This window comes from Odocoileus virginianus, chromosome 27 (assembly GCF_023699985.2).
Source record: "Odocoileus virginianus isolate 20LAN1187 ecotype Illinois chromosome 27, Ovbor_1.2, whole genome shotgun sequence".
NCBI classification, from domain to species: domain Eukaryota; kingdom Metazoa; phylum Chordata; class Mammalia; order Artiodactyla; family Cervidae; genus Odocoileus; species Odocoileus virginianus.
The window spans coordinates 25,851,490-25,983,244 of NC_069700.1; the positions used below are offsets into that span (position 1 = coordinate 25,851,490).

The following is a 131,755-nucleotide window of genomic DNA, read 5'->3' on the forward strand; positions in this document are numbered from 1 at the left end:
TATGTAGCGAGTGTCCATGTCAGACAGCAAAGTTCTAGGAGAACCAGCACAGTTCTGAACCTTCATTCTTCCTTGGATTTGTCCACCTCTTTCTCAAAGTACCAACTTGGGAACTAAGGTTACAGCAAGAGCCCTGTTCTCCCCATCCTCACCCCTAACTCCCTCTGCCCTTGTTACCATTCCCCCTTCTACCCAAGTCCTCTAGAGGCTTCCAGGACCAAATATTATTTCTAATAACAGAGTTCTCTCACTCCAGTTATAATCACAGATCTCTCTGGGGAGAAAGTCTTAGAGCAAAACAAATGGCCTATCCAAAGGTTTCAGAAATTACTTTTTAAAAAACTCTTTGGAGTGGACGATGCAGGGAAATGAAATAAGTATCACGTTGGTTTAAGTAAGTTATCACATATGCCCCATGAGCTTCAGGGCATGTTTTGAGAAGGTTTTTTTCCCCCAGCTCCCAAATAACGGACAAATTGTTGATATAATGAGTGATCGAAGGAAGGGCTGGTTGGCAGCCTTTAGAGCAGGAAGGCCTCTGCAGGGAGGAGAATATTAATCAACGTTTCCCGAGACCAGGGGGCAACCAGGAGAAAAACAAGCTTCTCCTTCATGTATAAGGCAGCCCCTGGATACGGTTCCTGCAGTGCTTCCCAAATTTTAATGTGCATGCAGGCCACCACGGGGGGAGTCCTGTTAAAATGCAGGTTCACACTTAGCAGCAGGGGGAGGGGCTGCTGGTGGTACTGTAGATGCGGGTGCAGAGACCACACTGCACAGTGAGCCTCTAGGCCCTCGAAGCTCCTGAGGTCCGCTCAGAACATCTGGTAGTTGGCCGCCAGAACCCTGACTCCCAGCCCACTCCTGTCTGCCAAGGGCTTGTTTCTCTTGAAATGATCGGCTTGAAGCCTGTCTCCGAGGAATTCAATCCTGCTTTGTAAACTCACCTTCAGCAACCAGAAATCAAAAGACCTTTTCAAAGTTGTCAGAAGCCATCATACAGGACCAAACATATTAGGACCAGAGCCCTGAGAGACCAGTGGGAGGCAGCAGTCTGAGTGAATGCGACTGCTCCACAAATTCAGGCCAGGCCACGAGGGACGCTGCTCTGAGGCCTGAGGGTCAGGGGAGCACCTGGGAGCACAAATCTAACCTCCATACTGCATTCTGGTTTCATTGATAATAACATTGATGTTTTCATTTATTTCTTCTTGCTCCCTACTATCGTTCACTTAACTCAGCCTTAAGTGGAGATGAAATTGGTACAATCTGCTCTTTCAGACCATTTATCTCCATCTACAAAGTGCAGGTAATGAGCACACACACTTTCCAGTTTTGTGAGGATAAGTTAGGGCACAGAGGGGTTCAGCGCTGTCCACAGCATGACAGGTGCTTACTAACCGCCAGCTGTTATTATAGGTATTTTATGATGTTTGTTCCATGAATAAGTAACGATCGATCTCCGATAACAATCTCCTTCTTAACCTCCAGACCCAATTCCCGCTTGACATCTCCACCAGAAGCAAACCTTTCACCTTTTCTTCAAAAAATTGAGAAAATTTTTGGAGAAAATTCATTCACCATGTTGTCAGAGACAACTTGTCCCTCTCAGAGACAACTAACCCACCACCATTTTTTGCCTCCATATCCAAGTATTACACTTTTCAGTTCTGGCTTCTCAAAGCCTCTTGAATCCACCCTCTTCTGTCTCCACTGCTCATACCTTGTCACCTGTTCTTGGACTCCTTCCATCAATATCTTCACATCGATCTTTCTGCCTTGGCCTCTGTCCTTTCCAGCCCCATTACATGAACTGTCTCCAAGTCAGTCTTTCCCAAGCACCAATGGAGGTTTCAAAACAATCCCCATAAGCAGTTCCAAAGAGCTTTTTTAAAGCAGTGGCAGCATTGTTGGAAAAGGGGCATGACTTCTTAGGCAAATACTTGGGGAAAGACCTCACACACATCCTGATGTTTATGAAATTGTTCCACAATCAGTGTGGTACTTTACAGCCACATCACAGGTAGTTAGAGACACTGATCTTCACTTCCTCATCCACACTCAGGGAGCTTCCTACGGTAGCTCAGTCTATTGAGGGAGATTTCAGTCTCAGGGTGGATGAACCTATTTCTCAAAGAGCACTGGTTTTGTTTAGGTTTTTTCCTCTACGTGTTTGCTGTGGTTTTGTCATTAAGCAAAATTTTTGCTATTATGTCCTCATTATCTGCTAGGGATGTTGTTGTTTAGTCACTAAGTCTTGTCCTACTCTTTTGGGACCCCCATGGATTTTAGCCCACCAGGTTCCCTTGTCCGTGGGATTCTCCAGGCAAGAATACTGGAGTGGGTTGCCATTTTCTTCTCCAGGGGATCTTCCCAACCCAGGGATCAAACCCACATCTCCTGTGTCTTCTGTATTGCAGGTGGATTCCTTACCACCGAGTACTAGGGAAGTCCCAAGAGGAATGTTAGGACCTAGTATTATTTTGGAATCCATCTAGTTCCAAGTTCAGCAGTAAAGAATCCGCCTGTAATACAGGAGACATAGGTTCAATCCCTGGGTCCTGAAGATCCCCTGAAGGAGGGCATGGCAACCCACTCTAGTATTTTTGCCTGGAGAATCCCAGGGATGGAGGAGCCTGGTGGGCTGCTGTCTACGGAGTTGCATACATGTGGAGAAGGAAATGGCAACCCACTCCAGTATTTTTGCCTGGAGAATCCCAGGGATGGAGGAGCCTGGTGGGCTGCTGTCTACGGGGTCGCATACATGTGGAGAAGGAAATGGCAACCCACTCCAGTATTCTTGCCTGGAGAATCCCAGGGATGGAGGAGGCTGGTGGGCTGCTGTCTATGGGGTCACATACATGTGGAGAAGGAAATGGCAACCCACTCCAGTATTTTTGCCTGGAGAATCCCAGGGATGGGGGAGCCTGGTGGGCTGCTGTTTACAGGGTCGCATACATGTGGAGAAGGAATGGCAACCCACTCCAGTATTTTTGCCTGGAGAATCCCAGGGACGGGGGAGCCTGGTGGGCTGCCCGTCTATGGGGTTGCACAGAGTCAGATACTTAGCAGCAGGAGCAGCAGCAGCAGTTAAAAGCAACTCCTCCATTTAACCACGAGATGGCATGTGGGCCCTGGCATGCTGAGCCAACCAGCTCAAATTTCAGACCACACTCCATGGGCCCTGACAGAGTCAGTTGGAATTTGGAAGAGGTATGCCACCACTTCCCTAACCAACCATAACCACATGTCACTTCAGGACTGATTCCTATTAAAGGCAAGAACAAAATATCAGGTTGGCCCAAAAGTTCTTTTGGGTTTTTCCATAAAATATTATGGGAAAAAATGAATGAATCTTTTGGTTAACCCAATACTTGATTAACCATCAAGGCAATAGTGGAAAATAAAATCAAACAGGTGACTACAAAAATAAGTCCACACAAGAGTCTATAAGTCGTGATTCCCCTAGACTCATCCTCTAGTTCCAGCCCAACTTCTTCTGAAAATGATGGCTTCTGCCAGGTTAAATGCCCTCAAAGCCCTCTAGTTTACTGCCTGTTCATATCTGCAGGCTCATCACTGCTAAGATCCCCATCTTCCCTCCAAGCTCAATTCTCCAAAGTGCCATCAAAGGAAGTTCATCCATGTAGGTTCCGCCTAACCCACCAAGCAGAGAAACGGCTCACTCCTGCCAGACCAAAACCAAATTAAACATGCTGCCACTCTCCTCCCCCACAATCTTATGAATCAATTCTGAACTTTGAGGGCAGACACTAGACACCTCTACAGAGGTTAAAAACTTCTAGTCTAGATTTCTCAAGCAAGCCTTAAACCTGGACAGGTTTTCTTCACCTCTCCTTCCTCAGGTAAAAAGTTTTAAATCACAGAACTACAGTTGGCAAACCTGACCATTTTTGTTTGAAGTTCTCTTTTGGACTAATTGAATAACCATCACCCATATATTTTTTTTAATTTTTTGTTTTCAGTTTTTTAAATAAATCTGTTTAGTTTTGGCTGGGTCTTCATTGGTGTGCATGGACTTCTCTAGTTACAGACAGCAGGGGCTATTTCTCATTGAGCGTGTGGGCTTCTCATTGCAGTGGCTTCTCTTGTTGTGGAGCACGAGCTATAGGACATGGAGGCTTAGTTGCTCCGTGGCATGTGGGATCTTCCCGGACCAGAGATCGAACCTATGTCCCCTGCATTGGCAGGCAGACTCCCAACCACTGGACCACTGGGCAAGTCCACACCCACATATTTTGAAGAGTTCTACTCTCAGTCAAATATTAAGTTTCTCTGCAACGGCTACTCTGGAAGCAGAGAGTAAATTATATGTTTGTTAGTCTCTCAGTCGTGTCCTACTCTTTGTGACCAGATAGACTGTAGCCTATCAGGCTCCTCTGTCCATGGAATTCTCCAGGCAAGAACACTGAAGTGGGTTGCCATGCCCTTCTCCAGGGGGCATGATTAAAGATTAAAATTATATGTTTAGTCTTCTAGTAATCCATCATACACCTCCTAGAGGCAAGCCACATGCATGGCTTTTAAAATCTGGTCCAGCTTGTTTTTTAACCACTTCGTTACTGCATGACAATCTTTGAGTACATTCAACCAAATATTCTCAGGGGAAGTGGGGCTGGGCAGAGACAGAACATCAAGTGATGTCTGGTGAAAAAGGATGACAACTGCTTTCCCATGAATTTGATTTCAAAGAGTATCAGCAGAAGATATACTCCCAAGATATAGAAAGAACCTCTATAATTATTCATGAATCAAAAAGGTAGATTCACCTTCTGCCAATGCAGGGTACATTGGTTTGGCCCCTGGTTCAGGAAGATTCCACATGCTGTGGGGCAACTAAACTCATGCACCACAACTGAGCCGATATGTCCTAGAGCCCATGCTCTGCAACGAGAGAAGCCACCACAATGGGAAGCCGACGCACCACAACTAGAGTAGCCCTGACTTGTCCCAAGTAGAGAAAGCCTGTAAGCGGCAACAAAGACCCAGCACAGCCAAAATAAATAAATATATTTTTTAAAAGGTGTTCCAATAAAATTTTATTTACAAAAACAGGTATGGGCCATAGTCTGCTTTAAAAACAGGCCTCAAAGGATTAAACTGATCTGAAAGTAAATTCACTATCTGCTAGAATAAAGGCCAAAATAAAGAAAGCAAAAGCCAGCAATATAACATTCAAAATGTAGGCCATCCTTTGTAGGTACAAGACCTACAAAGAATTGGAAAATGACCTTCTAAGAGAAAAATCATTGAGTAGAAGTTGACTCAGAAATGACAAATGATGGAATTAGCAGATTAGGACATTTTGAAAGCTGCTTATAGTAAACAATTACATACAGAATGGATGGACAAGGTCCTACTGTAGGACAAGGTCCTACTGTATAGCACAGGGAACTATACTCAATGTCCTGAGATAAACCATAATGGAAAGGAATATAAAAAAGAATGTATAACTGAGTCACTTTGCTGGGCAGAAAAAATTAACACAACATTGTAAATCAATTATCCTTCAATAAAAAATAAAAATAATAAATTAATGATGCATCTCCCAACACACACAAAAAAGCTATTATAAATTCTCAATGGAGTATAAGCTACAGAAATATTGAATCACCATGCTGCACAGCTGAAACAAATATAGTAAATCAACTATACTTCAGTGAGAATTATATTAAAAAATTTTAAACTAAAAGCTATTATAAACATGCTCTTGATGCTCAAGAATGTAAAGGAAAACACAAATACTGTGAGAGAAAGGATGTAAAAAAGAACAAAATGAAACCACTAAAGACATGAAATATCTGAAATGAAAATTAACTGAAAAGGAATATTAATTTTTAAAAAGTAGCTACTGCAGAAAAAAGATCAGTGAACTTGAAAAACAGCAATAGGATTTATACAGGAGGAAGAACAGAGAAGAAATAAGTTTTTAAAAAGAACAGAACCTCAGTGACCTATGGAGTATCAAGATGTCCGAGAGACATGCCTGCCACAAACAACATGACGAAAACTACTCTAACTGTAAGGATAGAGGTTAAAGGTAAAAGGACAGGAAAAGACACACAATGACACAGTATCAGACAAAACAGGCTCCAGGACAACATTGCCCGATATAAAGGACATTTCACAATGGCAATTCAAGAGACAATTCAAAAAGACATAATAATCCTAAACGTGAATGCAGAAAGAAGCAATAATGGACGGACCTAAAAGGAGGCATATATGCAAACCCACAATTATAGCTGGTGATTTCAATATATCTCTCTCAGCAACTTATAGAAGTGGAGACAAAAAAAAAAAAAATTAAGGATTTAGGAAACTTGAGCTCCACCGATGAATGTGACCTAACTGGCATTTAAAGAACATTACAGCCTGCAGAATACACATTATTTTCAAGTGAACAGGGAACATTCACCCAGACCATGTGGTGGGCTATAAAACAAGCTTTAATAAATCTAAAAGGATTGAAATCATTCAGAGTATGTTCTCAAACCACAATGGAATTAAATTATAAATCAATAACAAAAGAATTAGAACAGTGCTTAGCAGCAGAAATATAATGCAAGCCACACATGTAATTTTAAATTTTCTACTAGCCACATTTTAAAAAGTAAAAACAGGTGGACTTAATTCTAATAATGTTTTATTTAACCCACTCTATCAAAAATATTCGCATTTCAACATGTAAGCAATATTTAAAAGTTGAGATAGTTTATATATTTTTTCCATACTAAGTGTTCAAAATCCAGTAAGTTACTTAGAGCACAACTCGATTTAAACCAGGCACATCTCGAGTGCTCAATAGTCACATTTGGCTAGTGGCTACCATACCAGACAGCACAACTCTACAGGGTAGGTTAACAAATACATTAGAGCTGGTATTATAATTTTTAAAAAAGACTTTTTTTTAATGCAGACCATTTTTAAAGTCTTTAGTGAATTTGTTACAGTATTGTTTCTGCTTTATGTTTTGGTTTTTTGGCCATCAAGCATGTAGAATCTTAGCTCCCTGACCAGGAATCAAACCTGTATCCCCTACACTGGAAGGGCAAGTCTTAACCACTGGACCACCAGGGAAGACCCAAGGCTGGTAATTTTAATACCAATCTATGATAAGTTATCGTCCATGGGATTCTCCAGGTAAGAATACTGAAGTGGATTGCCATGCCCTCCTCCAGAGATCTTCCCGACCCAGGGCTTGAATCTGTATCTCTTACACCTCTCCTGGATTGGTAGGCAGGTTCTTTACCACTAGCACCACCTGGGAAGCCCCATAAGAAGTTATTGTGCTCCTCCCCCATTCCCCCACACCCAAAGGAAAAAAATCTTGCCTTGAAACAGACTTTTGAAACATTTAGGCCTATCTTTAAAAATATTAACACATCAATCATTGAGGTTTGCCAATTTGTCTTTAAACTTTTACTCTCTCACTCACCCCACTACCCCAGTGGGCAAAACACCTCCCAATTTCAGCCATCAATCTCAGATTGATCCACCACTCTTTCCTTGAATACCTGTTGGCTACTTTGGGGTTCTCCTGTTCTTAGGTCTGTCAGATGTCCCACTGCCTCCCTTTTATTTTCCCTGCACAGACACAAAAGCAAACAGGTCATTTGCCTCCTGGCGGTTTATCTCCACTCACTCATATTCTGGAGTCCATGGGGATAGCTTGTCATCTCATTATGTTGAAAGTGTTGTCCAGAGGCTTGGGGCTGCTACATTTTTATGTGGAGAGTAAAAAAATTCAAAAATATAAAAAATAATCTATCATTCCAAAACGTGATATTCTAAGCATATGCATCTATTACTGATAAAACCAAAAATTTTAAGGACAGAGTATTGTCTGAACTCCTCTCTTGGCTTCATTTCTGGGTGCAAATGTAGAGTTCAGTTCAGTCGTGTCCAACTCTTTGCGACCCCATGGACTGCAGTGTGTCAGGCTTCCCTGTCCATCACCAACTCCCGGAGCTTGCTCAAACTAACGTCCATCAGGTCAGCGATGCCATCCAACCATCTCATCCTCTATCGTCCCCTCCTCCTCCTGCCTTCAATCCTTCCCAGGATCAGGGTCTTTACCAAATGAGTCAGTTCTTCACATCGGGTGGCCAAAGTATTGGAGCTTCAGCTTCAGCATCAGTCCTTGTAATGAATTTTCAGGACTGATTTCCTTTAGGACTGGTTTGATCTCCTTGGACTCTCAAGTCTTCTCCAACACCACAGTTCAAAAGCATCAATTCTTCGGCACTCAGCTCTCTTTGTGGTCCAACTCTCACATCCATATGTGACTATGGGAAAAACCATAGCTTCAACTAGATGGACCTTTGTTGGCAAAGTAATGTCTCTGCTTTTTAATATGCTGTCTAGGTTTGCAAATGTGGAGTAAAGAGGACACAAAAAAGGATACAGGAGTGAAGGAGGAAGAAGAAGGAATCAAGGTAATACTTCGAACAAATGGCCTAAGGCCAAGGGGGCCGGGCAGAGATGAAAACCTTGGATTCAAATCTAAAGATTACCCATCAGGGACAAGAAGAAGTTGAATAAAGTAGCTCTGAATAGTGAAATAGGACACAGACACTGGAGATTCCTCAGAGACATAAAGGTGTTGTTAATGGAATTAAAAGTGGTTCAGACAACAGCTTCACTTTTTACTCAGCTGCTAAAATAAATACAGGCTTGAGGAGAAAAGCCTGGAAAACAATGGGCTATTGAGCCAGCTCAAATCCACCCTTTTGCACCGCCATGCGATACTGGAGTTGCAGCCTATAAACATTCCTCCTTCACCGGTGACACATTATTAGCACTGCAGGAGGCACTGGTGGGGCACTATAGGTGCAAGCAACTTCACTCCCGGTTCTGCTGCTATTCCTTCTTGTTCCTAACACATCATTGTCAGCATGTGGCTTTCTTGCCAGCAGGAGGCTTCTTGGCCAGTGGCACACACTCTCCTGAATTCAGCCAGTCACTCAAGAGGCAGCCTCCCTCCAACTGTCACAGGCATCCCAGCAAGTGACTTCCTAGCAAGTTTCCCCAGCACTCTGCCTGCCACCTTAAAATGTGGAGCTTCAAGCAAATTTCTCCACCCAGTGAGCCACACCACATTGTCTTCAATGAGATCTGAATTTCAGCTTTGGGGGAGGAGGGAAAGGGCTCTTTCAAAAGTTCGTTCCTTCCTCGGGGGCTCTCTCAGTCTACAAGTAGTGGCTGCTCCCTACATCTGCTATTCAGGTATTATTTAGAGATGTCAGCCCCTCTTAGTGGTTAATCCCGTTAAGCTTGCTGCAGGCTGTGTTGTCAACGTTTTGCAACCCCATGGACTGGAGCCCGCTAGGTTTCTACATCCATGGGATGTTCTGGGCAAAAATACTTAAGTGGACAGCCATTTCCTCCTCCAGGGGATCTTCTTGACCCAGGGATTGAACCCACATCTCCTGCATTGGCAGGTGGATTCTTCACCACTGAGCCACCTGTAGTTAATAATTCTTCATATTCAATGTTAACTGTTCAAATTACTGGTATTTCAAATTACTGGTATTTCCTTCTTCTGAATGATCCTGAACCTTAAATGATAACACAATCATCAGTAAAATTTACAAGAGGATGTAAATTCTTCTTTTTTTGAGGATATATTTTTTAAATTGCTAAGAAAATTAAAACCAGGAGAGTCCATTTAGGAAATTAAAGGGGTCAGTGAGAAAGCACAAAATAGGATCACAGAACACCAAAGTCAGTAATTAACATACAAGCAATTGGATTTAAAATGCAGAGACTCTCCAAATGAGTTGAAATATAAAATCCAATAAGACACAACTAGAAATTATATGAAAGCTAAATATAACAGGATAGGTAACAATTTATCAAGCAAATATAAACAAAGAGGACAAATATTCTAATATCAAAGAAAGTAAAATTTGAGGCAAAAAGCTTAAGTAGGACACAAATAACAACATCAGTAAGTCTTCCTTATGAACTGTACCTAACAGCACAGGTATTCATGTACTAACAGTATCGAGACACACAAAGCAAAAGCTAGACAAGGTGAAACTGAGAAAAGTAACTATAACAGGAGACTCTAAGACAATATTATTAGTCTATGGTCATTTATTAAAAAAATAAAATGAAAACTGAATTAAAAGTGGTTGAACAGATACACATTCACCTCTGTCACACACAAATTGAATAAACTTTCATTCAAGACACCCACAGAACACTCTTTAAAAATGCTAGGCCCCCAAACCTCAATAAATTCTTAAAAAAAGAAACCAAAAAAGCCATATTTACTGTCAAGGTAAATATTTTACAAGTAGCAAAAAAATTTTTTTAAAGGCAAATCACACAGAAATTTTAAAATACTCTTAGCTATTAAACCAAAACACAAAGATAAACTACTTAGAAAACAAGACACATTATTATAGCTGGGATGTGAACATACCTGAAATTGGAGATAAGGAAAAGACTTGAACATATTCAATTGTATATAAACAAAAAAGTATCAGATTTAAAAAGTTAGAGGAAAAAAATCTAGAGCAAACAAAGGAAATAATAAACATAAAATGAGAAAGTAGTACATTTTAAAACAAAGTCATAATTGATAAACAAATCCAGTTTTCTTTTTTAAGAGAAAAAAGATAACTTTAGAAAGTCTAATCAAGGAAAAGAAAATGGCAGAACTAAGAAAAGATAAATTTCTTGCAAGTATCAAGTTTAATAGAAAAGAGACCTTTATTCTCTATTAAAAGTATTGAATGTGTTAAATTTCAACAAAATGAAAAGTTTCCTGGAAAAGTATAAATTATTTAGATTTAGTAGATAATAAACGCAAAAGAAGAAATACATTTTAAAACAAAAAACTTTTTAAATTTTAAAAACATACAAATAGCCACAAAAGAAACTGGAGTTATCAAGAATTTATTTCCTAAAAAGTCTGAACTCAAAAGTTTTATAAGCACAGTTCTTCAATTTTTCATGAAACAAATCACTCTCATGCTATAATGTAACTGCTTAACATACAGTAAAATATATACAGGTATCCTATTCACTTTATAGAGCTAGCAAAATGCCTAACTCAAAACCGAGACGCTAGCCCAAAAGCCCAAACTCTCATGTAAAATGGCAATTTTCCTAAATAAAATATTAGATAATCAAATTCTATAGTAGCAATAGGGCAGTCACATTTTAGAAGAAATGAATTCTGAAGGACATCCCACATTTCAAAACTAGTCTTCCCAGGGAAACTAACATAAAGATAGAGGATGCATGGTTGGAGAGTATAAGTCTACAATCACTGTAGTGTACTTTTTTCTTCGAGACTGCTTTTTCTTATCTCACCATTATTTCTAATATTTCAAAGAGGGCTCTCACTATTCATAGTGGTGGTTTCTTTTGGGTCTTCATCACTTTAATTTCTGTCCCAAAGTTACTGAAACTTGAGCATGCTTTTGATCACTAGTTTTAACAACACCACAGAATGAACGCATGTTTAAGAGAATACAATGAAAGTGAATGTTAAAACAGCCACCCAACATTGCCCTCAGAGGATGTTGGTAAAGAATCCCAGGCATTACAGGACACTGACAAAAGACAATGGCACATCTGCTTATTATTAACAGCTAAAGCTGCACTACTAAGGGTTAAAATCATGAGCAGTTGACAAAGTCAAACTGCCAGCTTTGAAATGATGCAATTCTTGGTCATTTTTTAGGGTACAAGTATGTGCATTACTTCAAATTTTGAGAACAAAGTAACTATTAATATTATTTGATCAGTTATTTTTAAACCACGTAACTCAAGCTCACATAAGTAAACTAATATTTTTTTTAAAAAATCTTCTTTACTTAACTGACCTAATTCCAGGAGTTCAAAGATGGTTAGAAAATCTATCAAAGCATCATCAACAAATCAAATGGAAAAAAAAACACACTAAACTGTATGATCATCTTAAGACACACCCAAAATGTGTATTTGACAAAATTTCAGAGCTATTTCTAATTCTTTAAAATCTAAAAAGAGGGTATTTCCTTTCTAAAGAAAATAATATCTGACTCAAAACAGCCAACCTAAAGGTAAAACACTATGGACGTACCCATTAAAACCAAAAATATAATAAGAATGTCTACCACCATCATCATCATGATTATTGAACATTTCAGCCACCAAAACATGCAATAAAAATTCAAACTATTAGAAGAAACAACATTATCATTATCCATACAGGATGTCAAAATATTTCTTTAAAAAAACCATGTGAAGTTACTGAAAAAAGTACTAGAATATGAGGTGACTAAAAAAGTCAAAAAAGTGACTAGATAGGAGGAAAATACAAATATATTTATAAAGACTATAGAATAATTACTGCTCAAATTCTTCCAACCTGTCTCCATCAGGACTGGCTCCACCCTAGTTTGAGTCATTATTGTTGTTTGCCTTGATTACTGCACCAGGCTCCCATGTTTAACCAGCTTCCTTATCTCCAGCCTGGTGAGACATACCGTATATCCACAGGATAAATCTGATTGTGTCATTACTTTGCATAGAATCTTCTCATAGCTTCTCATCACAGAATAAGACCCAAGTTCCTTACCATTGCCTCCTATATGGCCCTATCCAGCCAGGTATCCCATACAAATGCCATTATTAACACTCAAGTCACACTGTCTTCCTTTCTGCTCCTCAAATACACCAAAGGTGCTTTGTGTTAGCGCTTTACTCTGCTGGTATTGCTGTTCCCTGGGATCTCACAAAGATAGCTCCTTTTAAGATGCCAAATACAGCTAATTTGATCTTCCAACCTAGAGTAGTCAGTCAGTCACTATGTCCCGTCACCCTATTTTAACTCTCCATTGAATCTAAAGTTCATGATTTGATACCTGCCCCTGTTTGGTACTTAGTGCCATTAATGTCACCTCTGTGAGAGCAAGAACTTTTCTTAATAACATGTCACCTCTAAAACTTAAATAAGTCCCGGTGTGTAAGAACAGTCATTCTTCTTCCCTGAATTTTTACTGTCAGTCATTTTCAACAGACTGTAAACTCCATAAAGCCAGAAGGCTGTCTATTTTAGTCGCTATCTCCAGGACTCAGACACTGGCTAGACAGTTAACAATATCTGATGAATGAATGAATGAATGAATCCCTCATCTGCTCCCTTTAATCCCTAGCAGTCTAAGATTAAGCAAACTTTTTTGGTGAGTCCAAGATATCAATGGCTTATTTTGAACTTGTAGCCAAATAATGATTTCATATGAATTATTATAGTTAGATCTTTCCACCTCTACACACTCCCCAAATTCTACACTTGTGTGATTGACTTGTTAAGATAAACATTGAGCTTTAATAAAATTTGGTAGTATGGTTGGAATTAATCTTTAAAATGCCTTTGTCAAAAAACTGTTTACAAGAAAATAACAAGTCAAGAAAAATTAAATCTTTTAGGTCCTAATCCAGTCCTATCTGTGTAAGTAGCTGGGCAGAGAGGAGACCTGCCGATTGTTATACTGGGGAAAAAAAACAAAACTGAGGTATTAAAAAGTTAACCTTTCTTGTCAGTGTATAGAGAAATGATCATCCTATGCAAAAATGGTCAAAACTAACAAAGCCACAAAAGGACTGCCTCTTAAGGATTTAAATTAAGATACTGGATTGCCATTTTTATTATCCAAGAGTTACTCATTATCTGCTGGTTTGTGGGCACTCTTAAGTATCTATTTCAAACAAAAGGCTACATTCTCAATTTTTTATATTTTGTTTTTATTCAAGAGTTTACTCATAGGCAGCACTTTAAAATCAGGCTTTTAAAATTAAAGGCCAAAACTAAAAAAATTTGCAAATAAGACACTGCTAAAAGAATGATCCTCTTAATAATTTAAACCCTAAAATGTCCTGTGGAATTAAAGTCTTTACACATAAATGCGTAAGATTGGTATCATTTAAAATAAACAATCGAAAAACCACAGATGGTGGGCAAATTTGTCAATGAAGATAAACAGCAGTTTCAGCCTTCCAGGGTCTGAACACCAGCAATTAATTCAGCTTGTGAGGGAATATGCTTCAGAATTTGGCCTTTAAAGTCTCTTTCTCCAACAGCAAATCAGCGTATCTATGCTGAAGTTCCTTTTCTCTTTCCTGCTGTCGCTGAACATCTTCTTTTAGACACTTGAAGAAATAAAAACATTAATTATTTCATAGGTAAGCACACTGAAAATTAAAAATATCTTATGGTACTTTATAATCTTATAAACAGCTGAGTTAGGTCAACAGTTTCAAGAGTTAAGTATTCCCCAAAGAGAAATAAAAATAGCAACTACTTTTGCTATAAAACCAGTGCTGTGGCCACTCTTTGATTTGGTCATACATTTGCTAGCATTTGTACAATCTCTGCTATCTCAAATAAATAAGCCATCACTGTCCTATGAACACCCACCATGCACTTAAATAAGCCCTGGCTGCCGTTTATCTGGGCATGGACTTTCATGCACATTTGGCAAATAAAGTTAAACCAAATCTGGCCAAAGGATTTGATGCTCTGGGATGACTAGCTATATTCTCAGCATTCTAAATTACAAAACAAAAAGACATCGGTTTAATTATCTCAGAAAGCTGTATGAATGGGATGCAATTAAGTTTCAGAGGGGGAAATCATAGGGTTGCTTATTCTATTTCATAGTGTATCTACATGGAAAACAAAAAATTAGTAAAGGAAAAGTCTCTGTGTATCCACAATGGCCTGGCCTATCCATCTACACACAGGCCATCCTAGATAAGAGAGTCAAAAATTTTAGGCTTTCATTGAAAAAAAGCCAGACAATGTCAAATGCAAACGATAGCCTGCACAGGCAGGGAAAAAAGGGAAACCCTGATTATTCTTCAGAGCTCTCTTTCTAAGCAGGACTGCAAGGCAATAATGGTACCTCTAGCCTCCGGGGAATAGCAGAATCTTCATGTTTCTTGAGTTCTTCAAAAGTGCGCAACTCCAAGTAAGCCTGCTCAATCTGGTCCCACAAGTCATTCAGCTGTTTCATGAGCCCCATCGCACGAGACTGGTAACCCCCAAGCAAGATTTTCATCTTCTTTTCCATCTTTGCAGCTCTCTTGGCTTCTGTCGTCATGTGACCCCTGTTTATCTGGGGGCCGGGGAAGATCACATCAATGAGAAAAGCAGGCTCAATAATAGGACAAAAGGCACGACTGCTCATCTACTGCCTCAAAGCAAAAGTACAGCAGATGCGATCCCCATCTTATCACCTATGACATTTTTCACACAACCAGAGCAAAGCCACCTGGCCTTCCCAGGAGCTTGGAGGGCTACAGTTCATAGAGTTGCAAAGAGTCGGACATGACTGAAGCAACTTAGCATGCACACAGACTAAAGAATCCTAAAATCTATATGGAACCATATATGCCAGGCCCAGAATGCCAAAGCAATCCTGAGGAGAAAGAACAAAACAGGAGGCATAACCCTCTCAGACTTCGGACAATATTACAAAGCTACAATAACCAAAACAGCATTGGTATTGGCACAAAAACACACAAATGGATCAACGAAACAGAATAGAGAGCCCAGAAACAAACTCATACACCTACAATTAATCTTCGACAAGGGCGGCAAGAATATACAGTAAGGCAAAGACAGTCGCTTTAACAAGCAGTCTTGGGAAAGTTGGACAGCCACAAGTAAACGAGTGAACTCAGAAAACACCCTCATGCCTTATACAAAAATAAGCTCGGAATAGCTTAAAAGACTTAAAGATAAGACATGTTACCATAAAACTCCTAGAAGAGAACACAGGTAAAACATTCTGACATAAATCATACTAATGTTTTCTTAGGTCAGTCCCCCAAGGCAATAGAAACAAAAGCAAAAATAAGCAAATGGGACCAAATCAAACTTTTAAGCCTTTACAGAGCAAAAAAAAAAACCAATAAGCAAAATGAAAAGACAAACTAAGGACTGTGAGAAAATATTTGCAAATGATGTGACTGTCAAGGACTTAATTTCCAAATATGCAAGCAGCTCACATAACTTAATAGCAAAAATAAAAATAAAAAATAAAAACATGAGCAGAAGATCCAAATAGACATTTCTCCAAAACAGACTTACAGGTGGCTAAGAGGCACATAGAAACACTCATCATCACTAATTATTAAAGAAATGCAAGTCAAACCTACAATGAGGTACCAGCTGGTCAAAATGGCCATCACTAAAATGTCTACAAATAACATGCTGAAGAGGATGTAGAGAAAGAGAACCCTCCTCCTACACTGTTCGTGGGAATGTAAATTGATGCAGCGCTATGGAAAACAGTATGAAGGTTCTTCAAAAAACTAAAAATAGAGGTGCCATATGATCAAGCAATCCCACTCCTGGGCATTATCTGTGACAAAATTCTAATTCAAAAAGATACATGCACCCTTATGTTCACAGCAGCACAATTCACAATAACCAAGAGATGGAAAGAACCTAAATGTCCACGGACACATCAATAGATAAAGGAGATACTGTATATCTACATCTATATCTCTATCTATATATACACACACATGCACAATGCAATACCACTCAGCCACTAAAGGGCGAAATAATGCCATCTGCGGCAACATGGATGGACCTAGCGATTATCACAGTAAGCAAAGCAAGTCTGAAAGAAAAAGACAGATACCATATGATACCACTTATATGTGGAATCTCAAATATGACACAAATGAACTTACCTATGAAACAGAAACAGACGCACAGACATAAAGAAGAGACGTGTGGTTGCCAAGGGGGGGGGGGGGGGGCAGGAGGAGGATGCACTGGGAGTTTGGGGTTAGCAGATACAAAATATTATGTATAGAATGGACAAATAACCAGATCATACTCTATAGCACAGGGAGCTATATTCAATATCCTGTAATAAACCACAATGGAAAAGGAAAAAAAAAGCACATTATTCTTATACTTCAACTACCATAATACAAAATTAGGCTTAAGAAGGGTTTCTCTTATACTTGAACAGTTTTACAGCTTAGTCCCAAATAAGTTATTCATAATAACTTCACCCATGATCCAAACTCAAAGCAGGCTTGAATTTCACAGTATGGGGAAAACTAATTTCTACCTCCAAAAGTAACTCCTGCTATCATTAATCCTGGGGCTGGCAGTTTCGGGGGCTAGCAGCGATATATCTTCACCATCTGTATCTCAAAAAAGGACTTCTACATATTATACATCAAGCACATTTTAAATAACTGAATAATATTCAATTAATATACCGCAGCTGTGATCAAAACAATCCCCTAAAAAGTACAAAATTACTAGATTATTATAAAGTTATAATCTTAAACTTGGCATAAAACCCATAAAGGAGAGAATATCACATTTGGCAACAACAACAAAAATGTTTTTAACTTTTGAGGAGCAAAAAGACTCCATAAAATTAAGAGAAATAACAATTTTCCTACTAAATATGTACACTGAGCACAAGTGGGTTGCCTCTCAGATGATTCTAAAATTAGGTGAAAAGAATTTAAAGTGTATATATTCAAAAAGAACTGGAGAGGGACACTTAACAGAAGGTTTCAACAAAATTCTAGAGCTGCTACAGAGAAAGCCTCAGTTTAGAGGGTACAAGGAAAAGTTGAGAAGCAGCAGGCTGTGATGCAGAATTCCGTTAGTATAACACCTTCTCTGGGTGTACATTCTACATCCCACAATGTCATCACTTCACCATGATCTGCAAATACTTGTTTCCATCAACACTTGTAATTGTGAGGTCAAAGCCTCAGGAATACTTATTAAATCTGTGTCAATTTCTTTGTGTCCATTTCTCCCTGCAACTTCTTTCCTCTCTCCTACCACCATCCAAACTGATTCCATCAAGTGACTTCTAAAAGCAATCAAAGCTAAGTAGTTTCAGGATAACATATACCCAAATGATACTCTGTAATTCACAATAATATAACTGAGTACCCTGTAACAAGGGAGACAGTGTGACAATTTTTTTTCTAAAATACTAAATGGGGGAGGGAGCGGAGTAAGTAGAAATGGTACCATGGGAAAATACTGTCAAATATACAATATTGATAAGAAAATTGTTCATAAGATGTTTTCTTAAATATTTAGAAACAATATAATCACCAAAACAAATATATAGCTTTCCATTAAACATTCACTTCAAAGCATTACGTCTGATATAAAAATAAACATGTCAATCTCAATGCTTTCTTTTTTTTAAGAATATGTAAGAATATCAAGAAATGCCATGTTCCCCAAAATATAAAGTACACTTCTACTGGAAAAGTAGTACTTCATATCTATCCATCTCCAGGTTACTTTATTGAAGCCAAAGTCAAATAAGCTCAGGGCAGAGGGGGTGGCAGGGAAGGGACATGTTGTATGTGTCCCTTAAGAACATGAGATGGATCTAAAATTAATTAACATAAAGCTCACTTAAAGCCATTCCTATCTTCAACATTTTATAAAAGTCACAATAACCTTTTATTCCTCTGCAATGCACTTAAAGACTAAATCCATTAATAAATAATGTCCTTTATAAAAGAGCCATTTTCCTCCAACAGATAACAAATTAAAATGAGTTCCACAGCAAAGATACATCTACTAAGAGTCAGGAAATACTGGAACAAGTCAGCAGTGCCGTGGAGTGAACTCAGTTGAGTCACTCAGCTGTTTTGAGTTGATGTAGGTTATTTAACCTCTGTATTTCCATTTCTCCATCAATAAAATGGCAGTTATCACTAAAAGTTACTATACACAGTACAGAAATGCCCTTAGCCACCCAGTAATATCTCTCACAAAGCAAGCAGTGCACAAATGTTAGCTCTGATTACAATTATTATAGGTTCTAAGAGGTTAACCATTTTGTTCTCCTCTCTAATGGACCAAGGGACTATGGATGACAATTTAAAACCCTCTTTTAAATTTCAACTTTAATTTTAAAAATGACAGAGATCTCTTCCTGGGAATACAGCAAGGAAAAGACAGCTGTTTCTTAAGTGAGCAGTCTGCCTCTTCAGGACCAGCACACCAAGTAACACGTACTGGAGTACATCTTTTTAGCCCAATGCTCCTCAACCCCAGCTAACTTAAAAGGGGCTTCCTGGCAGATCAGATGGTTAAGAATCTGCCCGCAATGCAAGAGACCCCAGTTAACTCCTGGGCCGGAAAGATCCCCTGGGGAAGGGGTAGGCCGCCCACTCTAGTATTCTTGGGCTTCCCGGGTGGCTCAGCTGGTGAAGAATCGGCCTGCAAAGCGGGTGACCTGGGTTAGATCCCTGGGTTGGGAAGATCCCTTGAAGAAGGGAAAGACTACCCACTCCAGTGTTCAGGCCTGGAGAATTCCATGGACTGTATAATCTACGCGATTGCAGAGTCGGACATGACTGAGTGACATATGTATGTAGGTAAATTTAAGAAGTTAACTGTAGAGTTTTTAAAATCTATCAGTGCAGAGACTCTTATTTACATGGTCTCAGACTACAGTATTTTTAAAGCCCCCAGATGGCAGGAGGCAATCAGGACGGAGAATTCTGTTTCAGCCACTGTCATTATTGAAGCTAGGTGTCAGCTGTTTTCTCTTAACCAGGCCTACCAGAATGTCCTCATTTCCAAAAATAAGTGAACTAAATCCATAAGTTAGCTGCATCAAGTTCCTGATACTACAATTCAGTGTGTTCCAACAACAGCAACATTAGACACTCTATTCACATGTGGATTCAAATACACATTCCAAAAACCTTAACAGCAAAGAATTTCAATATATGCAGTGCTTTTTTAAAAAATTAGTCACATAAATTATCATTTTTCATTGGCTAAGATAATTCAATTAGCTATACACTGCACGCCATGGAAATTCAATTTCCAATTTGGTGTAACAACATAACACTTAGCCTCAGAAAGTGTTTAATTAGTCATCAAGGCACATTTAGTATGACTGGTACCTTATATCTGGGAATTACCTCACCTCACACAGTTGAGTCATTTATTATTCCCAAAACACCAAAGATTTTAAAACTGCAAAGCTTCCATTTAATGTGAACAATTTTATTTAATTTAGCTCAAGCTTTATTAAAAAGTCTTCTGGCTCAAATACTGTGCTAAGATTTCAAGCAAATATGGAAATAAATTATACAAAAAATTAAAGTACAGGAAAAAAAAGTTAGTCAATTAACTATATGAAAGTAAGTGAAACTGTCAGTCGTGTCAGTTTGCGGCCCTATGGACTGTACCCTTCAGGCTCCTTTGTCCATGGAATTCTCCAGGTAAAAATGCTGGAGTGGGTAGCCATTTCTTTCTCCAGGGATCTTCCCGACCTGGAGATGGAACCCGGGTCTCCTGCAATGCAGGCAGATTCTTTACTGTCTGAGCCACCATGAAAGCCCCAAATAACTATATGTTAGTACAAAAATATCAAGAAGAAACATATAAAGAACATGTAAATATACCTTAAATGTAAAGAAAGGAATATAGCTTTTAATATTCAATTCTAGCTTATCTTACATCTGCCATCTGATCATTAAAATGTAAAAGACGATATCCACATATTTCGTAAAATGCTCGACCTATGACTGCTCAATACATTTTCGGAGGGAAAAAAAACTAACCTATCAAGTCTGGCCTTTTTCTAGCCAGTAAATCTCAAGCAAGAACCACACATGCATACATGGAACACATCTACCCTGAATCAGCCTCAGCTCCCTCACCCTACATTCATACACAGAAACAACATTAAAGTCCAACAGAGTATAAGAACTTCTTTAAAAAATATACAGAATCAAGAAGAACCAGGTTCTGACTTAACCTGATTAATATTTTAAGCCCTTTTTAAAAATACAAGTAAGCACTAGCAACTGCCCTGAAGGACAACTTATTTTCAACAAAAAAGTACTGGTTTAGGGAGCTTATACTACTTCTTACAGCCGATTTACCAAAAATTCTTCCAAAAACTGATTTCAAACCACTGCATTTATAGTTGATTTACCAAAAGTTGTCAAAAAATTTTTTTCAAATCCTTAACTGCACTTAGAGATATACTTTAATGTCTTAAAACAGCTAACAAACTTAGTAATGGAATTAGGATTAAATACTTTGTTCACTTGTCACCAGACAAGCCTCCCAAATATGGTTATAATGGAAGTTTGTGTTTAAATATGTATCAGCACAAAATTTCTAATGATTTTAAATAAAGTTCACTATAACTATTAGGATTTTAAAGTAGGACAACACGTGATATAATTAAAGCTGACTACATCCAAAATCAAAGTGTAAAATTCAATTCAAGAAGAGATGAATGAGAATATATCTACATATAAATGTATAGGGGGACCAAGCTGACAAATTTCATGCATCATAATTCTGTTTTATGATATGTCTGGAATTTGTTTCAAATTGCGGGGAAGGGGAAATGACATGAAATAAGAGTGGCTATGAGCTGATGGCTGTCACAGCTGGGTGATAACACACTAGGACTCATTACACCAGTCTACTTTAGGATATATTTAAAAATTCCCACAATAAAAATTTTTCTAAAATTCAAACTCAGTGTCTACTCCAAAGGATAACTATTTTGTTAAGACTATATACCACAAACCATGAAACATCAATATAATGGAAACATTAAAATTTAAAAGTATGCCAACTGTTTCAACATGCCAAAATGTACAAATGAAATGTTAAAATCCAATTATGTAAAATTCATTTATACGAAACAAAATCTGAGCCTTTAAGTATTATTCAAATCTCTCTCCTAAAGTTGACCCATGTCTCGTATTTCAGACATTCATCAAAATTTACAGAGCAAAAACTTAGCCACCCTCTTATTCAAGGTAAAGTTACTTCTTAGTACCTTATACTATCAAATCTAATTAAGCTAACACTAAGAGTGATAATGAGCCACTTTACCTGGTGGCTCAGCAGTAAAGAATCCACCTGCCATGCAGGAGACCAGGGTTCAATCCCTGGGTCAGGAAGAACACCTGGCGGAGGAAATGGCAACCCACTCCAGTATTCTTGCCTGAGAAATCCATAGATGGAGGAACCTTGTGGGCTACAATCCACGAGGTTACAAAAGTCTGACACAAATTAGTGACTAAACAAGAGTGATATGAACCTTGGAGACTTGGGGGAGGATTCCTAGCCACTAAAACTTACCAACTGTAAGGCAAACAGTATCTCATTTCATCTTACATTATTTCAAGCTCACACTTCCATGAGATAAAAACGATCACCCAAATTTTACAAGTAAGAAAAATCTGAGACTCAGAGAGGTTAAGTAACTTGCCCTAGGCTACACAGTCACTAGGAGATGAAGTTTCGCCATTGTGTCTACTTGAAGTCCAACACTAGGTTACACTGCAGCTCAACCACATGTCTTCTCTGCCTCAGCCCGTGAAATGCAAACTTGCCTGAAGAAATTCGTGCTGTGGTGCTAGACGGCTTAACGCCACCAGACAGTTCACGGAAAAATTATTCTAGACACACATAAACAAGATCTCAATTAATGAACTTCCCCATCATTCCTTCCCTGATTTAGACATTAACCTGTATGTAGCCACTTGTAAGAATTTTATTTGACACTGGAGAAAAGCTTTCAATGTTCCCAGCTTGCATTTTTTAGTTCTGAATTCTTTTATTCTTAACAAGCTACCAAACTATAGGAAAAACATCTCTCAGAAAAATTTTATGGGGAAAAAAAGTTTATTTTAACAACTTTTTGAGAAGCTGGGCAGAATATAACTAGAATTATTAGAGATTTCCCCAAAACTAACCTTTTGCCACAGGTTTTAAAAGAGTACAAGTGATCAGCATTTTTGTATTGTTTTTTTTTGAATGGTACTTATAATATTATACTATTAAATGAACATAGTAGTACATAGTGATCCCAATTTAAAGACCTTTATCCACACACAGATATGTGTGGCTGTACATATATTATATCTTTTTCTATCATATTTAATCTGATATATACACACCCCAAGATGTTTAATGTGATTACACTTGAATGGTAGGCTTTTCTCTTTTTTTAATTTAAAATTTTCTACAAAGTACTGGTATTATTTTTAGAAAAAACGCCTACAAATGTTATTTTTTAAATGCATAGAAGAGAAACTGTCTAAAAAAGACTGGCCAGAGACCAATGGAAAACTGATGGTCCCCAGGAGATGAATCAGTGGAACCATAAGTGTTTCCTCGGGTCATTACAAAAGGGAGCTGTATGGGACTTATAAAAGTGTAATTGTTACTCTCAAACTCACTAAGTTTGTTAAGGTTACTAGGCTTAAGTAACTCCAAAATAAACACATTATCCTTGGGTCTCCAATACTGTCCTCAGTTAAAGTCTGTTACAGTGAGGTTCAGAAACATTAAGAGCATCCCTCACTGAAATTCTTGCTTGGGGACCCAGATAATAACCTTATACCACTGGAAAAACAGGTTTCAGAATACCTAAAATAAATATAAAGTTAATGGCAGCTCCACTTCCTAGTCAACATGATCCTATAGTAGTAAAGGTGTGATTCAACCATCGAAATGTTTGCAAACAAGAGCTCATGAATGATCCTCCTTTAATCTCTACACTGCTTATTAGCATTGTTTTAGCAGTGAGCCGTCTCAATATTGATGAGATGCAAGTCCAATTAAGTGACTATTGTCAGCATCTATCAGTTAGCAACCATCAGACTGCATCCCTAAAAAGCAAGCTAAAGCAATAAGGCAAAACCTTACTAAACGCATTTGCAAGAAGAGAAATGTACCAATAAAGCAATGCCAAGAGCATTTTACATTTGCATAAGTTAGGAAATGAAACCCAACAACTACAAGAAACAAATTCAACTCAACACTGAGGAATAACAAAAGCAACACCGTTGTTATCACAAGAGATCTCTGGTCTAGCTTCCAGAGTTGCCACTAGAAACAACCAAGAAATCTGTTAATGCCTTTAAGGGTAATGGCAGAGAGCAGAACTTGAGAACTGAGAATGTTCCAAGTACTGAGGACTTCTTGCCTGTCAGTGCACCCCACCCCACGCCACCCCACATACACAGGAGCCTAAGTGTAAGCCTGCCGAGACACAACAACATATCATCCCCCCACCCTCACTGCACACCAACTTCACCCTTACCCTAGGTCTTAAGGGGAGTTTTATCCTGTGTAAAAATACATGACGATCACCAAGAAAACAGGATCCACTGTGCAGCCAATTTTGCTGAAATATAACCATCCGGAAAAGTCAGGGGTCCCCATATAAGTTCTACAAACACACTGAGAAGGATTTTAAATGTGTTATCTGTGTTCTTTAAGTTCCTTTATTTCCAAGAAGTCAATGTTACATAGTATTTCTTGACTAAATTGACTGTGCCAGTAAAATACAGGGAGAAGTATTACTTCTGGACCTAGTTTCCACCTCTAAGGAAAGCCTTTCCATTTTTACAGCTAACATGACAAAATCTACTTTTCAGCCAAACTTCCTCAACACAGCAGTTTAGATACAATTTCAAATACTATTAAATTTAATGGCAGGCCTAAATTCAGACTTCTCATTTCACTTTTGCACCTACTGGAAATTATTTCACTCAAAATAATTATGTCTTCAGACGATTTCCTATTTCCACTTAAAGTGGAAACAAATTAGAACACTTCAAATTCTATCTGCACTTCCCAAATACAGTAATGACTCATTTATCTGGCATCATCGGAAAATAAGGTTCTCCACGTTAAGTGTTTTCCAGATAAATGGAGTCCAGAGGAGCAGAAAGCTCACCCGCCTGGTTCCCTGCTGTATGCCCAGGGCCCAGAGTAGGGGCTGGCACTCAGCAGATGCTCAGCAACACACACTGAACGTGTGATTCAATAAAGGCCTAAAGTTCTTTTACTTCCAACCGTTTGATGAAAATTCTTCTACACTGGCCACCTGGCCATCCTTCTTTTTCTGTTTTATACAAACACGACACTGAACAGAAATTAAGCTTTTCTTATTAATTAGAGTATCCCCATAAACAGCAAACATGCTACACTCCTACCATACACCTATAATGCCCTCAGAAGCTATTCAAATAACATGGCCTTTTGCCACCATATTTAAATGGCCTCAACATGCTGTGTTTGCATAACTTTTCCTTTTCTGTTATTAGCTGTCATTTCTGCTTGCAGATGCTGCCATATTTTACACACAGATGTCTGGTAACGTTCCAAAATTAATACTATCTCCTAAGCAGAATAAAATATGTGGACTTGGTTAGTCTTTACCACTTGCTTCTGACCTGTGACTAGCTTCTGATTCTATTTATTTAACGGACTCCTTGTACCAGCCAAAACATTCTACATAAAATCTGAGATGGTTCTACTAGTTTTAAATGAGAATCTTAAGGATTTTAATTTAAGTTCTAAATTTCAAATACTAATCATGAGTAATGGCTTGAAGACTAGCTCCAATATAAACCTCAGAGGATATTTTTTTAATCCATTTAGGAGACACTAAGAACGACAAAGCTGGAGTTCACCTTGCTTGATATGGGGTGATAGGGTCCTAATTTAGAGTCACTGTTCAAGAGTTCATGGCAGCAGAACTCAAGCACACTGGCGGTCATGTACTGTGCTCAGCACAGCAAGGCACATCTCCCTGAACCTAAGAGTGGAAGGATAATTTAAGTTCAGCCTTAAGTTTATATAATACAACTAGAGTTCCTTCCCCACAACAAACTTTGAATAATGTTTATAATTTAGCAATCAACTGAAATGATGAAAGAATTACCACAATTGAAATAAAATATTTATGTATTTCAAATCAGGAGAACTGTGTCTTCAAAAACTAAAATAAGCTAAGACAAACCTAGTTCTGAATTAGGGATGGATACAAATAAAATGGGGGATTTGTTTATTTGTGTTTTTGAGTCTCTTTTCTTCTTTTTAAAGATTTAATGAACTTTCATTTGAAATAAGCAGAGTTTACTAAATTAAAGGATTTGATTATGTGTTCTTTAAAAGTAACTAGCTGAGTAAACATTAAAGCAAGTTATCCAGGAGTCAAGAAAAGAAAAATTACTTCAGACTGTTTTATGAATATTCTTCCAAAATCACCAATCCTTCAGCAAAAATAGTTCAACGGAAGATTTCGGTTCCTGGTACTGAACTGAACAAAGAGAACCACATGTTTCTAATGGCTGCTCATAAACGACCCAAATAAATCTCCAGAAGAACAGCAGTGGTTCTCTCTGTATTTTTCCCTTCAAAACTCACAAGACCAATTCAACACAGAAATAAAAATTACTGTACTTTATGGCACCACTCACTTTGTGACACATTTATTTGCTGTCATGAAAGTTAGTGCCTCAACAAAGTAAATGAGATTTGGGGGAAAACTTTTTTTTATATTTTAAACAGCACAAAATGTCCTTACCATTTGAGCAATAAAGAGTTTGCCCACCTCAAATGAGATTTTCAAACCAAGTGAGAGACCTAAGCATTTATATATAAAGGTTACAAGGAAGCTTTCCAAATAGCTTTCCAATCAATTATGATGCTGACCTTAGAACAGAATTACACTGCTAACTACCACTTATCAGAAATGAAGCCTACACAACAGAAAATATAACTTAAATTTAACCACTGATGTTCTTTTTACTTTCCCCGACTTTGTGAATTAAAACATGGAGCAACAGCACACCCTGCTGGAAGTCAGTAACACAGCTAGAATAACCAGTAGCAATGGACTGCTAAAATTTCACCTAAGATGAAAATCACTTCAGAAGAAACTCTGATCTCCCACCAAATGATAAAAGAAGTTCACGAGCATTACCATTACATGCCTAGATATGTGACCTTAAAGATAAAATTAAAAATTCACTAAAGGATACTGCTCTTTCCAGCTCATTTCCCTAGCTCCACACAGCCCCAACCACTCCAAATAACTTCACTATTTTTTATTTTATCCCTAAATAAAATATATTCAAATCCACTTTCTGCAAAGAGAAACTGGTAATCACATAAGAGGAACTTGAAGCCACTTTCTGCACGTGACTGCCTGAAGCAGCCCTTTCTACTTCCCATCCCAAGATATCTTGGCCTCAGAAACATCCCTGAAGACCACCATTAAGAATTCACAAGGCAGCCTAGCAGTCCATGAACCACAATTTACATATCACTGGCAAAATTCCTACACAGATTCTGGAATTCAAAACATGCAGACTATATTAAGAAACCACATGCTATGAAATTCCCATTGAGTACCTTTCAACATTTTCATAGACGTGAAAAATCATGGAAGCCACTGTCTAGGTAATCCAGCTCAGCGCTCTCCCTGTAGCAAACTCACAGGAACCGGAGTGTGCAGAAAGGTACTGAGGTTTCTTAAGTGTGCCCTCTTGCTTACAGAAAGAAAGCTCCTTGGTACACTGATCTCCCTCCTTGGAGAAAATTGTCATTTCAGCACCTATCTACACTGTTCTGAGTGACCAGTGTTAACTTTTTGGCTCCTTGCTCCCACATGTAGAAGGTTCTAATTGACCAGTGGTCAACTTAGAGCTCTCTTTATCACAAAGCCCAGCAATCCTGAAAAACCAGTGCAGATCAAACACTTCAGTGCAGTGCAGTTTTTTCTCAAGAAATTCAAAAACCATTACATCTATTTTTCTGAAGTTGTCTCCAAAGATATGAGTTTGATTCATCATTTCAATTAAAGTACACATTCAAGGTTGAATATTAAAAGGATACCAACCTCAAGCCTCTTTTCCAGCGACTCGATTCTGTCCTTTTTGCTAGCAAGGTTGGCCCGGGTGTAGCGGCTCTGCCCAGGAAGATACAAAACTTGACTGTAGCACTCTTCCCACACCTGGTTATAAGCTTCACTTGAGAGCTCTCCGTGGCTCATACCTTGTTTGACCACTTCCATCTCCTGTACCAGAACATCCTGAGCCTGTTCACAATAATAATTTCAGTAAGCTTGAGTACTAGAGACAACTGCCATCAGTAGAAAGTTTTAGAAGACCAGTCTTTCCCTCCCTGGGCAAAAGCAATCAGCTTTGGCTAACTGACTGTTTTTTGGAAGGGGGTTATAAATATCTAAGTGAAACAAATTAAGAAGCCTAGAAGTCAATGCAGATTGATCTGAAGAGTCAAGCATCTATGTATTACCCCCAATAATATAAACATTCTTTGCCTTCACTCATTAAAACAGCAACTACCATTTCTCAGGTGTCTACTATGTGTCAGGAACTGGACTGAAAAGTTTTACCTATTTTATCTCCAAACAGCATACCACTCTTACCAAGCAGTCAACATTAACCTCACTAAAGTTCATGAAGCTCATTAACCTCATTACAGTTCACGAAGCAAAGGCTCAGAGAGGTTAAACAATTTGTTCAAAAACACAATACCAGTAAGCAGAAGAGACAGGCTCACACCCAAACCAAAGGTGACCACTGCATGGGGGTGCTCCTTCCACTCACCATCAACCCCAACACTTCCAACTTCCCAGTACAGTGAAGGGGAATTAGGCGGGGTTTTTTTCTTCTTTTGACACATGCCTTTTTTCTCATCTGAAAGAATGTCCCTGACATTACCAGAGAATAGGACTGGAAGCACAGATCAAATAATGACAGATCACAGACCAGTTGCTGGTCACTAGAAAAGATATGGTTTAAGATGATAGAATGAGGATGGAATTGGACAAGTGAAGTCCAATCACAGCTTTAGCAGTTAAATAGCTATCTGAACTTGCTGAACTTATGTAAGCCCGTTTCTCATCTGGAGAGGGGAGATAATACCTAACATGTTTGTTATGAGGATTAAGTGATACAGCAAGACACAAAGAGCCAGCCCAGCACCAGACACACAGACTCCTTCAGCATACCACATGAACTCTTTCCAGCCCTTTGCTTCATGGCTCATGAAAAACCAACAATTACTTTTTGTGCTTTATAGAAAGCTCTCAATCATTCCAGGAACATCAGAAAATAAACACAGACCAAAACATAAGAAAAATCAAGATAAATAACAAGCATATGAAAAAAATTTAAACCAAAAAAAGGCAGGGGGAAATCATGTCTACAGAATATAAAGAACGGATCCTTTTAAATGATACCTCTTAGGGGAAATAATGGAAACAAACCAATTTTAACACACTTAATGACAACTGGGCACTTTATTATCAGTGAAATGGTATTTCACTCTGAAACTGCACATGGTAAAAATTGACAAATTTAACTCTTATAATAATCAGGAGAAAGTACAGCTAAGTTCCAATGAAACTGTGCCTAAAGAATCTGCTAAGTAAATAGCTGCTTCAAATTTTTCAGAACACAGGGGACTATAAACAGATAAATAAAATACAGAAGAATGAACTACTTTGTAATGGTTTCAAATAAAATTCTAAAGCGCTACTTACAATTATTATTTTCAAAACATGCATTAGAATCTGTCCCTTACAGAACTTCTATTAGTAACAATGTGATCTTTGTTTCAGGTTTCCATATATACAATAAATTTAGGAAGACTGATTTCCTCAAATCTATCTTCTCCTCATATTTTCACTCTAACAAGAGGAAACTGTTGAAGCAATGAGTTCATTATCTAATTCTCAACAGAGGGCAGCTTCCATGGCACTTACTAAAAGACAGCAACTCAAAGTTACTCAGAAGCAAACTGAAACAGAAATCCAAACCCTTCTTCCTCTATTTTCTAAAAATTCTGTAATAGATATGTATCAGTTATACAGTACAAAAAAGGGAAAGTAAGAACGAGAGAAGACAGGTACAAGAGAGACAAGAGACAAAAGAATCTGGTTTCCCCCTAAGTCAGCCCATTCTAACGGACAGTACTTCACTGCCCCTCAGGATGAAAGACTAAAGAAAGAAGACTTCAGTAAAAGACCACCCTTCTTCAACCATGACACCAACTCTCTCTTCCTGTATCACTGTACAGATTTCTAGTCACAATCACAGCTGTTTGCTCTGTCAAAGCAGAAAGAATAAAATGCATATGGAGGGAGAGGTAGGACAGACGTTATACAAGAAAACATTTCTTTATCTCCTTATCCACAAGGGTGGGGGAAACCATGTCAGGGAAATAAATGCAGTAGATGGTATTTCCTTTCTGTGACTAGATGAAAGGTTTAATCTGTAAATATTTTAATACATTCTTATTTTTTCATAGTATTCTAAGTAAGTGAGGTTTAAGTATTAAAGGCAATCCCACTCTATTCAGAGACAGCAGAATTAAACCCAGAAAATGGCAACTGTAGCAACAATCAATGAGGCACACACCCATGAGACAAAAACACCTTGCCATCAAAGCCAGTGTCTATCTGATAAAGGTCTATCATTGAACATTGTGGAGAGGGGAGGATGTCCTCTGCATAACATTTAACATGAAAATTTCTCTCTTAACCATATATTTCTGTTGTTTATAAACATCAATATGGGAAAATATGTTCATGTTTGTCCATGATACACAGTATCTAACACATACTTAAATCTTGAGACAAAAATACTCAATGATACCTTTTTCAGCTCTTCCTTGGAGAATTTTTCATAAGGGTTATGTTCCAGATAGGCAATGTGCTCTGCATTATTGGTACCAAATCCTACAGTTTTTCCTTTTTTATTTCCAGATGGCTCATAAGGGTGATGTAGAAGGTCATAATGAAGCATCGTGATCATTTCCTTTTTGATCAGTTCTTCACTTTTCTGTAAATCTGTTAGAGGTGGTTCTACATTTAAGGGTCTTAGAATTGTTTCATTTACCTAAAATTTTAAAACAAGTACAATTATTAAACATAGTACTGCAACATACTAATGTTACTACTTCTAGCAATGAATTAAATACAAGCACACTTTGTTTTACTGTGCTTCACTTAACTGAAATTTGCAGACAAGGTGTTTTTCTTTTCATAAACTGAAAGTTCATGGCAACACTGAATTGAGCAAATCTATTGGCACCATTTTTTCAACAATATTTGCTCATTTTGCCTATGTCACACTGGCAATTCTTGCAATATTTCAAACATTTTTTTCATTACTACTCTATCTGCTATGGTGCTATGATCATTAATGCTACTACTGCAAAAAGATTATGACTCAGGGTCAGAAGCTTAGATGATAATTAGCACTTTTTTAGCTATAAAGTAGCTTTTAATTAAGGTATGTACTTTTTTTAGACATACCACTACTGCACACTTAAAAAACTACAGTTTAGTATAAACGTTAACTTCTATATGCACAAGGAAACAGAAAAATTCACACTTTACTGAGTGAAAAGCATTTCACTGCAGTGGCCTGGAACCAACCTGCAATATCGCCGAGGTATACCTAAAGCAGTTTAACATTTTCAAAAGAAATTATTCTCTTTTTTCTTTCAAAATTCTTATTTGTACCAGTGAAGCATTTCAAAGATTGGATCTGGGAACTGCTTTACTATATTCCAGAAAGTAGATGAAATGTTGTTTTATAGACTTTATGAATAATATAAAAAACATCAATCACATAAAAAGAAACTTAAAACTTCCTAAGGCAGAAATTCTAATACTTACTTCTGATGGTCTTGGCAGATCCTTCTGGACAGCTTTGTGCATTCGTTTCATTTCCTTTACACGCTCTGCATCTCGTATGGCCTAAAAAAATTATTTTTATAACCGTTTTTACAGCTATACAAGTATCTGACACATTTCAGTAAAGGTGAAAACACTTTCGTCTATGAGAACGTGTATGTGCAAGAGCTAAAGCTGTAGTAATCTGTATAAGTCTGTAGAAAGGCAATGTAACACCACTGAAATTAGCCAGTCTATTCATTCTCTTGTTACAGCACAAACTAAGAACTTCCAACAGCTACTAGGAGCATTCTCCAGATTTGCATGGGTCCCTCAATCAGATAATCATTCTTTTCTTGTCTAAAAGACCAAATCCTAAACTTAGAGGGGATGCTTCCAATTATCCCTCCTGCAATACAACCTTTCCCTTCCACCTCAGATGCTACTGATTTTTTTATTTAAAAAGCCAGCCAGCAAGGGTGCTGTTTTATGACTTAAATTATGAATAATGTGGGTTAACACAAGAGAACGTCAAACCATTTTTTAGAATAAATGCAGCTCAAAATAGCTAAGAGAATGAAATTCATAAAGTATTATCATATATCCCTCACCAAAAAGCACATTCATGTGGTTTCTCTCTAAAGCATGACTTCCATCACTCCAATCCCTAGAAATGATTCAATTTCTAAAAACATCCCAAAATGGGCTGCTTCAAGAAGTTCTGAAGTGGATCACATGATCTCAGTTTTAGTTCAAGTTTTACCACTTTCAAGACACGAGACCTGGGAAAGTTACCTTAATTCGCCTGAGTTTCCTCATTTCTAAAATGAACCTGATACCTATCCTACTTATATCACCCGGTTGTTATGTTCATATGAAAAGTAATTAACTAGAAAGTATATTAGTTTTATTCTGATGCACTCTAAATTTCCAAATCCACATTTTTAAAATTTCTTTTTCATTGGAGGATAATTGCTTTACAATATGGTGTTCGCGTCTGCCATACAACTCGAATCAGTCATAAATATACATGTTCCCTCCCTCTTGAACCGCCCCCCACCCCCCAGCCCATCCCACCCCTCTAGGTTGTCACAGAGCACCGTGTTGAGCTCCCTGTGTTACCCACAACTGCCCATTAATTTACACTGATGAAGAAACAAATCAATCAACCAACAAATCAATCAATAAGATGTACTTGTTTTAAGACTGGTCAATAACATCTTTTCTTGGCAAGAGTGAAAGCAATGTCTAAAAGACTACTTACACATATTTTAAAGGACCATAATGAATTTGACAGAGGATATTTAAACTGTGACCTATATGATTATACACTTTAAGAACACCCATCAAGACTGATCTAAGTAATTTCCTTTAGTGCAATTTTTTTCAATACTGAAAAAAACACTAAGTAGGATCTTGAGACATGTTAACAGTCGTCACCCACCTGCTTCCGTGCATCCACGTCAGCAGCATCTTCAATGTAAGTATCATCTATTTCACGCTCTTCCAGTTCCTTCTCGGCATTTTCTGGTAGAACAATTTCAAAGTCATTCTTAGGAGCAGGAAGACCCAATAATCCTAAACGGAGGTGTTCACGAGATTCTCTTTCCTGTAGAAAAAAATTAGTCCTTCTCAATTTTTACATACTAAAATACTCAACTAATATTGTATAAGAGTTTCTAAAATACAATTAGCCTAATTTTAATTCTAGAAAAATGATCCCTAACTTAAGGGTTGAGACAAGATTTTGTTTAATTTCTATCTCTACTTCTTCCCTACATTAAGACCAATCATAAAAACTTTAGGGGAAAAAAAAACAACTTTGATTTGTGGTCAATGAATTTACTCTGGGATAGTCTAATAGCAGGTTTGAGAATTATACCTCTGCAGGGCAGAAAAACAAGAAGTCCTTTAGGATTTCCTTTTAAGGATTTCTGAAATTTAATAGGAAATGAAAGAAAAAGTTCAAAAGTAAATTTGTCCTTGGATAAATGAAACCTAATCTGAACAAATGGCTGAATTTGTGTGTATGATTCTTTTTCATGCAAATAATAAGTCATATGCAAGCCAAAGAATACAGCTCATACTTCCTCAAAGTGCCTAGTACCCAAAGTCTTCCCCAGTCCATCCTCAGCTCACCTGTCTGTCTCATTCCCCACTGGTCCAACACATATGTGCAAGATAGGAAGACCAAGTGAGCTGCTATGTCCAGAACATGCTCCACACTTACTCATGTCGTGATCTCCACATGAGACAGCCCCCCACCTACTTCTGAGCATACCTCCTTCAAGGAAGGCTTTCTTAGTACCCACCCAACAAAAGTGATTTCTTTCTTTCTTCGGCCACCCTAAGCACATTGATTTTACTCAAAGGGCTTTATTTTGTTCTTATATTACAATTATTTTGGGATTTGGTTTAGTACTGCCAATATCTCCAGAGCATAAACTATTCTTTAAGACAAGGGACATCTTTACTCAACATTCAATCCCATGAAGTGTCCAGATCTGTGTTTTACACACATTAGATTCTTTACTTAATTCCTATATAGCCATTCAGAGTCAGCATTACATGATATCAATCTGGACATTTAAAAAAATTCTCAACTAACCAAATCTATACATCAAGTTAGAATTAATTTGTAAACTAGAAGCAAACCACCATTGGAACTCATTTTTAAAAATCTCACAATGACCTTCCATGGCATAAATAAGAAGGCTCAATAGTAATGTAATAAAAGCAGTAACATGATCAAAAATAAAACTGTAACTTTTATAATTAGCTTTCTACATCACCTTGAAAAACATACAGAAGAAAAACTTCACTAAGGTCCACAATGAACATCAAATTAACTTGGCTCTGATACCTTGACCGTCCTTCTAAAAGTACAGAGGCAAACAGAGGAATCAAAGTTCAAAATCTAATTTATGAGGTCTTCAAAATTCATACCTTATTTTACAAAAACAGGAAAAAAAATCAGTGTACATTCAGGAAGCTAAACTATTAATTAGTAAATGATAAAAATTAAAAATCACTAAAGACACAAGGAACATTAATATCAGCATAATAAATACTGAAAAATAAGAATAAGAAAAAGTAGACTAATAAGACCAAAAGGTTTCCCTTTTCAAGTCCTACAAATCATGTTCCTTTTCTAGTGTCTGCAGGTGTAGAGAATCTGACGGCATATGAAATACGCACTGACAAGGCGGAAAATTTTATTTTGGGACCTTTGAGATTTTAACTTTTTTTTAAAGACTACCAAAAGAGCACTGACACATACCATCTGCTTCACATAAGAGGGATCACTGTAGTCTGCCATTCCATCCTCAGGATTAATGTTTAACTTGTCTCGAAGAGGAGTTCTACCCGGGGTGGCATTAATAACTGGTTTGGGAGTTGTCCCACTCCGGGGAGTCAGCCCTTCAGATCCATGAGAAGGAGTCCTAGAAAGACAGAAATTCTAGTTAATGAAAGTGCCAATTTTACTTGAATTGTGCTTCCAAATATTTTTCACATAAATTATTTTATAAGAAAAGAAAGATTCCTAAAATTCTGTCTCCCTATCTGGTTTTAAGTTAGACCTCTAGGTTAAAATAAAGGTTTGGTTCAGCTAACTCAGTATTTACACACAGTGTATTTATTTTAATGACTTCAAATAAAGTCATGATAGCTAGTAATTTTTTACCTTATTAACTAGGTCCATAAAACATTTTTCAACCTTTTCTTAACACATCAGGGTGGCTAAGAACACACAGTAGTCAGAGAGGTTGCCCACCACACTTAAGACCCCAAACGACACTTAAGACCCCAAACGACTCTGAATTCAGTATCTTCAACTTATTATTTGTCTTCTCCCTGCCTACAGCTGTTGGCCATCACATTCTCATCACAGGTATGCATACTTCGTTTGTTTGAAAACCAAACACCAGACTTAGGATCACATCTAAATATGAATTGTTCTGAGTTAGGTCTGAGAAACTCTCAGAAATAAAAGCCATCAACTTCATACCATAGTTTAAATGTCCAAAGCCTTGGAGTTCTCTGGTATTCCAGTGGTTCAGAATCTGCCTGCCAAAGCAGGGGACACAGGTGCAATCCCTGGTCCACCCCTGGTCCAGGAGAATCCCACATGCCTTGGGGCAACTGAGCCCATGCACCACAAAAGAAGCTACCACAGTGAGAAGGCCATGCACCACAATTAGAGAGTAGCCCCAATTGCTGCAACGAGAGAAAGCCCTCGCATATCAGTGAAGACCCAATGCAGCCAAAAATAAATAATTTTCTTTTTATATGTTCAAAGACTTTTGTTTTTTTGATTACTTCCTGAATCCTGGCTGTGTTCCAGACAGGTGATGCTGCCAGAGAGCTGTTCCCAGAGGTGAAGTGAGGTGCTACCATATAAGACGTGATTCCTGCCCCCAAGGAGCTCACAATCTAGTTGAGAAACAAGACATACACGGGAGAAAGAGGGATTAGGCTCTCTTGCAAGCCTTGCAAAAGTGCTATGTCATATTAGGTTTTCGCTGCCAATGTTCTTGATCCTGCTTCATGCACAGCTACAACAGTCAGAAATGCTTCACATACTTAAACAACCAGTAAGAGGACAAATTTTAAAATTAATAGTAAATCCCAAATATTTCTAACCTTAAAAGCTCAAATTCTATTTTAATACAAGTTTTTTCTATAGTATTTCTTCTTTAAAAACAGTAGCTTAAAACAAAAGAAGTTAAAAAAAAAAGAAGTATAAACAAATACTGAACTCTAGTCAATTATTTATATGACAAAGAAGTGTTTAGGGTGAAATGTACTGATACCCACAGCTTGCTTTGAAACGTATTTAAATATAAGATAGGCTGATGGCTGGATGGATACATGATAACGAAAAAACAATAAAATATAAACCATTGAATCAAGTAGTGAGTATATGGATATTTGCTTTACCATTCTTACCATACTCTTTAAATGCTATACATTTTCATAATAAAATGTTGGGGAACAAGCAACAGTAATACATGCATAAAAGGGATTACAATTTTTATAAAAGTCACCAAATCATCATTAATAATGGATATATCTACTTCTTAAGTCAGATTAAAAGTATTCACAAACAAGATGACAGCACCAGAAACTCTGAAAAGAAAAGGAAGGTTCATGTATTTGACTAGTTTCTAAATACCATAATGTTATCTGCTTCTATGAATGAGAGGAATTCTAAAAGCAAGATAAACACTAATTTCCATTTTCTGTCAACATTTCTAAAGCAAACACATTGTCCAAGTCCTCGGATTCAGGTTTCTCTAAAGCAGAAATCAGCCGTTTATTTACAATACCTGAATGGGGTAGAAAGGACTGTGTTTGGAGTCTGTACAACCTGCCGCTGTGGTGTCACACCTGAGAAGTCGCTCTCATGCAAGGGGGTGTTGAGTCCACCTTTTAATGGGGTGTCCACGTTGGTCAGAGCCATGAGGTTTTGGGCTTCCTGATTAACAAGATAGTAAACAAGCATGTTTTAACAGTTTAGACAGGACAGCAAACCCCTCTCTTATAGTCCTACTACACAAAAAGCTAGCAGAATTCTTACATATTTTCTCAACAAAAATGAGAGAAAATGAATATTGAACCATGGAAGAATTCAATACTTAACCATTCTTTCTGACATTAACATGTCAGAAGTTTTGAAATAAAGTTTTATATGTCAAGAAATGTATATGTGATTGTGTCCTCACATACGAAATTACCATTACCCAAGAACTTTTCCTATTACTCGTGCCAAGCCTCTTTACATGAAGAACTAAGAATTCAACTTTCCCAACATGAGCTTGGGCTAAACATAAGAACACCCAGTCTGGCTTTATCACGAATTCTTTATCCAGTCTTCATCAGACTCTCTGAGTCTCAGTTTCTTCCATTGTGAGGTTAAAATATTCCCAACCAGTCTACTTCATAAGAAAACTCAAGAAGACAGATTACTTTCTGAAGTCTTGCTTGACCTCTTCAGGTAGGACTGACATGCTCTCTTTACAGTCCCTCTACTATAACCCTGCACTCATTACTAACACAGCACCCACAACTCCTAATCGCCAGTTCAGGGTCTGTGGCAGGCTACACTTTCCACAGAGTCACAACCATAATTCTCATCTCAAGTGCTCTTCTTACGATCTAACTCTGATGCTCCAACCGCTGAACTGTACATTATAAAAGAATAAACTGCATCTTAAAATACACACACACACACACACACACACACACACATATGTGCTTCTCTGGTGCCTCAGACAGTAAAGAAACTGCCTGCAATGCAAGAGATATGGGTTCTATCCCTGGGTTGAGAAGACTCCCTGGAGAAGGAAATGGCAACCCACTCCAGTATTCCTGCCTGGTAAATTCCATGGACAGAGAAGCCTGGTGGGCTATACAGTCCATTGGGTTGCAAAGAGTCAGACACAACTGAAGGGACTTAGCATGCATAACACAGTCTAATTAAAAAAAAAGACAGAATTCAGAAATTTAAAATATGACAGTAGAAATTTTAAAACTGTATGAAGGTAAAATTCAGAAAATCTCCTAGCAATGAATCAAAAAAGTCAATTAAGACAGAAAATCAGAGAGGAATAGCGAAATAAAGCAATGAAGGGGAGAAAATTTTTTTAATTTTCAAAATAACTTCCCAGAATTGAAGGTCACGAGTCTACAGAATGAAAAGACTCACCGAGTACCTAGTACAGTGGCTAAAAATAAAGCCACATCAAGAAATATGCATGTGAAAAAGAGGTCATATAAGCTTTCAGAGGAAGGAAAAAAACAGGTTTTCTATTAACCTTAACAGCACAAGTCAGAAGACCCTGGAACACTGCCTTCAAAGCTGTGAACAAAAAAAAAAACCCTTTCAATCTGGAATTCTATACCCAGCTGTACGATCAATCAAATAAGAGAGTAAAACAGTGATTTGCAGATATTCAAGACTTAAAAATTCCATGTCCCATGAAACCTTCCTCAGAAAGCTACCGACAGATATGCCTCACTAAAAGGGAGCCAACCGAGAAAGCGAGAGACATGGGAGCCAGGGAAGAGGAGGCCCAAGGGAAACTTCCCAGGGTGACAGTGAAGGGACAGCAGAACAAGCCACAAGCAACATCCAAGGAGTGCTCAGTCCAGACAAGCACATTCAGAAATTCTGGGGAAGACTTCAAGTGCTGAAAAAGAATACCTAAAATTTGACCAGATTACAGGAGACTGACAGTTAATAGAGTCCACAGTCACAAATGAATTTGTGCCAAATAATCAAAAATCTTAGCAACTAAGTAAAACAAGTATTAATTCAAAGAAAAACAAAGTAGTATGCAGTGAAATAATTATAAGGCACTTTGTAGGTCAGCAGTGAATGCACTTTACACAGTCACAAGTGAGTGTGAAAGTTGCTCAGTCACATCTGACTCTTTGCAACCCCATGGACTGTATCCTGCCAGACTCCTCTGTCCATGGGGTTCTCCAGGCAAGAATCCTGGAAAGGGTTGCTATGCCCTCCTCCAGGGGATCTTCCTGGCCCAGGGATGGAATCTGAGTCTCCTGCATTCCAGGCAGATTCTTTATATGAGCCACCAGGGAAGCCCCACATAGTCATAAGGTAAACCATAAATACAGAGCTAACCAAAATTATGATTAACTACAATGGAAGACGGGAAAATGGAAAGAGTGTGGATGCACAGTAGAGGCAGAGGACATGGGAGCGCCAAATGTTCAAATTCTAAGTGGAATAAAATTCTTTAAACTGAAAATAAAACCAACATGAAACAAGTGTCTTAGCATTACAGTGATGAAAATAAAGAGCTGTCACTGATAACTCTAGAAAGCAGGCAGTGAGGGGCACTGTTTTCTTACAAAGCCTTATAGGACTGTTTGACTACTGAATCAAGACCTTAAGATTATAGTTGACTCTTAGAAAACTGAGATGTAAGGAGCGCTGAAAGACTCAATAGTATTGTTAGGCCTGTCTATTGCCTGGCATGCTGACACCCTGGGAACACAAGAGAGCTGTACACACTATATGTTAAGGAGCGAGAGGGAAACAGTACTAAAGGCTGTCTATGCCATGCTAAGTATAGAATCACAAGGAAAGTTTAAAAATTACTGTAAAAAAAAAATTACTGACTACAGGGAACTCTCCTGGTGGCCCAGTGGTTAAGAATCCACCTTGCAATGCAGAGTACACAGATTTAATCCCTGGTTGGGGGAACTATGATCCCATGTGCCACAGAGCAAGCAAGCCCACTCAACCCAATTACGAGCCCACGAGACTCAACTAGCGAATCAGTGTGCTGCAACGAAAGATCCTGTGTGCTGCAACTAGGACCAAGCACAGCCAAAAAAATAAAATTACTAACTACACACATCTGATCTTTTTTTCCCAGGACTGCTAGGCAATGTGTAATTTTTAAATGCTGTGCTTTACTGACAAGATTTAGCTTTTCTATCATGGAAATCTCTAGCAGCTATGCATTCAGGACTGTTTCAAACTGCTTACACTAAGAGACACAAAACCAAACCATTTAGTCTTCTCCTTTATACTACTTTTAAGGACAGGAAACAAAGTGAAAGGCTCATTCTACCATATGGCAGCCTACCTGCAGAATTCTGTCCTGGGAAGCTGGCGTCCGTGGTGTTCTCAGGGCAATGCTGTTGTTGGTGACATTGTACTCAGACAAGAGAGTGCTGGAAGCGGAGTTTGTTATGCCAGACTCCTCGGCAGTCTGACGTGCAATTTCACTCGCTTGGCCTACTTTTACAACTTCTTGGAGTTCTGCATCTGAAATCTGAAGATAACAGTTATCACAGTAGCAATATTTAACCAGAGAATAATACAGCTTAAAATGTCCACATTCTAGAAAGATGAACTGCTGAGTACACAGAGGTTCACTGTACTACTCTTTATGTAGGTTTGAAAGTGGGTTTGAAAAGTTCCATAATATTAATAGTTTTTTTAAGTATTCCCTATATAAAGTAGGGGGGAAATTCCATACATGATACAGTATCAAAATGTATTCTTCTATTTCTATACTGAAATTCTCTCAAAACAATATATTAATAAATCAAGACCATAAATAATAGTGTTTGTACAAAACCATTTATCAATTGGGGGGGCATACTAAAAATTAATTAAAATATCACACAGAGTCCACTGAGCCACAAAAATCCCCAAGAAAATCAAAAGGTGTTATCTCTGTGGTTTTACCAAAATAAATATCCTAAGAACTAAAAAAAAAGTTACAGGCAAAATTCCAATTGAAGAAATATCACCACTACAAATGATAGCATCTGACAAAACTATTTCATGTTTATATCCAAGAATTTTATATTAATGCAGCCAGGGCATTCATTTGGCTAAAGAAGCTGTTCAAACATCCTAAATCCATCCCTCTGCTCCATTAAACTGTCCAATTCTACAGAGCTGCACTCATCAGAATGCAAGAGAAGCTTATCCAAAATCCCCATGTTTCTGATCAACCACAATTCAGCCACAGGAACAGAGCCTACAATGAGCTGAATGAATTTTTTCTTCTCCACAACTCCCACATTGATTCTCACAGTTACTGTCTCAAAAAGAGAAAAATGACACAACCAAACATCCCCTAAAAGACAGTCACCTGAAGTCCACAAGGCCAGATACCACCATCACCAGCTACAAAAAAACAGGCCTGAAGCCCCAGTCTACTGATAAATTGCGAAGAGCTGACAATTAATTACTAAACCAGCATATGAGGAGTTCAAGGCCTAATATTTCTTAGGGGTACCAAGCACCTAAAAGAAAAGCCTGGCACACAGACCTGCAAACATTTGCTGAGAAAATGTATAAACGCATGTGAATTTACACAATGAAAAACCTACTTTCATCAGATTACCTGAGGGGCAGGAAGTACTAGTTTGCTCCTCTTTTTAGTAAATTCAGAAACGCCACTAGTTTGAAGAATAGCTGATGGTAAATCAGATTCTTTTTTCCTTTTCAAATGCTGCTTGTCTTTTTTTCTATCTCGTCCTTCTTTTTCACTGTCACAGATCAAGGTGGAGAACAAATTTTTCAAAGTTACTTATAGGCAATAACGTTAAAACCCATATAAATAGTCATATACTCTGAACAAAATAATCCCTTAAGAAAAGTAATAATAAATAGACAAAACTATATACATTAAGCTGTTTCCTTTTCCTATACATTACTTAAACTACTATGTTCAAGAGGAATATAGAATAGAATTATTAAGAAAATAAGATACACTAAGTAATTTAAGTATTAAATATTAAAACTATGTTATTATAAAGACTACAATGATAAGCAAAACGTTACATATAACGTGAAAGGAAAACCATAAAACTACTCCTATATCATGACTACATTCATATAAAAATATGTGTTTGTACATAGGAAAATAATAAAGTATACAAAAAGGGAAACAAACAAAGGGAACAAAATTAAAACATTGGTTTTAAATTTTCCTTTAAAACTAATCTTTGATTGTTTGACACCATTTTTTTTTTAAAGGATAGTTAAGTTCTGACAAATGACATCAGAGAGTTGTTAGGGTGTAGTGCCAGACTCAAGGTCATTTTCTAAAGAACCAGGAATGCTCCCTTCCCCTCTGCATGTCACCCTTCTCCTCTATCTAGTGTACCCATCCAAATGACTTTTTCTTCTTCTATCTTTTTATCTGCAGAGGCTACCTAAAACAAGGTGTTAATCTGAAAAACAAATACAACCGGAGTACATTCAAGAAAATGCTGATCCACCCTGGCTGACATCTATTGTTTACTAACAATTCATGTCAACAGAAATATAGAAGGCCACTGAGGGAGTGGAAAACTAAAAATCTTTGATAAGCATAGGAGGTTTTTTCCACAACATGCAGATATAAAGATTTAAAGAAACTCTAAAAATCCCTATGAATAAGCAAAATCCTTTGCATCCTAAGACATCTGATAAAAATACATATTGACCCCATTAGATGAAAAGATTTAAGAATGAACTGGTAATGGTCATTTCTTCCTTTTAATTTCATTTTAAGAAAAACAAGATAAAATTTTCACTAAGAAAAAAAAAAGCAGACCAGATTTTTGACATATTCCTTCAGGCCATTAGTGAAATAACTAACCTGTTACCAAATGTTAAGTCTGTGACTCAGTGAGTAGACAGTTCACTGACATTTCAAGAAATGCAACAGTATTCTGTGCTAAAAAAACATCACAGCCAGGGTCACTGGTTTTCTCAGAAAGGTGACTCCATTAAATAATAAAAGCATTATGTAAGTCACATTGTGCTGACTAAGGAAAGTCTGGCTCTGACAAGGATAATATCTGGCTCTCCATAAAATTGCTACTATACTTTTCCATTTACAAAACCAGAAAGGAAAAAAAACCCAGAAAGGCAACTTACGATCTCAGCTCCCCATCAAGATCCTGTTGTCTTAACTTTCTGAAATCAGCATCAAGACTCTGGTAGTTTTCCTCAGAAGTATCATAAAAACCTAGAGCAGGCTTTTTCTCAAATGGAATTTCAGCATTATAATCAACTCCTCTTTTCTTTTTTCTTTTCTTCTGAATTTCTATGCCGGCTGCTCGAAGTTCTCTTCTCTTTTGGAGGGCAGCAAGACGCCTGAAGAAAAAGAACACAAGATCACATTGAAAATCATACACCATGGGGAAGGGATGGCCCATCCAACAGAGTTAAGAAAGCTGCCCAGTCATTTGGGGAAGAAATATTTACTTAAATCCTCACCTCACACCATGCACCAAAATCAACTCCAGTTCTGATTTAAAGGTACACATATATACTAGAGCAAAGAGAAAAACCAGAAGGAACTATAAGTAAATATGTATCTAATCTCTGGATGGGAATATACTCAATATCAATGAAATGATGGGCAAAGAAGAAAATCAACAGTTTTGAATTTTAAATTTTATATCTCTGTAGCACCATTTTTAAAATCATAAAACAGTATCAAAAGGTAAACAGTAGGAAAAAAATTTGCAATTAGTATTAGGAATGGTTAGATATAAAGAATCCAGGCAAGTTTTTTTAAAATGCATCTCAAGGGAAAAGCAGAAGGAAAGACAGTTCACTAAGGAAACAATGCAAACAGCTAAAATGACAAATGCTCAAACTACCACACAATTGCACTCATCTCACACGCTAGTAAAGTAATGCTTAAAATTGTCCAAGCCAGGCTTCAGCAATACATGAACCATGAACTTCCAGATGTTCAAGCTGGTTTTGGAAAAGGCAGCAGAACCAGAGATCAAATAGCCAACATCCGCTGGATCATCAAAAAAGCAAGAGTTCCAGAAAAACATCTATTGCTGCTCTGTTGACTATGCCAAAGCCTTTGACTGTTTGGATCACAATAAACTGTGGAAAATTCTGAAAGAGATGGGAATACCAGACCACCTGACCTGCCTCTTGAGAAACCTGTATGCAGGTCAGGAAGCAGCAGTTAGAACTGGACATGGCTATTATAAACAGCGCTGTGATGAACATTGGGGTGCACGTGTCTCTTTCAGATCTGGTTTCCTTGGTGTGTATGCCCAGAAGTGGGATTGCTGGGTCATATGGCAGTTCTATTTCCAGCTTTTTAAGAAATCTCCACACTGTTTTCCATAGTGGCTGTACTAATTTGCATTCCCACCAACAGTCTAAGAGGGTTCCCTTTTCTCCACACCCTCTCCAGCATTTATTGCTTGTAGACTTTTGGATAGCAGCCATCCTGACTGGTGTGTAATGGTACCTCATTGTGGTTTTGATTTGCATTTCTCTGATAATGAGTGATGTTGAGCATCTTTTCTTGTGTTTGTTAGCCATCTGTATGTCCTCCTTGGAAAAATGTCTGTTGAGTTCTTTGGCCCATTTTTTGATTGGGTCATTTATTTTTCTGGAGTTGAGCTGGAGGAGTTGCTTGTATATTTTTGAGATTAATCCTTTGTCTGTTGCTTCATTTGCTATTATTTTCTCTCAATCTGAGGGCTGTCTTTTCACCTTGCTTATAGTTTCCTTTGTTGTGCAAAAGCTTTTAAGTTTCATTAGGTCCCATTTGTTTATTTTTGCTTTTATTTCTAAAATTCTGGGATGTGGGTCATAGAGGATCCTGCTGTGATTTATGTCGGAGAGTGCTTTGCCTATGTTCTCCTCTAGGAGTTTGATAGTTTCTGGTCTTACATTTAGATCTTTAATCCATTTTGAGTTTATTTTTGTGTATGGTGTTAGAAAGTGTTCTAGTTTCATTCTTTTACAGGTGGTTGACCAGTTTTCCCAGCACCACTTGTTAAAGAGGTTATCTTTTTTCCATTGTATATCCTTGCCTCCTTTGTCGAAGATAAGGTGACCATAGGTTCATGGATTTATCTCTGGGCTTTCTATTCTGTTCCATTGATCTATATTTCTGTCTTTGTGCCAGTACCATACTGTCTTGATGACTGTGGCTTTGTAGTAGAGTCTGAAGTCAGGCAGATTGATTCCTCCAGTTCCATTCTTCTTTCTCAGGATTACTTTGGCTATTCGAGGTTTTTTGTATTTCCATACAAATTGTGAAATTATTTGTTCTAGTTCTGTGAAAAATACCGTTGGTAGTTTGATAGGGATTGCATTGAATCTATAGATTGCTTTGGGTACTACCCAAAATACTATACTATAGCCATTTTGACAATATTGATTCTTCCAATCCATGAACACGGTAGGTTTCTCCATCTGTTTGTGTCCTCTTTGATTTCTTTCATCAGTGTTTTATAGTTTTCTATGTATAGGTCTTTTGTTTCTTTAGGTAGATATACTCCTTTCCTAAGTTTATAATAGCCAGGACATGGAAGCAACCCAGATGCCCATCAGCAGACGAATGGATGAGGAAGCTGTGGTACATATACACCATGGAATATTACTCAGCCATTAAAAAGAATTCATTTGAATCAGTTCTAATGAGATGGATGAAACTGGAGCCCATTATACACAGTGAAGTAAGCCAGAAAGATAAAGACCATTACAGTATACTAACACATATATATGGACTTTAGAAAGATGGTAACGATAACCCTATATGCAAAACAGAAAAAGAGACTCAGATGTATAGAACAGACTTGTGGACTCTGGGAGAAGGTGAGGGTGGGATGTTTCAAGAGAACAGCATTGAAACATGTATATTATCTAGGGTGAAACAGATCACCAGCCCAGGTTGGGTGCATGAGACAAGTGCTCGGGCCTGGTGCACTGGGAAGACCCAGAGGGATCGGGTGGAGAGGGAGGTGGGAGGGGGGACCGGGATGGGGAATACATGTAAATCCATGGCTAATTCATTTCAATGTATGACAAAAACTACTGTAATGATGTAAAGTAATTAGCCTCCAACTAATAAAAAAATAAAAATAAAAAAAGAACTGGACATGGAACAACAGACTTGTTCCAAATAGGAAAAGGAGTCAAGACTGTATACTGTCACCCTGCTTCTTATTTAACTTATATGCAGAGTACATCATGAGAAACGCTGGGCTGGAGGAAGCACAAGCTGGAATCAAGATTGGCAGATAACCTCAGATATGCAGATGACACCACCCTTATGGCAGAAAGTGAAGAAGAACTAAAGAGCCTCTTGATGAAAGTGAAAGAGAGTGAAAAAGTTGGCTTAAAGCTCAACATTCAGAAAACTAAGATCATGGCATCTGGTCCCATCACTTAACGGCAAAAAGATGGGGAAACAGTGGCTGACTTTATTTTTCTGGGCTCCAAAAATCACTGCAGATGGTGATTGCAGCCATGAAATTAAAAGACGCTTACTCGTTGGAAGGAGAGTTATGACCAACCTAGATAGCACATTAAAAAGCAGACATTACTTTGCCAATAAAGGTCCGTCTAGTCAAGGCTATGGTTTTTCCAGTAGTCATGTATGGATGTGAGAGTTGGACTATAAAGAAAGCTGAGCACAAAAGAATTGAAGCTTTTGAACTGTGGTGTTGGAGAAGACTCTTGAGAGTCCCTTGGACTGCAAGGAGATCCAATCAGTCCATGCTAAAGGAGATCAGTCCTGGGTGTTCATTGGAAGGACTGATGTTGAAGCTGAAACTCCAATACTTTGGCCACCTGAGGAGAAGAGCTGACTCATTTGAAAAGATCCTGACGCTGAGAAAGATTGAGGGCAGGAGGAGAAGGGGATGACAGAGGATGAGCTGGCTGGATGGCATCACCGACTCAATGGACATGGGTTTGGGTGGACTCCAGTAGTTGGTGATGGACAGGGAGGCCTGGTGTGCTGCAGTTCATGGGGTCACAAAGAGTCGGACACGACTGAGTGACTGAACTGAACTGAAAATGACAAAGTGTACTTTAAAAATTAAAGAATCACAAATTAAATCAAGTACCATTTCTGCATACCTAATAAATTGTTGTTGTTCAGTCACTAAGTCATGATGTACTCTTTGCCACCCCACGAACTGCAGAATATCAGGCTTCCCTATCCTTCACTATCTCCCGGAGTTTGCTCAAACTCATGTCCATTGAGTCAGTGATGCCACCCAACCATCTCATCCTCTGTTGTCTTCTCCTCCTGCCCTCAATTTTTCCTAGCATCAGTGTCTTTTCTGAAGAATCGGCTCTTTGCATCAGGTGGTCAAAGTACTGGAGGTTCAGCTGGGGCTTTCCTGGTGGCTCAGATGGTAGAGAACCTGCCTGCAATGCAGGAGACCAGATCCCAGTCGGGAAGATCCCCTGGACGAGGGCACAGCAACCCACTCCAGTGTTTTTGGCTGGAGAATTCTATGCACAGAGGAGCCTGGCCAGCTACAGTCCAGGGTCGAAAAGAGTTGGACACAACTAAGTGACTACCACTTTCCTATCTAATAAACAGCATTCAATTTTCACTTTGTTTTAATGGCAAAGGTGCAAAAAACGGACAGCCTCCTACACTGGTAATGAAAAGTACAGTGGTATAGCTTTCCGCCAAGAGAATTTAGAAATACACATTAAAACTCTTAAGTTTAAAAAAAAAAAAAAAAAACTCTTTTAAGTTTTTTACATTCTTTAACCCAGCAATTTCACTCTTCAGCGTTCAGCCTAAGGAAATACAGACAGGGACAAGGCATTACCTACAAGACTGTTAATCAAGTACTGTTCAGAAAAGTGGAGAGACACAACCTAAACATCTAAGAATAAGAAATTAGTCAAGATAATTTATAACATAGCAATAAGATAGAATATTATACAGCCTCTAAATAATCTTTAAGAAATCTGTAAATCTACTCTGACATGAAAAGATGCTCAAGACACACTGCTGGTTAAAAAAAAAAAAAGTTACAAACTTTACATGCTATGGAGCAACATGGACGATATGAAGGCTGTCCACCCAAAGAGTAACAGTGATAATCACAGGAGGCTGGAATTTCACTTAATTTTTACTTTATCCTTTGCACTTTCTCGAGATGCTATAATGTTAATGATTTAATGATTAGAAAAGTTATTCACAATATTAAACAGGGGAAAAATCAAGTTATAAAACACTTTTTAGGAGCAATTTCGCAGACTCATTCCCCAGCAAAACTGGCATAAATTAGTAAAAAAAAAAAAAAAAAGACTTAAAGTCTTTGGAAAGGATCCTAAAGGAGATACAGTAAATGAAGAAACATTTATTCAAGAAAATCTACAAAAATTTGATAAGAAAACTGAGAGACTGTTGTATTCGAATCAAGACCCACTTCCTCTTCTCTTCCCGCCCTCCAGCTCCCAGCTCAGGGAGACAGAAACTCCACTCCACACTGGTACAGACAAGAACATAGGGCACTCTCCCCCCTCCAGCTCCTCGGCTTTCATTCCGAGAGGCAGGACCTCAGCATTTCTCATCCCGCCTCCAGGGAAGCACTGCAGAGGCGAAGTCCAGGCACAGTCGCTGAGAAGGACAGGCTTCCTCCCGCCCAGAGGCTCTGCCTCGGGCACAGTGCTGCTGAGAACACTGGAGCCCCAGGAGTCCTCGCTGGGCCTGTGGCATGAGGGTTCCACAAGAGGGGAGGCAAGCCAAGGAGCTCTGGGGCGGCTGCCCACCCCACCCCTGACACTGAGCACTCAGCTTCTAAAGTGGGGTATCACGCAGGAACAAGTACATCAGAGCCTATGGGACAGAATAGAGAATTCCAAGCTCTCCCCAAAGAAACTGACTTTCATTTGCAACAGGAAATGAAGAGGCTCTGGCCTCAGGTCACTCTCAAAAACAGTAGTTGTGATGAAAAGACAATTGATATCTGATAGATTCTTTGGAGATACAGCTAAACTGCAGGCCTACTACAATCTGCCAGAATCAATCCCTTTCGAAAAGTGGGAGAAGCCTTCCTGGAATGAGAACAAATATCAAACACTGACCTCAGAAACTATCCCTTCAAAGGAGCCAAAGTTTCTTTGGATCAGTTTGTGGAGCAATTTAGGCCTCAAGACATTGCTGAAAACAATACAGCAATAAGCTGGCAGTCAGTAGAGTCTAACAGCTGGGTGTACCCAGGGAAAAAGATGTCAAAGCAAGTCTGGTCAGAATCACCTCATCCCCAGGCGGCTATGGCCACACCCAAGACTGCCCCCATGAAGAACAACATTAAAGGCTTCACATTTCTGGGGGAGGAAAGGGAAGAACAGACTTCCCTAAAATAACCCTGCCTGCTAGTCACTAACAAGTAAACAAGTGGTCACAAGAGTGAATGGGGGTGGGGGGGGCCCTTTGCTGGTTGTCCAGTGGACAATTCACAAGGTGATCCAACTCACATGGTGGTCGAACTCACATGGTTAAAAGGCTCAAAAAATTTAGTCCCCAAACCACCATGGACAAAAATGGAAAATCAATTTTTTTTAACCTTATTCACATTACTCAACCCTGAACAGTAAGCAAAATAGAAAGGTGACTGAGACTGGGCAGAAAATTTAGTACCTCCTCTTAGTTTCTGTTTACTGTCCCAGGTCAATCACACTCCCATCATAAATAACTATTCTGGGCTAGTGCTTGGTCAGCTCTGCCAAAAAGCATCCTCTGGCCAGAAAGAATCCTTCATCCCAGGACCTGATATTTCACGGTCATTACCGAGGAAACCATCAGCACAATGCTAGTCATCAGGTCAGGAAATACTTCTCAGCTTAAGGACCAAAAAGGCAATTATGGAGGCTGGGGAGGTTACTTCAAAGCCTGAATTCCAAAATCTAATAAGCTTTCATAAAGTTCAGGTTTTCCCCTTTACCCACTTCATCTTGGCTTCTAGACCATTAGGAATGAAGTCAATAATGCATATGGATCTAACCAAAAAGAAGAGGAAAGTGGAGAAAACCTTGAGCAGAGGGCAGTATTTAATTTCACTCATTTTTTAAATAAAAATTTCTATGACAGCCTAAAACATGGTTCAAGGCTCATTTACTCCCTCCAAGTTCAGAAGGGCTTCCTATTTCACAGCCGGTGCCTTCCCAACACTAATCGAGAGTAACTAATGGCAGTCATGCCAAAGGCACGGAGCCCAGTGTGTCCTCCAGCCATCTGACTGCAAGATGGCTACAAATGAAGCTCTCCTATACTAACAGAATACACCACACCAAGACATATACGTACGTCTATACCGGGCATTACTTCTGCCACGTCTTACAAAATTTTTTTTAAACATGTATTTTGGGCCTCTTCCTCTCAGTCCGTATTGCACTCGAGTTGGAAGAGGCGAGTTTGGTCTCAAAATGGAGGTAAAACCCCAGCCCGACTCCGGCCGCCGCCGGCGCCGCTGGGGCGGGGGGTGGGGGGGTGGGGGCAGAGTCATGATCCCAAGGAACCAGAGCAGTTGAGAAAGCTGTTCATGGGTGGTCTGAGCTTTGAAACTACAGATGATAGCTTAAGAGAACATTTTGAGAAACGGGGCACACTTACAGATTGTGTGGTGATGAGAGACCCCAAACAAAACGTCCCAGGGGCTCTGGTTTTGTGACTCACTCTTGTGTTGAAGAAGTGGATGCGGCAATGTGAGCTCACCACACAAGGTTGATGGGCGTGTAGTGGAACCAAAGAGCTGTTTCTAGAGAGGATTCTGTAAAGCCTGGTGCCCATCTAACAGTGAAGAAAATTCTTGTTGGTGGTATTAAAGAAGATACAGAAGAATATAATTTGAGAGACTACTTTGAAAAGTATGGCAAGATTGAAACCACAGAAGTTATGGAAGACAGGCAGAGTGGAAAAAAGAGAGGATTTGCTTTTGTAACTTTTGATGATCATGATACAGTTGATAAAAATTGTTGTTCAGAAATACCACACTATTAATGGGCATAATTGTGAAGTGAAAAAGGCCCTTTCTAAACAAGAGATGCAATCTGCTGGATCACAAAGAGGTCATGGAGGTGGATCCGGCAACTTTATGGGTCGTGGAGGAAACTTTGGAGGTGGTGGAGGTAACTTTGGCCGTGGTGGAAACTTTGGTGGAAGAGGAGGCTATGGTGGTGGAGGTGGTGCAGCCGAGGGAGTTATGGAGGAGGTGATGGTGGATACAATGGATTTGGAGGTGATGGTGGCAACTATGGCGGTGGTCCTGGTTATAGTAGTAGAGGAGGTTATGGTGGTGGTGGACCAGGATCTGGAAACCAAGGTGGTGGATATGGTGGCGGTGGTGGAGGATATGATAGTTACAATTAAGGAGGAAATTTTGGAGGTAACTATGGTGGTGGTAGAAACTACAATGATTTTGGAAATTATAGTGGACAACAGCAATCAAATTATGGACCCATGAAAGGGGGTAGTTTTGGTGGAAGAAGCTCAGGCAGTCCCTATGGTGGTGGTTATGGATATGGTGGTGGAAGTGGTGGATATGGTAGCAGAAGGTTCTAAAAACTCAGAAGAAAAAGAGTACAGTTCTTAGCAGGAGAGAAAGCGAGGAGTTGTCAGGAAAGCTGCAGGTTACTTTGAGACAGTCGTCCCAAATGCGTTAGAGGAACTTTAAAAATCTGCCACAGAAGGAATGATGATCCATAGTCAGAAAAGTTACTGCAGCTTAAACAGGAAACCCTTCTTGTTCAGGACTGTCATAGCCACAGTTTGCAAAGAGTGCAGCTATTGATTAATGCAATGTAGTGTCAATTAGATGTACATTCCTGAGGTCTTTTATCTGTTGTAGCTTTGTCTTTTTCTTTTCTTTTCATTACATCAGGTATATTGCCCTGTAAATTGTAGTAGTCGTACCAGGAATAAAAAATTAAGGAATTTTTAACTTTTCAATATTTGTGTAGTTCAGTTTTTCTACATTTTAGTACAGAAACTTTAACAAAATGCAGTTTTGAAGGTGTTTCCTTGTGAGTTAACAAGTAAAGAAGATCATTGTTAATTACTATTTTGTATGAATTTTGCTAAAGTTAACTCTAAAGAAACACCTGCTGACTTACAGTCTAAGGGGAATCTATTCTCCCCATTTCCAAACCATGAAATGAATGGCTCTGACATGTGGAGAGAATAGATATTTGTATGTTTGCAATGTGTGTTTTAGATAATAGAATTGGGTATTTAAATTAGCATATTTGTGAATTTAATAGCATTAAGATTTACCTTCAAATGAAAAATCTCAAAATTTCAAAAAAAATAAAATAAAATAAAAAAATAAACATGTATTTTGGGGCTTCCCCGGTGGCTCACTAGTAAAGAACTTGCCTGCCAATGCAGGAGACACAGATATGATCTCTGGTCCAGCAGGACTCCACATGCCACGGAGCAACTAAGCCCATGAGCCACAACTACTGAGCCTGTGCTCTAGAGCCCGGGAGCCGCAACTACTGAAGCCCACACACCCTAGAGCCTGTGTTCCGCAACAAGAGAGGCCACTGCAATGAGAAGCCTGTGAGCTGCAACTAGAGAAGCCCCCACTTACCACAACTAGAGAAAAGCCCTCGCAGCAATGAAGACCCAGAGCAGTCAAAATTAAAAATAAGTGATTTTAAATGTATCTTTTCTATAACTACTCTGAAACGGTTAGAAAGATATACAAAAGACTTTCCAAAGCAACAAAGAAGTTAAGCACTATTACCAAAACTGGAATGAGACAACTCTAATTGTCATTCACCAAACAGGGCTGATGGAGTTTTACCGGACCTAAGGATGCACAGACGAAGTGGTCAACTATGGATGGAAGCAACCATACCTTGCTTCTTCCAGCTGTTTCTCTCTTGCTTTCCTCTTGGCTTTCTTTCCCTGAGTATTAGCCAGGCGGGCTCTAGCTTCAGAAAGCATCTCCAATTCATCTGCAAAAATAGAGAGAAAATTAACTTCTTCTCCAACAGAAGCAAGGTGAGAGATGTACCCTAGTGCTTAATATGAGAAAACCCATCAATATAATCATTATATGGTGCAGCATAAAGGAAACAGCTTGGGTTTTGAAGCCAGAGGTATCTAAGTTAAAAATCATGCCCATGACTCACTAGTTATGTGACTCTGAGATAACAACATCTCACCATTTACAAAATAGGAATAATAATTCCTACTTCACAGAGATGTTGAGAAGAACTAACCAAAATGAAGTAGGCAAAGCATCCAGCAAATATTCACTGAACGATGGTTCTAATTATTATGCCCTCTACTATCATCAACTATCTGGCACAGCACAAATTGTGAAATATTATAAAAGCTATTATTTAATTTTAAGGGGAAAAGCTATTATGTAATTTTAAGGGGACTGATAATCTTCAGTATCATTTTTCCTTGATTTTTCTCCCTCAGAACTATTTCTCTTCTCCAGTACATTTTCCATAGTTCCCCAGAGTAGAATACAGTTCATTACTGATAACTTGGAGCAATTCCTATACAAGGGTGTCCAATGAAATCACAAGCGAACTTTAAAAAACGAAAATCTCAGATTCTAGGATTACCCTACCCTCCATTCCCCTTCCCCAGTTTACTGAGTCAGATCTCCTGGGGAGGCCCTGGTACCTGTATTTTTTAATGTTCACCATTTGACAGTGACGCAGCTAGCCCAGCCCCAGTATGCCTTTGGGAACCACCACCTTCAAGTTTTTAAATTAAAAACTCAACAAATATTCACTGAACGCTCACAACAGCCCTGTGAAGACAGACAGACACTATTACTCTACATCTGACAGGAAACAGAATCAAAGTTCAGAGAGATTATATGACTCACCCAAAGTCAAAGAGCTTAATACTTGGCAAATAGGACACTAAGCTAAAGTCTAGTTCCTCTGATTCCTGATTCAATGTCTCAAAAAGGCATCATAAGTCTCCCTAATGGTACTACAGAGCTGCCTTTTCACGAAACTCAAACTACTTGTCTGAAGTCAAGAAAGTAGTTAATAGGAGCACTGGACCCCAAATCCAGACTTCTCATTCCTCAGAAAAGGAAAGACAACAGAGTCCTAAAGAGCTTACCTCTAGCCACCAGAAAACGTCTAGGAATACCACACTGCTTAACTAAGTGAACTGAAACATTAAAAGATAAAGGGACAGTATCCAAAAAAAGCAATTACCCTACAACAGAAGCTTGGACACATTTGGAAAGAGACTTAAGAGTAACAACTGCAGACAGAACCTCAGTTCTAAAAAACAGGAGAAGTCTGGAAAACAACTCAGAGGTAAGAGAAAGCCTGAGGAGTCTATGGTTACCAAAGAAATAAATTCCTCACAAAAGTACACTTACCCTCATCCATGTCAATCGGATCAGGCCGTGCTGGCTTTGTTTCTGGATTTGGATCTATTTCTCCAGGCTTAAGCTTTCGTGGATCATCTGTTGTTTCCTCTTCATTGTCTCTCTGAGCAGCTTTATCCCTAGAAATGAACCCAGAGTAATCAATCACACCACCACACCATTCAGTCTTAGAATTGCCAGGTTCCCTAGTGCTAGCACTCTTTCTTTCAAAAATCCAATGGATGAGCATTAACAAAATAGAGCATTTCTTTATTGCTTCACCTACAAGAGATGGTTTTAAATTTCTAATTTCAGTGGTTTCACTCACCATGAAATAGCATCAAAGATGTTTCCTAAATCACAAATGCAGTAGAGCTATACAAAAAAGCTTTTAGTGGAACAACTAACATGTTCCAATGGTTAACTCTTAGCAGTGTAATTATGGGTGATTTTTATTTGCTTTTTTATTTTTTTCCCCTAATTTCTATGAACATGTATGATTTGTGTAATATATTTAAATTATTCTTTTAAAAAGTATATGACTGGAGACATAATCTTGATCAACCACATGAGATCTGGAATGTACTATCCAATAGCTTTAGTGCCTCTGGCTTTATTCAGATCTTCAACTAATGTTTAAAGATAGAAAATGCTAAAAGTTTATTCAGCCTCATTCAGAAGATATACACACATTTTAGTACCATTGCTGGAGGTTCACTTACAGAAGAAATTCATAGTGTTCCAAACACTGGGCGGCTGTTCTGCCAATGATTGGAGCGATGGTCCTCCACTGAGTCGGCATCAACTTGGCCAGGTGCAGGAGTTTTTCCTCTTCTTCTCTGGACCATTCTGTTTTCTTAATGCTTGGATCCAGCCACTCATACCTATTTAAAAGACATCATCTCGTACTTTAATCAGTCACCCAGCATGAATATTTACATTTTAGGCATGCTAACTTCTAGCAGTTGAAAAAATGCAAGCTAACTCTCATCCTTCAATCACAAAAGATGTTCTTTTTCACAACAGACTATTCCCTATTAAACGTATCCCATTCCAAGTATTCTATTTCACTAAATTCTACTATATTTTAATTATGCAAGGTTAGTAATGCTTTAAAAAGGTAACCTGACTGAAACATGATAATATGCCTTCCTTCTCAACTATTAACTGCTGTCATTCACCTTATACTTTATTAGAGGTATCGAAATTACTTGCAAATAAAATAAAACTACCTCATATTTTCATAGTGCTTCCAGTTTTTATAGTACTTTCTCATGTTTTGATTTCTTACACCTTGGCTTATTTCTGAAGCATTTGACTTATACTTTTCAACACTGTATGTTTTTGTGTGGTGAGTTTAAGTAAAACCACTATTGTCATAGCTGTCTTTCCTAATGCCCCACCTGACCCAACTTTTCCATCCAGTCTTCTTAGCTGGAAAAGCCTGCAAACAATATATAAGCCTTACCAAACATGAGGGTAGGAACTTAGCTCCACCTAAGAGAAGCAGAAATCAGAACCACTTACTCAGGCTGAGGACCATCTTCCTCATTGTGGGCCAATCTCTACGTTCTGATCCTTTCCCCTACTCAGGTGCCCAGGAAATTAGGTCCCTTATACAATCCAAAATATGATCCTAGTACCACATGGGTCATTGCTGGGGCCAGATCACTCATGCCAAACACACATGTAAAGAACTTAATGTGTCCACTGCCCTTTAACCACAGATATAATGTTGGGGTGCATTATAGTCTGGGGAACCAAATATGTAATGTTTCAACCATTAATGAGGAAACTCAACTACTGAAAGCTAGCCTAGAAAAATAACAAACATTTCTCATTTATGTCTTTGGGAAAGTAAGTTCTAAAACAACAAACTTACAAACTTTTGGAATACAATCCTTTTATAAGCTGGGGTCCATCTGTACCCAAAATTAGTTTTATTTCATGCTTCACAAAGCATTCTCAAACATTAACTCATTTGAGCCTCTCATCTCCATGAGTTAGGGCCAAGTGTCCTACCACTGGAGGACAATAATGGAAGGAGAGAGGGGACAGAAAATGGCTTGCCTAAGACCACAAAGGAAGCAAAAGACAGCTAATTCTTACACTGAAATTCCCAACTCCCTCTCCCTACTTTCTATTACATCACAATGCCTGCTTTTCCTTGGTAAGGTTCAAAGAAATGACATTTTCCTCATCATAATGAAGGTCATTTTGTGTTTTCCACTCATTAGCTGATACATACCATCTGGCTTTGCACTGCTTTGCTGACTTTCTATGCAGCAGTGAGGCAATCCTAGACCACTGGTTTTTCCCATATTTCATCACCGCTGCTTTCAGAATTTCATCCTAAAATTTTTCAAAGGAGAACAATGTATTCATTCACAAAACTCCAAGTGAGAAAAGACAAGATTTAAATTAACTCTAACTGGGTTGTGCTAGGGAGAAAGAGATATAAACACACACATATATCCTAAATTTAAAACCAAAGTATAAAACTTCATTACAATAATAAAAATTTAAAAAAACAGCAACCCAGAATCAACGAAATGAAAGAAATTAAGAACTCCCTTAGAAGGTCATCCTACCCTCCCTTACACACAACCCATCCCCCAATCCCATCCAAAAATTGGGAATGGGTACAGCCCAATGTGAGAAATCCTACTTGACAGAGATTATATTTTAAAAAGGATTCTCCAATGTGTGGATATTAGTCTCTTAAAAAGATTATGACTCACTCATTCACTCAAAAAACACTGCCCGAACACCAGCCTTGTATCAGGTCTTGTGTATCAACACTTGGGGAAACAGGATAAAACAGGACATACCCAGCCCTAAAATGTCAAGACTCAAGTGAATCCAATTTCCAATTCAGGCTTCCCAATTTATGAACAGCATTTTCTCTCCAGTTCCTCAGCCCCCACGTTGACCTAAGAATCTACATCTCAGGTCTAACCTAAGAATTAAGTATTTCTCCCCTAGGTCACCAGTCAACTCTGCCTCTAATTTCCCCCAGTCTCTAGATACTATTTCACCAGGGCACCCATTCCAATAAGGAATTTGCCAATCCCAAGGGAGCTGGTCAGGCTAAGCCACAGACATCAGGGAATCAGAGCCATAGATGAATGCACTCAAGGCATTTTACTTTTAGGCTTTTTTCCCCACAATGAACGTGAGCTATATGTCTTATACGTGAGCCACTCCACGCCACTCCACACCCCTAACATCTATCTGAGACTCAAGGACTTGCAGGGCTTTGGCCACAGCATCAGAATCCTGCTGTTACTTGATTTGGTACATCTGTCTCTCCCTCAGAAGTCATCTCTTCTCCAACTGAAACAGCCTGGTCCCCTGTGTGCAAGCTGTGAGGCAAGGGTCTCACTGACTTAATTTCTAACTTTGTTGCAGTACTGCTCTACTTAATCACATCTTCAACTAAGTATATACTACAGTTATCTACCCTACTAGATCCATTCAGCAAAATTTCCCAAGCAAACTTTGTTTGGCTCTGTCTCGGGTTCTAAAGATAAAGAGATTTGATCCTGCCCACTTGCAGTGCTGCCTACTGGGGAAAAGAAACAGCAGCTAGTATTTTATGAAAGATTACTATGTGCCAGGCTCTGTTCTAAATATTCCAAATGTAGTGAGTGACTCATTTAATTCTGAGAGATAAGTATTATTATCATCCCCATTAGAAAACTGAGTCTCTGAGAGGTTAACAATCCCAGCATCAAACAGGATGTGATGCTTGCAAAAAAAAAAAAAAAAAAAACCCACAAAAGCAAACCATAACAAATGGATGAAACAGGTGTCCAGGGACCACTGCGGGTGCAACTACTTTTTACCAGATGACCAGGCAAAAATTCCAGAAGAGTTTCTAAACTGTTTTTGAAGGAAGGTCAGAAAGATGCCAAGTAGGAGGAGGATACTCCAAGAAGGTGAAAGATGTAAAAAGACAGCGTGTGCTAGGGAAACTGACAAGTTCAGCGCACTATGAACAGAAACTGCACGAAAACCTTGTTTCTATTTTAGTCCCCTACTGTTCTTCACGATCCACTATATCTCTGGAAGCAAAGAGACTACGGTAGGCCTATCTGGCTACTATCCAAGGTGAAGCGGAGAGACAGGCCTTGGGTGACGGGAGGCCGGACAAGTTACGCCGCGGTAACAGATGACCGCGGGGACGCGGGTACAACCGGGTATTTAGGACCTGGCACTGAAACTGCTTCCCCTCTGCAAGGAAGGAAAGAACAAAGTTGTGGCCACAGCACCTCTTCATTTTTGAACAGCAAAGAGAGTCGCGGTGCCTAGGATGAGGAACCGGGGGAGCGGAACCGACTATCGCGATTGTCCTGTGTCCCTCTCCCACTGTGAGTTCACCACGGTGGAGAGCGCGTCAGCTCAACGAATGTTCACTGAGGGCCTAACGAGTGCCTAGCAGGTAATCAAGCGGTTAAATCACGGTCCCTGTCCTTGGGATGGTCAGATAACTGAGGACCAGGCACAGGGGAAAAGCCCCGCACTGCCCCCCACGCAGACCCTGAGGGCATCCTCCCCGCCTCCCGGACCTCTGCGCGCGTGCGCACCCGCAGCCGGAGGGGCGGAGGGCAGCTGACGGCGGGAAAAGAGGACCTACCTCGGTATTCCTCCACACGCCCCCCTTGATCATAATTCGAGGCATCTTGGCGGCGGGGTGTCTCGGCAAGCGGCCGAACGGAGCTTCCGAGAAGTAGTAACGGCGCGGCGGCCACGGGCCCCAAAGCCGCCACTTCCTCCAAGCGCGACCTTCTGCTTTGAAGAGCTCTGCGCAAGCGCGGGGGCGGGGTGAGGAAAGAGCAGGAGTAGCAAGTCTCGCGAGAACTGGAGTGACTGGAAGGAAATAAGTGCCTCGATGGTAAAGCTCTACTCTAGGAAGACTGACAGCAAACCAGCAAACCACTGTAGCCAAAGTACTCGAAGCCGCGCGCATGCCCAAAATAGGTTGGAAGAAACCACGGCTTTCGCGAGATGTCGGCGTTGGCTCTGGGCTGGGAATGTAGTCCTGGGATTGGTCGTGACGTCACGTTGTGGCAGAGAATAGGAACGTCTCGCCTGTAGAGTTTAAGCTCAGCTGGTCTAAAAATAGCGTTGATAATTTATTAATTTACCACTTTATTAAGCATTCAACGACCAGGAATTTATTCAAAGAATATTCATGGAAAGGCAATAGCTTATTTAAATCTAAATTTCGTAACCTGCAAAATGGATATAATAATAGTGCCAACTTCATAGGGTTGTCCTAAGGATTAAATAAGGGTTTCCTTGGAGGCTCAGATGGTAAAAGAATCTGCCTGCAATGCGGAAGACCCGGGTTCTATCCCTGAATGGAAAAGATCCTCTGAAGAAGGAAATGGCCACCCACTCCAGTATTCTTGCCTGGAGAATTCCATAGACAGAGGAGCCTGGAGGGGTATAGTCCATGGGGTCGCAAAGTGGCACACGACTGAGCAACTAACAAGGATTAAATGAGATCGTAAACCCATCGTAGTATCTGATACATAAGAAGTGCTCACAAAAATGGCAACTGTTACTGCGAGAAGCGCAAACCCAGGTAATCAGAGGTTGTCTCAGAAACGGTCATGTCAGAGTTTTCCATTTATTGCTCTTCAGTCTACATGGATTAATATTAATAGCAGAGAGCTACCGTTGATAGGCGCTGGTATTAGGCCAACTTGATCGGGGCTGAAATCTTGGCTCCTTCATCAGTAATAATCATACTGAATCTCAGTATCCTCGTTTGAAAAGTGGAGTTGACAGTTCATACCTCATAAATCTGACGGGCAAATTAGTTGAGACCAAAAACCCAGTGAGATAGGGATTGCTAAACTGCAATTCCACCTCACTTGGTTTCCTTCTCCATTGAAAAATATCTCTTTGGAGCTAGTCCTGGAACGGATGTAAATAATCAGGAGACTGGGATACACACTACATATCTAACTAACTTCTTTCTCTTTATATTTATTCATTTTCCCCTTTGCCTCTTCTGAAAAAGCTACAGAACTTTCTGATTATATATATATTTTTGCCATGAAATGGAAACTTGTATTAATAAAATCACTACTTGGTTAAGAGGACACAGTGTCAGATTATGAAGAACACAGACTTTGCCGTTTGTCGTGTAAGATGTCAGTCCACTCCTGTCTCTGCTGTCAGCTGGCTGTGTGACTGGTGGCAAACCATTTTCTATCTCTGAACCTCTGTTGGCAGTGCTCTTCTGTGGGATGCGTGACCATTACTTCCTGCCCACCCCAGCCTCAACATCCACTCAGTTGCAGTGGTCATCGTTTGTCTCTCTGTCACACACACATTGGCCAATTGGTCTGATCGAAGCTGAGCCAGTGAAGTCTCCTCCCCAGGAATTCCGACACTGAAACCTAGAAGAGGAGGCTCTCTCTGCTAGCTGAGGAATCTCTAACATGTGACACCCTGGAGTTGTCTGCCACCATGTTTTGTACAATGTAGACTAAGAAGAGAAGAAAGTGGGTCCCAGGTGCATTGAGAGAAGCAGAGAGGAGAGTATAGAAGGACAGAGGTAGGTCTTGGCTGTGCCACTGTTCCTGGATGCAACCTGTTCCTTAGTCCTTGGTGCATCCCTGTCCTTGAGTTCTAATGATTACTTCCCCTTTTGGCTTTAGCCAGATAAGAGTTGGGTTTCTGTTATTTATAAGCCAGATTCCTAGCTTATCCAGAGTTGAACCTATCCTCTCTCAAAAGCCATTTCAGATCTAACATCCCAAGAGCCTTCTCCTTCCCACTCAGGACCACCTTTACCCTCTATGTCAGCTTTTTACCAACTAGAAAAAGGTGCCACTTCCTGCAGGCACTGGTGAAAAACTGTCAATGAACTATTGATGTTTGAAGAACAGGACACTTACTCTAAGAAAATTAGATCACACATGTCTGCGACACAAACTGCACCCCCTTACAGACATGTGTTGTACAACATGCCCACCAGGACAGAGAAGCCCTATTAAAAGTTCCCCAACACACCCTTGAATGCATACATGTCCCAGTGAAATTCTAATATCCCTTTTTTTTACCATCAAGAAACTGTGCAAGAAAGGGTGAAAACTAGGGTCAAAAGCCTGTGACAACCCCAAGGCATGGCAAGGGGCTAGGAGTAGTCACCCTCATCATCTTCATCATCTCCCCAAATAAGGATATGGAATTTAAGTAGAAATACTCTGATGCTTTGCAAATATAATTTCAAGACAGGTCCTCCAGCCCTTCCCTCCATCTACCAGATTGCCACCCATAAGCTCCTCCCTGGGCATCCAGTTACTACAAAATGGAATTCCATGCATCCTAAATGCTAGTAATGCATACCATAATGTTAACCATGGTTAATCATCTAAATTGGCTTGAGTTTCACCTAGCCCAGTACTCCCTTGTGGTGTATCAGTTGTAGCTTGTAATTTTTTTTCTCACTCATCTTCATGATCGTTATTTCTGGGGTGCCCTGGGGTGCCCTGGTGCTTCAGATTTACATTTCTCGCAGGAGATTGATTTTTCCCACGCTTATACACCAGATCCCAAACTCACATGCCCAGTTACATCCAGAACAGTTCCACTTGTGTGTGTCACAGGTTTCTCAAATTCAACTTCCAAAAATTGAGCTCCTGTGAGAGCCCTGGTGGTCCAGTGGTTCGGACTCTGTGCTTTCACTGCCAAGCGCCTGGGTTTACTCCAGGAACTAAGATCCCACAAGCTGCATGGTCAGTTCAATTCAGTTCAGTCGCTCAGTTGTGTCTGACTCTTTGCGACCCCATGAATCGCAGCACGCCAGGCCTCCCTGTCCATCACCAACTACTGGAGTTTACTCAAACTCATGTCCATCGAGTCGGTGATGCCATCCAGCCATCTCATCCTCTGTTGTCCCCTTCTCCTCCTGCCTCCAATCCCTCCCACCATCAGGGTCTTTTCCAATGAGTCAACTCTTCACATGAGGTGGCCAAAGTATTGGAGTTTCAGCTTCAACATCAGTCCTCCCAATGAACACCCAGGACTGATCTCCTTTAGCATGGACTGGTTGGATCTCCTTGCAGTCCAAGGGACTCTCAAGAGTCTTCTCCAACACCACAGTTCAAAAGCTTCAATTCTTCGGCGCTCAGCTTTCCCTATAGTCCAACTCTCACATCCATACATGACCACTGGAAAAACCATAGCCTTGACTAGACGGACCTTTGTTGGCAAAGTAATGTCTCTGCTTTTTAATATGCTATCTGGTTAGTCATAACTTTCCTTCCAAGGAGTAAGTGTCTTTTAATTTCATGGCTGCCATCACCATCTGCAGTGATTTTGGAGCCCCTCAAAATAAAGTCTGACACTGTTTCCACTGTTTCCCCATCTATTTCCCATGAGGTGATGGAACCAGATGCCATGATCTTAGTTTTCTGAATGTTGAGTTTTAAGCCAACTTTTTCACTCTCCTCTTGCACTTTCATCAAGCGGCTTTTTAGTTTCTCTTCAGCTGCATGGCGGAGCCAAAAAAAAAAAAAAAAAAATTGAGTTCCCTCTAGAAAACCTATACTTCTCCAGTATTCCTTATTTCAAGGGATAGCACAGGGCTGGCATGTATGGTTGGGTTAGTGGTTCATTGCATAAGGGACAAATAGAGGCTGAAATCTAGCTTGCGTACTGCTCGTGAAGTAGCACATCCACGGAACCGTGTCCATCAAGAAAGCATCTTTCTCTAGGTGAGCAAAGACACTATATGGTCTGGACACCACATGTTGCCCTGGCAAGAGCACCACCTGTTGCCACTTTTCCTTCTCTCATACTTTTCTCCCACTCGTATCCAAGTCATCCCAGAGTCTTGCCATTTTCATCTCCAGTTCCTGTCCTATGTGCCACCTCTGTTCTGTGTTTCCAGAAAGAGCAAATAAAAATACAGAGTTCCCAGTTAAATTTGAATTTCAAATAGACAGTCAGTGATTTTTAGCATAATTATGCCCCATGCCTTCCTTCTGTCCTCTCTTTCCAAAAGAACCCTAGCTTTTTTCTCCAGCCCACGCTCCGCTCAGCCAAGAGAACACATTTCTAGGCAGATGGTCACACCCATGCTCACACCATCACCACTAGAAGCTGCCCCCACACCCTCTCTGTATTTGCTGGACTCAGACACATTTCTTCAGAAAACAAGCCATTGGGATTTGGGGCTTCTTATTTGATATGAGGCTGGGTTTCTCCCTGTGCACCACGAAATATTTAGTTTTCATGGATTTCTTACAAAGTCCAGATTTGGGAGCCTCAAGTAAGTAGTGGCCACCCCACACCCCGGGGAGGCTCAGGCCATAACCCCTGTGGAGTTCCCTGGGGTTGGAAGAACACAAGACATCTCAAGTGGGCTCCCAGTCTTTCCCGAGTCCACTCGAACATGGCCAGTAGATGCGCTAAATCAGCATCAGAACTTCTAACTACAAGGGATGATGGGGCCGGGGGGTTCCTTTAGTGCATTTCAGGCCCAAATGGGAAGAATGGTCTCAGGACAAAAAGATGTGAGAGGGCCAAGGCAGGGGACCAAAGGGAGAAGGGATGAGTCAAGGGAGACAGTCAAGGGAGAGAGGAGTGAGTCTGGTCAAGGGAGAAGGAATGAGTCCAAAGACTCCATGGTTGGAATATTACTCAGCCATTAAAAAGAATTCCTTTGAATCAGTTCTAATGAGATGGATGAAACTGGAGCCCATTATACAGAGTGAAGTAAGCCAGAAAGATAGACCATTACAGTATACTAACACATATATATGGAATTTAGGAAGATGGTAACGATAACCCTATATGCAAAACAGAAAAAGAGACTCAGATGTATAGAACAGACTTGTGGACTCTGTGGGAGAAGGCGAGGGTGGGATGTTTCAAGAGAACAGCATCGAAATATGTATATTATCTAGGGTGAAACAGATCACCAGCCCAGGTTGGATGCATGAGACAAGTGCTCGGGCCTGGTGCACTGGGAAGACCCAGAGGGATCGGGTGGAGAGAGAGGTGGGAGGGGGGACCGGGATGGGGAATACATGTAAATCCATGGCTAATTCATTTCAATGTGTGACAAAAACCACTGCAATGTTGTAAAGTAATTAGCCTCCAACTAATAAAAATAAATGGAAAAAAAAAAAAAAAAAGACTCAATGGAGGCAGCGCCTTGCCCTTCGCAGGGGCTTTACCCAGGACTTGGGTGCCCTGCACTTGGAGGCTACTCCCAGATGTCACCCCTGCACAGTTAGCTGGTTCTTGTGAACCACCAGATTACCCTTGACCTTAGGAGAAGTACTAAGAAGTCAATTACCATTGACCATTCTGAAGTATAATAGGTATGTAGGAGTAAAGAGTTATGATGCCTGTTACTCACTCTCAGATAACTGAGCAAAATAACAATAGTAATAATATGAGAAAAAGAGTGTATATGCCTTTGGACAAACATTAACTACTGTAGATTCTAAGTGAAGAATATGTAGATGTTTGTTGTACGATTCTCAAAACTTTTCTATCAGTAAAGTTTTCAAAATACAAGTGAAGGGAATTCCCTGGTGGTCCAGTGGTTAGAACTCCGAGCTTTCACTACCGAGAGCCGGAGTTCAGTACCTGGTCAGGGAACTAAGATCCCTAAGATCCCACAAATGGCGCAGTGCAGCCAAAAAATAATAACAATGTTTAAAAAGGCAAACCACAGTGATTTTGCATCCAAGTCAAACATTTGATTTAGAACAGTTGCACTAACAGAAGCAATCAACAGGAAAAGGCTCTCCAGGGGCCAGTCGGTGCCTGCTTCCTGGACCTGTTTCTGTTCAGGACTGTCTTGGAAAGTCCAAAGAACCTGTGGATAGAGACACAGTTAAAGGCTGTGCTCCATCACAAGACCAACAGTTCTCAAAGATATACTTGACAGCAACCCACAGCCGTGACATCTGCCCAGGGGCCGCCTCGGGGCAAAGGATACCATCCACTCTGGGAGAGGCTCTGCCTCTCTCCTCTCCATTGTGAAGCCTCTCAGAAGCCTGCTCTTCCAGGCTTGCCTCCAGTTGTTATGCTATTTTTTGAAAGTCCTTTGACCCACCGGCAGGGAGCAAACTGTGTAGCAAGGAGATCGCTGGCTGCCAGTCATCAAGCTCTTTGACTTCTCTTATCTCGCTCTTCAGCATGTTGGCCTTGTGCTTCACCCAGAAAGGCAAGCTGTGGGAAGAAAACAACACCGTCTGAGTCCGCCTGATGCAAATTTGCAAACACCTTCAGGAGACAAGGTACTCCATCCTCCAAAAGTAAGAATCCTTCAATTCTAGAGACCAGGTGTCAACGTCAAGCACCATATTGGGACTTCCCTGGTGATCCAATGGTTAGGAATCTGTCTTCCAATACAAGGGACGAGGGCTAATCCAAGTCAGAGAACTAAGATCCCTTATGCCTTGCAACTAAGCCAGCGAGCCTCAACTACTGAGCCTGCATGCTCTGGAAGCCACGTGCCATAACTAGAGAGAAGCTTGAGCTCCGAAATAAAAGATTTTGCATGCCACAACTAAGACCTGATGCAGCCAAATAAATAAATATTTTTTAAAAACCCGTCATATTATTTGTCGTCACTGTCCCTGCCCCAAACCCATGTCTCTTTTGTGTCCCTCTCTGCCCAGGAATCTGAGCCCTGTAGCCTGCACCACCTTGACTCCTCCCTGCCCCCACCTTTGAGTTGGGCTTGGCTAGTAGGAAGCACCCACAGGAGATCAGAAGGTGCAAAGACAGAGACTGAGATGTGTCTTACTGAGCTCCTTGACTCCCACCCTGTCTCCTGAGGTACCCCAGGTCTGGAGCGGCTGTATTCTCCACGGCCACAAGCGCCTTTAGAGCAGCCCTTCTCCATTCTCTCACTGTTCTGTGAACCATGAGCCCTTCTCCTGCTGTTCAGACCTAGACGTCAGTAACAGTTTCCCTGGTGGGAGTCCCTGGGTGCTTCACCCTCCCACGTGAGTTCCCACAACCTGCCCACTCATTGGTAAGCAGTCCTTTCATTAAACTGTCTTCAGAATCCCGGCAAAGTTTGCCTTCTGCTTTCCTCTGGGACCTCAGCTAATACAGATACCGGGCATCCTCCCAGGTCTGTTGAGATTTGAAAGGGCATGTGCTGAGCTGTGCTGTGTGTGATCCAAGAGGCCTTAGGAAGTCTGGCTCCTGGGATGAGTCAGAGCAGCAAGATGAAGAATGCTTTCATCTTTTGGCCGCTAGAATTTTCATATTTGGGGGGAGAAATGCATTATGATTGAGAAAACACCCTGATAAACCTGCTGAAGGTAAGGAAGTCCCTGTAAGAAGACAGAGGAGGATTACCACATGTAGGAATAGATGGGATATCATTTAAAGCTGACAACACAATAATATTGGGTTTGCCAAAAAGTTTGTTCAGGTTTTTCATAACATCTTATATAAAAATCCAAACAAACTTTTTGGCCAACCCACTAGAAGCCCAGCTAAAAAAATCAGGGCAAAAAGCAACATAGGAAGATATCAGCATAAAGAACCAGTAGAACAAAAAACACAAGCATTCCTAAACATCCAAAGAAATAATTTTTTAACTTTTGTTGAAATAAAATGGTGAAAGACTCAGGGTAAATATAATATACATAACACATGTAACAAACTATTCTGACAGAATTTAAATCAAGTCTGTCAAATCAATAAATGCAAGTGACCCTAAATCACCTCTTAGAGAAACTACTTTTCTTTTCTTTTTTTTTTCCCCGCCCTGAGAAACTACTTTTCAAATTGACTCACAGAGAAAAATCCAGTTCTATTTCGGACAGAAAGACATAAAACACAGTAATTTGAAAGTCTAAGAATGGGCAAAAGCATATTAGTCAAATGCAAACAAAACAAAGTAAGAGTTGTAATCTTAATATCTGGTTAGGTATAACATAGGACAAAATGCATTAAATGAAAAAAAAGAAAGATATTTTTGCAATGCTAAAGGCTACTCGTAATAAAGACAGAAACACACTAATATTTGGACATTTTAACACACCAACTCTTAGTCCAAGGAGACCAAATGAGCGGTCAAGTGGACAAAAATGGGTAAGAAAACACAGGGACTAAACAATAAACAATAAGATAAATTTTCTGGGTGTGTATCTAAATTTGCATTCTGACAAAATACAATGTACTTTCTTTTTAAATAATATATATTTACTTATTTATTTATTTGGCTGAATTGAATCTTAGTTGCAGCTCATGGGCTTAGCTGCTCCACATTACATAGGATCTTACCAGTTCCCCAACCAGACATCAAACCCACATCTCCTACATTGCAAGGTGGATTCTTAACCAGTGGACCACCAGGAAAGTCCCTAGAATGCAGTTTCAAATGCACATGGAAAGAGTCCCAAAACTGAACATATATTAGCTCACAAGAAAACTGTGATAAGTTCCATAAAATAAAAATAATAAAAACAATATTTTCTGATCACAAGGTAATACAAGTAAGAATGAATTACAAAATAAAAGCCAAAAAGCTCTCCTACCTAGAAAATCTCCCTATTAAGGAATTCTTTAGTCAAAAGGGAACTGTCAGTGGGAATGACAGAATTCTTCAAAAAATAAAGATAACCTACATATCAAAATATTTTGGTTCAGAATGGAGCAGAGCTAAACTATTAGATCAGAAGAATGAGAACTTCCCTGGTGGTCCATTGGCTGGGACTCCACATTCCCAATGCAGGGGGACCCAGTCTCAATCCCTGGTCAGGGAACTAGATTTCACAGGCTGAAACTAAGAGTTTGCATGTAGCAACTAAAGATCCCACGTGCTGTAACTAAAAGATTCAGCACAGCCAAATAAATAAAAACAAATATTTTTTTAAAAAGAAAAGAAAAGATCAGAGGAATGATACTTTCCTCAAATACAGAAATACTAGCTTACTCTATGCCTCGTCAAACTCTTAACCATCCTCCCTGGCTGCACTTACTTAAGTATATGCCTTTTCTTTCCCAACAAACTCTTGTGTTTTGGAAAGCAGGGACCCTGACTGTTTCTCCACATAAAACCCCTCATGGTGCACACCTAGAATAACACGTGGCATCTGGCAGTCTGTCAATCATATCTATTGAAGATGTAAGCAGCCGCGTGGCTAGACTCCATAGACACTTGACCTTCAAAACCAGAAACCAAAAAAAAAAAACAAAAAAAACAGAAACCCTCCATTCAAACCGCCTCACCCAACTACCAGGATTCAAAAGGTCCCTATGCTTCAGGTATCTATGAGCTCCTCCATAGGAGAAAATAAATAATTGATGTGTTCATAGAGATGGGACAATATGGAATATGTTAAGATAACTCACTTGGGGATTTGTGGAAGAGGCTCAAGTGGAATAAATGTATCAAATTTCTTTTCATAAGGCACTCTGAAAATCAGAAAAGACAACCATCAGATTGGTATGGCTTCTATCTCAAAGATATCAATACTTCATTGTGTTCAATACAGTGTCTTATTTTATTGCTTTAATTGCCATGTATATGCTTCAAAACCATTAAGGGCCATAATTCTTAGTATTTATCACTTTTTGTAAACATCATTAAAACCAACATGATTAATTTTTATTGAGGTATATGGTTGATTTACAATATGTTTAAGTGGATACATAAGTGATATATGATTATTAAAGGTTATACTCCATTTGTAGTTATTATAAAATATTGGTTATAGTCCCTGTAGTTTATATTCTTGTAGCTTATTTATTTTAAACATAGTAGTTTGTACCTCTCAGTCCCCACCTCTGTCTTGCCCCTCCCCAACCCCGTCTCCCCACTAGTCACCATTAGTTTCTTCTCTATATCTGTGAGTCTGTTTCTGTTTTGTTATATCTACTTTTTAGTTTGTTTTACTTTTAGATTCCATATATAAGCGATATCATATAGTATTTGTCTTTCTCTATTTGACTTATTTCACTAAGCATAATACCTCCAAGTTTATCCATGTTGTTGCAAATGACAAAATTTCACTTTTTATGGTGGAATATTACTCCATTGTGTATGTGTATATATATATATATATATATATATAAACATCTTGTTTATCTATTCATCTGCTGAGGTTGTTTTCATATCTTAGCTATTGTAAGTAACTGCTGCTATAAACATTGGGGTGCATGTATGTTTTCAAACTAGTGGTTTTGTTTTCTTTGGGACATGATTAATTTTCTAAAATATTTTTAATGTACTACACCGACTATTTTTCTTTTAATTTAATGACCCTCCCTTTCTTGTCAATGCTTAGTTCCAAGTGTAAATCAACCCTACTAACCAACAATGTGATTCAGAATGAAAACTGAAGCCTTCATATGTGTGGTAACAATAATAGGAACAAAATTGGCAAGCACCTTTTTGTAATCAAGATCCTGTGTATGATCTCAGTTACACACATGCATATATATACATACACTAAGGAAACAGACGTGGACTTTTTTTAGAAATTTTCACCAGCTATGTCTTGTTGAGATTCGCCCCTTGCAAAATATAACTTATATGTAGCAGGGAGAAATACAATTCCTTTAAAGTTCACTAAATAATGCTAGTATTAACATACACTTACATTGAAAAATTCACTGGCGGGAGAGTTGATCCTGCTTTGTGGAAGCCTTTACTCTGTTCTGGATACATATATGGATTATCTCCTGGAGTTAACTTTGGGATTCCATTCCTGGGGTCAAGAACTGTGAATGGTGTTTAAAAACAAAATCATAAAAAGAGCTGAAAATGGTCCACAGATTTGCTCTAAGTATTGATATGACAATGGAAATAGGATAATTTAGTGTTTTATCATTAGGTACATATAGGTGTCTTAAATGCTCTGTTTATGATTGTTTCACCTTGAGGAGATGAAAAGTGTGAGCCTGAAATAAAGTAAAAGTAAAAAATAAATTTAAAAAACAGATTAAAAAACTTTTTTAAAATGTGAGCCTATGTATAAGACATTTTTTTTAAAGGTGTTATGATTACTTTACCCTGGGAAAGAACAATAACTTAGGTTTGGATGGAATGGTTTGGTTTAAAATGAATGATGAATCAAAAGTTATCTGCAATGATGAGCATAAACTGACTTGAAATCTTTTCATTCCTAAGCATTAGTGTATTTTGAATCCCTGAATTCCTCAGGGATTAGAGGCGATTTTAACTGGGGCTCTGCCTCTCTGATTGAATCTCAACTAAAAAGGGTCCTGGCTCCTCCTTCTGACTCAAAGACTAGGACAGGGGTTTCCCTGGTGGCACAGTGGATAAAATCTGCCTACCAATGCAGGGGACATGGGTTCGATCTGTGGTCCAGGAAGATTCCACATGCTGTGGAGCAACTAAGCCCGTGTGCCGTAACTATTGAGCCTGTGCTCTAGAGCCTGGGGGCTGCAACTGCTGAGCCCATGTGCCACAACTACTGAAGCCCTAGAGCCCGTGCTCCTCATGAGAAGCCACCAGAATGAGAAGCCTGTGCACTGCAACTAGACAGTGGCCCCTTCTCACTGAAACTCATACAGCAACAAAGACCCAGCACAGGCAAAAATAAAATAATTAATTAGAAAAAAGAAAGACAGAGGTGGTGCAGCAGTGGGAGGTGGCCTTCCTGGTGAAGAGGAGTCAGGAAAAAGTCTACTGATGCTGAGTAAACACTGCTTACTCAGCCCATGCTCTGACACCCGACCCAGCCCCTTCCAATGCCCCAGGAACAAGAAACTAACCACATGAGTTCATAGGGAGTCAGGCTGGTACAGGATGGTCATTTAAACATGCACCTCCAACACCAGATGCATCTCCTAAGAAAATAATCCTGGCCTGCAAGACTGCCTTGCGCAATCCTACACTCAACAAACAGGACTCCTTTTAAAATTTTTTATTTATTTTGAAAGTTTTTTTATATATTTGTATTTATTTAGCTGGGCCAGGTCTTGGCCGTGGCACTTGGGAATCCTCAGTCTTTTTTGCAGCATGCGGGATCTAGTTTCCTGACCAGGGATTGAACCCGGGCCCCTGCTTTGGGAACACGGAGTCTTCGCAACTGGACCATCAGGGAGGTCCCTCATTTACTTTGTTTTTTGGCTGGGCTGGGTCTTGGTTGTTGCGCGGGCTTTTCTCTATTTGCAGTGCCCGGGCTTCTGTTGTTTCAGCTCCTGGGCTCTAGAGCTCAGTAGCTGTGGCACACGGGCTTAGCTGCTAAGTTGCTCTGCAGCTTGTGGGATCTTCCCAGGCCAGGGATGGAATCCATGTCTCCTGCATTAGTAGGCGGATTCTTTACCACTGAGCCACCAAGGAAGCCCTTGTCGTCTACTTTTAATATATACTTGCAGTTGTCCCTGTTCTGGCCAGTGAGACAAAGAAGTCTCCCAAGGACCATATGGGAAAACTTTCCTTCCTTCTAAAAGGGGAAGGCAACAGCAGATTTTCCTTTTTTATGTCTTTAATACAAATATGATGCTTAGAACTACAACAATTATCTTGTAACTATAAGGGGACAAGCATCAAGACAAAAAAAATTCAACATTACAAAGAATGGTGATACATCAAAAAATCCAAAATGAGCCTGTAACTTTGATGACAACATTGGACAACCAGACCATATAGGTCACCTAAATACCAAAGCTTCTTGTTAATTACTTTAAAGATATCTTACAATTTAAGTCTCTGATAATTTGATTTTTCTCTTACTTGTGGCCAAAAGCATGCCTAAGTAATAGACAGCTAAACCTAGTCCCTTCTTGGTTTTTCTCAGTTGTTCCAGATTTAAACCAGTTAAATGAATCCTTGCTGTTCTTCCCTAGGATTGCATCTCAGGAGTGAGAAGTTGGAATGTGCACAGCAGGCTTACATGACATCAGGATCTATGAGAAGGCTCTGGGTCCTGGGTCACCATCTGCAAACCACACGGGTACCTGCTGCTCTCTGAGAGCTGGCATCTATTTCTGTTTACTAAAATGGGCCATCTAGTCTGAGCCTCTGAAGCCATCCCTGTCTGCCATGCATCAGGTGAAACACGCATTTATTCCCATATGACCCCTGGCTTGGTGGTCGACAGTGCACCCTACGGCGGCCTCCAGGCATTCCAGCTGTTCAAACAGCTCTCCTGGCTTGCTCGCTTGCTCTCTCTCTCTCTCTCTGTCCTAAGCTCCACAGTCTTTACAGGGCACAGAAATGCTGCTATTCATCCACATCTCCTGGATGGATGAGACCCTCAGGGGGCTTTCTCCCCAAACATTGCCCAGATCATTATTGTCTGCCCACAGTCAGGAGAGATGCCACTTCACCTGGAAGCTCAAGGTCTTCCCCCAGCCACCCTGTGAGGCAGAAGCCCCAGCTAGACTCACGTCCCCTCAGCCACTAGATTTTGAGCTCAGGAGTTGGGTAGGACACAGAACTCCTCAAAGTCCCCGTATCAATGACTACTTTCTCACCTCCTCTAGTCTGGCTTTTGGGGTATTCTTTATCCACGCAAGGGCTTCCCTGGGAGCTCAGTGGTAAAGAATCCACCTGCCAATGCAGGAGACATGGGTTCAATCCTTGGGTCAAGAAGATGCCCTGGAGGAGGAAATGGCAACCCACTCCAGTATTCTTGCCTAAAAAATCCCATGGACAGAGGAGCCTGGAGAGCTACAGTCCAAAGGGCTGGACAAGAGTTTGACATGACTTAGCAACTAAAGAACAGCTACCCAAGGAAAAGCCTTGGTTTTCAAAACTACTTGTCTCCGCTGTGAGTTTAAAAGTCTATTTTAAAACTGAAAAAAAAAAAAAAACGAGAAGTTTCCATTTCTTTCTCTTTGTATACTGGAGTGGGTAGCCTTTCCCTTCTCCAGGGGCTCTTCCCAACCCAGGGATCAAACACAGGTCTCCCACACTGCAGGTGGATTCTTTACCAGCTGAGCCACCAGGGCAAGCCAACAATACTGGAGGGTAGCATATACCTTCTCCAGCAGATCTTCCCAGGAATTGAACTTGGGTCTCCTGCATTGCATGCAGATTCTTTACCAACTGAGCTACCAGGGAAGCCCTATTTTCCTACTACAGCAATCTTATTCTTCCCTGAAGCACTTGCTGAATCCTATACAGGTATTTCTTAGAAGCGTTGCCATAAATGGTCCCTTGGTATTCAGAAACTCGTTAGGGTCTTTCAATAAACTTATGATGGCTAAGTTGGAACAGAGAACTCACCAAATCACCAGCTGAGGAGATATATATATATATATATACACTTCCTCATCACATCTACCTTTCATTAAGTCAGCTAGAAAACAACAACACACACTGAAGCTAAGGTTTACAGGATGTTTTCCTTGTAAAAAATCAAAAATACAATTTAAATGCATATGACAAGCAGCATCTAATTGAAACATGAATTCTTTTCCTCGGACTTCAATGGAGGTTTCTATTAATAAGTATCCGAGACAACTTATCTGATGACTTAAATATCACATTAGCATTTTATGAAACTCAGAGAAAAACAAAAATGTGGATCAGCATATGGTGTGAATTCTTTGCCAAAAAGTGCAGCCTGCCAACCATCCCCTTGTCTTTCCTATTTTCCCGGCTGCACCTGGATGACACAGTGACCCCCTAGGTCTGCCCCAGCCACACAATGCTGGGCCGCCGGAATGACAACTCACAAGTATTCTGGGGCATTGCACAATGAAGATTCAGGAGGAAAACATTACCATATTTCTTTCTCCCAAGGCTCTTGTCCACTATCCTCTCTGACAGAGACCTCCTATTGCCGAGGAAGACCCCGTTAAAGAAACACTGCTTTCCAACATGGTAGGTGTGGATGTTGCTGCTAAACCTTGGATAAAATGTCCACTCAGGACGCTGCCCATCTTCTGCAAGACATCAGAAATGCTTCCATAAGCACTGCTCCCAGCCTCACAGTGTAGCTGGATAACAAAATAGTGTGAAGCCCCACCCCCACCCCCACCCCCGGCTCTATCTGGCTATGCGACCTGTATCAATGTGTGTAGTTCCGTAATTCTACATCGGGGCAGTGTTAACCTCTATGGGACTAGGCACAAAAGAAGGGAAGTAGAGAGAAAGCTATCTAAGAGGGTTCTTCTTTGTTTCCTTTTTATCCTCCCTTTCAAAAATAAAGCCAGTTTTATGGTTGGAAGTGATGTATGGGTTAGGAAGCTCAGAGACAGTTTTACAAGCATCTGTGAGCCAATCTTCACTCTAATAAATGTGTAGGAATAGAAAGCGCATCAGGGGAAGGGCTGGAACACCCATGGCATCTTAACCAGATGGCATATGGTGTTGGCAGCAACAGTGGCACATGCACAGGCTACAGAAACCCAGAGAGATGCAATGTGATTAGGACCAAGGAGAAAGGCTGCTCTGAGACCTCAGTCTAGTTACTGGACTTCTCAGCGCCTCTGTTTCTTCGTCCGACCCTTTTCCTATAAAACTGCTCAAGTGATTTTAAATGGTAAAAGATCTCCTACAGCTTACAGCTCTAGGGTTGCTTAAGAAACTCTTGTCTCCTTGGTGGCCGTGAAGGACCAGAGGCTTTGGAGGCAGGCATGTTTGAGTTCTAATCCCATCCCTTCACTTCCTAACTATGTGTGCTTGTGTGGGTGACTGAATCTCTCCAGCTTCAGTTTCCTTCTGTGTAAAACAAGTAGGTCTGTATTAGCCACACAGGTCTATATGTATTGACACAGAAAGGATCCATGATCTATTTATACTTTGAGTGAAAACAATACTTTGAAAATAATTTGTGTATTATTTTCTATCAGTGAAAATATTGTGGTATATTACAATCCATAAATATATATATTAAACATATATATGTTTATACATATACAAATATATTTCAAATACATATACATTTACATTTCAAAATTCTCGAAGAATAGATATCAAACTCTTCACAACTATGGAGCAGAATAGGGGGATGATTAGAAAATATTGGGGAAGGGGTTTTCATACTCTACATGTTTCTTTATTATTTTAATATTTTATTATAGTACTTTTATGTTTATAAGGCATTATTTTTGCAAAACATATAACAGTAGCTGCCCCGCAGAGTTGTGAGAATTAGAGATGAAGTATGTTGAGTGCCAGGCACCTAGTGGGTCTTCCGTGAATGGCACCCAACAGTATGGCAGCCTTCTGCAAAGACCCTGGGCATGGAGGCACATGGAAGAGGACCTATGATCTACTCACTTGTCTGCAACTTGAGCAGGCTGAATTCCTGGGGATATTTATCCTTTTGGACTTCAGGCAATGAAGTTTCAGAGGAGTGATCAGAATGTGAGGAGGAGGATTTCAGATCCAACTCTGCAGCAGGGCTGGAAAGGAAGCAGAAGGATGAAAATGTCAATGTGCTTAAATTGGAAGTTACAACCCGATCTTACATCTTTTACACTAGAATTGCCCTCATGTATGAAAACTAGGACTACTCTTCACTAAAAGTCCATGAGCATATAATTTATTTATTCACATGAGGGGATTGAAATATATTCCAAAGATGCATGCTTAAAGGCAGTTTGGTGTCCAAAAGTTAAATATAGAATTATCATATAACCCAGCAATTCCACTCCTGGCATACACCTAAACATTAGGCTGAATAAAAGAAGCCAGACACAAAGACCATAACTTGGTGATTCCATTTATATGAAATATCCAGAACAGGTAAATCCACAGAGATAAAATTAATGGTTATCCAGGGCTGGAGGGATAGGGGATATAAGGGTGACAGGTTTCTTTAAGGAGGCAATAAAAATGTCCTAAAATTGATTGTGATAATGGTTGTATTATTAAACTGGTGAATTACATAGTATATGAATTATGCTTCAACTAAAACTGCTACCAAAAAAATGCATGTTCAATAAAATCATTAAATGGAAATAAAAAATCAATCAGTATAAAGAAAAGAGAAAGAAATAATCAAAAACAAGCCTCGACTGAAATGGCTATAATAACAGAGCACTATGTTTAGTATGGAACTTCCTGGCAGTTAAAAATGCCTGCAACGAGCTAGTGTGGGCGTCAACAGAAAAAGCCATCACTTCTGGTCTTAGTGGCCTAGCATTTGATAGATGGCCTTGGGCAATGCTTTCAGGTAAGGTTATCTGTTATCAAGCCATAGAATCTTTTTTCATAATATTATGTCACCCTGATATTGGAATCATTTCAAACCAACTCCATGTTGATCATTTTGTTTGCTGCTGACAAAAAAAATCCTGTTACTATAGGTGGGGCCAGTAGAATCATTTCCATTTGCAAAGGAAATGAGCCCTCAAAGAAACTCACAAAGCACATCCTAGAGAGGGGCCGAGCTGGATCTGCAGGTTAACTCTGGACTATGTTGCCTAAAAATCATAAAGAACCCTGGGTCCGTAACTCACAGTCTTGCATAGCCCAACTTCAGTTTTAAGTAAACAGTCCCATACTAATGTCTTTGAACTACCATAGTGTGCAGATAAAGTAAAAAAGCCAACAACTCAGAGTCCATCCTCCCAGTTCCAAATGTATGATAACTTTGACACTGGGTGATATATGGCTCTCCTAAATACTTTTTATATATTTGTGTTTGCTGAATTAACTGCGTAGAAAACATTGCCAAGATAAAGGAAACATTTCAAAAGAACTTTAGGACTATCCACCTACTTGTTTCACTCAACAAACACGTATCTGAGTACATTTTGGGGCAAGCATTGCTCTAGACACTGGGGATCCAAACAGTCCCTGCTCTCAGGAGCTTAGGGTCAAGGGGAAGAGGTCATGGACAGATAAACAGGTGACTGTGAAAGAGTGGGTAAATGCAGAGTTGGAAAAAACAGGTTTTGCAAAAAAGTAGTATAATAGGATCTTAACTGTGAAAAATAATTACATATTTCCATGCATAAGAAATAGATTTTTCTTTCATGCATATAAAAAAAAACGTTAACACCAATTCTCTAAGAGGTGAGATTACCGTGGTGGTTGTTTTTTATACTGTTTTTTATATTTTCAAAATTCCTATAATGAACTTAAATAACTTCATTTTTAATTGAATTATGTATTTATGGCTGTGCTGGGTATTCGCTGCTACACAGGCTTTTCTCCAGGTGTGGCTTCTTCACCGAGGTGACTTCTCTTGTTGCGCAGCACAGGCTCCAGGGCTCAGTACTTGCAGTTCCCGAGCTCTAGAGCACGTGGACTCAGTAGTTGTAGTGCAAGGGTTTAGTCGCTCCCTGGTATGTAGGTTCTTCCCGGACCAGGGATTGAACCCATGTCCCTTGCATTAACAGGAGGATTCTTCACCACTGAGCCACCTTGGAAACCACTAAATTACCTTCATTACAACAAAAACTGTTAGAAAAAGCTTTTTAAGACTTTGTATCATAGGAAATCAAACAGAGCAAAGTATATAAAACAGCACAGTTTTACAAATACTTATAAAGCCAACATCCAAGACAAGAAATAACGCATGGCCAGCCCTTTCCTCCCACTCCCCAGAAACCATCTGTGTCCCTTTCCCAGAGAGATAACCACAATTCCTGACTCTTGACTGTCATGGTAACCATTTCTTTGCTGTTCTTTAAGAGTTTAACACCAGAACTTCCTTGGTGGTCCAGGGGTTAAGAACTTGCCTTCCAATGCAGGGAACACAGGTTTGGTCCCTGGTCAGGAAACTAAGATCCCACACGCCCTGGGGCAACCAAGCCCACACGCTACAAGGAACATCCATGTGCCACAACTAAGACACAGTGCAGTCAAAAACAAAAATGACATAAATGAATATTTTTTAAAAGGTTTACCACCTATGTGTATATATTTGTATTCCCAAAAATACGTAGTTTAATTTCACCTTCATAATAGCCAGCCCTTGCACAGTCTGTGTTTTATGCCAAGGAGTCTTCTAATCACTTTATATGTATTACCTTATTTCATCCTCACAACAATCTCCTGAAGTATTACCCTCTCTCCATTTTGCAGATAAGAAAGCTGAGGCCCAGGGAGATGAAGTAATTTGCCCAAATTCACACAGATACCAACTGACAGAGTGAGATGAGAACCCAGTCTAGCTCCGGAATCCATGCTCTTGTAAACACGTCACACTCCCTCTCAGACTGTTGGTCCCTTGGTTAGAATTGACCCCAATGTTTACAGCCCTTCCCTGGACCCTTACTTACTCTAGGTGGACAAGGCCTCTGCAAGGGCTGAGAGGCTTACCGACACTCAGACCTGTTTCAGTAGATGAGGAGCTGACCCTTCTGCCAGATGATGTTACATTGGCAAAGCATCCCTTAGATTCCAGAAGATCATTGTGCTTGGTATCTGCAACACATAGATATCACCACTGGATTACATTCATGAAACCACCTCCCACTTGATCTTGTTCCCCAGATGGTAAATAATTTCTTTAAAAAAAAAAAAAACTATAAAAAAATTCTCAGAAATAAGAGTCAGACTTCTCTGACGCTGGAGTACATTTTTAGAATGACTGCTGTTCCACCTACCATTTCATGATTCACATGTGTGGCATCTACCGGGCACCTCTGCAAATTCCCACCATCCATCAGTGGGACTACCCCTTAGCCAGGTTTTATTCATTTCCTATCAACTCCCTCTCAAATTCATTTACCAAGTGAATCACATCCTTCCCACACTTGTCAAGTCCCAACTCTATTACCAAACACCTTACTCTTAAGTGCACTTTGCCTGTGACTCTACAAAGTTTAAAGTTTAAATTCTACAAAATCTGTCCTCTCACAATACCCCCATGCTGGGGTTTCTCAGGGTAAGAACTGTTGCATCAGAGTTACCTGAGAGGCCTGTTAAAAATACAGAGTCCCAGGATAAAGAAGATGTGATACATAAATACAAGGGAATATTACTCAAGCCATTAGAAAAAGTGAAATAACATCATTTGCAGCAACATGGATGGGCCTGGAGATTGTCATATGAGTGGTCAGACATCCTTTATAAAAATGTGGAATCTAAAAAAAGAGTGATACAAATGAACTTATTTACAAAACAGAAACAGACTTACAGGCTTAGAGAACAAATTTATGGCTGCTAGTATTCTAACCCTTATGAATATACAGTGAAAGTGAGAAATAGATTTAAGGGACTAGATCTGATAGACAGAGAGCCTGATGAACTATGGATGGAGGTTTGTGACATTGTACAGGAGACAGGGATCAAGACCATCCCCATGGAAAACAAATGCAAAAAGGCAAAATGGTTGTCTGAGGAGGCCTTACAAATAGCTGTGAAAAGAAGAGAAGCAAAAAGCAAAGGAGAAAAGGAAAGATATTCCCATTTGAATGCAGAGTTCCAAAGAATAGCCAGGAGAGATAAGAAAGCCTTCCTCAGCGATCAATGCAAAGAAATAGAGGAAAACAACAGAACAGGAAAGACTAGAGATCTCTTCAAGAAAATTAGAGATACCAAGGGAACATTTCATGCAAAAATGGGCTCAATAAAGGACAGAAATGGTATGGACCTAACAGAAGCCGAAGATATTAAGAAGAGGTGGCAAGAATACACAGAAGAACTGTACAAAAAAGATCTTCATGACTCAGATAATCACAATGGTGTGATCACTCACCTAGAGCCAGACATCTTGGAATGTGAAGTCAAGTGGGCCTTGGGAAGCATCAATGCGAACAAAGCTAGTGGAGGTGATGGAATTCCAGTTGAGCTATTTCAAATCCTGAAAGGTGATGCTGTGAAAGATGATTGCTGCACTCAATATGCCAGCAAATTTGGAAAACTCAGCAGTGGCCACAGGACTGGAAAAGGTCAGTTTTCATTCCAATCCTTAAGAAAGGCAATCCCAAAGAATGCTCAAACTACCTCATAATTGCACTCATCTCACACGCTAGTAAAGTAATGCTCAAAATTGTCCAAGCCAGGCTTCAGCAATACGTGAACTGAGAACTTCCAGATGTTCAAGCTGGTTTTAGAAAAGGTGGAGGAACCAGAGATCAAATTGCCAATATCCGCTGGATCATCAAAAAAGCAAGAGAGTTCCAGAAAAACATCTATTTCTGCTTTATTGACTATGCCAAAGCCTTCGACTGTGTGGATCACAATAAACTGTGGAAAATTCTGAAGGAGATGGGAATACCAGACCACCTGACCTGCCTCTTGAGAAACCTGTATGCAGGTCAGGAAGCAACAGTTGGAACTGGACATGGAACAACAAACTGGTTCCAAATAGGAAAAGGAATACATCAAGGCTGTATATTGTCACCCTGCTTATTTAACTTATATGCAGAGTACATCATGAGAAACGCTGGGCTGGAAGAAGCACAAGCTGGAATCAAGATTGCTGGGAGAAATATCAATAACCTCAGATATGCAGAGAACACCACCCTTATGGCAGAAAGTGAAGAGGAACTAAAGAGCCTCTTGATGAAAGTGAAAGAGGAGAGTGAAAAAAGTTGGCTTAAAATTCAAGGTTCAGAAAACTAAGATCATGGCATCTGGTCCCATCACCTCATGGGAAAGATGGGGAGACAGTGGAAACAGTGTCAGACTTTATTTTGGGGGGCTCCAAAATCACTGCAGATGGTGATGGCAGCCATGAAATTAAAAGACGCTTACTCCTTGGAAGGAAAGTTATGACCAACCCAGACAGCATATTAAAAAGCAGAGACATTACTTTGCCAACAAAGGTCTGTCTGGTCAAGGCTATGGTTTTTCCAGTGGTCATGTATGGATGTGAGAGTTGGACTGTGAAGAAAGCTGAGTGCCAAAAAATTGATGCTTTTGAACTGTGGTGTTGGAGAAGACTCTTGAGAGTCCCTTGGACTGCAAGAAGATCCAACCAGTCCATCCTAAAGGAGATCAGTCCTGGGTGTTCATTGGAAGGACTGATGCTGAAGCTGAAACTCCAATACTTTGGCCACCTCATGTGAAGAGTTGACTCATTGGAAAAGACCCTAATGGTGGGAGGGATTGGGGACAGGAGGAGAAGGGGACGACAGAGGATGGCATCACTGACTCGATGGACATGAGTTTGAGTAAACTTCAGGAGTTTGTGATGGACAGGCAGGCCTGGCGTGCTGCGACTCATGGGGTCACAAAGAGTCGGACACGACTAAGCGACCGAACTGAACTGACTGACTGAGTGGGAAAAAATGGGGGATGGGATCATTAGGGAGTTTGGGATGAACACTGCTATATTTAAAATGGATAACCAACAAGGACCTACTGTATAGCCCAGGAAACACTGCTCGATGATATGTGGCAGCCTGGGATGGGAGGCGAGTTTAGAATAGACACATATATTTGTATGGCTGAGTCCCATACAAATTGTATGGAACTATCACATTGTTAATTGGCTATACTCCAATAAAAAATTAAAAGTTTTTAAAAAAAGAACTGGGATTGGGGGCAGGAGGAGAAGGGGACGACACAGGATGAGATGGCTGGATGGCATCACTGACTCAATGGACATGAGTTTGAGTAAACGCCAGGAGTTGGTGATGGACAGGAGGCCTGGCATGCCGTGACTCACGGGGTCGCAAAGAGTCGGACACGACTGAGCGACTGAACTGAACTGAACTGAAAATAGATAACTAACAAGGACCTGCTGTAAAGTACAGGGAACTCTGCTCAATACTCTGTAATAACTGAAATGGGAAAAAAATTTTAAAAAGAGTAAATACATGTCTGTGTATAACTGAATCATTTTGCTGTACACCTGAATCTTACAACATTGTTCATCAACTACACTCTGATATAAAAATAAAAATTAAAATTAAATATAAATTTTATAAAAATTAAAATTAATATAAAAAATTAAATGGGGGTGGTGGGAAAAAAAAACAACATAAAACATTAAAAAATAAGAAATAATTCAAAAATACCAATTCCCAAATCCCATTACAGACCCATCAAACCGGAATCTTGGTCAGTGAATCCTGGGAATCCACATTTTAAAGAAGCCTCACTCCCTCAGTAGTTCTTAGGTTCGTGTCTGGCAGTGAAATTCCTCCTTTTCAAGCCCAGTTCCATCACTACACTCATTCTATCCTTCTCCTCTTCTTGATTCTCCACATGCATCCAATGATGAGAATCAACTTGGGACACCTGTTCAACATGCAGATTCCAGGGCTTCAAGCCGACTTACTGGGAGGGGTGGGAGGCAACTCGGGAATGTGTATGTTTAAGAAGCACCTCGGGTGGTTCTCAGAGCCAGCCAAGTGTGGGAAGAGCTGTTTTGGCACGAGGCTCTGAGCCATGCCTTGGAGGAGGGCATGGCAGCCCACTCCAGTATTCTTGCCTGGAGAATCCCAATGAACAGAGGAGCATGGCGGGCTGCAGTCCACGGGGTCGCAAAGAGCTGGACATGACTGAGCGACTAAGCACAGCATGGCATGCAGCCTAGAGCAGCCTTCCGTACATGAGGGCCAACTGGTTGCTTGAGGAGTGACTAGTTGGGATGGAGTGGAACCCAGTGGAGGGCAGAGCTGTGAAGAAAGAGCACAGGTCTCCAGCAGCCCCAGATTGGAGCCACAAATGTGGTATCAAGAACATAATACAGACCACAGTCTCTGACCACATGCAATACTATTAAAAATCAATAATAAAAAGACAGCCAAAAAACACCCATAAGCTTGGAAACTCAAACCACATCTCCAAACATTTCACATAATAGAAGAGAGCATAATGTTTCTCATGAGGTAATTAATGATCAATGACATAAGTACAATATATCAAAACTTGTAGATTCAACTAAAGCAGTAATTAGAACCTAGAGCCTTAAATGCATACACTGTATTTTACTGAATGTAAGACACCATCAGTTGTAAAAACATTATTATTTTATGGACCACAAAGAACAGAGGCTGCCAGTTAAATTATGACACATGCTTTATCATTTTGGACTTTTATATTTATTGAAGAATCCTTTAGACTTACTTAGATATAGATTTTAATCCTGTGCATATTTAAAGAAGGGAAATAAAAGCAAAATGAAATGGCTAAAGGCACTCGTGGGGCTTTCCAGGTGGTGCTAGTAGTAAAGAATTGTCTGTCAATGTGGGATACTCAAGAGACTCGGGTTTGATCCCTAGGTCAGGAAGATCCCCTGGAGTAGGAAGTGGCAACCCACTCTAGTATTCTTACCTGGAAAAATCCATGGACAGAGGAAAGGAGTCGGACAAGACTAAGCGACTGAGCACAAGGCATTCTTAAACCTTACGCACATTCAAAAGTCTTATTACTGAATCACTTTTCACCTCAATCCCTGATGTCCACATTTTCCACCAAAATTGATCTCAATGCAACAAGAATGTAGGTGACAGAGCATTTCTTAAGTGCTTCTGGAATTTTCTTCCAAACCACAGACACACCTCTGCGTTATTCAGTGCTCATCCAGCAAAGTGTATACCAACTACTTCACAGGGGCTACTGGGCCCATGGCACTGGTAAGACCCATCCAACTTCAGAGACACAAGCTGTGAAAAATGTCCATCTTACAAGTGACAGGTTATATTGTCAGAAAACAAAGATTCTAAAATTAATGACCTAAACTTTCAATTCAAGATATAAGGGGGAAAAGACAAATGCCCCAAAATGATAAGGAAAGAAATAATAAAAGCAGAAATGAATGAAATAAAGATGATTATCAGAATTAGCGGTTCATGAAAAAAATTTAAAATGTAGATAAAGTTCAAGAAAAATTTTTAATATAAGTAAACAGTATAAGAAATGAAAAAGAGGCCATAATTACAAATAAAACAGAAATAATTTTACCCATAAAGAAGTTGAGTACAAGAAATATCAAATAACTTGCACAAGTTTACAGAGCAATGGAGTATAATGCATAAAATGTAGTTTAGAGTCTTCCCTGGAGGTCCACTGGTTAAGACTCTGAGCTTCCACTGCAAGGGGCATGGGTTTGATCCTTGGTTGGGGAACTAAGATCCCCATGTACTACACAGTGCAGCCAAAAAACCAAAACAACAAAAAATGTGATTTAATGTTGCAATAATCATGATGGAACTGACACAAACCCTGACAGGTAAATCAATAGAACAAAACAGCAAATGTAGCTAGGATAAAATTTTATGTGATAGTAGTGGCATTTTACCACAGTGAAGAAAGAATGGATCATTCAAAAAAATATTTCTGTAACAACTAACCATTTGGAATAAAAATAAAATTAAACCTCCCTTATCCCCAAATAAATTTCAAATGAATTACAAATTTCAATACAAAAATTAAAAGATGTATCTGAAAAAATAATAAGTGAATGTTTAAATAATGTTAGAGTGGGGAAGTTATTTCTAAGAAAGGTATCAAATACAGGCAAAAAAAAAAAGATGCACAGATTTGAATACACACACATTTAAAACTTTCATAGCAAACTATAAATAGATTTATAACATACAGGATATAAAAAGAGCTAATAATCATGACAAAGCATGAGTTTTTAAAAATTTATAAGATGAAAATCTTATACCCAACAGGAAAAAAAAATGAGCAAAAGACATAATTAGGTAATTCACTAAACACACATATATAGACAGTGTATGTTTGGGGAAAAAAATTCATCCTTACATTAGTAAAAGAGCTGAACTTAAAACAAGATATTATTATTATTTGCTATCCATTTACAAATACCTAAGGCTGACACAGCTTGGAGGAATGACATTCTTGTACACTGCTGCTGAAAAAATCTCCATCTTACTGAAGAGTAATTTGCCCATTTATGTCCTCCAAAATCTATGAGAAGGGCTCTTTCATTCCAAGGTTCTACTTTCAGTAACATATCTATGAAAAGGGTATGAAACGTATATATAAAGATGCAGAAAGGATCCACATATGTAAAGGAAAAAATAAGATTAAGAGCAGAGATGTCTTCTGGGTTGAGACTCATATCAGTTTTGAGTTACTTATCATAGCATTTACGTGTGATAATGCTTGCTGGTAGGTTTTAACAGGGACTGCCTTTTCTAAATAGTTCACATTGTATATTGTATTCGGCCACTAGGGGGACTGGCGAATTCACCAAAGCAAGGTTTGTTTGCTAAGGATGGTATCAGAGGGGGCCCCCTCACAAGTTTTGGGATTTGTTTTATTTTGAGAGGTAAAAGGTAAGTATATTATACAACCCTAAGGAGCGAGCCAGTGAAATCATATCTACAAATTTAGCCTATTTCCCTGTTTACTTAAGAAGTTTTGTGATGGCAACATTCTAGAAAGCGGCTTGCAGCTGCCTAACAGCAGACTGCAGACTTGGACCAGCAAGGGCCAGAAGAGGGGTCTGTCTGCTCAACTGGCACTTTCTCCAGACCCGGCTGACTTCTGGGAATTCCTAGAAGAAACTCAGCCTCAAACATGACCTGGAGACACTTAAGCCTGACCCCAGGCTGCCTCTCCACATCTCCTCAGGTGGGAGAAGAGGACTGGAAATGCAAGTCCGAACCATCCCATTCTGATATTGATGCCTCTGCTGTGTAGAGTAACATCAAGTTACTTTCAGCAAGTCAGTGACCTGTCATGCCCAGCTCACAATGCCGGCCCCACCTCTCTATCTAGCACTGGAGCCTGAGACATGGTAAGTTAAGGAACATCCTTCTTGAAGGGTCACCATTTATCATGCTCATTGTTACTCAAATGCAAAAGATATCCAGTGAGCCATGAACTTGAAAATCCTAAGTCAAAACACTTCGAGACAAAAAAAAAAAAAAGATGGTCCAACCTAAGAGAAAGTTTTGATGACTAGAAAGGAATCGAGGGGGGAAAAAATCTGTTTCAGAAGAAAGTCTGTTTCTTTGGTACCATCTGTGAAATTCACAATAATTATTTCCATTTCCGTTAGGCAAGAATAACACCTTATGTAACCAAGGCACTTTCACAAGGCTTGTCATCTCAGCTGAGTTACACAATAGCACTGTCTGGCGGGGAGAAAATAATACAGCAAGCCAAGTTAGCTTCTTGTGAATACTCTTTAACCAAACACTCGGTTTCCAATCCCTGTTTATCTGCTCAACAAACAAACGAAAGATCTAGGACAGTGGTTTTTAACTCTTTTTTGAATCACAGACTCCCTCCCAAGAAATAAAGAAAGTCCTGGGTCCTCTCTGCTGGAAAAATGCATACACACCCAGAGTTGTGCACTCAGCCTATGCTGGTTCGTGGATCCATGCTCCTTTCCTTACTGAAACCTGTGAACTCCACGTGAAGCTGAGCTCAGATGTAGTCTCCTGATGGATACACCTCTCCAGCAGAAAAGGAAGCCATGGGTCTTTGGTTAATGTGGCGTGGCAACCTCAGGGGCTGGTGTTCTTCCAGGAGCCCTGACCTAGAAACCTGAAACCCTTTTACCCACCCTTAAAACAGCAGCGTCCTTCTTTAGGCCTGGTCAACCTGAAAACTGCGGAACATTCTGGAGCTTAAAGCTAGAATCCCAGAACCTTCTTCTCCTTGCTGAACTAGCCACATTGGGCAATGAGTGGCTCTAATTTCTACTGCTCCACTGGCCCCTCCTTGTAAGAAAAAGTGAAAGTCTGAGTCACTCAGTGGTGTCCGACTCTTTGCCACCCTATGGATGGTGGCACACCAAGCCCCTCTGTCCATGGGATTCTCCAAGCAAGAATACTGGAGTGACAACATGTCATTCCCTTCGCCAGGAGATCTTCCTGACCTAGGGATTGAACCACAGTCATTGTGGGCAGATTCTTTACCATCAAAGGCACCAGGGAAGCCCCAGTTGTGGGTAGGTAGTAAATCATACCGCCACCGTCTCCCTGCACTTGTAAATGGAGGGATCACAGACCTGGAATACAGAAGACCAAAGACCAAGCTCTAATGGGCAGAGACGGAACGTTCTACACTCTCTTTTTGCGGCATGAAGGCTACCCACTTACATGTACTTACTCAGGGGTTTTCTGAGACGCTGTGGCTGTTCTACTCCACAGCACTGTTCTCTAAAGGCAAATGTACCCCTAAACATTCTCTTCAGCCATAAAAATCAATCACAGAGCGCCCATCCACTGTTTAATTTAAATCTTTCATTAAAGTGTTCCTCATTTCTACCTGAGCTGTCCCATCCAAAAAACAGTGCCACAAATCTGATATATGAGCAAAGAGAAAGAAAAAGAGGGGGCCTGGGTTTGGAGACGGGGAGACTCATGTCAAATCCCAGCTTTATCATTTATTGACTCACACACTGGGCAGGTCAAACCTATGTCCTCCTTCATTCTTTGTAATATACCTCTCGGTGAGATATATTAGGAAATCCAGGGAGGTCATTTATGAGAATTCCTAATGCTGCTCTCTGCCTTACCAGAACTTGGGTTAATACAAATAGTCCTATTACAGGGTCCCAAACTAGCCTTCTTTTAAACGTCAAACGATGCCTTCTGGCTCAGTGTACTTAGCTGGAGCAACCAAATCCCAGTCAGCCCTCCTGATTTTTTAAACTCAACTGTATCTCTTCTCTCCCGTGGTGATGTCAGAGTCTCCTTTGTCTTGAACCTTCTTCAGGTCTCTGCTGTAGAGGGGGCGGAGACGACAGCCCCCAGGACCGCTTCCAGCGTCCATGGACTCAGCCGTGCAGATGCTGATTTAAATATTAAAAAGCGAGCCGGAGACAAAGAAAAGACCTTTGTTTAAAAAAAAAAAGTATCAATCAAAGGAAGCAGAAACTTCAGGGGCCACTGAAAGTCGAGAGGGCAGGGCTGGCCTCTTGATCAAGGCTTCCCTCGCTTTCTCTGATTGGGCGTTTCCGGGTTCGGAGCTCCCGGCCCTCGCCCCGCCCACCGAGAGGCTCCTTCCCTTCCTCCGCTGGGTGGTCCACCCCTGCCCCCAACGGAGGCCTGGCTCTACGTTCCGAGGCCTCCAAGGAGGATACGGCCGACATCAACTCACCAACCCCAACCGGCAGCCGAACTGCAGGCCGAGGATCCGAGAGCCAAGGGCAAGAGGGACGCCGCGGCCACCTGCCTCACCCGCGGAGGCGCGTTTCGGAGTTGCCAGGACACCGGCCCAGCCACGCGCGCCGCCGCCTCCCGCCAGGCGGTGCTTCCCGGTCCTCTTGGCTTCCCCCGGCTCTCTGAGCCGCCGCACGTGATGGAGTCTTTTGAAGGAGCAAAACCAGAGCCTCTAGCCCTGTCGGGGCGTGGTGGGCAAGGACCAGTGGAAAAGTGACTTTGTGTTTATGATTTTTTTTTTTCTTTTTCTTTTTAAGAAAGGGACTTTCCTGGTGGTCGAGTGCCTAAGACTCCCGCGCTGCCAATGCAGGGAGCCCGGGTTCCATTCCTGATCAGGGAACTATACTGTGAGAGGCAACTAAGACCTGGTGCAGCCAAGTAAACAAATAATTTTTTTTTTTAATTGTGGTTCTTCTCCAGGCAATTTTCATTATCGGGACTGTAGCCTCTGGTGGCAGTGAACGATGAGCCCTCCGCAAAGCTTGCGGATGCCGTCTTAATAACTGGCATTGATTGGACAGGATCACCTAACACTTCAGAGCGTCTTTTCTGGGCCAAGCGCCCTGGTGGATGTTATCTTCCTTAAGCAGCCAGCTGCATTTTTCAAAATAGAAAGCTGAGTTTGAGCAAGGATTTGCTCAAGGTCACCCAGAAAACTGAGATTCATTTCCAAGTTTTCTCACTCCAAATCTATCACTCTGTCCATCATACCAACTTAAATTTATCTTACTTAACTCTTATCAGCAGCTAATCAATCTTGCAGGCAAACCTTCTCTCCGACTCTAGTTTAAGTCCCTCAGTTCAAATCCTGATGCAATTTTTCCCTTGGTGAAGTGGAAAAAAATTAGACTGTGTTTTTATTTTAATAAAATTTTTACTGATCGTAAAACAAAAAAGTAGTCATTCTAGAAACCTTGAAAAAAATTTAAAAGTATTGTTGCCCAGCTAACATTAAGATGCTGCGATGCCAGGAAGGCAGAGATTTTTGTCTGTTTTGTTCACTGCTATACACCAAGCACGTAGCACAGTGCCTGGCACATATAGGCACTCAATAATCACTGTTTAACAAATAAATGGGTGGATGGACTATTGATTTAAATGGCCTGAGCTGAGCTCCTCCCTCTTCTGTTTCCATCCTCTTGGAAAGAGACCAGGTCTCTAATCTGCACCATCAGGTTTCAAGACATCAGGACAGACAACAGAGCCCAAACTCTCTCATCCTAGACGAACCCTGTGTACTGTAACTCCTAAATCTTCCCTTACTCTGCAGCTTTAAAGCCTCCTCGGCCACTTTGCGTTCATCCCCTGGGCAAGTTTTAGATGCTTCCCATCCTGGGCTGAGGTCTGGCAGGGCATGGGAGTCACCCTAAGAAGTTCTTGGGGGCAGCGGAGCTCCAGAAGCTGCCTCGCTGCCACGATTCAGCAGTAGAGGTGAGGGTTTGGATGCTTGGTGCATCCAGAAGCTCAAGGCCTCCTGAAGCTCCTGGAAAAGCCTGTGGGTACAGCCCAGAGGGCGAGGGCCATCCAGCAAAAAGGGTTTATCTGGGGACTCTCACCAGCATCCTCTCTCTTGGCTGCATCCCCCCAAATCAAGCCTGGCACAGAAGTCACCGCAGAACCCATACGGAAACAGAGGGTTGATGCAGAAAGCGGGCCGATCTTGGGCCCCTGAAATCAACCTTCTCAAGGGCTGTAGGGCCTTCCTTGCAGCTTTGCAGCCTGGGATCCTGCCGTGCCATGAGCTGGGTCTGAATGAGCTGGGGGAGGGAGGAGGGGTCCCGAATGAGCGGGGTTGGGATCCCAGGGCCATCACTAGCACATATAGGGTTTAGTGCCTAAATAGGGGGTTTTTTTAATCGATGTTTTTGTGGGTCATAAGTTGTTGTATACCAACATTTTCATGATCCAACCTGACCATAAAAGGCAAATGCTTCTAGGAGGTTCCATGGCGAGGTGGAAGGAAGGTGAGCTAGACCTTAGCCCCACCAACCCCTCTGCCCTGCAGAACCTCACTTTACGGACTGGGGGCTCAGCTCTGAGAAGGGACGGCAGAGCGAGGCAGTTGGTGGGAAGAGGTAAACCTGGAAGGTGTTGCAGACGCTGGCTAGGGAGGGCCAGTTCTGGTTTTTGCTTGGCCTGCTGTGAATCCAGACCCTTTAGAACAAATAGTGAGGCAGTTATAGGAACCAGGTGGGTGCGTGCCTAGTCGCTTCAGTCATGTCCGATTCTTTGCAACCCTATGGACTGTGGCCTGCCACACTCCTCTGTCCATGGGATTCTCCAGGCAAGAATATTGGAGTGGGGTGCCATGCCCTCCTCCAGGGGATCTTCCTGACCCAGGGATTGAACCCTCATCTCTTCCGTCTCCTGCATTGGCAGGCGAGTTCTTTACCACCAGCGCCACCTGGGAAGCCCAAGAACCAGGTGCCTAGGGAATTACAGGAAACCAGACAGCAGAGGGGGAATCAAATAAACTCTACCCCTGTTCCTTTGGGGTCTTTAGCAGAACACAGGGAAGAAACCTGATTCTAGAAGGATGGCATTGTGTGATAGTCAAACAGTCAGGGGCATGGTAAAATGCTTCTTGTGTCTGATAAACCTCAAGCGTTTCCATAAGTTTCCATCTAAATTGGGGGGGGGTCCTTAAACATTAACTCTCCCCCTAGTTACATGGCAAACAGTGCATATATGGGAACCTCTTTTCTCCAATGTCAAGAAAAAGTCCCCACAAACCCATCTGACATGCATGTCCCACAAACACACACCAGAGGGCAGTGTAAACCAGGACATGAGGAAAAAAATCACAGCGCCTCCTACAAAGAGGGTGCTGGGGAAATGGGTGTTGGGTGGATTACTGATGATGCATCATTGTCTTTGAAAATTTTCAGTGGTAGACAGAGGGGACTTGGCAATGTGGTTGGGAGGGAGCATTTGTACCTCAGAACCTGCTACCACCACCAGCTCCCAAACCCTCAAGGACTTCCTGTCAGGTCAGGTCAGGAAACAGCTTCCAAGCACCTCCCATGTGCGAGGCACTGTGCTAGGGGCAGGGATTTGAAAGTGAGTAAAACCCAGTCCCTTCTCCAACTGAGCGCCTATGATGTGCCCATCTCCTTACATTCCTTATCCCATTTAACACTCACAATGGCAAAGTGCTATGAGAATCATCCCCATTTTACAGATGATGAAAAACAGACTCAGAGGGGGTAAGATACTAGTCCCACTTAGGGCATGCTAAGTCGCTGCAGTTGTGTCCGACTCTGCGACACTGTGGACTGTGGCCCATCAGGCTCCTCTGTCCATGGGATTCTCCAGCAAGAATATTAAAGTGGGTTGCCATGCTCGCTTCGGCAGCACATATACTAAAATTGGAACGATACAGAGAAGATTAGCATGGGCCCTGCACAAGGATGACACGCAAATTCATGAAGCATTCCATATTTTTCGGCCCACTCGAACGAAGCCAAGCAAGGCCCGGCCGGCTGGTCGACCCGTCGGTCCATCGGCCCGGAGCCCAAGTGGGCCCCGGCCGGCCGGCGGCTCGAGCACACACACACCACACACACCCAAGGACCCACATAGACCGCACACACCACACCCCCACCCCCACCACACACATACACACAAAAATAAATAAATAAATAAAGTGGGTTGCCATGACCTCCTCCAGGGGATCTTCCTGACCCAGGGATCGAATCCATGTCTCAAGTCTCCTACATTGACAGGCAGGTTCCTTACCACTAGAGCTATCTGGGAAGCCCATTAGTCCCACTAGTAACTGGCAAAATTGGAGTTTAAACCAGGTCTGTCTAGATTCAGAGCTGGGGCCCTCACTACTGTGAACCTTCTTTCTAAAAAAAATTCATTTATGTATTTATTTGGCTGCTCCAGTTCTTAGTTGCCTCATGTGGGATCTAGGACCTTTGTTGCAGTATATGGGATCTAGTTCCCTGACCTGGGATCGAAGCCAGGTCCCCTACGTTGGGATCGTGAAGTCTTAGCCATGGGACCACCAGGAAGTCCCCAGGAACCTTCTTAGTGTGTGCTCTCCCAAGGTGACTAAGAGGATTAATGAATAAACACATGTAAAGTGCTTAGCACACTCTCTCCAAGGTAAGAAGCCAATAAGTGTGCACTTTTGTTAAGAGCACTTCCTCCTGTGACTGCTTTCTCTAACTATGAAGTGCCAACTCAAATCTGAAGCGAGGGGAGCTGAACAGCATCTGGCCTGTTCTATCAGAGAATGGCGAAGAGAGAAAACAGTAGATGTGATTTTCACTTTTGCAAGTTGTTGAAGAGCTTCCCTGGTGGTCCAGTGGCTAAGACTCTGAGCTCCCAATGTAAGGGGTGCTGGGTTTGATCCCTGGTCAGGAAACAGTCTCACATATCGAAACTAGACTTCACGTGCCACAGCTAAGAGTTTGCATGCCGAAACTAAAACCTCATTCCACAGTGAAGATCGAAGCTCCTGAGTGCCTCAACTAGGACCTGTCACAGCCAAGTATATAAATAACTTTTTTAAAAAAGACATACTCAGGAACGTTCTGTCCTTAGATCACTCATACTTTTATTATTCATTTTTGCTGGTTTTATTTTTTATACAATTTTTAAAGGTTACACTCCATTTGGAGCTATTACATTAATACTGGCTATAGTCCCCCATGTATACAACACAGCCTTGTAGCTTATCTTACACCCAACAGCTGGTACCAACCCCTCTCTCACTGCTGGTCACCACTAGTTTGTTGTCTCTATCTGAGAGTCTGCTTCCTTCTTGTTATATTCACTAGTTGGTATTTTTTAGATTCTTTTATTGCTCCATTGACACAATGTGACCATAAGCCGAGGTAGAGCCCCAAACTGGAAGTCTAGACAGGTTAGGAATCAAGCCAGTACTCTCTGGAAACCTCTCAGATGTTAGCAACAATGAACAAAGACAGCAAAAAGGTGCAGTGCTCATCAGAGGCACAGGGGATGTGTGTGTGTGTGTGTGTGTGTGTGTGTGTGCACGGGCACACGTGCATGCGTGCACTCCTCTATCCAAGCTGCAGCTGCAGCATGCCTTTACCTCTTGTCCACCTCATTCTTCTTCTCAGAGGCCTTTCCCTACCTCCTGTCTCCTCAGACCCCACCACCACTTCCTTCCTTACTCATATGTCAGCCACCTACTTCACTTGCCCTTTTTCTCTCTGCTTCCACATTTTGGTCTTTGTATGAGTCAGCTATTGCCACAGTACTACTCTGTAACAAACTTCCCCCAAACTCAGTGACCTACAACAAGTATATATTCTTATCACTCATGAGTCTAGAGGTAAGCTAACCTCAATCTCCTTCAGGCTGCAGGTCAGATTGGCTCCAGGGTGTCCCTGAGATTCAGCTTCATTCCTCAGGTTTTGTCTCATTCTCCTGGGGCCCATAGCTCCCCAAGTAATGTTCTTTTTTTAGTATTTATTTTAAATTTATTTATTTGGCTGCAGTGGGTCTTGGTTGCAGCATGAGAGATCTTCGTTGTGGCATGCAGAATCTTCAGCTGCAGCACTTGAACTCGTGAGTGGTGGCTTGTAGGATCTAGTTCCCTGACTAGGGATTGAATCCAGGTCCCTTGCATTGGGAGCTTGGAGTCCTAGCCACTGGACCACCAGGGAAGTCCGCACGAGACATGTTCTTCTCATGTCAAATGCCATAAGCATGAGAGGGGTGTATAAATTAACACACTGCCCCTTCCGCCCATATTCTCTTGGCCAAAGCAAATTACGTGGGGAAACTCAAAATCATTAAAGTGAGGACGTGTATTCCATCCACACCCAGTGGGGGACAATACAGAGTCCTATGGTACAGGGTGTGGATGTATAATCCCAGTACAGGGAGGGCCTGATGAACTGAGAACAATATCATTTCATCCCATGAGTTTCATGTGCATCCTCAACAGTTCCTCCAAAACTTCCATGGGGTTAGGAGGCTGTTTGTCCTTGTTTCCATACAAAATATCTTCCTCTTCAGTCATCTCCAGCTCCTATAAGAAACCGTGGTCCATTTTTCTGATGTCTGCATTGCTCACTGGTTCATGAAATGGGGCTCTGGCAAGAGTAAGACCTTGGCTGCAGGACTCCCTGCTTCCTCCACACCAAACGGCCTTGTGATGTTCATGCTCTAGAGTAAGGCGTGGACATGTCCTTCCAACACACTCCAATCTTTTCGAATTCCTATTCTGCTTTTTCATTTTCCAGAAATATTCTAAATTAGATGTGCCTTTCTCCTGGATGAAACAGGCCTTGATGACTTCCAGATGTTCCTTCCTCATCTAGACAGGATTCAGATTCAGGGAAGGGGTCAGGTCAGAAAAAGGCATGACTGCATACTTAACACATTTTGATTTTAAACAGACACTCTTGGATACAAAGCCCTCAGATTCAGAAGTCTTTCGGAGCAAAGGAAGAAACGTTCAGAAATCATCATGATTGGAAGCAGCATCTTTCAAACAGGGCTTAGATTTATTCTAAAAGATGGCATTCGCATCACCGCTGAGCACTCAATCGAATGCACTTAGGGAGAAGGAACCCACTTATTACTGTGACAGGCTCAGGAAGTTAACTGTGAATGTGGCAGCTCTTATTACTCACACTGGAGGCTGTGGTCTGACACTGAGACATTAGTTGCCTAGCAGTTTCTCATGGGGATGACAGAAAATAAGAGAAAAATCCATGAGAACAATCTTCAAGGCACCATGGCTAGCTGGGGACTGCCGTCACACAGGTAGACATTAATAAACTTGCACTGAATAAAAAGGAATGGATGACACACACGGTGTCTGGTCTTGGGACCACAGCCAGTCCACTTCATATTAAAATCCACAGCCATACAGGAGGTCCCTGGAGTGGCCAAGTTTATAGAGACAGACGGAAGAACGGTGGTTACCAGGGGCTGGAGTGGGGGACAGGGTGTTGTTCTTTAATGGGTACAGAGTTTCAGTTTGGGATGATGGAAAAGTTCTGGAGACAGACAAGGGTGATGGTTGCACAACAACGTAACTGAACTTGATGCCAATGAATCATATACTGTACTTAAGAATGGCTAAAATAACAAATGTTATGCATATTTTACAATAAACATGTTTTTAAAGTCAGTGACCACCAGAAAAATCTATCTAGCAGTTCACCTAAGTGGACTTTTCTACAACTATGGTGTATTTCAACGACTTAAAAAAATTTGTTTAATTGTCGACACAATTTGTAACGGTTAATTTACAGTTACTACAAAATACTGGCTATATTCTCCATGTTGTACAATGCATCCTTGAGCCTGTCTTATACTCAGCAGTTTGTACCTTCCACTCTCCCACCACTGCACAGCTCATGGGATCTTGGCTCCCTGACCAGGAATTGAACCCACGCCACAGCAATGGAAGTGTCAAATCCTAACCACTGGATTGCAAAGGAATTCTGTTCAATGACCTTTCTAAACAACAAAGAAATAACTACAAAAATGAGAGAGAGAAATAAGCGCTGTGCGAACTTACAGCTGCCTGTACGCACTGCTGTATTTAAAGTGGATAACCAACAAGGACCTACTGTATAGCACAGGAAACTCTGCTCACTGGCAGCCTGGATGGGAGGATAATTCGGGGGGAGAATGGATCCATGTATATGCAGGGCTGAGTTCCTTCGATGTTCACCTGAAACCATCACAACGTTGTTAACTGGCTATATATTGTTAGTTGCTCAGTCGTGGCCGACTCTGTGAGACTCCATGGACTGCAGCCTACCAGGCTCCTCTGTCCATGGAATTCTCCAGGCAAGAATACTGAGTGGATATCCCATTCCCTTCTCCAGGGAATCTTCCTGTCCCAGGCATCAAACTAGGGTCTCCTGCACTGCCAGCAGATTCTTTTCCACCTGAGCCACCAGAGACACCACATACAAAATAAAAAGGTTTTTTTTTTTTTTTAAAGAAAAGAAGTGCTGAAAAGACAATCAAATCAAATAAAACAACAGAGCATGAAGGAGGGAGAGGCAGAGCTCAGGCCACGGCACTTGCTAGGCTGTGCTATGGATTTCATTCTCTGTTAACATCAGGAAGCAATTTTATACCTTTTTTTTTAGGGAGAGATTAGATTAAAATTCAGGTATGTGGTACAGCATGCCAAATAGTTACTACTCAACATATTTATCTGTTATTTGAAAGAGGACAGTGTTAACTCATCCAGTATAAATCAAAGCCTTCTCATTTATAATTGAAATTCAAAATTTTAGCAAAATTCAAGAGATTTTTGTTTTTGCATTTTATTTATTCCATCGTTAGTTTTTTTTTTTAATCTGGTCACAAAGTTTTGCATAAAAAACAAATGCAATCAATCTTTGTTAAAAATCAAATAAAATACTGATATATATATATATATATTGGGCTTCCTGGTGGCTCAGACAGTAAAGAATCCAGCTGCAATGCAGGAGACCTGGGTTCTATTCCTGGGTTGGGAAGATCCCCTGGAGGAGGGCATGCAACCCACTCCAGTGTTCTTGCCTGGAGAATCCCATGGACAGAGGAGCCTGGTGGGCTACAGTCCGTGGGGTCACAAAGAGTCGGACACGACTGAGCGACTAAGCACAGCACAGCACATGTATACACATGTGTGTGTACATATGTGTGTATATACAGTTATACATGTCTATGTGTGTGTATGCACATGTGTGAAAGAAAATAATTTTCCTTAAAACAAAATTAAAGGCAATGTTTTTAACTCTATCAGCATAAATGGCTGGATTTTGGCTTTGACTAAAATCAGCTAAAATTAAAGCCAGGTCTTAACTTTGGGGACTGAAGAGGTAAGAAAAATGTCTGGAGCGAGACTCCAAGGAAGCCAGCCTGAAACCACCATTTGGGGAAAGAGTTCTCGAGACCGCCCGGCTCCACTTCTCCTTGCTTCTCCTCTGTGTTCTACGAGTCACCCCAACTACCATACTCTGGACTCTTTTCCGGAGTTCTACTCTCTGGGGAAAGAAAACATCAGCTGTCTGTCAGGCATCAATATTTCTGCAAGCCTGCTCCAAAGTCTTTAATTACTGACTCTCTCTGTCTGCCAAGCGCCATCTAATACCTCCAATTTATCATCGTCACAGTCCCCAGCTAGGGGAAGGGTAACATCACCATCCATAGCACTGACAGCCAGACTTCAATAATTAGCCCGTCATCCATCAGCCTGTCACTGAAGACGAGGAAGAGACAGAGAGAGAAAGAGGGAGAGAGAGAGGGCGAGCGCTGACCCTGCTTCCTGTGGGCACCGCTTCAATTTCTCAGGCTCCTGGCTACTTCTGCTTTTACCACTATTGAAAGATGAAAGAAAAGACCTTGAGAAAGAATAGGTACTTGTATAGGTATAACTGAATCACCATGCTGTACCCCTGAAACTAATACAACAATGTTAATCAATTGTACTCCAATATAAAATTTTTAGTAAAAAATTAAAAATAGGACTTCCCTGGTGGCTCAGTGGTGAAGAATCTGCCTGCCAATGCAGGAGATGCAGGTTCGATCCCTGGTCCAGGAAGATTCCACGTACTGTGGAATGACTACGTCCGGGTGCTGCAACTATTGAGCCTGTGCCTTAGAGCCTGGGAGCTGCAACTACTAAAGCCCACATGCTTTAGAGCCTGTGCTCTGCAACAAGCGGGGCCATTGCATTAAGAAGACCATGGATCGCAACTAGAGAGTAGCCCCCACTCACTGAAACTAGAGAAAAGCCCTCACAGCAATGAAGACCCAGCACAGCCAAAAATAAACAAATGTTGTTGTTTAGTAGCTAAGTCATCTCTGATTCTTTGCAATCCCATGGACTGCAGCACATTAGGCCTCCCTGTCCCTCACTGTCTCCTGGAGTTTGCCCAAGTTCATGTCCATTGAATTCGGTGATGCCATTCCAACCATCTCATCCTCTGCCACCCTCTTCTCTTCTGCCTTCAATCTTTCCCAGCATTAGGTTCTTTTCCAGTGAGTCGGCTATTCCCATCAGGTGGCCAAAGTATTGGAGCTTCAGCATCAGCATCAGTTTTTCCAATGAATATTCAGGGTTGATTTCCTTTAGGATGGACTGGTTTGATCTCCTTGCAGTCCAAGGGATTCTCAAGAGTCTTCTCCAGCACCACAGTTGAAAATCATCAATTCTTCAGCGCTCAGCCTTCTTTATGGTCCAACTCTCACATCTCTACTTGACTCCTGGAAATACCATAGCTTTGACTTTATGGACCTTTGCCAGCTAAGGGATGTCTTTACTTTTTTAGAAATAAAATTTGAAAAAATAAAGATGAAAGAAAAAGCATTCAGCTGAAACCCTCTGATTCCTGGAAAGTATATCCTAGGGAGTATTTTCTAACCCATATCCCAAGAGAGCACCATGACCACCCAAGGTTATCTGGAGTCTCTCTCAAAGAAGCGAGGAGCTTGGAACAAGAAGAAAAGATGAAAGGGGGGAAACTCAAGGTGTCAGTTTCTTGGATCACGTCTCTCAAGGCAGAGAAGTTTCTGAACGAGCTTTTCAGGTCCAACCTCCATAAGACACAAGTACTTGTCTCTTTAAAGAAAACTTCACCCTGCCAAGAGCGGGAACAGCAGCCAGCAAACCTTCTGATTGCTCCTCCTAAGAGCCTTCCCTGATGCTCAAGTCAGGGCAGGGTGTGTGCCCATCAGCTTGATCACTTTTATACCCACTTGCTCATCAGTCTGTGTTCCCGAGCCCAACTGTCAGCTCCCTGAGGACAAGGGCGCCATCAGCCTTGCCTGGCATGAAGTAGCTTTTCCATAAATATTTGTGCAACTGAACTGAATTTACATCCTCTCTTTATTACATCAACCAAGCAGAGTGTGTTCTTTTTTCTGCTAGCATTTCAAAAGTTTCTGGGGATGTTTCCAAATAATTAAAATTGCTCCCATTAGGCCTCAAAATTTGTTACTGGATTATTTCTAAAATGCTCTGAATATTTCCTTGACTTATTAACAAAATACAGCAAACATACTGTAGCCTCTCCTTGATGTCCTGGGTGGGTGTATTCATCAGCTTATGAGTTTGTCCACACTAAGAGCTTCAAGAAAGCTGGTTTCTCTCCCATACGACAGTGCAGGAATGAACAGTCCAGGATGCCCTTGGTGACTCCACAGGGTCGGCGACCCAGGTTCTTTACATCCTTTGCTGTAACCCCTGGGTGTTTCCCTGTCCCCTGAGACCGTATCCCAGCCCATGAGAGAAGCAGCAAAAGGGCAGAGCTTGCTGATCTGGTACACCCCACTTCTGCTCCTAGCCCAAGGGCTACACGGCCAAGCCTCGCAGTACCCAGTGGCGTGGTCCATAGAAAACCTGGAGATTCCATTACTAAGAGAAGGGGAAACTGATTATTACGGATGGTGTCTGCCACAACCATCTTGATTAACGGAATCATGCTCCTCTATTGTGCCCTGTGGTTCCTGAAAGGACAGCTGAAATGTGTGAGAATGACTCATTAGCAGAGACCAGACTGCTGGAGGTGACTGGTTCCTCAGACCCCACTAGATCCCCAGTCTGTCTCCCGATGTTATACACATGCTTCTAGTGGCCCTAATTCTTGATCTGTTGAGAGTGAGAAAACCAAACACCATAACTGTTTAGAATCATATGTGCTAAACACACTCACATCCACACATCAGATGGGAGGTGTGTAGACGTGGTTAATAAGATGGGCCTTGGAGCACAGTTGTGTGGGTTCAAATGCCTGATCTACTATTCATTGTGTGTGACCTTAAGCAAGTCACTTAACCTCTCTCAGTTTTTTCATCTGTAAAATGGGAATAACAATAGTAACTTACTTCACTGGGCTGTTATGAGGACTGAATAAGTTTTTATATAAAAAGTAGCTTACCTAGTATACAGCATAAACCCAATAAGGGACAGCTATCATTATTAATATGAAGTAAGCTACTGATTCCACAGGTCGAGTGGCAAAGACACTCGTTTGGTTTCTTTATTGTTGGTGGTGGTGTTTTTGCTTTTGTTTTATTTCTTTTTTGGTCGTGCCACTTGGCCTGCAGGCCCCTGAAGTGAATGCATCAAGTCCTAATAACCACGAGACCACCGGGGAATCCCCAAACCACCAGGCAATTCCCAACTCTCCTTTGAAGTAAGCTTTATGAGCTTTAGGGCAGTACCTTTCAGGGCTCAGAGGCTCTCATCCCTCACCCCCAGGATCTGGGCTAAAGCCACTGGAAGCCAGAGGGTCAGAGAAATGGAGTGTCATGGTGAACTGGAATCAGCTTGAATTTTGATATGTTTCATCTCACTCACATCCTGCATGCATTTTTAATGGCGTCTCAAAGACGAGCACAGGAAGCCGATAGCAAAGGCAAATTGCATTAACAACAAGATTCCTGATTCTGTGTTTACTTTTTTCACTCTGCAGACATCCTTACAGACAGACAGTGGCTGGCCCCATTTCAGGAAGGGATAATGGAAACCTGTGCTCTAATTTATTAAACACTTATTGCGGAAAGCGCTTCTCATCATATGTCTCCAGACCAAAGACAGAGTGACCAACTCTGTCCCTAAAAGCCTGAACGACAAGAAGCAAGGAAACCACAGGGAACTGAGACCTCTGGTGAATGAGCGGAGTTGCAGCCAGGAGCCACAGCCATTACAGGATGCCAGTCTTTTAGGATGTGTTCTTGAAGACAACATACTTTTGCATCCCCAAATCCCACAGATAGGCAGGGTCTACCCAAATACCTCTGTGAAAGGGGAAGGAGAAGATGACAAAGTTAACTGTGTAGAATACATGTGCATGTGTCCATGCATACTTCAGTCGTGCCCGACTCTTTGAGACCCCACGGACTGTAGCCTGCCAGACTCCTCTGTCCATGGGATTCTCCAAGCAAGAATACTGGAGTGAGCTGTCATTTCCTACTCCAGAGGATCTTCCCGACCCAGGGATCAAACCTACATCTCTTATGTCTCCTGTATTGGCCGGCAGGTTCTTTACCACTACCACCACCTGGGAAGCCCTTAGAATGCACATAAAACAGAAGACAAGAGAGGTGTTTTCTGGCAGTCTAGTGGTTAAGACTCAGTGCTTTCACTGCTGTGGCCCAGGGTTCAGTCCCTGATCAGGGCAATAAGATCCTGCAAGATGTGAGTTGGCAGCCAAAATAAAAATTTTAAATTAAAAAAAAAAAGCAAAGAGAAGTAAAACTACCATCTAAATAAAGCACCTTGATGGCAGAGTCATGTGCATGACAAGACACATGTGCGTTATTAAGACACAGAGTCACGACTCTCACAGCATAGTGCTGGTCTTTGAAATTCTGATTAATCAGGGAATGCCAACACCTTAAAATTTCCTGTCTTGATGTGTTCCAAAGAACTGGACTGAATTGTCTCATATTAACTTATAGCCTCTTATTTTACATTTTAGTTGTTAATTTTTCGGTAGGAAATGCACTTACACCGGCTGCAAACACCATAAAAAGACAGCTCAGCTGGTAAAGAATCCACCTGCAAAGTGGGAGACCCCACTTCGATTCCTGGGTCGGGATAGGCTACCCACTCCAGTATTCTTGGGTTTCCCTGGTGGCTCAGATGGGTAAGGAATCCTCCTGCAATGTGGGAGACCTGGGTTCGATCCCTAGGTTGGGAAGATCCCCCTGGAGGAAGGCTCCAGAATTCTTGCCTGGAGAATCCCCAAGGACAGAGGAGCCTGGCAGACTACAGTCCATGGGGTCACAAAGCATTAGACATGACTAAGCAACAAGCACACACAGCCTGCAAAACCAGAACTCTGAAATTTTTCAAAGTAGACAGAGACGGGCTCTCCTGGTGGTCCGGTGGTTAAGAATCTGCCTGCTAATGCAGGGCACATGCATTCGATCCCTGGTCCAAAAAGATTCCACATGTCACAGGGCAATTAAGCCCGTGGGCCACGACTACTAAGCCCACGTTCTAGAGCCCATTAAACAAGAGAAGCCCGTGCACCTCAACTAGAGAGTAGTCCCCGCTTGCTGCAACTAGAGAAAGCCCGAGCGCAGAGACGAAGACTCAGCACAGGCAAGAGTAAAAAAATAAATAAATTTTAAAGTAGACAAGGAAAGCCTCCTTCCCACTGTATCCATGACTGGGACGGGCCCCACCTCCCCGCCTCCCGCAAAACCACTATTCCTCCTTTCGTATTCCTTTCAGAGCACTACAGGCAAATACAGATGTGCATTTTTTTCCCATCTGTTGTATACAGCAATAGTGTACCCTCACACTACTCTTTTCACTTTTGGAGATCTTTTCATAGCATTTCATACAGAATTTCTTTATTCCAGGTTCTCTCAAGGAAGGAAAAAACACTACACATGAACCTCTGGCCTTGGTCAACTCTGACAGGAGAATGGATTCTTTAAAAAAAAAAAAAAAACTGAAGTACCAAAAAAAAAAATTAAAAAAAAAATTGAAGTACAGTTGATTTACAATATTGTGCTAGTTTCAGGCATACAGCAAAGTGCTTCAGTTATACATATATTTTTTTAGATTATTTTCCATTATAGGTTATTGTAAGACATTGAATACAGTTCCTGTGCTATACAGTAAATCCTTATTGTTTATCTATTTTATGTGTAATAGCTTTTTTAAGCCCATACTCCTATTAATCCCTCCCCCGCTTTCTCATTTGGTAACTATAAAGGTAACTATTTAAGTTTGCTTTCTCTGTGAGTCTGTGTCTGTTTTGTACACAGAGTCATTTGTATTATATTTTAGATTCCACATGTAAGTGATATCACATATGATTTGTCCTTCTCTGTCTGACTAAACTTCACTAAGTATAATATTCTCAAGGACTATCTATGTTACTACAAATGGTGGTTTTTCATTATTTGTATGGATAATATTTCATGTACACATACCACACCTTATTCACTTATTTGTTTGTGCTGGGTCTTAGCTGTGTCACATGAGGTCTTCAATCCTCCTTGCAGCGTGTGCGATTTTTTTAGTTGCTGCCTGAGAACTCTTAGTTGCAACATGTGGGATCTAGTTCCCTGACCAAGGATTGAACCCAGGTCCCCTGCATTAGGAGCGAGGAGTCTTAACTGCTGGACCACCAGGGAAGTCTCTGTACCACATCTTCTAAAAGATCAAAACTAACTCAAAAAGATACATGCATCCCAATGTTCATAGCAGCAATATTTAGAATAGCCAAGACATGGAAGCAACCCAAGTGCCCATCATCAGATGACTGGCTTGAGAATGGATTCTTAATTGAGCAGCCCCTAGGAAGGCTGCCCAGACACTTCCCTCGGTGAGCACCGCTGGCTAGTCAAGCACACAGCTGAGCCACAGGGCTGGGCTCCTTGATACGCTCCCTATATCTTTAGCGTATCCTTTAGCTCCCTATATCTTAGCGTAGCCTTGATACGCTCCCTATATCTTTAGCGTATCCTTTAGCTCCCTATATCTTAGCGTAGCCTTGATACGCTCCCTATATCTTTAGCATAGCCTTTAGCTCCCTATATCTTAGCATAGCCTTGATACGCTCCCTATATATATCTTCCCTCTGTACAAAAGCATCTCGGGTCCACGACACAACCCCATCACTCACAACCACGCTAAAATGAAACTGCTTAACCTTCAGCTGCTTTGCAATACACATGCTCTTCTTCTGAAATTAAAGAAATGCGTAATAAATGCTGCTGCTGCTGCTAAGTCACTTCAGTTGTGTATGACTCTTTGCCACCCCATGAACTGTAGCCTGCCAGGTTCCTCTGTCCACGGGACTCTCCAGGCAAGAATACTGGAGTAGGTGACCATGTCCTCCTCCAGGGGATCTTCCTGATCCAGGGATTGAACCTGCATCTCTATGTCTCCTGCATTGGCAGGCAGGTTCTTTACCACTAGCACCACCTGAGAAGTGAAGTGAAGTGGTTCAGTCATGTCTGACTCTTCGTGACCCTGTGGACTGTAGCCCACCAGGCTCCTCCGTCCACAGGATTCTCCAGGCAAGAATACTGGAGTGGGTTGCCATTTCCTTCTCCAGGGGATCATCCCGACCCAGGGATCGAACCCAGGTCTCCCACATTTCGGGCAGACGCTTTAACCTCTGAGCCACCAGGGAAGCCCCAGCACCACCTGAGAAGCCTGTAATAAATACTACTTTTTTAAAAAATCAGCATCTAAGTGACGGTGCTCTGTTACACATGACCTGCAACTTTTGAGTCCTTTTCCCCACTGTCTAAAATAAATGCCTCTAAATTCATTCTTTTTTTACTTTTTTCCAGGCTTCACAGTTTACTGGATCTTATTTCCCCGACCAGCAATTGAACCCACGTCCTCAGCAGTGAAAGCATGGAGTCCTAACCACTAGACCACCAGGGAATTCCCTCATCCTATTTCTGATGCATTTCACAGTCAGTTGCAGATACCAGAACACTTTACCCCAACAGTTCAATATGCATATCAACTAGATTCAATATTGCTTTCATTTTTTTTAAATTATAACCCATACAATTTTTAACTGACACATAGTTAAATCGATTTACAAAGTTGTGTTAATTCCTGCTCTAGAGCAAAGTGATGCAGTGTACATACATATATTCTTTTTCATATTCTTTCCCATCAGGATTTATCAAGGATACTGAATATAGTTCCCTGTGCTATACAGTAGGACCATGTAGTTTATCCATTCTATACATGCTAGTTGGCATCTGCTAATTCCAATCTCCCCAATCCCCCCTCCCCCAACCCCCTCCCTATTTGCAACCACAAGTCTGCTCTCTGTGTCTGTGAGTCTGTTTCTGTTCACTATGAAATGTTTTGACATGAGTTTTGACAAACACTTACAATACCTCAGTAAGCCAAGATACTGCTGTTGTTCTCTTTTCTATATGCCAATTAGGTAAAGACTGCTCTGCTAGGGGCTGCAGCTAAGATGATGAGCAAATAGCCCATAAGACTCAACAGTAGAGGTCCTGCTTTCACTCAAGGATGCACCATAGGACAGAGTGCACAGAAAAATGCCACGTTCCAAGCTATCAGAAGTCCAGCTGGGAAGGGTAAACGGAAGACAGGAAAAACTCACAGGATTAAAACCCAAACAGACCCACAGAGACCAGAAACCCTGAAAAGGGTCTGAATTAAATAGTCTGAGTACTTAACTGGCTGTTTATTTCTACCATCATCTTTTCTACTTTCTTAGCACCTCCTGCCCCCAGCCACAGATTATTTTATGTACTTCTGACTCTTGCTACAGGTGGCACGCAAAGGTGTGGCTAAGAAGTCATGGAAGGGCTTCCCTGGTAGCTCAGTGGTGAAGAATCTGTCTGCCAGTGCAGGAGACATGGGTTTGATCCCTGGTCTGGGAAGATCCCACGTGCCACAGAGCAGCTAAGCCTCTGTGCCACAACTTCTGAGCCTGTGCTCTGGGGCCTGGGAGCCACAACTACTGAAGCCCGTGTGCCCTAGATGCAATGCTCTGCAACAAGAGAAGCCACTTCAATGAGAAGCCTCAGCACCAAACTAGAGAGTAACCCCTGCTCGCTGCAACTTGAGAAAAGCCTGTACAGCAACAAAAACCCAGCACAGCCAAAAATAAATAATTTTAAAAAAATAGGAAGTCATGGAAAATAGCCATGGGAAAACTGACTTGAGATGTCGCAACCTAACTCATTGTGTCATATGAAGAAAAAAATCTGTCAGCAGAAGACACAGGGAGTCTAGAAGCACGGGGTCCACAAAACAGAAGACCAAGGATCAAGAACGCAAGAGTGTGTCTTCAGCCCCTGTCCAGGGGAGAGTATATGCTAAGTCTGGCCAAGGTGAACATTCCAGTTGGATTTGCAGGCGTGCATCTGCCACCTTAAGTCAGTGATGTCAGCCACGCACTCCCCTAGTTACCTTGTTCTGCTCATCAAAGACGCTTCAAAGACATTCGTTTCTCATGCTCCTGGGAGACAGAAAGCAATGGCCAAGTGTCTGATCCACCGGGCAGTTTCAAGTCTCCTCATTCTGGATTGTGTAGTAATCACCTGTGAAGAGGGCTAGCATGATCTGGGCACAATGGGCCACTCATATTTATTTATTTTTACAATGTTTATTTATTTATTTATGCCTGCACTGGCTCTTCATTATTGCACACAGGCTTTCTCTAGTTGCGGCAATTGGGGAGCTACTCTCTCGTTGCGGCGCGCAGGCTTCTCATTGCAGTGGCTTCTCTTCTTGTGGAGCACGGGCTCCAGGGCGCGTGGGCTTCAGTAGTTGGGATATTCCCGGCCCAGGGATCCAACCCATGTCCCCTGCATTGGCAGGCAGATTCTTAACCACTGGACCACCAAGGAAGTTCTTTTTTTATTTATTTATTTTTATTTTTTGGCCAAACCACATGGTTTTTGGGATCTTAGTTCTCCGACCAGGGATCCAACCCAAATCTGACAGTTAAAGTGTCAAGCCCTAACAACTGGACCACCAGGGAATTCCCACACTCTCTGTTTTGTCTTTTATCTTTAAAAGATATTTATTTGAAGTACTGTTCCATCAAAAAAAGAAAAAAGGTTTTTAATTGGTTGGATATGGAATTCCAGGTTGACAAGGTGTTTGTTTTGTTTTTTAAGCACTTTAAAAATGCCTTTCCACTGTCTTCTGGCCTCTGTTGTGGCTATCTAACATAATTTTAAAATGTTATAGGCACCGACTCAATGGATATGAATTTGAGCAAACTCCAGGAGATAGTGGATGACAGAGGAGCCTGGCATGCTACAGACCATGGGGTCACAAAGAGTTGGACATGGCTTAGCGACTGAAAAACAAGAAGCTAACAGTCTCTTGTCTCTTTTCTCCACTTTAAAATACCAAGCTTCCAAAGGAGGGAGGGTGGGGGGGACCACATATATACATCATTATGTTTTTGTTTAAGGTTTGTGTTTTAAGATTTGAGACATGAGGCTAACTAAGGCCATTAAATGAGCTAAGGGCCTATATGGATTGCCTTTAGAACTCAAATACAGCCCAAAGTTCAGGATTTCAACCATTTCCCTGCAAATGACCTTACTCATGCCAGCCCCCTCCCTCCATCACACTCAGACAACAGAATCTCAGCCCTAACTACACCCAGTAATCTATGTGCTCTGTGCATGCACCTGAGCAGCTAAGCATGGATGGAGAAAATTCCATTGTGCTGATCAGTCTCAGTTTAAATCAAAGACCTCAAATCTTAAATGAGCAGCCAACACTGCCAGCTAATCCTACCACACTTTCCCAATAAATCTTCTCTCTTTCCAGGTGGCAATTTCACCTCTTCACCTCACTGCATACTGACAAGGAAATAGATGTCTGAGGATGAGTCCTCTCTAGCTTTCCCGGCCTAGATCCACTACCTACTGCATTTGTATCCACATCTCCTCTTCTTATTGTAATGGAAGGAGTGTCCTTGCTTGTGGCTACACTTTGCACTGAACTTTTCAATCCCCTCAAGTACTTAAAAACTTGGCTACTACAATAATACTCTCATTCTCTTGCTTTGTCAGTTTCTTCTCTGTACTGGATCACACCCATGTGCATACAAAGACTTAATGTTGCTGTTCTTAAAAATAAATACATTTCCTAGATCGCATAGCCCCTTCCAGACTTTTTTTTCTGCTGCTGTTTTTCTGCAAAGTCACTCCCAAGTTGTCTCTATTTCTCTGCCTTCTCATTTCCCCTTCTCACTTACTCCAATTGGCCTTTCCATCCCACCATCCCACTGAAAGTTCTCCCACTTTGCCCAATCCATTCATTAGGTCTCTGCTCTCATCTTGCTCAGCCATCAGCAGCACTTGATGCAATTGGCCACTCCCTCCTACTGGAATATCATCTTCTCTTCCCCAGGCTTTGGTATGACCTCACTCCTTCCAATTTTCCTCCTGATTCTCATCACTTTCTCAACTTTCCCTCCAGCACCTCAGAATACTGGGCCAGGACATGACTCTCCCCTCTTCTCCTCCATCCTGCTCTTCCAATAGGTAATCTTAACTTATCCAGGAGCACCACTGTACTAGTGACTCCCAGATCTACAGCCACAGCCCTGATCTTCCTTCTGCACTCCTGACTTTGATATCCAACACTGAGTGACATCTCTACTTGGATGTCTGAATTTAAACTTATTACGTCCAAAGCAAACTCTTGACTTCCCTTCCACAGACCTGCTTCTTCCCCAGGCTTTCGGAGGTCAGTGAATTGGCAACACTAGCTACCTAGCTGCAGGTCAGAAACTTAGACGTTAGTCTTTTCTTTCCCTGGTGGCTCAATGGGGAAGATTTCCTGGAGAAGAAAATGGCAACCCACTCCAGTATTCTTGCCTGGCCCATGGATAGAGGAGCCTGGCAGTGACTTAGTGACTAAACAACGACATACATACATACATACACACACACATATATATATGTAAAATATATATTTTTGTAAAATATATATTTTACATATATATATATATATGTAAAATTTCCACATATAGACGGAATCCAACCACTTTTGAGCTCCTGTCCATCACTTCTTTCCTGAACAACAAGGTTCTAACAGGTATTCCTGCTTCCCCTTTTGCCACCACAGTTCATTCTCTCCCATTACAATGATCTTTCAAAAGAGTAAATCAGGGACTTCCCTTCTGGTCCAGTTGTTGAGAGGCCACCTTGCAGCGCAGGGAGCCCAGGTTTCATCCCTGGCGCGGGAACTGAGATGCCACATGCTGCAGGGCAACTAAGCCAGCCAAGCCACGACCAGAGTCTGAGCACCACCACCAAGTTCCCACATGACTCAGTGACGACGCCTCCTTCCCCAACTAAGACCCTACACATCCAAATAATTTTTAAGTGTAAATCAGATCATGTTGCTCCTCTGCTTAAAAACTGTCCCAAAGAACATTTTATCTGTACATATATATATTCTCCCCATCTCTGTCCTCTATAAAAAACCTAGAAACAAAGACCAACCCAGTAGCAATGAGCATCCCAGCACCTAATTAGTAGTGCTGAACTATCATTTCTCACTAAAAGTAACTACGATTTTTGGAAGCGGCTGATTCCAAGTTTGGGGTAAGAAATGTCTGGGGTCGGCAAACTTTTTCCAAAGAGCCAGGCAGTGTTTCAGATTTTGCTGGCCAAGAGGCAAAATCACGGAGATGATGGAGGTCCTTACATTACCATTTAAAACGTAACCATTAGAAAATACACAAGGACAAACGCGAGCATTTGGACGCCGCTAAAGCTTGGGTTCCGGATCCCAGGCGGCTCCCACCCTTCCAGCCCCGCCGTCAGCGACCCCAGCCCTAGCCCGCTCCCCAGAGCTCTGAGCGGCCGCTGGGATCCGCAGCCTCTGGTCGGCGCCGCCTCCCCGTTTCCGAGCAACAGGCAGACGCAACTTCGATCCTCGCTAGGACTCCCGGAGAGGCCGCGGGGAGGGAGCACGTATGCGCACATAGAGCTGCCAGCCTCACACACCCCACTTTGGAAGAAAGGGGAGATCCCCAGAACGCCCAGTCCCAAGCAAGTCTTTGTCCTCACTATTCCCACAAGTCCTCTACCACACCCCTGTTACTCAACGTATGGTCTAGGAGGCCATGGGTATCAACAGCACTACTTAGGAACCTGTCGGAAATACAGAATTTCAACTTCATCCTAGACCTACCGAATCATTATCTACAGGTTGAACAAGATCCCAGGAGATCCCTACGCATATTAACGTTTGACAGTGTTGCTTTCACAATCCAGATAAGGCAAAGCCATAAAAAAATACATCAACATAGGAACACCTCTTATAAACTGAACTTTTAACCTAGACACTAAAACACAGTCTTTAGGACTTACAAGCGGAAGTTCCCCGAGCCGAGTTCCTTATGCTTAGTAAGGATGAAAATCCCCTCGTGTCTCCTCTGACCATCGGTCTAGGACGGAATGCATCACTGACCTCAGGTTCCTGCTCTAGGAGTCAAAGGGGAAATCGGGAAAGAAGATTTCCATTCCCAGAGTTACTTCTCATGTATAAGGCGGAAAGAGAAGGTTCAACCATAGGGACCCTTGGACTTGCCGAGGTCGGTCAGACAGCAACATAAGGGCAATCCCTACCCCAGGGAAGGCCATACCCAAACCCAGCTAAACAACCCCCAGGAAACAGACATCGTTTATACTCTAAACCCTAAATGAAATTCCTATGAGTATTAAGGCAGTGGATGAGAACTCCTGGAGAAGTTCCCAGGTCAGTAACTTCCCAGTCTGGCACATTCTCTCCTGTATTCATCTATCTTGAGAAACTGCAGACCATAAATTTAACTTCCTCATCTGATGACAGTGGCAAATCAGAATAAGCACAGCCCAATCCTACAAGAACCACGTGGCTTGACTGGGAAATATTAAAAAAGAGAGAGACTGATTTACCAGAAGATACCATATTCCAAAAAAGCATTTTTAATGGCAAGGACAAAACAACAAGATGGGGAGAAAACTGTTTTTCAAACAGAAAACAACCCAAAATAAAATTCATAATACATACTACAACATGGATAAGCCTTGAAAACATGCTGAGTGAAAGAAGTCAGTCACAAAGACCATATATTTTGTATGATTCAATTTACAGGAAATGTTCAGAATATAGGCAAATCGTTAGAGACAGAAAGTAATTAGTGATTGCCTAGGGCTGGGAGGGATCGGGTAATTGGGGGTTAATAGGTAAAAGGTATGGGGTTTCTTTTGGAAGTGATGAAAATGATATAGATATTCTAAAATATTAACAGCTAACAACTCTGTGAATGTACTAAAAGCCATTTGAATTGTACACTCTATTTAAGTAGGTGAATTGTATGGTATGTGAACTATATTTCATTAAATCTGTTTGGCAAAAAAATCCGTGGCTCTACTCTAGACCCACAATAATCTAAAAATAAGGAGTTCCTACTATAATGCAGACTTTCTGGGCAAAATCTGAAGGGGAAAAAAAAAAAGTTGACGTCAGAGCTGAGGAGAAGCCCTAGCTAGATTTCTCTAGCAAAATACTCCCATTTCAATTTGGGGAAGAATTTCACAGGCTTGTCTCAAGATCATGAATCTCACAGAAATCCCCATCTGGCTTTAGGTTCCTGTTCCAAAAACACTGGAAAAACCAACAGAGGCAAAACACACTTTCAAAACAACACCTTTCATCTGCGTGGGCAAGGGAAGAAACAGGATGGATGTCTTGGGTTCTGTCAGAATACAAAGTTGAGAGCTCACTGTCACTATAGAAACTCAAGTCCAAAAAAAGACCACACATTTCCCAAGGCTAACTCTCTTCAAAGTCCCTAAATAACATAACTCACAAAGAATGGAGGCCAGAAGAGCCTGCTGGTTAGCTGAAGCCTTAGAGATGGTCACATTCATCTCAGTGCTGTCGAGGCTTTAATTGAGACAAATTCTCTTCTTGACCTGCTTAATTTCCCAAACCAAGAGCAGAGGGTATCAAGAGAAGCCCGGTGAAGACCCTCGCTTCACCTACAAGTGCCTGTGTTGGCCTCACGGTGGAAGTTGTTACCATGGAGAGACAGACAGAAAGGGGGGTGGAAAAGGTATCTCTCTTACCCTGAAGCAAAAATACACAAAAGCCTAGGGCACTGGGAGGCTGAGAGAAAGAAATCTCGGCAGCTATCAGCCGACAGCTTCGTCCTGCCTGACAACTCGGATTCCCTCTAATCCCCAGGCAAATTAAAAGACCAAATGTTATTACACAATTAATAATGGAACAGCTGCTGCTTGGCTTCTGCATCTCCACTAAACTTCTGCTTCAATCCCTAAGAACAAAATGGCCATTTCCAATGCCAAGGGCAAAGGGAAATGAGAAGTTCACAGCACAGTGCCTGACACGTACTATTTAGGTATCAATAAATATTTGTTAGGGCTTCCCTGGTGGTTCAGACTGTGAAGAATCTGCCTGCAATGCTGGAGACACAGATTCGATCACCGGGTCAGGAAGATCCCTTGGGGAAGGGAATGGCTACCCACTCTAGCATTCTTGCCTGAAGAATCCCATGGACAGAGGAGCCTGACAGGCTACAGTCCACGGGGTTGATAAGACTTGGACATGAGTGAGTGACTAACACTTTCGCTTTCACTTTCAAGTATCTGTTGAATGACTATTGAATGAATGTTGATATCACCTCCCTTAGCCATCTCTGCCTTCTTCCCTCAGCCTGGAAGTACACACAGGTAGACATCCGGGCTTCCCACCTGGCTCAGTGATAAAGAATCCACCTGCCAATGTAGGAGATGTAGGAGATGGGGGTTCAATCCCTGGGTCAGGAAGATCCCCTGGAGGAGGAAATGGCAACCCACTCCAGTATTCTTGCCTGGAACATCCTATGGACAGAGGAGGGTGGCCGGCTACAGTGCAAGAGGTCACAAAAGAGTCAGACATGATCCAATGACTGAGCACGCACATACATGCACCACATAGAGTTGAATCCACACCTGTTCAGTGCAACTCCATTTGTAATCTTGCAAAATAAGAATTACTGATATATTGACAAAAAAATTGTTTTTTTAAAAATTACTGATATAATACAGATTTCTGGAGGGTAGGGACTGTTTAAATTTTTTTTTTCTTGGCTGCGGGGCATGGCAGATAGGAGCTCAGTTTTCTGACCAGGGATGGAACCCTAGCCCCCTACACTGGAAGCACAGTCTTCACCACTGGACCCCCAGCAAAATCCCCGGAGGGTAGGGATTTTTGTCAGTTTCATTACTGATGTACCTTAAGCGCCTAAAAATGCCTGGCACACAACAGGCTCTCAGTGAATATTTGTTGAATGCCAAATGAATTAAGGGCCTACTATGCGGCAGGCCGCTTGTGTTATTAATAGGCGGACTCCTGCAGGCGCCTTCTTGCCTATCACTTCTACCGGGAGCCAGAAGCGGTCTTGAGTCCTCCTGCCGCCAGGGGTCGCTGTAGAAAACGCCAGGCCTGCTCTCGTTGCTTCTATCCCTGCGATACCCTTTGACCTCGTGAAGTATTGCCCCCAGTTAAGATGGCGGCGTCGGTGGCAGCCGCAGCTGGACGACTTCGGCGGGCCATTCGAAGGTCGCCCTCATGGCGGGGCCTTCGGACGCTCTCATCGGAGGCCTCTCCAACCCAGGCCGCGGCCGTCCGGGACGCCTTCCTGAGCTTCTTTCGGGACCGCCATGGCCACCGCTTGGTGCCCTCCGCCTCCGTGAGGCCCCGCGGCGACCCCAGTTTGCTTTTCGTCAATGCAGGCATGAACCAGGTAGGGGCTGAACCACGCAGGTCTGGGCGGAGTTTGCAATTTTTTTCCTTAGAGAAAGGCGTTGTAGGATTGGGCAAGAGACGCAGAGGGCGGAGCTCCTACCTTTCGGGGAAAGAGAGCTTGTGCGTAATTAGGCAAGGAGTTTGGGGTGCAAATTAGCGCTTGGGGAGAGCTCGATCGGGGAACTTCTGAGTTAAGGTTGAGTTTTAGTTCCAGGAGTGGCGGGTGAAGGTTGAGTTTTAGTTCCAGGAATGGCGGGTGTGGAGTCCCATGGGGGCAGACTGGTAGGGGAAGTCTGGCTTCATTTATTAGTTTTTTAAAATAAAGATATCATTCATTAAAATAAATGTTTGTTGAGTACATGCTACTGTGCTAGCCTACGTGCTCTAATCTTTCGACTTTGAGCACCATTTAGCCTCCATAGACTTGCCCTGTTTCTAGCCACCAGCACATTCGTTCTCAGTTTACTAACAGTCTTTCATGATTTATTTGTATGCCCAGACACCACCAGAGATGGGTGCTCCCAAGTTGCCCCCCGGGCCAAGACTTCACTGTAGGGGCCATGGACAGCCCTCAATCTTTATCACCGTCTCTATGCCCACTCCCTTCATTTCCCTTCTGTTAGAATATGTCTCTCCCCCTTCCTGTGTTTCCAGTTCAAGCCAATCTTCCTGGGCACTGTGGATCCACGAAGTGAGATGGCAGGCTTCCGACGGGTAGCCAACAGCCAGAAATGTGTGAGGGCTGGAGGACGCCACAGCGACCTGGAGGATGTGGGCCGAGACCTTTCCCATCATACCTTCTTTGAGATGCTGGGCAATTGGGCCTTTGGGGGTGAATATTTTAAGGTGAGTCCCCAGGAAGCCCTGGAGCTAGGAAAGGGTCAGTGGTCAGCCAAGAAAGGAGCCAAGGTTAATCCTGTCTCCACTGTTAGAGTCGGCTTAAGCAGGGCCTCATACCAGACACAGAGGCAAAGTGCTCGATGGACACATAGTAGAAATGTGTCTCGCTTCCCTGGTTGAGCTGTAAACTTCTTGAGGACCAGGACTATGCCTCCTGCCTAATGGCTGATCAATAGTTATTGTAAATAAAATGCAAATGCAGGAGTTAAAAATCCTCTCAGGCTGAGGTGGGTGGGGGGTTTTATGGAGAAGGTGGGACCTGAAAGAAAATGGGATTTAGAAGAGAGGACACTTTCTATGCAGGAAAATCTCAGAAGCAGAAAGAGTCATGGCTTGTTCTGGAAACCAGGTGGGCAGTGGAAATGGTCTTGTCTTAAGCCGAGGGTGGAACTCATGTGGCTTGATGGGCACTTCGGTGGGGCCTTCTCACCCGTCTTCCTCTTTGCACTGGGTTTCCACTACAGGAGGAAGCTTGCAGCATGGCCTGGGAGCTGCTGACTCAGGTCTATGGGATCCCTGAGGACCAGCTCTGGGTCTCCTACTTTGGTGGTGACCCCAAGGCTGGGCTGGGCCCAGACCTGGAGAGCAGGGATATCTGGCTCAACTTAGGGTGAGTTCACCCCCACTTATGTCCCACTCCTGGAGCACAAGAAAACTGGAAAATAACCAGCACCGGACCTCAGAGTCTCAGCATATCCTGTGATACTGTAGGGTCAACCCTGTTCCTCGTCCTGCTGAGCTTAGTGGAAGGGCTCTCCTGGCAGATAGCAGGGGTAGGGTAGGGGGTCCCCGGCTTCTGCCTTTGTCTCCCACCATCCATCTGGCTTTCTTCTCAGGGTGCCTGCCAGCCGCGTGCTCTCCTTTGGGCCCGAGGAGAACTTCTGGGAGATGGGGGATACTGGGCCTTGTGGGCCTTGTACTGAGATACACTATGACCTGGCTGGTGGGGCAGGGGCCCCCCAGCTGGTGGAGCTTTGGAATCTGGTCTTCATGCAACATAACAGGTAATGGGTTGCTAGAGGAGGAGGGAAATCCCTGACTGAAAGTGAAAAAGTGGGCAGTCAGGAGACTTTGATCCAGTTGTTACGAAAACAAATACTTAAACAGCATTTACAATGTGCCAGGCATATTTCTGGGGGCTTTCCTGGTGGCTCAGATTGTAAAGAGTCTGCCTACAGTGCAGGAGACCTGGGTTCATTCCCTGGGTCAGGAAGATCCCCTGGAGAAGGGAATGGCTACCCACTCCAGTATTCTTGCTTGAAGAATTCCATGGACAGAGGAGCCTGGCAAGCTACAGTCCATGGGGTGACAAAGAGTCAGACATGACTGAGCGACTAACACTTTCACTTTCAGGCATATTTCTAAACACTTTTCAGATAGTAACCGATTTAGTCCTCATCTTTGCCCGTGACAGTGCAACTAGACACTGTGGGTCTTTGGACTCTGCTCTCTTATCATAAGATGGAGTTGAATTTGATAATCTCTTAAGATTTTCTACCAGCCTTGACATGCCTCTTTATAAAACAAAGAATTGTGTCCCAGAAAGTGGAGGTCTGGATCTAGGCAAGGGCCCAGTCACCCTTTATGAGAAAGGAGAGGACCCAAGGCTATCATCATCCACTTTGGGGGAAGGGGAGGATGATACTGCCCGCTGGTTCCTCTCACTGTTGGCCCCCCAAATCCCCTCCTCATCCCTTTATGCCACTTGAGCATCATACCTTCAATCCTATGGGGGCCTCACCTTGCACACCTTTCCCGTACACCTGGCCAGAGAGGCAGACGGAAGCCTGCAGCCCCTGCCCCAGCGGCACGTGGACACGGGAATGGGCCTGGAAAGGCTGGTCGCAGTGCTGCAAGGCAGGCGCTCCACCTACGACACCGATCTCTTTTCCCCGCTTCTCGACGCCATACACCAGGTAAGCCCACCTCTTCCCTTCCAGAAGCCACTCTGACCTGCAGCCCTCAAGGCTCACCACCACTGCTTTCTCCGTTTGTTGAGAACTCAAGAGTATTCCTGCCTGTGGGGACAGTGAGCAGCCAAGAATGTGAGGATGTCAGACGTGAGGCTCCAGTTCACGTTGACAATCTGATACTGCTCCTCACTCTTTCCTCAGTAGTTGTGGTGCACATACTTAGTTGTGGCATGTGGGATCTTAGTTCCCCAGCCGGGGATCGAACCCAGGCCCCTGTATTGACAGGGAAGTCCCTGATTGTCACTTTTAAAAGGCATTCCTGTTGCTGTGCGGAGGTTGCGCTGGAAGGAAACCGGAGTAGAAGCTGAGAAATTGTGAGGCTGTTTCATAGTTCAGAAAAGACAAGGTGTGGCTTAGGCTGGTAGCAGAGGAAGTGGAGAAAAGTAGATGGATTTGAAAGATCTCTGGAAGTAGATGCAAAAGCCCCTACTGATGGATTCGATGCAGAGAGCAGAGCCAAGTCAAGGCTGGCCCCCCGGGTTCTTGACTTGACTAACGTGAGTGGCAGGGCCAGCAGCCGTGTCTCGTCTCCTGCTTCCAGGGTTGCGGGGCACCCCCTTACTCGGGCCGCGTTGGGGCAGCAGACGAGGGGCGCACAGACACAGCATACCGCGTGGTTGCTGATCACATCCGCACACTCAGTGTCTGCATTGCCGACGGCGTCTCCCCTGGGATGTCTGGCGCCCCGTGAGTCTGGAAGGGCTACAGTGAAGGGCAGGGGTTGCTGGGGGCTGCAGGGGAGAGGAGGGAGGGGGATGAAGAGGCAAGTGGGGTTGAGATGGCAGGCGGAGGAGGAAGGGGGCATACACTCTGCGTCGTGCCCTCCCTACTCCCCCCCGCTGCTGACCCAGGGCTACTGGGGGCTCGTATCTGGGCTCTGACCCCCTCTAGGCTGGTACTTCGTCGGATCCTCCGTCGAGCCGTGCGGTTCTCTACTGAGGTGTTGCGGGCACCACCTGGCTTCCTGGGCAGCCTGGTGCCTGCAGTGGTGGAGACGCTGGTAAGGGCACAGCTTTGTCGCTTCCCTGGGCCTCCCAGGGGACTCGGAGAACCTGTCAGTGAACCCAAACAGTGATCCGGCCCGGGTTCCCCACCCTGTGTGTCTAGCCCAGAGTCTTCTCAGCGGGCTTACAGAAAGCAGGGAGCCTCCTTGCCCAGGCTGCTGAGCCTTTGACCTCAGGACCCCCTTCTGCCTGTATTACCCCCGCCCCTCCCTAAAGAAGCTGATTCCCCATTTGGACCTTCCCCCATCCATCAGCTTCTCTGAGCCCCCAAGGCAGGTGTCCCCAGGGAGGGCCAGGGTGGAGGGGCAGAGTGGGCTGGTTGCCTTTGACACTGCCTCGGGCCTCTGCACTGTCCCCAGGGAGATGCTTACCCAGAATTGCAGAGGAGCTCAGCCCAGGTACTGGACTCGAGTGGGTGAGGAAGGGGCTGACGAGAGTGGTGGGGAGAGGCTCTCCCTCTCAGGAGGCCCAGCTCCAGCCCTGTCCTGCCCCTGTTCAGATAGCCAGCCTGGTGTCAGAGGATGAGGCAGCCTTCCTGGCCTCCCTGCAGCGTGGTCGGCGGGTCATCGAGCGGACCCTGAAGCGCCTGGGGCCTTCCGACGTATTCCCAGGTGAGCAGGATGCCTGCCCACGGTGTGAGGGTCCCACTTAGGTGAGCCAAGCCCAGGCCTCACATCTCCACCCCGACGTCTCTCTCCACCTACTCTCTCCACCACTGCCCATCTCTCTCCACCTACTCTCTCCACCACCGCCCCGGCTTCTCCTCTTTTCCCCACTGCCCAGCTAGCCCCGCCCCTGGCCGCTGCTTTCCAAGGCTGGCTGCAGGCCGAGAATGAACTTTCCTCCTCTGAAGTGACATTTGCCAAGGGAGGACCCTGGGCTGCCCCCAGCTCCTGCTTTGCAGCCTGAAGGTGACCCTCCTCTGGGGCTGCCCAGTGCAGGGAGAAGGCCCGTATGCTTGGCATCCGGTGGCTTCTCTGGTCAGAAAAGCCTTCTCCCGATTCCCTCCACCCTGCCCTCCCTCCCTCAATAGCCCTGACGCCTCTCATCTTCCTCCCTCAAAGCCGAAGTGGCCTGGTCCTTGTCCCTGTCTGGGAACCTGGGGCTCCCCCTGGACCTGGTGGAGCTGATGCTGGAGGAGAAGGGGGTGCCGCTGGACACTGCTGGACTGGAGCGGCTGGCCCAGGAGGAGGCCCAGGTACCAGCCGGGGAGCCCCACCGGTTCTGTTGGGTCACAGCCCCTCCCTCAGTCCTGGGATCCTGTGGGAAGAGGGAAACGGGAGGCTGAGGTAGGTCTGTCCGCTTGCTCAGGCACCCCCCGCAGCCCGCGGAGAGGAAGGCCAGCGCAGTGGGCCACACAGAGGAGCAGAAGGGGAGAGGCCAGCATGTGTCCTCAGAGGGGCCATCGGGGGCCGCAGTGGGTCCTGGTCCTGAGACCCCTGCACGAGGGGAGGTTGACCAGCCAGCCCAGGGCCTCCAGCAGCCAGCCCAGCCCGAGGGCTTGTCCCAGAGGGGGTGCGGGGTGCACAAGCTGTGTGGCGGAGCTGGATCTCCACGCACCCCCTTGTGCACACACGCCTGTCCCACAGCACCGGACGCTGCAGGCCGAGCCGGTTCAGGAGCAGGGACTGCGGCTCGACGTCCACGCCCTGGGGGAGCTGCAGCGCCGCGGGGTGCCCCCCACCGATGACAGCCCCAAGTACAGCTACTCCCTGCGACCGGGCGGTGGTTACGGTGAGAGGCTGGGCTGAGGCGGGTGGCCACCGGCTTGGCTTACCTGACCGTGATTGGGCGGACAGAGATCAGCCACCAGGCCTGTGCCTTCCCCGGGAGAGCCGCCAGGGGTCGCTGTGGGTCCCGGCTGGAAGTGCCCCCCCTGCCCCTGACGATTGGCTTCAAGGGAGGCGCGGGCCCAAGCCCCTGCCTGGCACTGATGAGCGGTCTCGGCCCTGGCAGAGTTCAGCACCTGTGAGGCCCAGGTGCTCCAGCTGTATACAGAGGATGGGACAGCTGTGGCCTCTGTGGGGGACGGCCAGCGCTGTGGCCTCCTCTTGGACAAAACCAACTTCTACGCTGAACAGGGAGGCCAGGCTTCCGACCGAGGCTACCTGGTGCTGGTGGGCCAGCAGGTGAGCCCCCCACTGCCACCATCACCCCCAACGCCCACCACACACACACACACACACGTTCCCGACTTCTCTGAGCCGGAAGGAGCCAAGGGGAGGGAGAGGCGGCAGGCAGTCAGTGCCTTGGTCCTGCCCTTCCCCAGGACGTGCTCTTCCCAGTGGCTCGGGCCGAGGTCTGCGGAGGCTTCATCCTGCATGAGGTGGTGGCCCCTGAGTGCCTCAAGGTGGGGGACCAGGTGCAGCTGCACGTGGATGAGGTGAGGACCCCACCTCTGCTCTTTGTTCTGCATGTCCTGCAGCCCCATCTCCCTCCCCATCCCACCCGCACCCAGGACCCTGGGTGACAGAAGTATTTCAGGCCTGGCGTCTGAGCTGCATGGAGAAGCACACGGCCATCCACCTGCTCAGCTGGGCACTGCGGCAGGCCCTGGGCCCCGGCACAGAGCAGCGAGGCTCCCATCTCAATCCTGAGCGGCTGCGCTTCGATGTGGCCACGCAGGTGAGCCGGGCACGGAGAGGCAGCCTTCACACGAGGTTCCGGGCTTAGAGTCTGGTGGTGTGGGAGTCTGACCAGTAAGAGGGCTGGACTCCCCTCGCTCAGTCACTGGGGGACCTTGGGTGGGGGGCTTCCCATCAGGCCCCTCCTGCACCAGCAAGGGTCAGGCAAGCCGGTGTCCGGGGTCCTCTCTTGGTCTTCAGCCACCCGGCTTCCTTGTCCCTGCTGTCACCCAGGCTGTTCTTGCTCAAGCCGAGCTGCCCTCTTCCTTCTCTGTCATCCTTTCTCCATGTCCATCTGGCTCAAATCCTGCAGGAAGTGCTCACTGACTGAATCCCATTCCGCCTGATGACTCCTTCCTTGCTCCTGCGTCTCCCCCATCCTGTATTTCTCTTCCACTGGCTGCCCCTTGTAAGCTCCTGAAGTACAGAGCCTCTGTCTTCTGTTTCTTGGTCAATTTTCAGTGCTTAGCGAAAGAAAGGTCTGCTGCTTTCAATAGGCCCAGTTCGCAGGTCGTTTTCTAAGGAAAAGAATTGTCTGCTCTGCAAATGTATTGAGGACGTGTTATATACTAGGCACTGTTCACTGTTGTGTACTAGCGTGGGGCTAGTTCAGTGAACATCGAGTGCTTCATCGTGCATCACTCCCAGGCACGGGGCTGACTGCCTGTCCGTCTATTTCCCCAACAATCCCCCAGGCTCCTTTGACCCCAGAGCAGCTCCGGACAGTGGAGGGCACTGTGCAGAAGGCCGTGGGGCGGGATGAGGCCGTGTACATGGAGGAGGTGGCTCTGGCACGCACTGCCCACGTCCCTGGCCTGCGCTCCCTGGATGAGGCGAGTTGGGGGAGCCCCTTTGGTGGAGATCGTGTGAGTGACCACCCCCCACTCACAGGCCTGTTCACAGACCTGCGCCTCTCACCATCAGGTGTACCCAGATCCTGTGCGGGTGGTATCCGTGGGGGTGCCCGTGGCCCATGCGCTGCACCCAGCCTCCCAGGCCGCACTGCAGACCTCTGTGGAGCTGTGCTGTGGGACGTGAGTCTCTCCTCTCTGCCCACTTTGGCCTGGGGCCCTGGACCTCCTCCCTTCCCTTGTCCCTGGAGCCACCAGCCACTGGTTGGAGCTCCAGCTGCTCTTCTCTCTCCTATCATCCCCCAAACTTCCTCCTCCCTTCCTCTGCCCACAGGCACCTGCTTCGCACGGGGGCCATAGGAGACCTGGTCATCGTCGGGGAGCGCCAGCTCGTCAAGGGCATCACCCGCCTGCTGGCCGTCACTGGGGAGCAGGCCCAGCAGGTCAGCACACCAGCGGGGCCTGGGAGGTTTCTCTGGGTGTGGATGGGGCAGGGAGCACACAGCTGATGTGGTCAGGCTGGGGAATGCCCAGCAGCAGAACCAGGATTCATACCTGTGCACTGAGCCACACCAGCTGCTGGCAGCTGGCATCTGTTGTCATCATTTGATGCCTTGATGAGTCCTGATTGTTAAATGTTTCTAACTTGTCCCCGCCCAGCAATAGGTCAAGAACCCCTGTTGTGGGGAGGGCAGGTAAGCCACGCTGCCCTGACCATCCTGTGCCCTCCCTACAGGCCCGGGAGGTGGGCCAGAGCTTGGCCCAGGAGGTGGAAGCAGCCGCAGCTCGGCTGAGTCAGGGCAGCCGGGATGTGGCGGAGGCGCATCGGCTATCCAAGGACATCGGGCAACTCACCGATGTGAGGGCCACCCCCACTGTGGAGCTGCCCCCTCCGCCTGACCTTGTTCCCCTCCCCAACCCTGCCTGTCTCCCCCCAGCATCCCCAGCCCAGATGTTTGTTGTTTGTCTGCAAGGGGGCGTGCGGGGGGGTGTGGCCCCTTCCCTAGCCCTGCTGGTCCCTGCCTCAGGGACCGTGACTCAGTGGGGCCAGGGAGTGATATGCCGCTTCTGACCACAGGCCGTGGACACCGCCACAATGCCCCAGTGGCAACGGCGGGAGCTTCAGGCCACACTGAAGGCACTGCAGCGGCGTGCCAACACTGCCGTCCGGAAACTGGAAATAGGGCAGGTGAGAGGGGGTCTGGCTGCACCCCACGGGGCAGATAGCAGGCACACCTGGCGAGCATCAGAGATGCTCTAGTACCCACGCTGAGACACCTCCAGGCCTGGTGGGGAGTGAGGGTGGGTGGCAGTTGCTGCCTCTCCTGCCATCTGGGTGCCATCATCAGGTCATTCCCCCACTTCCCTCTGCCAAACTGGGTCTCTCCCCCAACTCCCAAGCCTGGCTCAGAGTCTCCCTCCAAGAAGCTAACTTGATTACGCCATTCAGCCCTAATTGCTCCTTGAGTGCAGCTCCTCCTCCCTCCGCCCCCCCTCGCCCATCTGCGCTCCAGTCCTAGTCCCTTCACCTTCAGCGGCCCCTGTGTAGGAGCCTGGAGCTATAAGGAAAGGGAGGATTGAGGAGAAGAGGAAGGACATAGAAGGGACCCAAAACAAGGTGGCCATTCCGGCAGAACCCCTGGCATCTTTGCTGGGGGACGGAGGGCGTGGGAGGGGATTTCTGGGCTGGGGCTCAGGTCAGAAGTGGGGCCCAATTGCTTCCCAGCCCGACCTCTGCGCTGTTCTTCCTGCTTCCCAGGCTGCACAGAAAACCCAGGAGCTGCTCCAGCGGCACACGGAGGGGCCCCTGATTGTGGACACAGTTTCCACGGAGTCCCTCTCAGTAAGCGTTGGGTATGGGGTGGGCCCAGGGTGTGGGGAGGGGAAAGTGCTGGCAGGGAGGAAGCTGGGAGTCCGGGGAGCTGCGAGGTCGCCATCTGCCCCCTGCAGGTGCTGGTGAAGGTGGTCCGGCAGCTGTGTAAGCAGGCGCCCAGCACATCCGTGCTGCTCCTCAGCCCTCAGCCTCTGGGACAGGTGCTGTGTGCCTGTCAGGTGGCCCAGGTGAGAGGGGGGAGGGCAGCCCCACCCCACTCATCTCCTAGTCCAGCTTGCTGATCCCTTGTCTTTTATTCCTCCCACACAAGAGAACCACGGCTGGGTAGAGGTGATCTCTGAGGATACCCCAGGATGGGGACAGGGCCATCTCCTTGTCCCTAACCCACCCCGTCCCCCCCCCACCCTCAGAGGATTCCTTCAATTCCCACCACCCCACCTTCCAGGCTGCATATCTCTTGCAAATAGGTAGCAGCCATTCATCAACCTCTAGGGATGCATTCCCAGCCCATCCCTCTCCTGTCTCCTCACCCAGTTACCCACGCCCACCATGTGCCCAGCTCAGGAGACGGCTCTGCTCACTGTGACTCCACTCTCCAGGGAACACTCAGTGGGCGGGGTAGGGAGGGCTGCTCTGCATCACTGCCCCTTCTGGTTCTGTCCCCAGAGTGCCACACCGGCCTTCACAGCAGAGGCCTGGGCACTGGCCGTGTGCAGCCACATGGGGGGCAAAGCCTGGGGCTCTCAAGTGGTGGCCCAGGGCACTGGAAGCACTGCTGACCTGGAAGCTGCCCTCAGCACAGCCCGAGCCTATGCCCTCAACCAGCTCTGACCAGGCTCACGCAGGGACTCACACACGCTGAAGAGACTGCGGCCAGGGCAGTGCCTGGAGCCCTGAAGGAGCCGGCAGAACCTCCCCGGAGGCTCAGCAGAGGACTCAAGTCTGGAGGCCAAGCAGCTGTGCCAAGAGGGTGCCCTGGGCTGGGACTTGCACAGACACAAGAAGATGGGGGCTGGGGAAGACAGAAGTGAGCCTGAACATAGACCCCGCAAGGTGGAGGTGGAGACGCACACGGCTGTTCTGGCTGTGATTGTTCATTAAAATGTATTTCACAGGATAGGAAGCTCCAGAGGGCTTCCCAGCTAGCGCTAATCATGAAGAACTCACCTGCCAATGCAGGAGACGTAAGAGACCAGGATTTGATCACTGGGTCGGGAAGATCCCCTGGAGAAGGGAATGGCTACCCACTCCAGTATTCTTGCCTGGAGAATCACATGGACAGAGGAGCCTGGCGGGCTATGGTCTACAGGGTTGCAAAGAGCCAGACACGACTGAAGCAACTCGGTACACACACATACAGGAAGCTCCAGGACATTCTTTTACCTAAAAAAAGGCAGACTTTCCCCTCTCAGCAACCTAGAATGGGTGCCCCATCCCTAGTTTGACCCCTCACACTGGACTGAAAGGCCACCTGGCATCCAGATCTGAACTCCCCTCATCACCACCACAAGTTCTTGGCCAAGCCCGCTGTGCCAGCCTGTTCTGAGCGCCCACAAAGGCCTCCCTAGCCAAGATTGAAAACTGTCATGTGAAAGTCATGAGAGGTGGGCAGATCCTCTCTGGTGTCACTTATTTCATTAACAACTTCTCATTTTAATGAAGGCTCTGATGATTTGTTGATAAAATGGGCCAACAGGGACATCCCTGGTGGTCCAGTGGCTGAGACTCCACGCTCCCCGTGCAGAAGGCTTGGGTCTGATCCCTGGTCGGGGGACGACTAAGACCCAACAGAGCCAAACAAATAAGCCAGCAGGTGCTGGTCAGATGCTGGGACTATGGCAAGAAACAAATAGGGCTTCCTGCCCTTGTGGAGCTTTCTTCCCATGGGGAAACAGCAATGACGAGAAAGAAGAAGGTATCAGGTGGGGGTGAGATCTGTGGAGAGAGCAGACGGGTTGGGAGGGTGTGAGCCCCGTGGACTTCTGAGGGCAGAGTCAGTGCCGAGGCCTGAGGGGCAGGTGCAGGTCTTGGGGTCAGAAGGGGGCAGAGCCAAAGCAAGCCTACTCTTTTTTTTTTTAAACAACTTTTTAAAAAAAATTTTTTTATTGTTGGTTGTGCTGGGTCGTCACTGCTGCCTGCAGGCTTTCTAGTTGGGGCGAGTGGAGGCTACTCTTTGTTGCAGTGCATGGGCTTCTCATTGTGGTGGCTTCTCTTGTGGACCATGGGCTCTGGGGCATGTGGGCTCACTCGTGGCGCACGGGCTTAGTTGTTCTGTGACGTGTAGAATCTTCCCAGACCAGGGATTCAACCCAGTGCATTGGCAGGCAGATTCTCACCCACCGTACCACCAGAGCAGTCCCAAGCCTTCTCTTTTATTTTTTTTTTCCAAGCCTTCTCTTCTAAAACAAGTTGCAAAGCACCTGCCCCAAACCTGAGCTGAAGCTGAAATTGGCAGCTCAGAGCAGAAGGAAAGTGTGGAATGGAGGGCAGTTGTCCTTCCCTCCCAAAGTGAATCCACCCGGGACCAAGCCAGACACCTCTGTTTGAAGATCTGTGTTGCTGGATGAAGGAAGGGGAACTTGGAGGACCCATCCCCAAGTCAGAGCCTCCCTGGCTGCAAAGTTCTGGGCCCTTTAGTCAAAATTTTGGAGCAGAGCAGGCCTTCCTGACAGTATTTCTTGTGTGATTTCTCATTCTAATTGAGGCAGTGATGATTAGTTGGTAAATAACTGATGAGGGCTTGAAAGGGGCCTGGAGCCCCTGGCCTCTGGCTGCCTGCAGTCCTAAGAGGTTGCAAGACTTCCTCTTGGGATCTGAGCAACTGTGGCAGCGGCCACTGTTCAGTGCACTGACGGAAGGCCTGGCTCTTAACACACAGTCACCAGTCAGGATACTGGGTTTTTTTGAGGAGTTAACTGAATTTATAAGGTGGCAACTTATCCAGGGTAACCCAGCTAGTAAAATCAGCAGAACTGAAATTTAAGTTTTGCCTCCAGTGAAACTTCCCACCACCCTTGGTGGTTCTTCCCATCTTGAAGGACGATTTCCTTTTCTATGAAAGCTGATCATTTCACAGAAGCTGGTCATTCCTGGTGTTGGGCTTAGGGCTGTGGAGGCTTGGGGTCTTCTGCCTGGTGCCACTCAGCCTTGCTGACAGCCTGGAGAAAGGCCGAGCTGGCTCCAAAGGGATGCTGCGGCCAGGGGTCAGCCGAGGGCCTCAGGGGAGATCAAGAACTGCACGTGCCCTTCCATCGCCCTCTTCCGGAAGAGAATGGCCACTGGTGCTTTTCCTGGACCGTCTTTCCACTCGTCATCCCCACCTCCATTTTCACACAAAAGGCCCCCGAGAAGGAAGAGCCCCGTCGCAGTCCAGGCGCCCTGCCCCATCCCCAGCTCCCCCCTTTCCCCGCAGAAACCCACTGCTCCTAAACATGTCCCCAGGACGCACAGAGCATGTCCCGCGGCCAGAGCCCCCACTGCAATGTCCTCACACAGTGCCTTAGATGGGGACACGTATTTGCATCGATCCTGGGCCAAGGCGCGCGGCGACAACCATCGAAGCCCGGCAGCCCTGCCCTCCACAGCGCACAGCCGAGTAAACCAGCTTGCGGGAGGACGCATGCGCACCCGCCCTCGAAGCCCCGCCCGCTAGCGATGCACGGCGTCCCTAACAACCGGCGTTGCGTGGGAGCCTGCGGGAAGGTGAGCGCCCAGGTCTCGGGAGCGGTGAGGCAACCTCTGGAGAGAGAACACCCGGCCCCAGTCTCCCCTAGCGGGCTGAGCTCTCTCTGCCCCCATTCCCCCCACAGGGCACGGGAGCACCCCCCGCCCCAGAGTCAGCCCACCCGGCCGAAGTCTGCAGGTGGCCGCAGCCTTGGCTCCCGTGAGAAGGAAGGGCCGGCCTATACCTATGGGAGGCCCCTACCCCCATATGAAGCTGACCGACCGTGCCTCCTTCCTCGCTATGGCCCCTGCAAACTGGCCCAGGGCCTGCGAGTCGGGAGGGAGGGTCACCCAAGATAGAGAAGGAGAAAGTGGAGTGAGAGTCGGTCATGGGGGAGAGCAGTCCCTAGTTCTGGGGCCTCAGCCTTCCTGGAAAGACCGATCTCTATTCCCAGCTCCTGGGGCTGCCGTCCTTCCCGCAGATGCAGACACTTCTACCCTCACTCCCTCCCACTACAAAGCTGGTTATCCTTGGTCACCAAAGAGAAGGAGGGCCCCTTCACCCCCAGGCGGGTTGGGGAGGGACTTGCTGGCTTTTGGAGCTGAGCTTCCCTGGTGGGGTGTCTGAATCAAAGGTAGGGATGAGGGTGGAGTTCTTTTTTAAGACAACAGACCTAAGTGGGCAGTTGGGAGGAAAGCCTGGCCCAGGGGTGTGATAAGTGTGCAGACTGTCTCACCAGCAAAAGACCAGGGTTGCTGGGCTAGAACTCTGTCAGGGAAACTTTTTTGCCCCTCTTTTGTGATTCCATAAACTCTGAATTCCCAAATGGGAATGACTTGCCCTGAGGTGAAGTCTGACACAGTAGGCAGGATAGGGACTGGGGAAATGTAGACAAAAGCCAGGGCCCTGAGGAACAGCTGACTGAGAAAGCAGGAAGCACCATCAGAGAAGCTGGGGGGTAAGGGACGTCAAAGCCCAGTCCCCAAGAAGGGATGTCCACGGCCACAGAGGTCCTCACAGAACCTCAGGAAGGCCTGGCACACCTTCTCAGTTCAGAGGAAGAGAGGTGAGGACCAGGGATGACGTGAGCAGAAAGGGGAGAGGACTTCCCCTCCCCTAGCATCTTCAACGTTCCCATTTGGGCAGGCAGGTGGAGCCTCTGCCCAAAGTGTTTGGATTTAACTAGGCACTTGAGAAAGAAGGAGGAGGTCTGAGACGTTTGAGAGGAGGGAAGGTGCGGGAGACTCAAGCACTGAACCCTAGGTCTGGGAGGAACATGGAGGGCCCAGTGTGGGCCATGGGGCAGGAGAGCACAGCTCTGTGGTATCTCTTGGTCCTCCTGGGGCCTCAAAACCTGAAGTGATCATCAGTTCTGCAGAAAGGCCCTGTGACGGAGCCTGGGCTGTTCAGCTCAGCACCAATGACGGTGACCCAGGCTCCCACAGGAGAGAGTGGGAAGCCCACTGGAAAAGTACCGTGACAACTGAGTCTGGGCAATTTAGGAAGCAATGCCAACATCCCGTGATTTGTCTCTGCTTTTTGTGCAGGGAAGTGAGGGACAGCTTTGGACAGACATTGGTTCAGAGCTCAGCTTCTCCATTTACTGTGATGCTTAGCAAGTTACTTAAGTTCTCTAAGCCTCTGTTTTCCTGTTTGTGAAATGAGGATAATAGTGTTATAATAACAATATTTGTCAATAAGTCTGAAGATTGCATAGGCTTATATAGGTACAGCATCTAACATCTTTGTTATGATATCTAACACTTACCTTGAGTGTTGGCTCTGGGCCCAAAACTATAGGGAATGTCTCACACATGTTTCCTGGTGGCTTAGACATTAAAGAATCTGCCTGCAATGCAGGAGACTCAGGAGACACAGGTTCAGTCCTTAGGTTGGGAATATCCACTGGAGAAGGGCAAGGCAACCCACTCCGGTATTCTTGCCAGGGGAATTCCATGGACAGAGGAGCCTGGTGGGCTATTGTCCATGGGCTCACCAAGAATCAGACATGACTGAGTGACAACACTTTCACTTTAGGGCTTCCCAGGTGGCACTAGTGGTAAAGAACCTGCCTGCCAGTGCAGAAGACACAAGAGATGCAGGTTCAATCCTTGGGTTGGGAAGATCCCTGGAAGAGGAAATGGCAACCCACTCCAGTATTCTTGCCTGGAGAATTCCATGGACAGAGGAGCTTGGCGGGCTACAGTGCATGGGGTTGCAAAGAGTCAGACACGACTGAAGCGACTTAGCACACAAGCATGCTCACACATTAGCTCCTTTAATCCTCTGGATAATCTCATGAAGTAGGAACCCCAGTTACTATCCCATATTACAGATAAAGATATGGAGGCTTAGTGGGGTTGCATGACTTCAGGTTCTCCCAGATGTTAGGGACAGAGTGGAGATTGGACCTCAGGCGGTGTAACTCCTGAATCCTGAGCTGGCTCTTATGCTGCCTCCTTTTGTGCACACACTACTGACGGCCTGCCGTGCCGCTGCATGCGTGCATGCTCAGTCACATCCAACTCTTTGCAGCCCCATGGACTGTAGCCCACCAGGCTCCTCTGTCCATGGAATTCTCAGGGATCTTCCTGACCCAGGGATCTAACCTGTGTCTTCTACCTTGGCATGTAGATTCTTTACCACTGAGCCACTTTGGCCTAGAATACAATAAATCGGAGCTATGTATAGACAAGGAGGTGGTTCACGGAACACTTGTCCACCATCAAAAATGAGGACAACCCTGCCCAAACTGGGACATCTCGTCCCTTTCTATTGCCTGTGCTTGGGCATGTAGAGAGCAAACCCTAACACTTAACCCTGTGAGCTACGAACTATTTCAGGACCTGGATGCTGGGCCTGGGGACACAGGGGGGACGGGGGGAGGGGGAGGAGGAGTCAGCTTTTCTCAGGGCTTGTGGCAGGGTTGATGTTGGCGACGTTGCATGTGAGGCCCCAGGGATCCATGACCTACAGGTGTCAGGAGATGAAGGGTCACTGGTTGCCCCCACTTGCCCCATCTGAGGGCAGGGTGTGCACAAGAAGCACTCACTCGGGCATTCCTGGCCGTCCACTGGTTAGAACTCAACCCTTTCACAGCTGTGGCCTGGGTTCAATCCCTTAGTTTCCTCAATCAGGAAACTTAAGAGCCCGTAAGCCCCACTGTGCAATCACAAAATAAAATTAAATAAATAGCAGTGCAGGGTTCACACAGGGATATATACACACATGTACAGACTATTAAGATTTCGTTTCATTCGGGAGGAAATGTATTTTACTATGACAGGTATGTCTTTTGTCAGGGGCCTGAAATTCCCGTCGTGGGGTGCCACGGACCTAGTTGCTCTTCCAGCCTGGGGAGACCCTCCCTGACACATCCTCTCTGCAGTGAAGACAGGATGCCTGCTCCCCTGGGAACAAGAACAGGCTCTTTTCTAGTGGAAGATGGAAAAGACTGGAAGAGCAGGGCACTGTGGTTAGGGCAGCCAAGCTCCTAATCCGGCCCCAGCCCTCCGATTTATTCAGGGGCCAGTTATTTCCTGGTCTTGTCTTCAGTTTCTTCATCCATAAAATGGGGTTGAGAAGCCTGCCCTGACTCCACTGTAGAATAAGACTCTAACAAGAGAAACATTCTAAAAGAAGCTGTAACTTTTTTTTTTTAATATTTATTTGTTTGGCTGCATCCAGTCTTAGTTGCACTCATGGGCTTAGCTGCCCTGCAGCATGTGGTATCCTAGTTCCCTGACCAGGGATTGAACCCATGTCCCCTGCATTGCAGGACATATTCTTAACCACTGTATCAACAGGAAAGTCCCAGAAGCTTGTAACTTTTTAAGTGCTGAGCCGTTGTACGTTGGTGATGCTGTCAACAAAGAGATGGGAGGTGGGGTTGGAGGCTCGGGTGGTCAGGAGAGGAAAAGGCCACCAGAGTTAGACATGAGGAACAGCCAGGCAGCTTCAGGCCATCCTCTTGAACTAGTTCATCTACTGATTTGCAATTGTTCCCATAATTTCATTCACAAGACAGTAAGCCTACCCAGATAGTGAGGGCCTTTTGGTCACAAAGGAGCAGAAACCCAATTCTTAGCTTCAGCAAGAGAGACTTGCTAGAAGGCCATCAAGTCAGGTGTCAGAACTGAAGGAGGCCATCAGAGGGCCTTCAGCGATGAGGACTGGGGACGGGAGGTGCGCGGTACCGTCTGTCCTCCCTCTCCTGCTGGTCTCCACCAGGCGGCACGTCCTCCTGCTGCCGCAGACCAGCCTTTTCCGTGTGAAGGGAAACAGCTTCCAGCAGCAGGGGATCTGTATCCTTCAAGGACATGTGTCCTGTCTTCCTCCACTTGGACAGATCCCAGGAAGGACTCTGATTGGCTTATATCAGGTGCACCCCTGAACCAATTGCTCTGACCAATACAGGGCACTCCTATTGGCCAGAATCTGTGATCAGAGGGAGGTGGGGCAGCCCAGAACACCAGCTGCTTCCCTGGCAGACCTGACACCAGGTTAGGGATTAGAGAGAAAAAAATGAGTAAGAAAGAGGACTTCCCTGGCGGTCCAGTGGCTAAGACTCCATGCTCCCAATGCAGGGGGCCTGGGTTCCATCCGTAGCTGGAGAACTAAGATCCCACATGCCACATGGTGCAGTAAAAAAAAAAAAAATAGAAATAGTCCCCACACCTGGAGGAGTCCACAGTCCATTGTGGGTGAGGAGAGGTTCGTTAGTCCATTGACGCGACACAGGTGCTGAGGATCTGACAAAGGGAAGGGGGGAGAGAAGAAAAGCCAAAGGCTCCAGAGAGGAAATGGTGCTTGAGTTCAGGCTCAAAATACCAGTGTTGGTCTGCTTCCCCCAGCAGAGACTGCAGGAAAGGCCTTCCAGGCAGAAAGAGTGGCTTGAGCAAAGGCTGGGTGGCACAGATTAGCCTGTTGTGTTCGAGATGCAGAGAGGGGTTTATTTCAGAGCATCCGGCCTGAATGCAGATGCAGATTCAGAGGGCCTTCTGCACTGAGCTGAGGAGCCAGGGGCTTACCCAGGGGCCTGCCAGGACAGCTGTGAGAAGGCTGGGTGCTGGATGACACATCCAGGTGCGGGGCAGCTTCAGCTACAATGACAATGGACAATGAGGCCCTGCGCTGGGGCCAAGCAGGAAGGGAGAGGAGGGACCGCGGGGAAGGGAGTCAGAACTGAGGGGACACTGCCGTAACCAGGTGGGGGGGTTGGTACTGAAGGAGAGAGGTGAGTCCCCAGCTTCCAGGTTCACACACCTGGATGGTTCCTGATGCCTCTGGCCAAGGTAAGCAGCCAGGAGGAGGAGAGCCTTGACGGAGGCATGGAGTGCTCTTGGGGGGCAGACTGCATCTGCAGGAGCCTCTAGGTGGCCAGTGACTGTGAGTCTGGAGCTCAGAGGAGACAGGGGAGCTGCAGCCCAGCAAGAGGAGGAACAGGGCAGGCAAGGCTCAACCCTGAGGGATGGGCAGTCAGAGGAGCCTGTGTTGGAAGCCTTTGGAGACTATCCGAGAGGCCGGGGGAAGAGTTGAGAGAGCAGCAGCCAAGCAGTGATTGAGAAG

The 131,755-nt window shown here is 43.3% G+C and overlaps 3 protein-coding genes, 1 non-coding gene and 1 pseudogene across 8 annotated transcripts; 3 read left to right on the plus strand and 2 right to left on the minus strand.

The window, feature by feature from the left end:
* Positions 1-10,101: 10,101 nt before the first annotated feature.
* Positions 10,102-59,096, minus strand: CDC5L (cell division cycle 5 like). Of its 3 annotated transcripts, none has more exons than XM_020890784.2 (16): positions 58,807-59,093; positions 56,416-56,519; positions 54,890-55,051; positions 54,180-54,307; positions 52,674-52,773; positions 42,949-43,167; positions 41,426-41,570; positions 40,151-40,339; positions 36,860-37,008; positions 34,810-34,972; positions 32,974-33,138; positions 31,533-31,613; positions 30,505-30,747; positions 27,723-27,920; positions 14,925-15,137; positions 10,102-14,169 (listed from the first exon to the last, which is right to left on the minus strand). In XM_020890784.2, exons 1-16 carry the CDS (start codon positions 58,849-58,851, stop codon positions 14,065-14,067), a joined length of 2,409 nt encoding a protein of 802 aa, XP_020746443.2. In that variant the 5' UTR covers positions 58,852-59,093; the 3' UTR covers positions 10,102-14,064. The 3 variants fall into 3 exon arrangements, with proteins under 3 accessions (XP_020746443.2, XP_070312459.1, XP_020746445.2); XM_070456358.1 differs by lacking the exon at positions 58,807-59,093 and adding an exon at positions 58,442-58,518; XM_020890786.2 differs by lacking the exon at positions 27,723-27,920 and having other exon boundaries at positions 58,807-59,096.
* LOC110135645 (heterogeneous nuclear ribonucleoprotein A3-like) lies at positions 50,239-52,106 on the plus strand (annotated as a pseudogene).
* A 5,762-nt stretch (positions 59,097-64,858) lies between the features above and the next one.
* On the minus strand, positions 64,859-91,597 carry SPATS1 (spermatogenesis associated serine rich 1). The gene is made up of 10 exons (XM_070456908.1): positions 91,548-91,597; positions 90,108-90,248; positions 88,033-88,272; positions 87,591-87,724; positions 78,330-78,474; positions 75,376-75,500; positions 73,875-74,036; positions 69,776-69,896; positions 68,526-68,588; positions 64,859-65,378 (listed from the first exon to the last, which is right to left on the minus strand). Exons 1-10 carry the CDS (start codon positions 91,595-91,597, stop codon positions 65,231-65,233), a joined length of 1,329 nt encoding a protein of 442 aa, XP_070313009.1. The 3' UTR covers positions 64,859-65,230.
* Positions 91,433-91,539, plus strand: LOC139031640 (U6 spliceosomal RNA). Its single transcript, XR_011484145.1, has one exon. It is a non-coding gene; the product is annotated as a U6 spliceosomal RNA (small nuclear RNA).
* A 21,474-nt stretch (positions 91,598-113,071) lies between the features above and the next one.
* Positions 113,072-130,051, plus strand: AARS2 (alanyl-tRNA synthetase 2, mitochondrial). Of its 3 annotated transcripts, XM_070456359.1 has the most exons (23): positions 113,072-113,335; positions 113,992-114,183; positions 114,702-114,847; positions 115,074-115,241; positions 116,009-116,153; positions 116,752-116,897; positions 117,102-117,210; positions 117,574-117,612; positions 117,714-117,825; positions 118,279-118,412; positions 118,804-118,948; positions 119,171-119,343; positions 119,484-119,597; positions 119,699-119,839; positions 120,534-120,671; positions 120,763-120,872; positions 121,024-121,132; positions 121,426-121,548; positions 121,768-121,878; positions 122,449-122,532; positions 122,640-122,750; positions 126,019-126,225; positions 129,490-130,051. In XM_070456359.1, the coding sequence occupies exons 1-23, from the start codon at positions 113,099-113,101 to the stop codon at positions 129,682-129,684; spliced, it is 3,189 nt and encodes a 1,062-aa protein (XP_070312460.1). In that variant the 5' UTR covers positions 113,072-113,098; the 3' UTR covers positions 129,685-130,051. The 3 variants fall into 3 exon arrangements, with proteins under 3 accessions (XP_070312460.1, XP_070312461.1, XP_020746436.2); XM_070456360.1 differs by lacking the exon at positions 117,574-117,612; XM_020890777.2 differs by lacking the exons at positions 126,019-126,225; positions 129,490-130,051 and adding an exon at positions 123,190-124,180.
* Positions 130,052-131,755: the final 1,704 nt, after the last annotated feature.

Coding starts and splice junctions, on each gene's coding strand:
- AARS2 (XM_070456359.1), top strand. CDS start 113,099: ATGGCGGCGTCGGTGGCAGCCGCAGCTGGACGACTTCGGCGGGCCATT. Junction 116,898..117,101: donor CCTGGGATGTCTGGCGCCCC/GTGAGTCTGGAA, acceptor GACCCCCTCTAG/GCTGGTACTTCGTCGGATCC. Junction 121,879..122,448: donor GGAAACTGGAAATAGGGCAG/GTGAGAGGGGGT, acceptor CCTGCTTCCCAG/GCTGCACAGAAAACCCAGGA.
- CDC5L (XM_020890784.2), bottom strand. CDS start 58,851: ATGCCTCGAATTATGATCAAGGGGGGCGTGTGGAGGAATACCGAG. Junction 54,308..54,889: donor GAACACTATGAATTTCTTCT/GTAAGTGAACCT, acceptor GTTCATTTCTAG/GGATAAAGCTGCTCAGAGAG. Junction 27,921..30,504: donor CCAAGGAAGAGCTGAAAAAG/GTATCATTGAGT, acceptor TATTGTGAACAG/GCTCAGGATGTTCTGGTACA.
- SPATS1 (XM_070456908.1), bottom strand. CDS start 91,597: ATGGACCGACGGGTCGACCAGCCGGCCGGGCCTTGCTTGGCTTCGTTC. Junction 87,725..88,032: donor TCGGCTGCCGGTTGGGGTTG/GTGAGTTGATGT, acceptor TATTTAAATCAG/CATCTGCACGGCTGAGTCCA. Junction 78,475..87,590: donor CACGGGAGAGAAGAGATACA/GTTGAGTTTAAA, acceptor TATGTGTTGCAG/ATACCAAGCACAATGATCTT.